General features: G+C 38.3%; 1 protein-coding gene and 2 pseudogenes across 4 annotated transcripts; all 3 read left to right on the top strand.

Moving 5' to 3' along the window:
- Positions 1–2,525: 2,525 nt before the first annotated feature.
- On the top strand, positions 2,526–56,189 carry LOC141573921 (ankyrin repeat domain-containing protein 26-like). 4 transcript variants are annotated; one of them, XM_074346338.1, is made up of 31 exons: positions 2,553–2,811; positions 3,492–3,606; positions 3,769–3,942; positions 7,324–7,430; positions 8,743–8,880; positions 10,331–10,413; positions 12,498–12,647; positions 13,261–13,312; positions 13,692–13,761; positions 16,456–16,516; positions 16,601–16,788; positions 18,053–18,182; positions 18,584–18,645; positions 21,166–21,259; positions 23,685–23,713; positions 23,904–23,976; positions 25,770–26,024; positions 27,627–27,700; positions 28,930–29,580; positions 31,669–31,820; positions 32,314–32,481; positions 34,842–34,875; positions 35,158–35,299; positions 37,454–37,664; positions 38,859–39,042; positions 39,904–40,041; positions 41,494–42,006; positions 43,448–43,600; positions 49,959–50,321; positions 50,899–51,094; positions 52,688–56,189. In XM_074346338.1, the coding sequence occupies exons 1-29, from the start codon at positions 2,597–2,599 to the stop codon at positions 50,064–50,066; spliced, it is 4,524 nt and encodes a 1,507-aa protein (XP_074202439.1). In that variant the 5' UTR covers positions 2,553–2,596; the 3' UTR covers positions 50,067–50,321; positions 50,899–51,094; positions 52,688–56,189. The 4 variants fall into 4 exon arrangements, with proteins under 4 accessions (XP_074202440.1, XP_074202439.1, XP_074202438.1 ...); XM_074346337.1 differs by having other exon boundaries at positions 2,557–2,811; positions 27,630–27,700; positions 32,311–32,481; XM_074346336.1 differs by having other exon boundaries at positions 2,557–2,811; positions 32,311–32,481.
- Positions 56,190–67,790: 11,601 nt separating this feature from the next.
- Positions 67,791–85,444, top strand: LOC141573918 (zinc finger protein 281-like; annotated as a pseudogene).
- Positions 67,793–109,909, top strand: LOC141573919 (zinc finger protein 281-like; annotated as a pseudogene).
- The last annotated feature ends 13,323 nt before the right edge of the window (positions 109,910–123,232 follow it).

Raw genomic sequence — 123,232 nt, 5'->3', positions numbered from 1 at the left:
TTAAGGCCTCGTATTAGTAAATAGTAAAGCAAGTGTACGTATTTTGTGGCCTTCATTTAGGATAGATAAATACCACTTTTCTGGTGTTCAGTCAACACCAAAAATGCCTTACTTTATTGGTCTTTGGAACCAAGTGTATGTAAGAAGTCTGGCTTGCCTGGATCTGGATGTGAGCCAAAGCTTGAAGAAATACAGACAAGGGTTAAGTGAGAATACCAAGGTTGGTAACCTGAAGAAAATCATACACACAATTTGGCTTAAAATGTAGCTGGTGAGCCAGAGTACCAGAGCATGGAAGAAATAGGCAGGCAGAAACCTAGTTCAGTGATCAGATGAATGCAGATTGCCTGGAAAGACTTGGGAGTAGCATAAATGGCCCATGAATAGATATTTTTTCACTAAAGCATGATGCACAGCACAGCATGTACATAAGCTGACTCGTTTCAGTTATCAGAGCTGTAGTGACAACACAAGGACCTACTCCTTTAACAGTAAATAAAGGGGAATCTACCTACAAGACTGGAGTATCAGCACAATGTACAGAAGAATAGGAGGGCAAAATACATATAATTTTCAAAAGACTGGGATGTGCTACAGTGTTATTAAATATCATGGAAAAGCTAAGAAGTGTGAACTATCTTTACAGGGTCACTATCAAGAAAGCGGTCAAAGTACTAGGAAAATAATCCATAATTTAAAGAGAAAGTTTTGAGAATTTTGAGAGTAGTGAGCAAATGTATACCAAGAGTAGGGCAGGAACATGAGAGGGCAGGCCCAGGAGAGGGCAGGTACAGGAGAGGGCCGGCCCAGGAGAGGGCCGGCCCAGGAGAAGTCCTATTAGACTTCCAAGAGATGACGTTGAGGGGCAGTGGGTATTTGAGTCTGGAATACAGGAGGGAGGTCTGGATTGGAAATGGCAGTTTGGAAGTTAGCAACTTGTAGAGAATACATAAAGCCTTAAGGCTGTTGGGGGCGGCAGCAGAAAGTAGTAGAGGCCAGAAGACTGAGCCTCAGGGGTGCTGTGTGCCAGCACTCAGGGGCTGGGACTGAGAAGACCGGCCAGGGCTGTGGGAGGAAACCAGAGCAGCCTGAGACCCGGGAAGCCCCGTGAGGAAAGGGCTTGAGGAAGTTGGGGAGAGCAGCGGTGGGAAGTGTGGCTGCCGGGCCGTGCGAGGAGAGGACAGAGCTCCCCGTGCAGTCAGCCCCTGGTGGGTGGTGGGTGACCCTGTCGTGAGCAGTCACAGTGAGTGGACACGCTTGCTTGGATGGAAAATGAGAGAAATCAGAGGAAGCGAATGGGAACAGCTCCTTTGCAGGGGCAGGAGGCGTGTGTGCCAGAGAGCAGAGAGATGGGGCTGCAGCTGGAGGGTGAATGCATCATTGTTTTTGAAGATGAGGGAAATAACAGTGTATGCTAATAGAAAAGATAGGTTAAAAGGGTAAATAAGTAACACCACATTCACTTAGGTCAGGGGAGTTGCAGGTGAGGGCAGGTGTGGGCACAGAAATGCCCCTGAGAGAGTCAGCTTCAAAACACTTGCCAGGTCCAGTCCACTCAAAACCAGCTCCCAGGAGTGTCAGCCACTTAGGAACGCTACCGCCCCCTGCAGTTTTGATCCTGGCAGGGCCAGAAGCCATAATTAGCCAGCTGAGGGAGGAAGGATGGAGTTAGGCAGGAAGAGGAGGCCTTCCCTGCCTTCCACCCCTCCTGCAAGTGGTCAGCCAGCAGCATGGCCTCGCTGAGTAACTGACGTGGTGTTTCCATAGTTACGTGATTAAAAAGTTCTCAAATGTTATACCATGCTTCCAAATAAACCTTGGATTGATTCAAGATTTAATTGGTGGAAATAAAAGCAAAAAATAAAATAAAGTGAAGAAAGCGTGTAAACATAAGGCTGAGCCACAGAGCAGGGTCAGCAGGCATGCGGAAACACGTTTTCATTTCGTCTGGAGAGGTGTATTGGTTTCTGAAGTTTGTACTTAATGATACATATTGCCACAGTGTCTGAAACCATGAAAACAGCTTTCTGCTGTTTGCATCTGCTAAATTCCCTGGAGACTGGCTGGGGCCCAGAGGGATGGGGAAAGGAATAAACTGAGGGATAAGGAGATTTAGAGATTTTTGGTGGGGAGCTCTCTGGGGGACTAGGCCTTCAGCATCCTGTGGTTCCACCCCACTCTAACCACAGTTGCATACAAACATGCCTTTCTCAGGGGCAAGCCTCACTTCTGGAAATGTCCCAAAACACTCAGCCACCTAGCACCAACATTTGAAGGGAATCCAAAGTGGCCCACAGGCAACTGCAGAGATTTGAAATGCGTTAGGCTCCCACATGCACACTGGGCACACTGGGCCTCCGGGCCTCTGTGCGCACTCACGGGGACACTGGCTCTGGAGGGACAGTTGAGGGACAGTTGAGGGTCAGTGCTGTTGCTAGGCTACGACTGTTCCGGACTAAACATTCCAAGCCGTTGAGCTTTGCAGCCAAGGTGTGGCAGCGAGACCTCTGTGGCTTTTCTGTAGCGCCAGCGCTGAGATCGGGAGGCGGCAAGAGGCCAGGAGGGAAGTGAGCGGTGTTGGAAGGCGATAAGCCAGATGAAGAAGAGACTCGCTAACTTAGTGAGCTGGGTGGGCTTCAGCACCCATCAGAGAGCACGCAGGGATCGTGAGAAGCCCGTGCCTGGGTATCATGTCGATGTGAGAGAGCTGAAGAAGTTCCACAGAGCCGCATATTTAGGTGACAGGTGTACAGTGGAGGAGCTGCTGACATATAAGAGAAATGTCGTAGACAGCAGAGACAGGAAGAACAGGTAACAGCGGCGGGGCGGGGCGGGGTGGGGCGGGCCTGGGAGGAGCTGCCAACTATGGTTGTAAGACATGAATTTTAAATTGCCTTCCCATGTCAGAGATGTTGAAGTGTGAGACAATGAGCATGTTAGAATCATTGAAGTACAGTGTTCTTTCTCATCCTTGCAGCAGTAAAGTAGATATACGATCATTTTACTTAATTGAAATGTTGTCTTTGTAAAATAGTAACGGTAACAGTTATAATATTACCTAACAATTATTGAGCTATTATTTTGTGCAAGGAACTGCCTGATATTTTGCATAGCTTTTCATTTAAGCATCACAGTGGGGTCCTGTAAGATAGCTACTACTTCATGCCCATTTTGTTGATGAGGAAATTGAGGCACTGACAGGCTAAGTGAGAGCTAATAAGTGACAGTGTTAAAGTAGAAGTGAGGCCCAAGTTGAGCTGAATCTCAATGGCATGCCCTTTCTATTCAAACAGGTAGTTCTTCCATTAATGTGGTGAGTAGTAAGAGCTAATAAATATTGTTCTTTCCCCATAGAAAGAACTAAGATAAGACTAAATGTTAGTTTTAAAGGGGTAGGAATAGCAAGCTGTTGAATGTTTACAATTACATGAGTAACTGTATCTTCGAAGTAGTACGCTCTAATTTCCTAAAGAGTCCTCTCATGTTCGCAGGACTGCCCTACACTTAGCCTGCGCCAGCGGCCAGTCACCAGTGGTGGATCTCCTTACACAGTGGTGGTGTGATCTGAATGCTCGTGACAAGGAAGGCAAGACAGCTCTCATCAAGGTGTGTAGCAGCCAACCGTGTCCACGTGAGATGGATTTGATTTAATTACTTAGAATAAAAATGAATTTATCTGTTTTAAATATAACGAATTGCTGGGACTTGAGGAATGTTAACTTGGAATGCCTAGCACTTACAGTCTGTTTCTTGGTGTGATACCAACAGGCTGTACAATGCCGGAAAGAAGTGTGTGTCACTATCCTGCTGAAACGGGGTGCTGACCCAAATCTTGCGGATGACTGTCAGAACACTGCTCTGCATTATGCCGTCTTGGCTGGAAATACATCAATTGCAGCAGAGCTGCTCCGCTATGATGCAAATATTGAGGCGATAAACAAGGTATAGCTCAACTGACTTTATTTACAAGATATTTGAAATACAGGGTCTTTTCTAGCTACAGGTGTTTTATTTATAGTAATATGTATACTGAATACAATACATCAGGCCCTGTTACCATGGAACCAACTCCAAAGCCAAGGCCAGAGGCTAGAGGTAGTGCCCACAGAAAGGGCAGAGCTCTGTCTCCCAGCCACACTTGTACCCCAGAAGGAACAGCTTCCCATTAGGAAGTGCCTGGGAGTGGGTGGTAGGCTCAGAGCCTACAGAAGATGAAGGCTTGCGGGGAGTGAAGTGATGGCAAGGGCAGGCTGCCTGCCTGGGGATGGGTGGGAGGAGGAAGGAACCCAGTACCCAGCAGGGGGAGCTGGGTGACTGCACCTGGGCAGGGGAGGCAGCAAGCCACAGGCCCTGAGCACCCCAGGATCCCAGGTTCTAGAACCTGGGCAAGTGAGGTCAGGTCATGTTTGACAGCCAGCAGGGGCATTCATTTGTGCTGGTGGCCACATGGCCCTCCGTGTACACCTTCACCTTGGGGTCTTCCATGCTCAGCCTGGTGTAGCTCCCCTGCGGGGCTGTGGCTGTAGGTGGGGAGCAAGTGATGGCGAAACTGGTCCTCCTGCTTTTTCTCCTGGCTCTCCCCTGAAGATTTTGATTGAATAAATGTACTCAGGTCTAGACGCAGGTATTTCAAAATACTTCCCCGAGATTCTGATACAACCCTTGGTTAAGAACTATTGAATGGATACGTGTAATGCATGTAAATTCACAGATCTCAAAAATAAGACATCTCTGGAAGAGCGGGGGTTTGATAGATGCTGCTTCTTTCAGTGCTCTCCTTTGCAGCCATGTTAGCCTGACTTTTACCCGTCTCTTCCTTTGTGACTGAGGAGTTTATTGGCAATATTACTGGCAGTATCTATTGCCTTGAAGAATAGCTCCTTTTCCTTTCTAACCACTGATCATTCAGTGGCACTCAGACAGTCTTAGAAACTTGCTTGTGGTGAGTGATTCAATAAGTAGAGTCGGATCCTTTAAAGATTTTGCACCTTTTGTTCCCATCCAGGTCATTAGGTCAGCAGGGTTTTTCTGATTGCAGTAATAGGAAATCATGAGCCTTCTTTTGGTTAAAGCTGTGTGACGGACTCTTGCAACCTATCTGTTAGATTCACTGAGCCCTAGCATAATCAAGATGACAGTTTTTTTTAAATTAAAGTCTAATTGATTTACAGTGTTGTGATAGTTTCTGGTGTACAGCAAAGTGATTCAGTTATACATATATATATATTCTTATTCAGTTATATATACATTCTTAGTTACATATATATTCTCATTCATTGTATATACTTATTCAGTTATATATATTCTTACTCAGTTATATATATTCTTATTCAGTTATATATACATTCTTAGATAGATATATATGTACACACACACACACACACACATTCTTTTCCATTATGGTTTATTACAGGATATTGAGTATAGTTCCCTGTAGTATATACAGTAGGACCTTGTTGTTGATTTATTTTATATGTAGTAATTTGTATCTGCTAGTCCAAAACTGCTAATTTATTCCTCTCCCACCCCCTTTCCCCTTTGGTAACCATCAGTTTGTTTTCTATGTCTGTGAGTCTATTTCTGTTTTGTAAATAAGTTCATTTGTATCGTATTTTAGAATCCACATATTAAGTGATATCCTATGGGATTTCTCTTTCACTTTCTGACTTACCTCACTCAGTATGATAATGTCTAGGTCCTTCCATGTTGCTGCAAATGGCATTCTTTCATTCTTTTTTATGGCTGAGTTGTATTGCATTATATATAAGTATACCGTGAAAGATGGCAGTTTTAAACATCAAGACCCATGACATTAGTAACAAATTGGAATTTTTCTAATAATTTAGTTTCAGCCATCTCATGAATTAATTATCCATTTGATTAACAATTGGGGAGAATTAGATACAGGTAGGTTGTAGTTGTAGTAGGCATTGGAAAAATTCTTGAAGCAGGTATTATGAGCCTTTCTAAAAATGTATTTATCTTACAATATTTTTTTTAATTGAGGTATAGTTGATGTACTATATTATATGTTACAGGTATATAGCTGAGTGTTTCACAAATTTTTAAGGGCTATGCTCCACTTATGGTTATTATAAACTATTGGCTCTTCTCCCCAGGTTGTGCAATACATCCTTGTACCTTATTTTATGCCTGATTGTTTATACCTCTTAATCCTTAATCCTAATTATCCATTTGATTAACAATCAGGGAGAATTCGATACAGATAGATTGTAGTTTTAGTAGGCATTGGAAAAATTCTTGAAGTGGGTATTATGAGTCTTAATCACAATTTTTATTACATGTTAGGGCCCAGTGTTTTTGTGTGTAAGACATATGATTCTAAAGAAAGGCAAGGTTTTATATACAAATACTTGATTTATACCCAAATGTTTGGAAACACAGCAAACATAAAAACACAAGTGGGCTATAGACTAAACATGCCTGGGTATGTTCAGTTTGTCTCCACACATTGAGTCAACATTTAAAATTTAGGAGACTTGTGCAGAAATCTACACTTCAGAACTTCTCCTAAAGAATCAAATCTGGTCCCCCTTGAGCCCAGGCCTATGTGGTCTGCTGTGCAGAGGTGGCCCCTTCTCGGTGGGGCGTGTGTTCTCCAGTTTGCTGTCCTCACTTGTGACCTTCCCTTACTCAGGCCACCTGTGTTGCCTCTGTAAGCATTTGAATTTCCAATTCCTGTTGTATATTTTGATAAATATTTCAAGATTTTAAAGACAGTCTATATTAATTTATAGTCTACTTCATATTTTATAATAATCCCTTAAGAGTGGGATAGAATTTTTCTAATTAGAATTTTTAAGTTGGTTTCAGAAAAACTTTTTCTTTACATGCAAATAATCATATTCCCACTGGAATGTCTGCAAGCTTTATGAGATTAGTCATAGTTGTAATTGGATACGTTATGCATGTTGCAGACAGTATGGTATCTTTCTCCTCAGCGTGGCTCCTTAGAAATGTAGTTGATTCAGTAGCTAAATGGTTCTCTCTGGAGCAGTGTTTAGAGTGTCGGGAGTAGTAGTTGAGCAGTAAGGTAACTAGAGAATGCCTGACACACGCTGCAATAGAAGCGAAGGTTCTTCGAACCAGCAAATGTCTGAAGTGAGTTTCAGAGAATGAAACTTTGGAAGAGGTCCAGGAGGAACCTTTTAAAGAGAAGGAGCACAGAGGGGTGAGGAGGAAGGGGCTACTTTTTATTTACTTTATAGTGTATGTTTAAGTTCAGAGACTTAAGTTTTTAAATTCAGTTTTGAAATTTATATGTAATTTTGTACATTGTCAACTGTTTTTACTATTTTACAGTATAACTTGACACCATTTTTACTCGCCGTCAGGAAGAACAAAGAAGAAATGGTCAAATTTTTGATAGCGAACGGGGCAAATGTACATGCAGTCGACAAGCTGCAAAGGTACAATAGTTTGTTCTCTCTCTCTCTCTCTCTTTCTAATCTTAATGTTGTTCTAGAGTAGTAACAGCCAATCAGAAAGGTTAACCTAATAAGAAGAGGATTAACTTAGAATCAACACATCATCAGTTAGGTAGAAAAGCAATTATTCTGCCTGGTGTGACAAAGAACAGTATGCAGCAGGATTCATCTTCCTTTATGATAGCGACTGATGTCATTTGCATCCTGATTGTTTTGGTCATACGATCTTACAATAGTTCAGGGATTTCATTTTAGTTTTATTAGTATGGACTCTAATTTTAATTTACCTTATGAGACAGTGTTGAGTTTCTTCATTCTTGTATAATTTGTTTTAAACTCTTCTTGGTACATATTTTTTTCTTAAAAGATGCATATTAAACAAAGAGGAGTTTGTTTTGTCTTTTGGATGACTCTGCTTTAAATTACTTTCTTTGAAGGATACTGATGTTATTAGGTTATCACTGAGTGAGTATCACTAAGAGAGTAACTATTACCAGATACTGTGGGCTCATCAGTTTTTATCCTTTTTCATTTCTAGTACATTTTGATGTTTTTATTTTTAATTGATGATGGTAGAAGGAAGAGAAATAGCTTTAATTATTGAATAAACATTCCCTTTAAAGAAGACAAGTCATTGGTGGATGATAAAGAGGAAAGAGCTGGGCTTTAGAGTCAGACGAGGTTGAATTCCCAGCTCTCCTGCTGGTCAGGTGTGTCATGTCCCTGGGGGACATGACTTATTACCAACCAATATGTTTCCTGACACGTAAAGGAGGGTCGTAGTACATCCTTCAAGGGTGGTTGTGCCTAAGAAAGACCATACGTAGACTATTCAGGTTAGTGCTGGGCACATGCTTCTCAGCGTGATTAACTGCAGCCATGACTCTTTTTATTGACATTTTTATTCATATTACTGTTTTCAGCCTGCAAAGAGCTTCTCCTTACCTGACCTCTAGCTGATTTTAAAGTATTGTATTTCAGACGGGGGAAGAAATGGGGAATCCTTTATTTAAATCTTTACCTACTTCAGATAATGACCTCAGCATCCTTTCTTGTCCTTCAGAGGACTTTAAATTAGCAACTTCTACTATGTGCTACCCAAGTAGGACAGGAGGCTTCTTTTTTGTCCCTCCGTTTTGGCCTTGGAGGTAATTTGCAAAGATGAGCACTCGAGTATGTACATGGTCAGTTCTCCAGGGGTGGGCAGGATATTAACTTGGTAAAATAGATCAAACTAACTGTTTAAGTTAAGCTAACTAAGTTCCTAAGAGTGAAGTTGTCTCTTTTATTTTAGATCAGCACTGATGCTTGCTGTACGTCATGACTCACCGGACGTAGTCAAGCTGCTTCTTCAGAGACGTGTTAATGCCGATCTGCTAGATGTACACGGACAGTCTGCTGAACGATATGCGTGTTCTAATGGTTTTAAACAGTAAGTGTTTACATTAAAGTACCAGTTATCTCTAAACTGAGGTTGGAAATGATCTAACTGTGACTTGTTATGTGACAGGTGAGAATTCCTAGTTGGGAGCAGGCACTTTGGGGATGGCAGTGAGACCCTCCACATCATCAGCTGGAAACCAGCAAAAAGCCAGACTAGTGAGATGGAGCAGTGGGCACAGGGTTCTTTATCTCAGAGTTTGTAAGATGTTTATCCTTAGGGTCCTGCTGTTCTCCATTTCATTCCAGTGTAGCCCCAATGCATGGGGTACAAATAATGTCACATATCTGATTTTTCCAACTAGTTGTTTGGGTCTTGAAATGTTTAGTAGAGCAGAAAATCCTGTATTTTCCTTTGGGGACTTTCTTGTATAATCTTCCTCTTGAATTTTCCAAGAACCTAAGGAATTCCCTAAGGCCACAGTGACAATCCTCTCCCACAAGGCATCGGGGCAGGGCGAGGGCATTCTAATCGTTCTCTTGTTTCCCTTGATTCTGTTACTGCAGCGTTGGTACTAAAACTGGTTTTAACAGGATCTCCTCGGCAGCTGGGTCTGGGGTCTGGATGTTGCTCTCTAAAGACCTTTAACAAAATTTTAAAAGAAGAAAAGGAAAAAGAAACTGGTCCTGCAGTCGGGTCATGATTGACCTCTGCTCCCGGGATGCCTGTGCTGATCCAGTTTCCGCGGTCTTCGTGGCGATGGACACGTAAACTTCAGAGTGACAGCTTGTTTAGTTCTCATACATATGCTTGTATGAGGTCATATATTTATAAATAAGTTTAACTACAAGTTAGATAGTAGCTGAGGTGCCCTGAAGTATAAACCACGAAGAACAGCTAATCACCGTAATTTGTAACATTTTCTGAAAACTGTCACATTTAAATGTTACACCTATGAAAAAAACACACATTGGGTTTTATTTGGGATTCTCCAATAGTTCCAGCATTAAAGTTCAAGAACAAATTATTCCATTCTTCCAGTATTTCTCTGAGCATCTGGGGGATACATTATCTCATTAAATCTTCATAATACTCTTATGAGTATTAATAACTAACTGCCTGACAGTAAGATCCCAGTTTTATAAAGGAAGACTTTGAGCTGAAGAGAAGCACCTTGTCCAGGAACAAATAGCTGTTGGTTATAGAGCTGGGACTTCTGAGTTCGAGATACTTTCCGTATGTCAGGCTCGCTCTAGTTAACTTGCTGAGCTGTAGTGCCCTCAGTTCATGACTACTTCACCTTACTTTTTTTTCTTTTTTAATTATACATCTTAAATTTAAAAGTGTAGATTGTACAAATTTGAATATATGGGACAATTGAAGTTTTGATACTGCTTGTGATATTGTCTGAAATAACCTAAGAATTTCATATATTTGGTAATTGTTTTTCATATTACTATTCAAGTAGTAATACTTATTTATCACATTTTTTTATACATAGCCTTTACCAGCTGATTGTCGACTACAGAGACGGAAAGATTCCAGATACTCCCCCTCAAAATAGCGACCCAGGACAGAGTTCTGGTAATAAGTTACTCTTGTTGGGCCCACCATAGATAAAGAAAGTAAGGTTGAGGAAATTTTGATAATGAAAGAGAAGTGAAAAAGGCCAGTGTGTAAATTTTGTGTATGTTTTCATTTTTTTAATTAATATTTTCTTAATGGTCTAGTATTCAGAATTATGTAAGAAGTTAATTGTAGGTAATTTAAAATCTGAGACAATATTGTCTGAAAAGAAATTCATTTATTTAATCATGGCCCCTGAAGTCCCATATTATATCTTTGTGTAAGTAAGAAAAATAAGTTTTTAACTTTGTTGCACATTTCCTGTAACAGTATAACAAGTCGGCCTTGTTACAAAGCTGGCTCTTTAATTCTTACAGCAAATGGATTACATTGGGTAAATGAATGCTAGTTATTGCATAGTGATTAGTCTCACTAAAAAGTGATTGTCTTTGAAACTGGGAGCTCAGCAATACCTTCCTGGTGCTGTAAACAAATGGCCAACAATTAGAACTGCACAGCTGGGCCAGTGTGCAGCATACTAGTAAGAGGTTGTTTTTTAAAGGTACCTAGTGATAGGGCAGAAGTCAGGAAAGCAGTGCCTTGTTGAGAAGCACTGGTTACTTTTCACATCATTACACCAACAAGGGCTCTCTCTCACCAATTTCATTCCTCAGAAGTGCAAACAGAATGAGATATGTTGCCTTCATGAGAGTCCGATGTTTTCTTCTTTTTTGGGGAAACTTGTCATGAAACTATATTTTGTTAGAACAAGATTTTCTATTGCCATTAGTTAAAGGATTGTCATAATAAATACTCAGCACAACTCAGGACTCAACAAATTGTAAAAAAAAAAAAAAGCACAGAAGTGCTTCACATAAAAAAAAAAAAAAAAGACGACTGTGTTGCCTAGATGTGACCCCTAGCGTGCTGTTCAGTCTGAACTGTATGAGGGCACCTTTAACTTAGTACACCTTGATCAAGCAAAGAAATTCTGTTGTAGGAAATACAAAGATGGAAAAGACAGAGTTTTGGTCTTCAAGGTGCTCATAACACAATAGAGTTGTCCCTGGTTAATGTCTGTATATTTTTTAAACAGGATTTTCAAAGAAAACATTCCTATCTGTGAATTCATCCACTTAACAGATGACTATCAAGTGTCTTTTAGCTACTAAGCACCACTCTGACGTTACAGAATGCAAACAGGTCAAAAGCACAGTTCCTGGCCTCCAGGAGCTTGTTGCTGTCATCCTCATTTTTATGATTGGCTTTACTTTATTCTGTGCTTACTGTGTCCCAGAGCCCACTAGGACTTTGTAACTGTCTTTATGTATGTTTTATTGGTACTTAATATGTACCAAATACTTTTAAGTCCATGGTAAGGAAAGAAGTTTTTTAAAAATGGGTAGGATGTTAGGTAAGCCATGCAGAGCGAGTAGAAGTTTGCCAGGGAAGGAGGCAGAAGGGCAGTGTTTGTTGGGCGGAACATCTTTGAAGATTACATTTGGCAGAAAGGACAGCGGTGCAAAGGCTAAGATGTGCCAGTGAACTTTGCAGGATCTGTGAGTTTCATTTTGTTGGTGCAGAAAGGATGCTGTAGGAATGGTTGGGAACGAGGTGACTACCTAGCTCAGGCATGCTTCTGAAAGCTTTTCTAGTACTATAGAAAGGAGTAGGTCTGCTGTAGACCTTGGGAAATTTGTCAGAATGCGTTTAGCTGCAAATAATAATAGGAGCCCTAAGTAACAGTGGCTACAGCAACAGGAGTCAGGATTGTTTAGAAGGTTCGGTGATGTCATCAGGATCCCAGATGCTGTCCCTCCTTCAGCTGTGAGGCTGCTGGTGTTTGATGTCGCCCTTCCTGGTCTGCTGATTAGCAGCAGCTCCAAGCATCATCTTCTCACATGACAATATCCGCAGGCGAGGAGGGCTGCTTCTCTCTGCATGTTTTCTGTTAACTAAGAAGAAAACAGAGGTGCTTCCGGTAGACTTCCCCTAGCATCTTATGGGCTGGGCTACATCACATGCTCATTCCTAAAGCAGCCACTGGGAAAAGAAATGCAGTTACTGTGATGACCTTAAAACAATCATTTCTCTTTTTGCAGCTAAGGAGAGTTTACCTTCTTCGCATGCTGGGGCAGAAAATATCCAAGAAAAGTTGCAATTGCCCATCAAGGACAATGAAGAAGTGGTTGTCGATTTGGGAACCAGCAATGGCAGCTGCATGGATTCAATGAAGAATGTTGAGCAGAAGAGTAAGAAGATTCGATTTGAGTCTTAGGGTTTCCTGTTATGACATAAAGCGGGGATGCACAAGCTTTTTCTATAAAGGGCCAGAGAGTCAATATTTTAGGCCATGTGATGTCTGTCACGTCCACTCATGTCTGCCATTGCAGTGTGAAAGCAGCCCCAGACCGTATGTGAGCGAATAGGGATGACCGTGCCCAGATAACACGAGGTTGACAAAGCCAAATGGCAGGGTGGGTTTGTCCCATGGGTATCATCCAGAAATACCATGCTATGTAAGCTTGACATTGTCAGTTTATGATACTGATTCTACTAATGGTTATCATTCTTTTGTGAGTCTCATAAAGTTTGGTTGGTATTTTGGTCCTTGTAAACAGCAGTTCACTTTAAAATATCAAATTTGGATAAACACCCTTTTCTTTTTTGATAAATATAAAGGAGGGGAAGTGGTTTTTATGCATTAATTACCTACCAGGAGTATACTCAGTATTCACTCAAGTGTGTAGTCTCCAGGTGTGGTCCCAAAGGAATGCTTTTTAACAAAACATTGGTCTTATACTTTTAATATTCTGTATTTTTCTGTTGCTCATATAAACTCTATTTTACTTTCTTCTTTAATAGAGAGTTTAGTGATTAAGGTTGCACCGAGGTTTGAAGACATCTCTGTAAGCCGGTAGGATTTTATGGATTTTTAAAAATTACATGTTGACTAAGGGAACACAGAGGAAAGAAACAAGGCTTGTTGAGTGTCCTACTCTGCGTTAGACACTGTTTTATGTACTTGGCATTTGTTACCTCATATAGTCACCACAATAGCTTTGCAGAGTAGCTGTGCTGTTATAGCTTACTTCTAGTTAATTAGGCAACTGTAATTTAAGGAGGTTGACTAGTTGACCCATGATTCCATGGTTAACAAGTAGTTGACCTGTGACTTAACCATCAGGCAGCCTGGCTCCCAAATCTGCTTTCTTATCCCTCAGCATAGACTTTTGTGACTTGTTTGTTTAAAGAAATGAACTCACTCATTTTTGATGTGTATTTTTGCTCCAAAGTATTTCACCGAAACATGATGTTGATGATTCACGGCCTCCATCAGATGATGACTTAGATCTTGCTCCCAAGGTAAAGTGTTCTCTTGTGAAATTAATTTTTCTGCTCTGAATTTAGTTTTGTGTAGTATTTACTCTTAAAATTTAGCAGTGTTCTGCCTATCATTGTTTTATGTTTGTATGAGAAAGTTGGTCAGAGTAAACCATTTTATAAAAATATGGCAGTTTTTTCTTTTTCTTTCTTTCTTTTTTTTTTTTTTAATTTTGGTAAATACTGAAGATGAGGCTGAAGCAAAATGGACTAGAAAATAGATCACGACAGGAAAATTGTACTGTGAAAAGTCTTCCCACAACAGAGGAAGTGTGAAGCTTGGCCAAGGATAAGGATTCTTTGACTTAAACCACACTGACGGCACTTGTATAATACTCGTGCCTCAGGGATATCTTCAGTGCACACAGCTACTTACTGTGATAATCATGACCTCTTCCTGGGGCCCTTCAGTTCCAAAACTACGTAGCATGTATCTTTCTTTTTCCCCCTTGGACACTTTTTAATTTGATATCAGAGAGTTGTGAGGAAAGAGAGTTTTTTTGTTTTGTTTTGTTTTGTTTTGTTTGTTTTGTTTTGTTTTGTTTTTACTTTATTTCTATCTCTGGTTCTGCATTAAGACTAAAATAATAGTTGACATTCTAGAAATTTAGAAATTAAAATTCAGTTTCTCAAAATCCATATTATAAAGAAATTCCTCTGTGTTTTCTAAATTATCCCATTATGAGTATATTCAAAACTCTGCATCTAACTGAAGAATACACATTTTCCCTAAAATAACAGCCAGCTTTAAATGTAGGCTCTTAATAACAACCATATGATGGAACCGATTTCAGAATTCTTTTGTATTATAGTTTTAAAAAGTATGTCAAGTCCTCGTGTACCATTTTAAAATTTCAAGTTTTAGACATTTTGTAGTATAGTTATTTACATATTTATCTTATAGCCCCTGCATCAGTATACACCGCTAGAGATTAGGGAACATAATTGTGCATTTCCTGGAGCACCTAGAATAAGGTCTTAAATGTAAGAAGCATTTTAGTATTTTTTGAATGTGAATGCATGAAGAGACATGGAATGCTGCATCATGCTGCAGGTAATATAACATGCACACTCTATCATAATGAAATCTATTTGATGATACAGGTAATATAATATGTGTACTATGTCATAGTGAAATCTATTTGAATTCTAAAAATATGACAAATTTCTATTCCCTTTGTTTAGGTTGTAAAAGTTTAGTTGTTATGAGAGGAAATATGTCATAAATGCCGAGGAAATAGATAAGAAGTATATGATAATTAGGAAAAGGTTACAGTCTGTTTTTCAGTATCCATCAACTGTGAGCTTAGAATTTGAGATGAAAACTTTTTAACCTTCTTTTAGCCCCCTCTCATGTTCCATTAAAGATATGTTTTCAAGCCCTATATTATCCTTAGAATCCTGATTACCAGTTCTTTGTCTAGGTGGAAAGCTGATGTGTTAGGAACTTTCTAAAATCTATTTTTCTCTCTCTCTAGTAATAATTGGCAGCTTTCAGGTAGTGAGAGATGACCATGTTCAATTGAGTGACTTACAGTGACAAGATTTAACTCTTACAGTAGTATTTACAAACAAACAGTTGTAGAGTAATACAGGTCAGTGTTATTGGGGATATACTATGAACAAAGGCCTTTGTTTTATATATATGTTTTGTACATCATATATTTTGATATTTTTATAAAGTTTGCTGAAGAATAATATATATACTTGCATACATAACTTATATTTTTATATATATAATAAAAAGGTAAAACAGAGGCTTTCACTCATCGTATATCCCTAACAATACTGATACATCCCTGATCTATTATATATAAATGCTGAAATATATATATTTCTCCACATGCCTTGTTATACTTACATTTTTCTTTTTTTCTTGCCCCAAGTTTGTACTTGACTAGTCATGTCTCATTTTTTCTTTTCTTCCTCCTCCCCACTTTTTTTTTTAATGTTTTGCCCCAAACCTAATATTTTTTTTTTTGCAGAAAACACTTCTTCAGTGTCTGTTCTTTCAGTCCATCTCACTCTGCCTCTGTAAACATATTTAGTGACAGCTTTCTGTTTATTATGTGTGTGGCTTTCACTCATGAGTCATTGCCCCTCAGAATTACTTTTGTTTTTATTCCTCTTTCTTAGAAGTAGCTGAATTTGAACAATCATTTGTCTTCAGCTTTTTGGCAAATGGAATAGAAGTAGCTTATCCTGTTTGCTGTTCTAACTCATCCAAATAAGATACTGCTAAAAAGTAAACTCTCATATTTCCCCCATGAGAGATCATTCACACATACATAAGTCATGCAAGCACATTTCAAAATATAACAGTTACTTTAAATTTCTTAATGTTAGTTTTTTCAATAGGACTCTAAACTATCAGGGATAAGTTTTTGTTCTAGATCATTTTGGTCAAGAATGTCATCTAATGGATACCATAGTGTTGTATAATAATCAATGAGGGGTAAAGAAAGTAACATTTTGGGACCCCGAGGTCATCTCTCATAATCCTCACCCCATGAGAAGATGTAGGTTGGTAAATGACAGACCCAGGACTTGAATCCATATCTGAATGACTCCGAAGCCAGCGCTCTTTGTGTTAGATCATCTAGGAATGGGGAATGTTATAATTACTTTATTCAATTTCATATTTGTTGTTCTTAAAGCTGTTATTTTCTTCTCTAGAAAGTCCGGCATCCAAGATTCGCAAAGCTAATTCAGGCCTGGGGAGAACCCGTGATAAACAGTAAGTTATTTGAAGACTGTCTTTTTGTGTTTTCACTGGTGAGAAATTATAGATAATTTCATCTACCATACCTTGTCGCTACAGCAGAGGCAAAAGATGGTGTTTTGAAACCAGGAACTAGCACCTTCTTTGAGGACAATAATTCTAATAATGAAAATGAAGATGCAGTTAGAACCTTTTCCCAACCATCAAGTGAAGTTTCAGGCTTCTCTCATCCTGCCTCCCCAGCACCAGAACCTCTCACGTCTTCAGCAGTCCTTGGTGTTATAGAGGTAAGTCGTTTTGTTTTTAAGTTTTCCCTCCTGTGCTTTTTCACTTACCGTCCCCCTGATTCTCATGGGGATGAAAAGGATCCTACAGAGGAATGGAAGTCCTCAAGATCACAATAGAAAACAGTGTGATAACAAGAGAGGTACACGTGCAGGACTGAGATTTGTAAAGTTTGGTGGCATAAACAGTTCTCAAATATGCCATTAAGAAAGGAAAGAATAAGAAAGCAACTGGAAAGAACAGCTGGATGAATATGAAGATGGGCAGGGGTACAAAGGGGAAGGATTCATCTAATAAGGACAAGATGAATGAGTGTCAAAATGAGAGAGATTATTATACAAACACAGCAGAAATAGTGGGGTTAAGTGAGAGCAGGAAGTCTATAGTACAAATTATGATAGAAATTACCTCAAATTCAAATTAAGAGAGGGAAAAGTCAGGTCATGGAAAAAAGTGCTCAGACTCTTCTGAAGGACATATAGCTGATTTTATGAACAACAGAAAGAAAATTTGATCCTCACTTTTTTCTTTTTGGTTATAGAATTTTGTTTTTTAACTCAAATGTAGTTGATGTACAGTATTGTATGAGTTACAGGTGTGCAGTAAAATGATTTGGTTATACATATATATGCATATAGCTAATTCTTTTTCTTTCTTTTCCATTGTAGTTGTTTGTGAGATATTGAATATAGTGCCCTATGGAAGTTAGTTTTAACTTGAAGTTATTTCTTTTTTTAGAAGTCCTCACATTTAAATTGATGAAGTGATGTCTTATATTTAATCTAGGAAATTTTGTCTCTCCATTCCAACCCCAGTAACTGTTCTAGTTTTCCATGTGACTTATCATGCTGTTTCACACCTCGACCTTTGGCTCAGGCTGCCCTTTTTAGAACCCCCTTCACATCTGCTCTCTGCACAGGGTCTGTCTTTTAAGACACAGTCTGGTCTTCCCAGCATTCCCTGAACTATTGACATGCAGCAAGTCTCTTCTCTCCTTTGTGCCCTTACTGTATCTGTTCACTGCAGGTGTAGAGCTGCTGAATGATACTTGTCTGTGTTGATTCATTTTCATGTGTCTCTGTCTCCCCTAGAATATAGAGCAGAATCTGTCTTTTATGTATATTGCCAGCTTCTCCCAGGATAATGCCTATGATGTGATGGATACAGTAAATATATGTTCTCTTCCTGACTGATTGAATGACCAGGTGTAGGAATATGATGTTTTCTGAAGTTGGGTTTTTGTTACATTTTGTTTTGTTTTTATAGGAAGAAGCAACAAAGCCGAAAACTGGGGGGAAAGAGAATGGCACTCGGACTATTAACAGCGTTCTAAAGGAGCAAGCAGATCATAGCAAATTGATTCCTGTTGATGGAACACATAAAAGTGACAGAGGTGGTAAGTCAGTGAGCATCTATGGATTTTCTTCTGTGCTTAAAAGTTAATGTGGTTGGAGGGGGGAGGGTATAGCTCAGTGGGAGAGCGCATGCCTAGCATGCACGAGGTCCTGGGTTCAATTCCCAGTACCGCCATTAAAAAAAAAAGCTAGTGTAAAAAATGTAAAGTGTGTAGATCCAAATATGATGTCCATTTCTTCTTAAGTGTTTTTCTTTTGCCATCTTCTTTCATAAATATCCCAACTACGACCAAGTTTTCTTCCAGAAAATGCTTCAACCCTCTGAAATTCTTTTCTGCCACTTTATTTTCTTGACATATTCATGAATCAAGATAGACATATATATATTTAACTTCCTAGCAGTATGTGTTCTCATTAATGTATCTGTGACTGCATTTTGTAGATGCAACTTCAGCATTAGGATTAGAAGAAAAGGAAGATGTCGAATCACCCTTGGATTCTGAGGTGCTGCCTTCTAGTATTATTTTCAAGTATAAGCGTTGCGTGATGTTAAAACATAAATGGAGGGATGTTTTGACTTCACTTTCTCACTTTTGCATTTTCCCAGCCAAATTTTTTCCTCATTTTAACCCACACTTAGTAAAGTCATTCCATGCTACATGTCATACTACTGCAGAGTGCACTTCTGTTAATTTTCCAGACTCACCTAATGAAACTGGTGTATGTAGTGCAAAAGCCAAGGCTTAGAAGTCACAGGGAATTGGTTTGTGTTCTGAAGTTACCTTTTCTAAAAACTAAAGAAAATAATTCTTGGTCAGCCTGTGACCAGATGTTTGTTTCTTTGTGATAAGTGAATGTGTAAAACTCTTAGTGAGATTCAGAGAGAGAGAGGTTGTACAAAAAAAAGAAAACAAAAAGACCCCCACAAAAAAACGGTGTTTTTGTTTGTTTAACCACTTTGTTCTTGAAAAGACAGTGCCTGTGAATTGAAAGTACCATTATATTTGGATTGTCAAGTAGATCTGCAATGAACATTTCAGGATAAGCAAAAGCATGTGGAATAGTAATAAATATGTGGGGTTAAAATACCAGCAGTTTGGTTTAGTGATGTTTTAATGAGGACAGCCCATTTTGGGTAGGGAAAATAGCGTGCACTGAGTACTTTTATGGCGACTGAACTTGAAGGAAGCTAAGTGCAGGGTAGTGATGACCTATTCCAAGGTGATAGCCATGGAAAGAGGCAAGAAGAGCCTGAACCCTTGGATCTCGGCAGCTCCTGCCTAGTGGCACAGCACTGTATCTGAAGTCAGCAGAGATAGCATCCTGGTTCTGACCCACTGTGGGATCTTGGAAAAACTTGTCTGACTTATTTGAATGTCAGTGACCTCGTTCAAAAACATGGTACTGATACGTACGTCTTAGGTTATGTGTCATGAACAAAAATGTGGTAACAAGTGTGAAAACACATTGTCAACTGTAAAGGGTGCTATAGAAATGTAAGACAGAATGATCACAGTGGCCACTAGTGACCTAGTGAAATGCTGAGGACACTTTTTTAAAATCTGAAGGACAATAAAATGGGAAAGTTAGAGCGGGCATGGGGATTTCTCATTTGGGGTATGTTGAGTGTTGGTAGACTATTATCGGACATCTCTGATAGGTATATAGTGCTTTAGTACTTGAAGCCCTCTGGGGGTTTTAGATGTTTTGACCTTAAATAAATTCCTGTTCCTGAACACCAGCTATGCACCAGGCAGTTAGACACTGAATGTCGCAGTTGAGGGGTTAGGCTGTAGTGGCAGGAACAGAAGAACAAGTAAACAGGAACCCTTTATCAGGGACAGTAAGTCCTTCATATAAGGAACGTGGAGAGCGTTAGTTTAGACAACAGTGGGGGAGTTTGTAGTTAGGACGAGGGTGGAGTAAGGGTGGAATTTAGGTAGTCAGAAAAGAGCTGAGTGTGACCAGAGCTGCCAGGTGATGGACAGGAAGGAGCCAGTCACACGAAGGTCCCGGGGAGGGATGTTCCGGACAGAGAGATCAGCGGGTCACATCTGCTCATCACCATACTCCAGCATCTTGGAGTGACCAGGAAGCAGCAAGTGGGTAACCGTCCTTAGAATCACTGTTATTATTGTTGTGTGTAGAAAAGAGAATGTGCATCATAAGGGCCTGGCACATGCGGGTGGTCACTAAGCAGTGTTCTTATTCTTCCCTAAGTAAAGTAAAGCTTATGGTACTTTTTTTGAAGAGCTGCATAGCTACATTAAACATTTTTCTGCTGTTAATTTAAACAAATATTTTTCTTTCTATTTTGGTACTTTATTCAACTATTTTCCCTATCAATAAAAGTTTTATCAAATAATAGTTAGATTCTGCTAAGCCTTTGTTTACTGAAATGTAGCAGTTTCCACAGTGTTCTGTTAATACTCAACATGACAGACTCTAAGGCTTCTTTTCATGCCATGTATGCTATTTCAATACTATTAACAGTATCTGTACTAAGAAATATCTTAAACTTATAGCACACTTATTAAAGAATATATTTAAATATGTATATTTTTAATTTTACTTTTTACTGAAGTGTAGTCAGTTTATAATGTTACTTTCAAGTGTACTGCAAAGCAATTCAGTTATACATATAAAAATACATATTTTTTTAAACGTCCTCTTCTTTTGTCGAGGAATGCAAAATGGAATTAGGTGTTTTGAAGTTAATTCTTTGTTGAAATCTGCATGTAAGTCAGTATTTTGTCTGTGAAAATATTTGCTCTAGCTTTCCATGCTCAGTTTACAGAGTCAAAAGCCAAGTGAAGATAAAAGATAGACTTGATCTAAAGAGTGTATATGAAATTTTTTATTTAAATGTTTGGGTTTCCAGGATATGCTTATTTTGTTTTTAAGTGTAATTGCTTTTAAAGTAGGAAATTAAAAAAATAATAATAAGGTAGGAAATGCAGGTATTTTGTTAGAAAGGAATCAGGAAATCTTTATGCAACTCATTATTAATATTAATTTTAACAGAGTATCTCCGAGATTGAACTACCGAACTGTATCGATCATTTATCTGGAGCTGCAGGTCTAGGAGAAAAAAATACATTAAATGGACAAATAGAAAGTAAGTACTGTATTTTATTAAAAAAAAAGTCATTTTACAGAATGTTGATTTAAAACATGGATTTGGATCTATTCTCTCAGCCAAAGAAAATCACCTGTTGAACATATAGTGAGAAAAAAGAGAAGAGGAAGTATATTGTATATCTTACCAGGTGTCAGCAACAGATTAAACTAGAATGCTGTTTAAGGAGCTCAGTTGTTAGCTTTCTTTCAAGATGCTCTGTGACCTGAGGACAGGCAGGAAACCAGGAGGAGGGAAGGAGGGAGTGAAGAATGAGAGAGGTAGAGAGGAGGGGAGTGAATGAAGGAAAAGGAGGGGGCGGTCCCTGGCAGGAGGTGGTAATGTAGAATAGTTCTTTAGGAGAAGGAAGACAAGAGTGTTTGAAATGAGACGGGTATGAATCGAGCTTCTTCCAGCACCAAAGCTTGTCCGGGAGGCACAGCAGAACGTTCCATTCCCCCGTCCCCCTGACCTTTAGGAAGGCAGTGAGGACTGTGGTACCTGATCACGCAGAGCTGGGTGTGGCTGCCGGTGAGCACAGGCATGTGTGGTCAGCTGTCAATGTCTGGACCTTCGTGTCATGCAGCGTGTTGCTGCCTTATAGGATGGTGTCTCATAGGCCAACAGAAGAGTGGGAAAGAGGAAGAGAGCAGGGTGCATTCCAGGGAGGTCAGGGGAGCTGGAGCCTGGTAAAGAGTCCACTGAAAAGTCTGCAGCTCCTGATGCAGCTTTTGGGGAAGTGTTACAGTGAGACGTGTGCAGCTGGATTTCAGAGAGGTCAGTTAAGTCCGAGTGCTATAGAAGCAGACTCGGTATAGACCGGAGTTTCTCAAATTTTAGTCACCTGGGGACCCAGTGAAAAGTGCACATTCTGAGCAGTGGGTCTGTGTTTCTAACAAGCTCTCAGGTGAAGCCCTTGTTGCTGGTCTTCAGATCACGCTCAGAAGGTAGACTTGTGTTTAGGGGAATCTGGAAGAAGAGCCACTGGGGAGTTAAAGACAACAGCAACAAGGAAAAGCATGATTTTGTTTTTCTTTCTGAGCACGTTCATAGCCAGAGGGAGGCAAAGAGTTGAAGTAGAAACTAGAGATGTAAGCTACTGCTGCTAAGCAGAGAGGAAAAAGAAGTGGTGGGGATCGTCTGTCAGAAGAATAGAAAAGGGGAAGATTTAAGACCACAGATGTAGAGGTACCTTTGAAGAGGAAAGTGAAAGGAAGGAAGGAGGAAAAAAAGGCAGCAGGTAGGTGATTTTGGAATTGAGGAGGAAACTTGAGAGAACTCCTTTTCAATGGTGTCAGTGTATTTGCACTGAAGGTAGGTTAGATCATTGCCACTCCAGAGAATACTGGAATCAGGAGGGGGCCTAGAATTGGGGTAAACCACAGCCTCTCCTCCTATCAGGCTTCAAAGATAAATGTTGTATTGGTATTTGTTATTCCAATGAGATTAACTTGAATATGAAGCATTGACTGTGCTTTTTGTTTGTTTGTTTAAGGATAGCTAATTTTTTGAGAAGACAGTTGTTTCACAAAAATCCTTGTAAACATTAGCCTGATTTACCAAACCAAACTACTTTTGGAAAGAAAAGAAACTAACAGGGTTCATTCCATAAATGCTGAAGTTGTTATTTTCACTGAATACTGCACAGGTTTTGAAATATAAAAGACTTTTAATATCTAATAATTCTGTGGCAATTAAAATTTATTTTGATCACCAGATTTCAATATTGAAAACTCAGTATACATTCTTTCTTGTATGAGTGGATCAAGAAACATTGATGGCTAGAGGATCCAAGAAATGTAGGCATACCAATAGCCCATGTGGGTATGGGAAAAATATTTTTATGAACTATTATCCTACAAGTGTGTATCCAAGGCGATCAATTCATAACACTTTCTCTGATGAGAAGTGAATTGTACATTCAAATGAACTGCCATCACAACTGTGGACTTCCTAAATTACAGGACGAATTGAAGAGCATGATAAGTAGTTGTAGTCTAACGGTGTCAATCGCATTAAAGATGTGCTGTGGCACTTTACGGTCAGCTTTCACATTTGTCTTCTTGGAGCCGTGATTTGTTCCTCTGATTAGAGATCGCTTTTCTCCTTCTCAGGCAGCAAGTTCACACTGGTATATGTACACGTTTCTATTTTATAAATAAGTCACTTGAAACATAATCGTACGTTTGAAATCTTAACTGCATGTTTTGTTAAACCTATATTCCCGTTCTTTATTGAGTATCTATAATGGATTCATGTTTCTGTCTTGTTGCTGTCCTAACTGCCCCTGAAAAACAAAACACCGAAACCTAACGTGTTCATTTCCAAAGCAAGCACGAGGGTTGCGCAGTACTAACTCTGCGTGAATGGGTAGTTGGCTTTCATATTTACATCTAATTGACTATGTGTCCCTTTTGGCTTTTAGATTCTACTGAAAAATATCCTCACTTGAAGGTAAGAACTTTTATACTTTTATCTTGATTTTTTTTTTTTTATTTAGTGAGGGTACTGGGAATTTAGCTTAGGACCTCATGCACTGCTAAGCAGGCACTCTACCACTGAGCTAGACCCTCCCCCCTTGAATGATTACTACAGATTGTATCAAATGTACATTATTAATCGGTGTGTTTCAAAAACCATTCAGCCTGCAGTTGGAGTGAAAGATTCTGTTCCTAAGAAAACAGGAGAAATGAAGAATTTACAAACATTCAAATCAGGTAAATTCTGCAATACAAATTTAGCTCTGAAAAGAAGTACAGTCTTCTTATTGGTAATTCCTTTTATTTCTTCAAATTTAATTGAAAGATGACATAAATAAGGCAGATGTTATTAGTGGTATCCATGTTTGAAAAATATATATAAGCTTAAGAAATAGATTTTTAAAATGTCAGCTTTGACTTGGATGTTGCTGTTGAGGTTGGGAGACACTAAAGTGCTCAGCTTGGAGTCCCTATACTCTTCAGGGATTCTGAGAGATTGATTATTAGGTTCTAAGATTTTTCCAGTTTTAAAATGCTTAATTGAATTTTGACCTTTATGTAGAGTAAAGCTTCCCTTGCTAACATGTCAGTCATATTTCACTTTAATTATTTCATCTAGTGCTATCACATTGATGATATTTATTTATTTCTGTATTTATTTATTAATGAAGGTCCTAGGGATTGAACCCAGAACCTTGTGCATGCTAAGCATGTGGTCTACCACTGAGCTATTTCCCTAGCCCAAAGGTCTTAAGCCAACTGGATGGTTTGATTAGCGCTCTCTCTCTCTCTCTCTCTCTCTCTCTCTGTGTGTGTGTGTGTGTGTGTGTGTGTGGTGTCTTTGATTATTAAAAATGATGGAAGTAATTAGTCCTACCTTAATGTTTGGTAGATATGATATTTTAAAAAAATAATCCTAAAAGCTTTTGGGTTTAGGGTATTTTTTATACTATTAAAAATTATTGAGAATTTTGAAGAACTTTTAAGTGGGTTGTATCTATTGATGTTTAGTATATTAGAAAATAAAGCTGAAAGATTTAAAAAACAAGCACACACAAACATTCCATTCACCATTAGAGCTTTGATGTTATCACATGTCATGTATCTGGAAACCTCCACTGCACCCTTAACAGAGAATGAGAATGAAAATAGCATTCAGTACTATTGTGAAAATAGTTTTGACCTCCTGGACTCCCTAGATGGAGGGAACATGGGGCTTCAGGGCTTCTCAGATGACACTTGAGAAGTGCTGTTTTAAACAGGGTTCATGGATGTGAAATAATAAAGGGGCCCTTGTGATGAAGTGGGCTTTAACGTTCATTTCTACATTTCTCGCCTTTTCTTCTTTAACTTGTCTTAAAAAGTTTGAATCTGACAACTTAATTCTTTTTAAAAAAGGAAAACATTTTTGTTAGATATTTCCTGTCTCATGGCACTCTGTACTCTTTGGATCTGGTTTGTACCTAGATTTACCCTATTTTTATGTGGAAAAAATTAGTCACTCAAGGCTATCCTTTCTTATATAAATTTATGATGTTTATCCAAGGCTTAAGGTAAGAATTCTGAAGATATTGGTACATTGAGGAAAGACTGTCTCATTGTAATTTATGTAGTACCATTCAGTAAAAGTTTTCTTAAAGCCCACGTCTCTAGGCCTCAATACTGTCATGCATATTTAAACATCCAGTATATGGCTCATTAGACATACATTTTGTTAATGAAAAAATTCATATGTTGAAGAATCATAATTCATAAAGCTCTTACAGAATATAGACTGTTTTATAGAGAGTGATGAGTGAATCCAAATTAGCAGTACTAGAAAATTAAAGGTAGTAAAAAGAGAGACAGTGGTTCCCTATATGAATGGCAATGACATGTAAAGTACAACCAGCTGGGAAGGAGCAGTGTGTTTGGGGGAGAGGAGGGCGTGGGGCTGCGGACGTGGGGCTGCTGCTCTGGGAAGAGAATTCATAAAAGTTAGTCATTTGTATTGTTGTTCACATTCTAATAAGTGGAAACTTTGTTTTCAGGTTCTTCAGACTGGGTTTCTACTAGTTTGAGCCTCAATAATGAGGCTGGTCAAAGAGCCGAGCATTTGAAAGCTGATAAATGTCCGTTGGTATCACGATCAGTGACCGCAAACCAGTCAGCACCCACAGAACTGAGGCAGACGGCCCTGGTAGATAAAGACCGGATGAATATTGGAGCTGTGTCTGTGTCAGAACATGCAGCGCTCCGTGGCCTGTGTGAGTCACAGCTGCCAGAGAACAGAAGCCGCAAAGAAGGTAATAAAGCAGCATAGAGAACTAGCCATAGTCTACCTGTGCGTGGCTTCACCATACTCTGACTTTGCAGAAATCATTTTGTGGCAGGATCTCCTTTGTGTTTACTCCTTTTATGCAACCTACAACCAGACAATACCTTTTGGCATGACATTTATGTTCATTCTCTGACCATAGCAACATATTAAATAGCAAAGAGAATTAGGTGAAAATAAGTTCGTTCAGAATAGTATTTAGCATGCTCCTGAGAGCAGGTAGGAGGGTGATGTCTAGAGCTTTGTGACTAGTTGGGAAACCTAGGTGGCCATCCAAAGATTCCCTTCTCAAAGTATGGTTTCTTAGCTTTATTTTTATCTAGCTCTGAATTTATAAATATTTGTTATAGCTATATTCAGTGTAACTGAAAAAGCACCTCTGCAACTAAATATCAAAGTATTTCTAGTATATTCTCTGCCTTTTTGTATTTTAGAAGTGGCTTTCCCAGCGGTAGTGGCAGTCATTGGGAATTTGCTACACAGGACCTCCTTCTTAACTGTGTCCACACAGTATATCATCTTGTTTTATTATTTTTAATGGATTGATGGGTCAAAAAGGATATTGGATTTTAAGGAGTGCTTTGTCGCTTAAAAATAATATATGGAATATCAATTCTGATTCTTCTAGGATACCCAGTCTGTTGATTAACCACATCTAATATGTGTTCTACTTTATATACCAATTAATTTAGTGCCTTAATCAGTGATATAATCAGAGCTGTAGTAATAAGTCATACAATATTTTTTCTGCTCCTATAGTTTTATCTTTTCTTTCCTTACCTGCAGAATTAATGTTGTATTTACAAAAGATTCTCAGTTATCTCCTATAGTAGTGACTACAAGCTCTAAACTCAAAGTTTTTCTAATAAATACTGTTTATACACAGATACTTTTAAGAGTTTGTCCTCTACAGCATGGGAGCAAAGAGGATAGACATGTAAAGAAATAGTTTACAGTTCAGCTGGTGAAGACACACTAGAAAAACCTGTGAAGTACCAAGGTAGCTCCAAGGAAAGAGATCCCTGTGTCTGTGTGGAAAGACAGCTGCAATCCAGGAGGACTTCACAGAGCAGGCTGAGTCTTCAAAGAGGAAAAGGAACCTGTCAGAACAATAGAGGGAAACATTTCAGATTAAGGAAAGATAAAGGCATAAAAAGTAACAGTAATTTTGGAAACCATGAATAACATTGCTCTTGAAGCCTGGTATGTTGTTAAAAAGGTACTGTTAGGAGGTAGAGAATAGAGTCTATCGTGACTTTGTATATTTCTACTGTATTTTTAAATTTTGTTTTATTTCTCTTTGTCTTGTTCATGTCTGGTGAATCAATTTGTGAGTGAAACTTTGAGATGTTTGTATGCCTTTAATCTGGTAACATCTAGTATTTCCCAAATAGTTTGTTGAAGTTTTAGATAATTAGAAGTATTTCTTAAAGAAGTAAATATCCAGCTAAAGATTAAGCTTAATTTCAACTGTCAATTGATGAAATGTTTTTTCTGTTTTTATAAAGATGGTGCCTTTTATCTAGCTGTTCTAAGTAGTGAATTTTAACTAAGCATATTCATTTTTCAGCAGACCTAGACTTACAAAGGGCATCTGAGGAAGAGCAAGAAAGACTTGATGCGAGTGAAAATAACCACTCACAGGTATGTAAAAATGTAAATTTAAATTTCTTGTTTAATACTGTTTTCTGTGGTTTAATAACACAGTTCAAAAGAAATTGCCTTTCAAACTAGACTTTTAGAGTCAATAAATAATTACTTAATATTTAGTTTTTAATAGCATTTTATCTAATTACAAATGTTAAAGTATTGTTAGGATCTATAATAATTTATAGTTACACTTTATCCTTGGAATTGAGGCAAAAAACCTTCCTGAATATGGTTTACTTCTTCCATCTTTATAACTTCCTCACATGATGAAGGTGATATCAAATATTAAATCATGTGATATAAGCAGTTGAAATTGTAAATAATATAGCAGTGATGGCCACCGAGTTAGTTTCATGTAAGGAACAGTCATTCCCAGTGGTCCAAAATTTGCAGTTTCAAATTGCAAGTCATTAATGCCAAGATGAAAGATTCTTCTGTCTTGTGATCTCTATGTAATCGATTTCAGAATCTACAATCAGGGAGAGAACAGGGGTCATAGAGTCAACCCAGCTGCCTAGTAAGAGAATCAAACCTTCCACGATTGGACCTTTGCTGTTAGGGAAGAAACAAAAACTTTCTAATTTATTTCATTTCAGGGTAGGAAATCAGTAAATATTATTAAAAATTCTTTTATTCACTCTCACTAGTGAATGTTAGAGTATAATATAACTCAGTGGATGCAGAGAATACGTATTGAGATAGATCACTATCATAGTATATCATTTGCATTAAAATTCAGGAATTTGTTCCTCTTTCTGATGTTAATTGATTTTGGCACCTAATAATTTACAGTTTGCTTATTGTCCAGTTACTAGTCCTTTAAAAAAAATCTTTACATGCACTGGAGGGGCTCACTATTTAAGGTATGAGAGGTGAAATATTTTTTAGTGAGGAAATCTTTGTAATGTTAAAAATCTAATCTCTGATTCTTGGTAGATTTAACATGTGTGAATTGTTTAGTTCAAACAAACAGTGACAAAGTTAGGTTTCTGAGTTCCTATTTTTCTCCTGTTTCAAGGCTAAGGCAAGTTATGTTTCACTTCTCAGTTTGTGACTAGCCAAACATAGATTAAGAAGTTTGTTAAATTTTAATTATTTTCTAATTTTTCTTTATCCGTACTTGACTACTTAAGGATAAATGTGTTTTACAAGCATGTAGTGTGAAAGAAAAGAAATCTGAAGATCAAATCACGCAGATTAATCTTTCACTTGTGCATCTGCAGAAAATGCCTAGAGAACCAGAAATGAAGAAGGAACATGACAGAAAGGACATACCTGTGTCTTCAAAACGTTCTTGTGTGGAGAAGCATGAGGACATGTGGGTCAAACAAGGCAAATTCGACTGGAAAAGTAATTCAGAATTTATCACAAAGAAGTCAAATCAGAAAATCAGTAAAATCCATGAAAAAGGCAAAATTACTTTTCATCGTAAGGTAGTGTCACTACATGACAACTGTGAACTACATGGTGACTTAAAGGAACTACCTTCCAACGTGACAGATAATACATTTGATTTTGAGGAAGTAGATGCACCTGGAGCCTCTGTCTCTATAGGATTCCAGGCAGTCTCTGAACACAAAGAGCCCAGTCTTGAAAATGTTTTTCCATTTTATTCCAAGTCTGAGTCAAGAAAGTATGGTTGCCAGTCATCTTCGAAACTTTATTCAAATGAAAATAAGTTGGATGAAAATGGTAAGCCAGACACTGAACACGTTTTTAACAAAACTGAGGAGAGTTTTTGTAATGATAGAGACAATGAAGTACGGAACCGAGTTCCATTTAAAGTGAAAGAAGACCAAGAATTTGCTACGAAAAGAAAACCGAAAAGGAACCAAAATACTCACTGGAAATCAGACATTGGACATGCACCTCAGGTAAGTGATCCACAAAGCCTTTTTGGTTTGTGGCTTGCCCGCTCCAGTGAGAAGAAACACATGATTCAAATAAAACATCATGATATGCCTGCTGTTTCAATTACTTGTAAGAAAACCAAACCAATACAAGACCAGCTCCAGAAGCCATCGCTTGCAGATAACTGTGGTGCTGATCAAGTCTAAAAACATGGACCCTGAATTAGGAAATGTGAGTTCTTCTCCATCAAATGGTAACAGAACCTCCAAAGTATATCTAAAAGAGTTACAGCAAGGTATGCAAAGGTTTAAGAATGAAGTAGGCATGTTACAAGTAGAATTCCTGGGTTTGGAAAAAGAAAATTCAGCTTCAGAAAGAGGTAGAGGTTCCTTTGCTGCTACTCTGTTTTTTCTCTTTATCAATAATCTCCTCCATTCTGATCCATATTTGATCTTATTTTCCACTCTATGAAAATAGCCTATGTATAAAACGGGGTCATCTAAATATGTAATCGTGTAGAAACAGGCTATTTCTGCCATCTAAATAACAGGAACTCAGGGAAGTATTTTCCTGGGTTTTGTTCCTTAACCAACCTAAGTCTCTGTGCCAGTCTTTCATATGAAGTGGGAAAGTAATTCAGCTGTGTGCCACGTTACCTGAGCCGGAATAAACGCAAGTGAAATGGCTTAGGAAATATAATAAGCTCAAGGTTTTTTTTTTTTTTTTTGTATGTTTTTTTTGTTTTAATCTTGGCTTAAATGTAAGTTGCACTTCCATAGAATGGGAAGGAAGCAGTGATTGAGAGAAAGGATATAAGCACAAGGTCTCACTAAACTGATCCGTGTATTGTGCGTTAGTGAGTGCGGGCTTATCTGTCTTACTGATCACTGGACACTTAGAATTCCATCATGGCCGCTTTGAGATATTCTTAAGAAATACATGTGCTCCCACATGTTCTTGAATCACCACTTTCGGGTGTTTCTGTTGAGTCACTTACAGTATATTATTTAATAAAATGTAGTAAGTTTTGACATGTATGATTTTATTATATAGGTAGTATGAACCCTCAGCAAAAAAAAATTCAGTATTTCTCTCCAAAAGAGAAAACTTGAGTTTTGAGATGCACTGAATGATTTTTCTTAGTTCTAGTAATAGATTTTTAAAATGTGTGTGTTCTTTTGTGTGAGGTGCAAAGAATGTTAAGGATAGAACTCTGAAGGTGTTCTCCTGTAATAGAAAAAGGAGATGAGCCCTGCCCCCAGCTTTGCCAAAGTCACACTTTTAACTTATCTGATCAATTTGATGAATTTATTTGGTAGCTTATGAGATTCAGTGTTAGAGAATTGTATCTTCTCTCTTGACACTGTAAAATGCTCAGGAATACTGCTTTAGGGAATTTGGACAAATCAGTTAACCTTTCTTGGTTGTGTTCCCATTATCAGTAAACAGTGGGGCTAAAGTAGATCACTCATTACTCCTATGCCGTCTAGCTATAAAATGGTCATGGTTATTAAATGTGAAATTGGGAAGCATTATTCCTTTTGCAGAATTCCACACTAACTGGCAATTCATCAGTTTCACTCTGCTCCTTTCAGTAAACTTGGGTTTATATATTTTATTAAACACCACTTTTTTGATACCCCAGGATCCAAATGAAAGAAGAATTTTAAAAAGTAGTGGGGAAAGGATAGCTTTAGCACAGAAAGAAGAATGTTTCCTTTCTGTTACTGAAGCACCAAGGTGTGACATCTTCTAAATCTGGCTGGTTAATGTAAAATCTAGGTGGTAAAGACAGAAGAGGACAAATTTTATGCCTTTGTCTTTCTATTTCTCTGTCTCTGCCATTCACATGGGGAAGAGTGAATGTAAGAGCACAACATTCAGAAAGTCCTTTTTGAAATTTTAGAAATTGTTTCTTTTCCTCAAACAGAAAGAAGCAGAATTTACAAACACTTCAATGACTTGAAATGATAAAAATTAAAATAAGCACAAAAATACTTTAATCAATTGAAATCAGGGCAAAGTCTGAGTCAAATGATAAAATGAATGAAAACAAAGTGTTTCTAATGAATAAAGTAATAATTACCCTTTGTATCAAACTTTCACTAAAGGTTGAAGTAGAAGAGAACAGGAACAAAAGTGAACTGAATGGGTCAGAAACCATGTGTGGTGGCAGTTACCATGAAGGATTAACTCGGCAGAGGAAGAGGGGAAAAAGTGATGACCGGCAGTTTCCTGCTCTGCAGAAAGGAGATTCTGATAGGTAAGCCTAGATCAGTATTCAGCAGTAGGTAATTATTATTTTCCTAGATATTGTTCAGCATTTCTTCCCAGGCTCATCTCCCCACTTGCTTCCATGTATTTTGTACTCTTCCTTCCAGGTTCCCAGGACACACCTAAATGCCTTGTGCCTAATCTTTGTGCTCACATTCTAATCTCTTAAGTAGAATAATTTCCTCCTGTCTCTTTTGCTCATGACCTCCTGTTTATTTCCCTGTTCTGTAAAGCCTTCCTTATGCTCACTTTACTTTCATATGTCAGCTCTTGCATATCACATTGTATCATAATTGTTTATCTGTCTTTGAAGCAAGAATTTGTGTTTCCTTGCATATGGTTGGCACTTGTTAACCATTTTGTGAATTAATAAATGACTGAAGATGGGTCAGAGTTGGTTTTACAAAAATTGTTTTTTTTAAAAATTTATCAGTAGAACTATTTTTTAAAAATTGGCTTTTTTATGGATTGTTTTAAAGTAGCTGTCCTGGCTTGCATATGAAGGAAGTAAAGAAGAATGAAAGTGGAAAACGGACATTAAAAGCATCTGTGACTTCACATGTATTGGAGAAGACTGCCTCACTGGCTGGTGGTCTCCTACACATGAATGAGAACAGCAGCTTAAGTGAAGGAGGTCAAGGTTGTGGCAGGTAAAATCTACAAATTCTTTATTTGTAGGTGAAGACGTATTAGCAGTGATTACCTTCTCTGGAAATAGAACAGCAGCATATAGTGCAAAGGCCAAGGCAAGAGAATTCTCAACTGTGTGGGAGGAACAGTGCCGAAAGGCTAACATGAGGACAAGTGCCTTTGACCGGAAGTAGTTTCAGTACTACGTTCCCAAGGAAGCCGGGCTGTAGTGAGTCGGTGTGAACAGCCCCTCAGAGGACATTCCCTGGGAAGGCAGGAGAGGACTGGGTGATAAGTGAAGGGGAACGTGGGGCTCGTGGGGGTTCCCTTTCTTTGTTTAATGATGAGACGGTAGATTGTAGAGCATGTCTCTTTGCTGTTGGATGCGATTCCATAGAAGACGTGTTTTTCAATTTAACTTTGTTTGCATTTCTGATATTAGAAAGTGTATTGATTGTACTATGTTATCTTTAAGATATTGTAGTAAACTATTCATGTATGGTTTTGTTGTAAGGGCTTATTCGTTAGTTCTGAAGCGTAATATTCTTACACAATTGAATATGCAGATAATGACTTTAAAGTTACACCATTGTCCATAGATTTTTAAAAATTGTATACTCATAATGACTATACAGACACTTAGGCCATACTGAATAGAGATGAATCATTCCTTGATGATTCTATAGTGTCCTTGACAGTATCATCATGAGTGGCTATGGTTTTGTATGCTATTGTAAAATATCAGGTTATATTAACTTAATATTTGCTTAGGTTCCAGGAAGAAGGGGAAGATTTTTTTATATATACAATAGAATAATAAACTATTAACAATCTATCACAGATGATTACTTTTGGATTACTAAGTTCTAAATTAAAAAAGCCATCATGGTCCATAAGGACCTGTCAAATGCATGAACAAACAGCTGAATGGATAATGAATGCCCGCTGATTAATGTCTTTAGCGAAAGCAAATCTTTATTAAAAGTAGATTTCCAGTATTGCCTAGGTCTAAAGTCTTTGTATTTTTAAAAAATAGGTGTTAAGATTCAGAAGTTATTATTATTATTTTCACTTTTTTTATTGAGTCATAGTCGTTTTGTAGTGTTGTGTCAAATTCCAGTGTAGAGCACAATTTTTCAGTTATACATGAACATACATATATTTATTGTCACATTTTTTTTGCTGTGAGCTTCCATAAGATCTTATATATATTTTGCTGTGCTATACAGTATAATCTTGTTTATCTATTCCACATTTTGAAATCCCAGTCTGTCCCTTCCCACCCTCCACCCCCTTGGCAACCACAAGTTTGCATTCTATGTCTATAAGTCTGTTCCTGTTTTGTATTTATGTTTTGTTTTTGTTTTTAGATTCGACATATGAGTGATCTCATATGGTTTTTTTCTTTCTCTTTCTGGCTTACTTCACTTAGAATGACATTCTCCAGGAGCATCCATGTTGCTGCAAATGGCGTTATGTTGTCGGGTTTTATGGCTGAATAGTATTATTCCATTGTATAAATATACCACCTCTTCTTTATCCAGTCATCTGTTGATGGACATTTAGGCTGTTTCCATGTCTTGGCTATTGTAAATAGTGCTGCTGTGAACATTGGGGTGCAGGTGTCATTTTGAAGTAGGGTTCCTTCTGGACATATGCCCCAGAAGTTATTTATAATTATGCCTAGACATAGAATAATAATAGAGATTCATTTACTACATTAGTTGAAAATACTTAAAAATAAATATTACTTTCTTAGCATATTGTGAAATGCAAGTATTGAAGCCAGATTGCCTGGGTTGGAATTCTGGGCAGACATAGGGGCTTCGACAAATGACTTAGCCTTTCTGTGCCTCATTTTCTTCCTGGGTAAAGTACCTAATGTATTACCTACCTCCCAGGATTGTTGTGAGGATTAAAATGTCTTTAAGACATGTAAAGTGCTAATAATAATGCATAGCGGTTACATAGTAAGTCCTCAAAAAAGCTAATACCATGGTTATTAGAAAAGGGTTTCTTTCATATAAGGACTTCAGTAATACTTTCCAAACAGGTTTTATTGCCATAAAAGCCAGTTTTTATTGAAAAAGACAACAAGAAGAAAATCCTGGTGTATTTTTTCCTACCAAATAATACAAGTAATGTTATGTTTTTCCTTTTCCTCTGCTTGTCCCCTTGATTTAAATTTAATACTTTGTCAATAATATAATTGACATACTTTCTTTGTCCTTTAATGTTACTGTTTCCACTGTTTAATCCCTTTTATTGAAAATTAATTATCAATGCAAAGATTTTATATAAAAAATAATAGATTTACATATTTCTTGTATTTTCAATATTTAGTATTTGGCTTAAATGAATTGCTTTTTTCTTTTTTCAGGTCTTCAAAGAAAATGTCTACTAAAAAGGACAAGGTATAGTAAAATACTACTTATAAAAATATTTCCCTATGGTAAAAATAATTCATAAATGATAAAAGAGTGGAAAAACAAAATCCTCCTTTGTTGTAGAGACATTTACTTAAAAATAATTTAGAAACACTATTGATAAAGTTAGCCTTTTGACAAAAGTCAGTTCTTTCGAGAAGTGTCTGTGTTTTTGCTCTCATAAAAAGATGGATATTTATCACCTCTGTACACTAAGCATATTTTATAACTATGTTGGAGACACTGTGAAATAGCATTATTTATTTGTAGGTCAAAGAGCAGATTAATTCTGTGGACGACCTCGATGACTTAACTCTGTCACCGGAAACAGCTTCTGAGGATCGCAAGTCGCTTTACCCTAATTGTAAGAATACCCTGAGGCTAATCGAAGAACTTGGCCCGGACAGTAAAGGTAGGACCCCCGTATGACTACACAGCCTTTTTAAGTATCTCGTGGTAACGTGTGCACACCTAGTACTGCCCCAGGGAGCACGGCTACGTTACAGTCCGCTGCGTCTCAGAAACCTGCTTTGTGTCAAAGCAGAATCAGACGTGTTGTGCACTGCCAGCCAGGGGCTGTGACCGTTCCCACTCCCTGTGCTTTCTGTTGACTCTGCTGCTCCTACGCCTTCACCCAAGGTCAGGTTATCACTGCTTCCCTCCTAGAATGCTGAAATCACCTCAGGACTTTCTTCTATGCTGTCCGCCTCCTGGAACGTTGGTCTACACCGCAACCATGATTACTAGATAGTTTTTAAAATTCAGATCTTTGTTACCCCCTTGCTTAAAATCCAGCTACTGCTTCTCACAGCTCCATAGTTAAAGGCCACAGTCCTCTGGCTTCATCTTGTTTCATTTTATTACCCTTCTTTCCACATGAGTTTTAGAATCAGCTTGTCAATGTAAAAAAAAAAAAAAAAAGCTGCTAGTGTCCTGGAAATTAGACGTAGATTATGTTGAATCTGTAGATTAATTCGGGGAGAACTGACTTCTTAACCATACGGAATTTTTAACCCCGAACAAAGTTTATTTCTCCGTTTAGGTCTTCCTTGATTTTCTCAGTAATATTTTAGAGTTTTTAGTGTCTGGGTCTTTCCATCTTTTATGAGCTTACCTGTATTTCTTATTTTTCAGTGCGGTTATAAGTAGTGTATTCTTATTTATTTGTTTGTTTTAAAATAATGTATTTTAAATTTTAGTTTCTGATGAGAGGAATACTGTTGATTTCTGTATACTGACTCTGTGCCCTCCAACCTGACTGAACCCATTTATTAGTTCTAGTAGCCTTTTTATGGATTCTCTCAGATTTTCTACGTAACCAAAGGTGGTCAAGCTTTTTCTTCTTTAAACTACTGTCTTACTAAAGACAGTTCACGTTTAAGACTTGCAGCCAATAAATACATTCTCTGTCACAGCTAGTCAGCTCTGTCACTGTTGCAACAAGAGTAGCCATAGACAATACACAAGTTAATGGACGTGGCTGTATTTCAGTAAAACTTTATTTACCAAAGCAAGCAACCCGGCCCACAGGTTGGAGTTAGCTGACTCGCACCATGTAATCATATTCCCCGCTGATTAGCACAGTCTTACCTCTTCATTTCCCATCTAGATGTCTTTTGGTTTTTCATTTTGCCTGATTGCACTGGCTCCAGTATAGTGCTGAATAGAAGGAGTAAGAGAAGCCATTCCTGTCCGGTTCCTCACCTTCTGGGAAAAGCATTCCGTTTCTCACCATTGCATATGGTGTCAGCTGTAGGGTTAGCACAGATCTTTGTCATAGTGAAGACGTTCCCTTGGTTCCTAGTTTGCTGAAAGTTTTTATCAGGAATCGATATGGAGGTTTGGCAGGTGCCTCTTTTTATCCACTGACATGATCATATGGTTTCTTTTTTAGTTTGTTAATATGATGAATAACATTGATTTTTACGTGTTAAAACAGCCCTGCATTCTTGGGATACACCCCACTTGGTCGTGATGAATTTTCCTGTATTGTTGGATTTAATTTGCTAATGTTTTGTTTAGAATTTTTACCTCCATTTTCATGACATTAGTTTTCTTTCTTGTAATATCTTTGTCTGGTTTTGGATTCAGGGTAATGTTAGTTTTATAGAATGAGGACATATTTCTTCCTCTTCATTTTTTGAGGAAAATTTGTGTAGAGTCGGTATTAAATTTTCCTAAAATACTTGGTAGAATTCACCAGTGTAACCATTGGGACTGGGACTTTCTTTGTCATAAGGTCTTTAAATAGGACTTCTGCTTTGGTTTTTAAGATATAGGGCTTTTTAGCTTATTTGTTCTTTCTTAATTGAGCTTTTGTAAATTCTCTCTCTGAAGGAATTTTACCCACTTCATCTGAATTGTCAGATTTACTTGCATAATGTTCATAATGTTACTTTGTCATTCTTTTAATATCTGCAGAGCTTAGAAGAATGTCTTCCATGTTATAGATGCTCAATATCCATTTGTTCAATATATGGATGAATGAATGTGAAAATGCACAGTCCTTTGTACACAAAAATTATTCATATATTTTGTTTCTATTTTTGTTTTCTTCCTAATGCAGATTCTGATAGGTTATTGAAGATTCAGGATCCAGTTCATTCATTCAGATCAATAGAACTGAAAGAATCTGACTCTGCACTACTTAGAGGAAAAATTAAAGAAATGGAAAATAAGGTGAACTGGCTACAAACAGAGCTGTTGAAAACAAGAGAAGAAACATCACAGTTAAAGCTTCAAAATGTGGAGTGGGAACGAGAGCTCTGCAGTATGAGGTACTGAATTTCTTGGTCTTAAAGAAATATTTGAACTCTTTATATTTACTTTAATACTGTAGGTATGTAGGAGAAGTCTTAAAATTGCTAACTTACCTTTTGGGATTTTACAGGGGAGAAAATTTCATTAATATTGTGGAATATGAGACTCTTGGAAATAACACAGCCATACACACACACACACACACACACACACACACACACACATACACACACTACATTCTATATTTCTTTAAAAAAAATCTTTGATCCTTATCTCTCAATTGTCCTCCAGAAAGTTTATATTACTTTACATTCCCACTTGCAGAATTATGAAATGACCATTTTTCTCAAGGCAGAAACTGTAAAAAAAAATTATGCAGTTTGATTCTTAACATATGAATGGTTGGACTAAAAAGTAAAGTGGAGAGTTATTACTGGTTAGTTTTTTCAGCATCTCTCTCATACAGAGATAAGATTAGTTCAAAGGTCTATGCTGAAAGCACGGATTACTCTTAATTTCTTAATTACTTAATAGGGATCCTGCCTTGTACCAAAAGGGATTTAAAAATGATTTACTAAATAAATAATACTCAACAAGGTAAGTTCAAAGTGCTGCAAAAGAAGAAACATGAAGTGTAGGGCATCAGGGAGTAGACTCCCCAGCCTCGCCTTGGATTATGCTAATTACCGGGTCTGTGTTCTGGAAAAGACATCTGCGGATGTTACCTTCCCCTGGAGATCATGTAGGAGTCCCTGTAATATCTCATGAAGTTGAAATTTTATTTCTCATGAACTTATAAACCTGTTTCTAAATAGCAACTTCTCTTTTAATTAATAACTAAATTCTCTGTCCTAATGAAGGAGTAATTTATGACTATGTGGGGAAAAAAGGGTAATTTTCAATTCAAACCTTACTGAATAATTGCAAAATTTCTTCCCTACACTATTGACCAGAGTTACTCTTGACTGAAACTCAGTAGCATTATGTGTTTTCATTGCTACTTTTCAAATATATATATATACACATAAGTCTATCATTATGAAGAGATTGAAGTGAGGAATTTAAAATGTGAGACTTAGAAATGAAAAAAAAAAATTGAGAACATACAAATTCCATTAGGGTAATAAATCAGCATGTGAAGAACCAGATCATAAAATGAACTTTTTATTTTCTAACAAAATAAATTTTAAGGTAAGCATATTTCACTGCAGATTCACATTAGAACAAGAAACAAAGAAGAAGAGAAATGCTTATATATTATATGAAAAAACAAAGGATGACTTGAAAAGAAAAGAGAAACAATACAATGAGCAAGTTTACCTGAAACAACAACTTGAAATCACTGCCCGAGCACTAGAATGCAAAGTGAAGAGCATATGGAATAAAGCAAATCAGGTAAATTTGTCTTTCATGAAAATTTCATATCTCTAACACTGTTTCATCAATATTCTTTATAATATTCTTTTGAATTAATCTGTATTTTCATTTAAAACAAGTAAGAGTTATCTCATCCTAAATATGAACTATGACATTTAGAGCTTAACTTACTAATTTCTTGGTGTTCTTGGCATCTAATAGATGCTCTGTGTCTTTTCTGAATGAAGGAATGGAAGTTAAATTGAGCTTAATTATTAACATAAGGATTGACGGTTTTGGTCCATTCAACAAAGTAACAAGTCTAATTCAAATCCATGAGTTAATTTTGGCTTTTTGAAGTTAAAATCCAGGCTGAATTGCCTTCAGACTGTGATGGAATTGGTTAAATGCCTTATAAAGAAATTTTCTTTCACTGGGATTTCAAAATTTGTAGATACTGACAGACATATGCAGAATAGATAAACAAGATTATACTGTATATAGCACAGGGAAATGTATACAAGATCTTGTGGTAGCTCACAACAAAAAAAAAGTCACAATGAATATATATATGTTCATGTACAACTGAAAAATTGTGCTCTACACTGGAATTTGACACAACATTGTAAAATGACTAAAACTCAATTTAAAAAGTGTTAAAAAAAAAAAAAACCTTTTTCTTTCATGATACTACATCCCTTGTGTTTTTGCTCTGTGATAAATTTAGCTGTCATATATATTAGAATTTGAGTTATTTATGTGCATTAAAGATCCCTGTGTTTAAAAAGGCTACTTCTTTTTAACAGTTTAAAAAAATTTTTTTTAAAGATTCTCCTCCTAAGCTTTTTTTGACTTTTTTTCATGGTATAAAACCCAAAACCTAATGAAATATGTCTCCAGGTTTTAGAAGAGCAAAATGACGCTCAGAGACAACTTTCTCAAGAGCAGAATGCCAGAGTAATACAAGATGAAATCCTGGCCCATCATCTTTCCCAACAAAAGGAGGCAGAAAAGGCTAATAAGAAAATGAATGCTGAGGTATTTCCTTTAGTCATCTTCAAACGTGTGTGTGTATGAATTTGTATACTTAGATAGTTTAAAAACCAATACTATAGGTACAGAAAGTATAGAGGGTTTTAAAAGCCTATATATGTAAATATATTTTCTGGGGGTTTCATTTCTGGTTCATTGGATAAAGCAATATTGTGAATTCAAATCCATTTGCCTGCAACAGTGACATAGTGACATTCACAATGGCCTCATCCAAGGAGAGGCTGTTCATATTTCCCGTAGGAATTGATGAACTTTCCATTATCTCAAAACTGTTGCTACTAACAGTAGGCACTCTAGTTTCTGGCAGTGATCTGACTCCTTTGATAGACAAATGGAGAGGTTACTTTATCATTTCCACTGATGGTAAGGAGGAAAAAGTATAGCCAGTTCAGAAACCGTAGTTTGGCGTAGTTTGGGTGTCATTCTCCTATGTGTGATAAAAAGTAACACTCTGCTCCATGTGGTATCTGATTTCAGTACAAGGAGCTTTTGAATATAGTGACAGACATGCCATAATCTATAGTGATAATTTATTGATCAGTATTTTATTTTTAATAAAACAGCTCACTGTATTTCCCTACTATTTCACATCCATCACTGTTATAAACACCATGAGGAAGAAATAAAAATTATTGCAGAAGCAAATAGTCTCCTGATTTTGTAAGAAGAGCTCTGTAAATTTGACCTTCTTTACCTTTAGTGTATTCACCATTAGGGACATAGAAGGTTCTCTTGTGTTTATATATTTATCCTACAGAAGTGGCTTTGGTTTGGTGTAAGAGTCAGAGAGTCAGAAGCCCTGGGGGAAACCCTGCAGCTTGCTTGTGTTTTTAACCCTTTATTCCAGAATTGTCACAGCTAACTGAGTTAACTGATGTTTGTAGACGTACTTAGTACAGTGCTTAGATTTATCACTTATCTGTAGATGTAATTCTTATAATTCGGTCTAAAAATGTTAGAAAGGGAGAATATTCATGGAATATTTTCAGGAAAAAATTTTTTAGGAAATTTAAGCTGTCCAAATATATACAGAGCTAAGGCTCTTACTTTGGGGGTAGCTGTAAAGGTTAGATGTCAGATATAATTTTTAAGTGTTTTCAGATTTATTCATTTCTTATTTTAAGCCTTTTGGGTTTGTTGTATTTCAGAGAAAGAAAGGCCTTCCCAGTTCTGAGCTTCGTAAACATCCTTTTGTGGTTTCTTTTTTACTTTCATGGATTCAGTATCTTTAATTAAATTTTTGAACTTTTGGGGATTTCTGCTTGTTTAAAGTTTGAGATTTGTATCCACCTTAAGTTCTTCCAGTTGGATACCCAGTTATTGCAAACTTTTTGTTGTATAAACTTAGAGATTAGTCTTTCACTTCAAAGGAAATTATGATATGTCAGTTTATTGAGTACAGTTCAAAGAGTAAGAGATGAGGGGTTTCACTTACAGGACACAATGGATTTTGAGCTGTCTGACCCAGAAGATAACAGCGAGGTGCTTCCTCAGCAACTTCCTGAAGCTGGAAGTCAATTCCGTGGCCAAGAAATTGAGCTCCATCCCAGGAGATATGCTTTTAGACCAACGACGTTGGTATTAGAATGTGTGCATAGAGACCGAGGCCAAGCCCAGTGTTCAAAGAAGGAAACTGAATCGTTGTCTCAGAGAAAACAAGGGAAAGTCAACAAATACATTGTAAAGCAGGCATTCTTGGAGGAGAGAGTATGTGAACTAGAAAGTGAAAACATGTTGCTTCGACAGCAACTGGAAGTTGCTCAAAATAAGGCCAAAAGCAAAAAGACAATACTTAATATCCCAGAGCCGTTTCTGGATCACATGGGAAAACTTGAAGCCATGAGCAAACGAGTTCTGATGCTGGAGGAAGGAAACAGGGAATTAGTCAATGAATACAAATGTTTAAAGGACAGACTGTATCAGCATGTAACTGACAGAGCAGAAATGAAAGTAAGTACCCAGAAAGGGAAGTAATTTTCAGAGTTCCTCAAAGAAAATTCAAAGTGGTATCTGATGGAAGCTGAATGTTGAAACTAGTTGAATATAAGAAATGTGTGCGCTATAAATATATACACTGTAAAGCAGCCTGAAAGCATATCTTGTATCCAGCAAACAAAAATTAGACCTGAGAGGTGCTTTACTTTGAGTAAAGATGCCGTGTCACCTGAACTTCTAAGAGATTAAGCTGTAAGTTGTTGATAGGTACAGACAGGTCTTAGTAATTTACTCTTATAGTGCCCAAGTCATTTTAATCGTTCTGTCACCACATTTTAGTATCGTGATGAAGCAGATAAATGAAATGCTCAGACCTAAAATGAGTATTTTGAAATTAAGATTCAACTGTGTGAACAAATAAAAAAAAGAGAGAGAAAAGATTCAATTGTGTGGATTACCTTGACAGTCAAATCCAGATTTCCCAGATGAACTGATGTGTAAATGCTGTATCTTGCAGTACTTTTCATTCAGTTGCTTTTCATATATTTTTAGTTGATATTTTATTTTTATTCATGTCAATTGGAATTAAATTTAGAGATATTTGCATCTCAAATCATGCATTGTCATGACCTCCACTCCTTAAAGGCATCTACTTTTCATTCAGTCATAATTTGGGACAAATGTAAATTTTAGCCAAACTGTGTTTGACTTAGTCTCCCCTGTTCTATTTATAATTTACTTTGAATATTTTTTCAAATAATGTGCTCACAATTCTCATTTCAAGGCTCAGTTAGTCATTTGGATCTAAGTTTGTCCAGTCCAGAGGGACTGGAGCGCTCTGTGATGTAAGAGTTTGGCATTGGGGTCCCCTTTTCAGACTGAGGAGGAGCAGCCAGAGTCTTGAGTGGCAGGAAGGGAATGAGTGGGAGGGGTGGGGGAGCTGTAGGACCTGCAGTCCAGGAGGCAAGGGATGCCAGGTTGTCTCAGGTCCCCAAAGGCCATTGGAATAACCTCATTTTTATTGTGAGATAGGAGTCTATTGGAAGAATTTAAACACCAGATTGAATATGTGAAGAACTCTGAACTTAAGCCTCTAATGAGAAAGAGGGAGAATGTTCCACAGTGTGGAACTTACCACAACTCATCCCACCCACACACCTGTTTCTGTTTGAGACTTCAGTGGGGGTAAAGCTTGGCCATTTCCTGGGAGGGGCAGGGAATGGCTGGTGGGGCTGCATCCATTGTCTAAGTTAACTTACTGTCAATAAGGCAGGAGGGTCATGCCTTCTGTGTCTTTAATGAAATTGGGTAAACAGGAATGTGTACCTATGAGGAAAAGAAGGTGAATTGATGTCTGTGGGGATAGTTCTCAAAGTCCATATGTTGGAGTTACATATTATTAATGTAACTTAATGATAAGGTGACTTAAAAATCAGTAACAGAGTTATCTCTTTAGGCCTGTATGAGACAGCTTCAACAAGAGCTGACTGACACCCAAAAGAAAGTGTCCATGTTGGAAGCTTCCCTGGAGGTGACAGCACATCATCAGACTAATTCAGAAAATGAGAGACAGGATTCAGAGAGGAAATCACATCAAGCTGCGAGCCCAGTATGTATGAAATTAAGCACGTCAGCCGTGAATGTGCAGCGCAGAGTGTTGCAGGACACTAGCTTTTCAGGGACAGCTTTCTTTTGTATCTTCATTATAATTACACTTTTATTACCTTTATGATGTACTTTTTTCTTAAACTTTGACTTTCATTCTGCCATTTCTTTATATGTTGTTTTCTTATAATATTTACCCTTAGAGAATTTGAGAGTTATACATCTTTCCTCACGGAAGTTAACTTTTTTTTCCTATTAAACAGTATTTTTTAGTGATCTCTCACCACAATAAGGCAAGCTAGATAAAATCAGAGGATAATGTTTCATGGCATGTTCCAGAAAATTGGCATGTCGCACCTTCACTTTTGTGAATGGATATAGAATCTGTGTGTATTTATTTCATGGAATTCAGAGTAACTTGTGCAGAAAGGTCATTATACAAACCAGTTGGAGTAAGGTATCGCCTTCATTTTCCCTTCACTTTACGTATGTTGTCAAAGCATGGAGAAGTTCAGATCATGAATGTACACCCAAAATAGAGAATTAAGAAAATTGTCTAGATCCTGCTTTTGGATTGTTTTTTAACTTTATTGAGATATAATTCACATATTATAGGGGGGATTGCATAACTCAAGTGGTAGAGTGCATGCTTAGCGTACACAAGGTCCTGGGTTCGATCCCCTGTACGTCCTCTAAAAATAAATAAGTAAAACCTAATTGCTTCCCTCCACCAAAAAAAAAATAAAAATAAAAATAAAATTCACGTATCGTATAATTCACCCATTTAGGATGCATAGTTAGTATCTCCTAGTATATTCAGAGATGTGCAGCTGTCACCACAATCAATTTTAGAACATTCCCATCACCCCAAAAAGAAAGCCTGCATCCCTTGGCCATCACCCCCAGCCCCCCGTCCCCATCAGCCCCCGGCAGCCACCAGGCTGACTTGTGTCTCTACAGATGTGCCTGTTCTGGGAGTTTCACATGAGTGGAATCACATGCTGTGTGGTCCTTCATGATTAGCTTTTTTCATTTGACAAAACGTCTTCAAGGTTCATCCACGTTACAGCGTTTGTCAGTATTTCCATTTCTGTTTATTGTCGAACAGTACTCGGTTGTGGGGCTAAACCGTTTATCCATCCATCAGTTGATGGACCTTTGGGTTGCCTCTGCTTTTTGGCTCTTGTTAATGATGCTGCTGTGAACATTTCTGTGCAAGTTTTGGTGTAAACATGTTTTCATTTCTTTGGGGAATAGACTTAAGAATGGAAATGCTGTCATATGGGTCATATGGTAACTGTGTTTTACCTTTTGAGGAACTGCCATACTGTTTTCCAGAGTGGGTGCACCATTTAACATTTTTATCCAAAGTGTGTAATTCTCCCAATTTCTATGCATTTCTGTCAGCACTGGTCATTAGCTCTCCTGGTAGGTGTGAACTGGCATCTCATTGTGGTTTTGGTTTGCATTTTTCTGATGACTGAGAATGTTGGGGATCTTTTCATGTGCTTATCCATTTGTGTATCTTCTTTGAAGACCTGTCTGTTCAGGTTTTTGCCCATTTTAGAATTGGATTGTCTTTTTATGATTGAATTGTAAGAGTTCTTTCTGTATCCTGGGTGCAAGTCTTTGATCAGATGTAGGATTTTCAGGTGTTTCTCCTGCTCAGCAGCTTGCCTTCTTACCTTCTTGATGTTGTCTTTTGAAGAGTAGAAGCTTTTAACATTGATGAAGTTCAGTTAGTCTACTTCTGTCTTTTACTGTCCTACCTAACAAGTGCCAGGTCTAGTCATGAAGACACACACCTGTGTTCTCTTCTAAGAATTTTGTAGTTTCAGCTCTTTCATTTTGAGTTAGTTTTATATATATTGTATGAGGTAGAGGTCGAATTTTGTTCTTTTGCATGTGGATATCCAGTTGTCCCAGTACCATTTGTTGAAAAGACTATTATTGTCTCATTCAGTTATTTGACACTAGTATTGAAAATCAATTGACCGTAAATGTGAGGGTTTGTTTTAGATTCTCAGTGGTGATGCATTGATCTATGTCTGTCCTATGCCAGTACCAATTCATATGTTATGAGAACTGTTTCCGAGTCATCTTGTGTATTACCAGTTGTTTTACATAGTGATAAAAAGTCAGTGTTGTGGGATGTCTGCAACTACTTCTGTGGAGATTTGCTGCTTCCTGAAGGGACCTGTGGCCAGCTTATGCCTTGCTGACTCTGTGACATGACAGAAAGTAGGCTTTCAAAGATGAAGTCCATTCCCCCCCATTCAGACCTTTAGTTTCTCACCCAGTGCCTCCCACTTCACTCCAGTTTCCATCAAATCATGGTCACGGGATCTGCTGACTTAGCCTGCAATATACTTCATTATGTTGCACTCATTATAATTCATAGACTCGTCCATAGATTTCACTATCTAGAGGCAATAGATTAAGCGTGGAGAAGATTAATTCAACCTTCCTCTTTGGAAGCCTCTGTAATCCATCATCTCACGGTTCATGATGAAGTCCTCTTTTGGCTTGGTTCGTGTGTGTAACACTGGTGCCGATCTTGTTCTTGGTGTAGATCCTGCATTCTCAGCTCCCTGTGTCTACCTCCTTTTATTTAAAAAGAGAGATGCCTAGCTGTGTTCTATAGCTTAATGCGTAATTAATGAAATAAATATTTCATCCCATCCAAGGAAAATTTTTAAGAGTACAGCTGTTAAATATTAGATAATATTCAATCAGTTTGTCAGAAACAGATAACAGATCAGTAATTTGAATTTCAAAAGTTCAAAGCCAGTCTGTGTGATATGCAGAAGCATTGTGCTACAACATAAAGCTGAGACAGTCTTACCTTCCCTTACCAACAAGCTTTTAAGTAAGGTAAATGAAAAATTGTATTTAATTTAAATACTGCCAAAGGACACTACATTTATGGTTCCATAATATTTTATTTTCTCTCTGAGGAAAGGAAAGTGAAGAGTAAGTGCTAGATTAATAAGTTCTCAAAGCTGCCTGTCTCTTAGAAGATCAGTTAATTGAAATGAGGTAAAAAGGCTGATTTTGGTAAACTATTTCTGGTTGTTCTTCAGTTATTAGACTTCAAATCCTATGTCTCCTTGCTTACCTGTCTTCCTTATCCTCAAAGTTGAGGGGAAACTGTGAAATACATGCCTATGTGTAAGAAGCTGTAATTGGAGGGAACTCTGAAGTACCTTCCTTCTCACTAGTTCTTAGGTCTTTCTTTCAGCTATCTGCTATTTCTTAGCACTTTGTCATTAATAAGTTAATCTCAACATTTGTTACTTTCCACTTTATAGGAGACCAATTTCTCCTATATTCAAGTTACATTTCTTATTATCTTTTTTCACCCACTTTTCTGTTTATCTGTTTTTGCTTAACAAACTCCCCAAAGTTCAGTGGCTTAAATAGGCATTTATTTTGTTCACAACCTGCGCTTAGGAATAGTGTGGCCAAGACAGCCGGCCCCTGTTCCTCTCAGCTTCAGGTGGGGCAGCTGGAAGGCGGGGGCTGGAATCGCTTGAAGGTTCATCCATTGATGTCTGGTGGTTGATGTTGGTGGTGGGCTGTGGCTTTGGTGGGGCAGGCAGGTGGACCACCTCCCCTGGAACACCTAAGCTGTCTTTGTGGCCTGAGCTTGCCCTCATGAGCCTGGGTTCCAGGGTTAAGAGCGAGGCAGAAGCTGAACTGCCTTTTCAAACCTGCCCTGCAGTTCACTCGGTGCCCCTTTCACCGTTTGCTGTTCTTTAGGAGCAGGGCACTTAAGGTTGGCCCATAGTCTACCTTTTTTATGGAACTAATTTTGAAAATTTATGGAGACATTCAAAAACCAGCATAATTACTCATTAGCCACAATGTTTTCTTACTGCTTCCATATGAGAAATACACTTATCCCCACTCAGTCCCCCAGCAGGTCTCGGTCGCTGTGGTGTTAGGCTCAGGCTCCAGTCCAGGGTCTGACTTTACCATCTTCACCAGATTCAGGTGGGGTGAGGTTCCTGGGCGTGGTTTCTGGAGTACAGCCTCTTGGGTACACTCCTCTCAGTGCTGAGGCTTGAGGATAAGGAGACACGGGTTATTTACCGCCACACACCCGACATTCTGCTGAACTGCTAAGGACTCCCTCACTCACAGATGGAAGATGGGAGGCACACTGGCCCGTAGCAGTTCTGAAACGCAGCCTGATGCTCGGTCTTTGATTAGGACTTAGTCCCAACCCTGGGAGGGGTTCTCCTTCGCTGCCCTCTCTGAGCTCTTTGTTCTGTCCCTTTCATGAGCAGTGGCCTGTGTTTGCAGCTGAGTAGTTCTCTCAAGCCAGCTTCCTCCTCGTAGACCTTCTAAGAAAAACCCAAAGGCCTCTTCCCGTTTTGCACTGTCTGTCTCTTTCAGTCCAAGCTAGCAAGCAGTGTTTTTGCTACCACAGTTCTCCTTAAAACTGAGTTTCCTGTGAATTTTACTGGGGTTCATGCCATTGGAAAAGCTACTCTCACGTCTTTTTGAGATAAAGTCTTCACCTTGGGCTTTCTGTGAAGCTGTTGTGGGACCATGCCTTTAAAACTCTTATGCTTTTAAGATCTTTAAAGGAATTTGAGGCAGCACCTTAAATCTTTCCAAGGTCTTAACAAAGTCTTGGCTTCATCTTTAGACTGTTTTCCTGGCAGCACCCTAGATTGGATCTTAGCCCGGAAGCCATTTCTCTGCTTGCCCATTGTGTGACAGTTGGGCACATGGAGATGCTTTAAATAGGATACAGATACTTGAACCCAGTGAGTCCCAGTTCCTTTATATTTAATAATCTTTTTGTTTGTTTTAGCTTATTTCTCTGGTCAATTTTACTTTCAGCTGTTAGGTAGCAAGAGTCCCATTTCCTCCGGCTTTAGTGTCATTTTCTTCCCTGGCCTAGAAGCCTTCACTCTCAGCCCTTCAAGGGCCCTCAGGCTTCCACTAACAGTCTCGTGGACACTTTGGATTTTCACTCTTACTCTTCTCTACATCTGTTCAGGTTTCACCTACCTCCAGGTTCAAAGGCATCCCCACATTTTGGGTTCTTTTTTAATGGCTGTGCCCCATTTTTAATATCAATATCTGTGCCAGTTATTTATTGCTAATAATTTATATAATAAACTGCCTCAAAGCCTGGTGACTCAAAACAGCATTTGCTTGGTTCACAAACCCGTGTTTAGACAAGGCTCAGTGGAGCCAGCTCATTTCTTCTCCACTTGGCATCAAGCGGGCACTAGAATAATCTAAAGGCTTGTTCCTGCTCACATCTGGAAGTTGGAGCTGGCTTTGGTTAAGGACACTCCCTGGGGTCATCAGCTGGGACAGCTGCATGTACAAAGACTCAGTAGGTGGCCTGGGCTTCACAACGTGGTGGCTGGGTTCTAAGGGTGAGCATCCCTACGGAGTGAAAGTCAGAAGCTATTTAGCCTTAGAAATCACACAGCAGTGCCCCACATTCTGTCCCCTAGAAACCAGTTGACTGAGGCCAGTACATACTTCAGGGGAGGGAATTTCATAGGGGAAGTGTCAAGGAACTTGTAGAGATGTTTTACAACCACCACCTCCGCCTGCCTTGTCTTAGCAAATAATCCTTCTATCTGAAGGAAAGTGGTTCTTCCCAAGTCCGTGTCACTGAAATTCCAGCAAGTTGTTTTGTTTGTTTTTGTTGAGTATGTACTCTTGTTTTGCAGAGAGCCACAAAGGATTACAAGAATTAAGGCTTTTTTGTTTGTTTGTTTGTTTAGAAAAATGTATGGATCACCTTACTAAACCACTACAGTTGGAGATGGATTTCTCCTTAACCCTGCGAATCATTCATTGCTCCTTGGAATGCAATTCAAACTAGCATAAAATATTTGTAGTTCAGAGAAAGGCTTATGGCATTAGAACCCATATTTGTAAGATGTATTAATTGCATTTTTTTCACAGTCTTGTTTTGGGAGACATTTACTAATTCAGCCCTAAGTAACTCAATATGATCTCCCTAAAATTAAAAATCATGGAGAGTTAAGACTTGGGTTAGGAAGGGGTAAGAGACTTTCCACTAAGAGGTGCCTTATAGTCACCTTTTTATGTAGGAAAGAGATGAAACAATTACAGAAAAATAAGAGTGTAAAATCAAGCACAAATGTATAACAAAGATGACGACAGTGAACAGTATATTTTCGTGACTCTTGGTGGTTTGAACTTCTTTCTTGATTTTCTGGGTAATTTGAGTTTCTCCATTCCACAAGGCAGATACCATTTTATTGTAACTGAATTTATTTCAACCTTTGATGCTGGGTTAGAGTTAGGCTGTTCTTGGTCTGCTAACCTCATTACCAAACAGTGTTATCTTCTTCATGCAGAATGCTGATCCTCCAACAAAAGTGGAATCTACATCTTCAGTACTTCTCCATCTGAGTGCAGAAACTCAACTTTTTCTAAAGGAGTTATTATCTATGAAAGAATTGTAAAAGAAATGTGACACACTAGAGGAGAAGAAGAAGTTGGAAGAAGAAGTAGTAAACCTCAGACGTCACCTAGAAATGAACACAGTGGAACGCAGTCCAGTAGAGCAGTACAAACCGGAGACTGAAGAGCGAGCAAGACGGGATGTAGCAGAAAAATGGAAAGAACTCAGTCAAGTCATGCAGTACAACCGGGAGACTGAAGCGAGAGCAAGACAGGATGTAGCAGAAAAATTGAAAGAAATCAGCCAGTTTGTACAGGTGAAGCATTGATCTGTAATGTGCTCTAACTCACTTTGCTGAGAATTAGATTTCGGATGTGTACATTTTATGTGTTTCCTCTGCTTCCCATATAGCAGTTTGTTTTGTAGATTTCTGGAAGGATGGCCGCATTTGTTACTCCCTTTAAATCAGTTTCCATCATTACTATCATTAGATTCTAGATCTTCCAGAACAATTGTCACTAGAGAATCATTTTAAGGCCGATTGGTGTAAATCAAGACTACTAGGAGGAAAAGAATATATTGTGATGGAAATACTGTGCCACACTCTTGGATTACTCTTAGGTTGTATTGTTCAATTTTTAAAATTTTAAATTGATCCTATTATTCTTTAAACTATCACATTACACGAGTACTAATATAAGAGTGATTCAACTTTAATTTCGTAATTCAGATTTAATTCACTTGACATTGATGATAAGTATTTTAAAGTTCAGCTTTTCTTCACACTTAAAATTGCTCTCTGAATCACTGACTCAAAACTAAAAGGAACAAATATAGTGTAATTACTCAGGTTATAAGTATTTTTAAAATTGTATCCTTTTATTTTGCTCTAGGCACAAGCAGCATCTCAAGAAAACTCATTAAGAGAGTATAAACGTGCTTCAGTAAGTCAAATGGAATACAAAGTTAAAGATCTGGAAACTGAACTGAAAAGTTTTACTTTTCTAATGAAAAAGAATTGGAAAAATACAGACAACTGTACCTGGAAGAGCTAGAAAATAGAATGTCATTGGCAAGTCAACTAAACTCGTAAGTGAAAACGTAGCATTATAGAAAATAATTTAGGTCATTAATTTGCCTCTTAGGCATAATTTTTATTGAGCCAAGTGCATGAGGTGAGTAGCAAGTGAGAGCTAACTAGATAGTGTAATTTTGGGAAATGGTGTTAGTAAATGAACTCTCCTTAAAATGTCAGTCCAGGGCAGTTTGCATCTCACTGCCTTTTGTTGCTTTTACATGACTTTATTTTTTGTATTTGCATATATTTAACCTGATCTAGTCTTTAAGCTAGGGGTTTTGCAAACTTTGTAATTTAGACAGCCATATTATCACAAAATTTCTAGCTGGAATTCCCAGAAATAGAAATGTTAATGAGTTTAAAATTAACTGTGTTTTGGAAGAGTACAACTTAAAGCCAAGGGGCCCCATTCTGGTGTTTGGTGAATTTACTTTCTTGATTGTGATATTTGGTGTTACCACTAGTGGGCACCGTGAGACGAAGTACTGTATCCTTCTAAGTTTGTCTCCGCTACGTAAAGGCATGCTTGGGAAAGGGGGAAATTAACATGGGGTGAAGGGCAGTATAGTGGTTCACAAAGTGGCTAAAAAGAATATGGTGGCCTGCCCGAGGGGGTGTGTGGAAGACAGAAAGGGCAGAGCCCACCTCCGGTGCCTGAATAACAGTGTTATAAGCTACAGGTCTCCCCGCTATCCAAAAGTAGAGTGTTTCTATGAAAGTTGTCGGTGTAAAGCAAAGAGGCAGTTACCTTAGGACACATCTTGCTGGTGGGTGCATAAAAGAAATATGCATAAAGCACAGGTGCTTACAGACACAGTCCAAAGCTGTGGTGGCGTGATGCCGGGATACTGAGTGTGGTTCTGGGGAAGGAGCTCGGTGGGGCCCCTCTCGCTGCTTGGGGTGCTCGTTGCCCCTCTGATGGCTTGGGCTAAAACAAGCACCCAGTGCTATTCTGGCTTTTTGCTTTTTTTTTCATAAAAGTGAAAATGCGCTTGAGATTTTTTTAGTTATGGAAAACAGGTGTTGATGTAGGCCTCTGGTAAAAGCAAAGTAACAAAGTGAGCTTTGGGAAATTGGGGGACACTTGAAATTGCCCCTGGCGCTGTCGTAGTTCTTTCCCACCGTGGACTGTGCCACCTGGTGCCCCCCCTAGAGGTGGTGGCTCTAAACTGTTCCTCAGTGCTACATGCTTAATTTCTCCCAGGTAATGAGTGAAATGTGTATATAAGGGGGGTGAAAGCAAATGCTTGAAAGTGGCTTTGAGGGATGGTTTATTTTTTATTTCTAAACTGGTTTACTGAGGGTGAGTATGTCTAGATGCAGCCAGTGCAGAAGGCAGCGGGAATCCTCTGTGGGGGCGTCTCCATCTCTGACTCTCCCCACTTTGAAGTACTTGTTAGTTAACGGCCCCCCCAGGCCCATACATCCTTCTTTAGGACAGTTTTAAACTGTAATTGTTTACAGTAGGTCTGCGCTGATGTATTTTTTGGTGTCAAAACACAGTTTAATGGGGCAATCTGTTTACTATTACAGCAACTTTAAAAATACACATCACTTAGGGAGAAAATGAAATGAATGAAATGTGTGTTTTGCAATCCCCGCAGGGCTAATGAGAGGCTGGCAGAGATGAACACTAAACTGCAGCTGGAGAAACAGCACAAGAGTTCTTTCCTCGGCTTTGTTCCTGCAAGGCCTGTTGATGGACCGCCTTCTGCTGAAAGTTCTACTACTAGCGTAGAGCCCAAAAGGAATGTTACTCGAAGAAGGAACTTCAGGAATTTTTCAGACCCTTCAACTAGCACGGGCGGTCACTTGTTCACGATTAGTTATATTATCTTTTTTCCCTTGGGTTTCAGATTTCTGATATAATTCTTGTTTTTAATTTGATGAAATTCTGAGTTGTTTATTTGACTTCTGCACACTAAGTAAAAGCCATAATTAATTGTGCTAATAAAGAAAGGAGACAGAAATTTTATAATTTTTTAAAGTCCCTGGACTTGTAATTTTCAAGAGATACCTGTCATTAACTTTATTCAATCAATGCAACTAAACTGACAAATTTCAAATTTCTTCAAAAGCTCCATTTTAAATTCTATTTTAGAAATTAAGTATTATTGCCTAATAACTAGAGATACACTTTCCAATGTTTGGCTTAGTTTCTGATTGATTTCGGCTTGGCATTGGTTCACAGTAATTTTCAAGTTTGCCTGCACCCCAGTTTTTCTGCCCCTAAGCATAAGTAAATGATTGGCATCGAGATACTTAACCACATACAGATGTTTTTTATTTAAAGGAATCCAAGATAAATTCTTTTTATGAATTCAATAAACTTGTAACACTAAAAACATTAAGTTCTGTTTTTAAGTTTAAAATTTTTATCATTTTCTTCTGTAAGAGTACATCCTTAATTGCTATTTTACTTATAGCATTGTTATTTTAATTGTTATAAAATGTCTTACTGAGCAGTTGTAGAACATTTCTAAATATGTAGTCAAGTATAGCAAGTATTTAAATTTTTAAAATGAAGTTCGCTTCTGTCTCTGTCTTGCCCTCACCTGTAGGAATACCGAGGTGGCAACGATAGGGAGTCTTTAAATTACAACCAGTTTTCATTGTGTATCGTTGTTAAAATAGCCATTTAAAGCGGTGCGCGTTGGCTTATGGTTTGATGGTGTTTTCATGATCTTCTTGATGTAGAGAAAGGTAGCACAGGCCCTTGTTAAGTGAGGCCCCAACCTGTTTCTTCTCACTTGGCTTCATGTCATAATAAATCGAAGAAGAAAAAAGCTCAGGTTTCGTAGACAGTGTTGTGGGTAAATCGAGTCTAAGTGCTTCAGAGTCATGAAACCAGACTGCGTGGTGTTAAAAAAAAATGCATGGCTAACACTTCTGTCAGCGGCTAAGCATGATGCAAACTCGAAATGTTTTCATTAGTTGTCACCAAAAAATCGCCAGTGTGTCATTTACAGGATGATGGTGAGTGTGAGTGCAAAAGCAATGCGAGAGAAAGCTCCTGAGGACAGTTCCTTCCTTTAATGTTTTTGGAGGAAAGAGGTGTCTATTTTTTAGTACTTGTAGGTACACTGGAAAATAACTTATTTTAAACTCAGTGTTGTACTTCCAAGGCACACGTAGTTCTTCTGTGGGGCCGTGGGGCCAAATCACGCTAGATTTAGCAGGGAGATTAACAAGCCCCGCTCTGTCCGGGTGCAGAGACACGGCTTCCTCAGCACTACAGGGTGCTTCACAGGAGCTATTGTACAGTTACTGTTTACAGATTTCTTAGTCAGACTTAGAGAAAGAAGGTGCCTTCTGGAATTGCTAGGGATGTAATTATTTCTGCTGGGAAAACATAAAGTAATGCTATGAGAGGTGTGAACATACTGTCATTTTAATGACAGGAAGGGATGGGTTTTTGCATGGGGCTTAACAAAACAACAGACTTGCACAGCTTTTCAGCTATGGTTCTAGAAAGCAAAATGTTCAAAACGACATTGGGATTGACTTTAACATTCTCCTTTATTTGCAAGGTTTTAACATTTTGGACTGTTCCTACTGTGAAGTTCCAGCTTGCTCCGCATTTTTTTCTAGCTTGACAGAAGTGTTGTTCTAAGTCTGTGATTTCAGTCGCGCTGGTTGTCGAAGGAAGCTTTTTCCAGTTCGTAACACTTGGGTTTATTGCCTCTCTTACTGCTGCATGAAGTATAGCCTTTTCCCTTGTCATCGTTGTAGTGGTAACAGATGGACCCCTTATCTGTTTTGCTAATTTTTACCCTCAGATTTCACATTCTAGTTTATTTCTGGGATGTTTTGTCCTACATGTCAGAAGCAATTTTACAGTTTTACTCAATTGTGTTACTTAACTTTATTACTATAAAATACAAAAAGTTAAAATTAGCCTGAGCAGATACATCGCTGTTAGATTTTCTTGCACATAGAATTTTTTCTGAGAACTGAAAACTTAAAAATTGATTCCAGACAATATTATAACAGGCAAAATCTCTCTGTTTTAAAGACTTTTTTATGTTCAAGAGTTTTTAAGTATTGGTGTGCCTAACATGAAGCATGGCCACAATAGTTAATAAATGTCCTTCAAATCTATTTTAAATAGGAAGACTAAATTTTACACTGATTGATTTTGGACTTTTGGTGTATTACTGACACTTTGAAACGTTTTCTAATGATTTATTTCAATAACTTTTAAATTTCTCAAATGTCCATTCAGTTTAGCAGCCCTTTTTCTAAATGGGATTATACCAATGCACCAGAGCTAAAACGATTAATATTCCTAAGACTTTAACTTTTTACATGACACAGCACTGCGTCTCAGCAGTATCTTGGTCACGTTTCTTTTAAAAGTAGGCTTCCAAGGCAGGGCACATCCACTCAGAATTTTAATTCTAATCAAACTATCACAGTAGTTAAGCTCACTTCTCATAAGGTGGAGGCAGAGTTTAGTAACCTTGTTTCTGGTATCAGTTCTCTACTCTGAGGACTCCCTCCTGCCCTCATTTCATTTTGTCTGAATGGACAAATGAGGAAGCACGTTATCTTTTGAAAGACAATCACTCAACTTCTTCCAGTTCTTTTTCTTTCATTCACTTTTTTCTCTGGACTTAATTTTTTAGCTCCTTGATCAACAAATTCTTTCTCATTTCTTTTCTCTGCAGCAAAATACATGTATTTAATAGTTACAAACTGACAAGTGTCATTTCCTTCATACGTTAACCTATTTACAACAGGATACTGAATGAGAGTGGTTAAATGCCTTGGTTTTATTACATTTCTGGAATTGTACTTATTTTTATAACATTTAAAATAAGAATGATACCAAGTTTGAACTTAAAAGTATCAATAATCTGAAAATATATTCACTTCGGAAATGAACGTGTGTGTATACGTGTTGGCAAGTGTGTTTTTATCAAATTGATCTCAGAAAGAGAGGGCAGCATTATCTTCCAGCCTGTGACCTCAGTTTTGACCTCAATCCTGCAGTGTCCCCAGTGGGACCTTCCATTTCTATGGGACATAGTCTGCGAACTGCCAGTTATGAGAGAATCCTCCTAATTAAAAATCATTAGAATTAAATCTTGCTGATACATTGTCTTCCTGTGTATGATTTTCTCACCTTTCTGTGTTTTTGTTAAATGGAAAAGTTTAAGTAAAACTGCAGGTGCCTTCTCCTTATTAATGTTGGACTTCAGACCACTTCCACCATCTGGACATAGGGGTCCTCACCTAGAAATAAACATAAAGGTCCCAGAAGTACCTATTTAGGAAAATAGCTTTGCAGAGGAAAAGATAGTAATCTCACATTCAACTCATGTAAAAGTGTGATCTACATTTTGCATAGTGTTTATTAATGGTTATATGAATTTATTTCAGTAAAGGCTTTTCCCTTCATCTGCTAGGCGTTTTTCACTTCACTGGCACTGTTGTCACGTTGTTGATGGCATAAGGCCTCTCTAGAATGCTCTCGTCAGACAATGTTATGGAAAACAGGCTCTGAAAATATTGGCAAACGGTAGCCAAAAATCTTGTCTTTGCACCTAACATTTACAAAGGCCTGGGCTCTCGTGTCGCTGTTATCACCACAGTGTTTATTATGTTCATGTACTATTTTAGACCCTGTTTAGTGAGCGGGTGACTTTTATAAGAAAGATTTTTAAAAGAACACTCTAGATGGGGACACTTGAAGTCTGAAGTGTCCCCACACATTTCATAATTAAATACGTAGCTAATTAAGTCAAGTTTCAAAAAGTTGGCCCTAGTTTCTAGAATGGAAACAAAGTTACAGTTAAAGAATTAGGTATTGTTTTCCTTGTTTCTAACTCTAGGAAGTTGTGAATCAGAAACCAACTTTGAAAACTGGCACTAGCCTCTCCTTTTCTTTTCTTCAAGCAGATTTTCTGACATAAATATTTTAGTCATCTACAGAGAGCAAAATACATTTAACTTGTTTGCAGTAGAATTTTCGCTTGACATTATAACAGAACCCCTTTCTTCATTTTGTGTATCTACAATTCTGTACTAAAAACATTAGCATAGAACAGACCTTAAAATCTTAGTTTTCTAAAAGTGCAGGAATGGAAAGCTCATTTTAAGGAAAAATCCATTAACGTTAAAAAAAACTAAACTTTTATAAAGGGTAATTTTTCTAAGAATGACAACGTAATGCATTCAGTGTGAAACATGAATTGTTGAAACTCTTTGTGCTCATAAGATCGGGCATCACCCTGTAAAATTATGTGTACGTGACAGGGCAGTATTTATTGTGCTTTTCATCAAGTGAATCTAAATAGCCTTACATATGTATGTTCTCTATTATCTAAAATCAAAGTAAGTAGCAATTTATTTCATTCATGTGATTATTTTTCGTTTAAGCAATCCCCAAGTTAGGTCAAGTCTCTAAAAGTAGTATTTAAAGGCCACATTTCATAAGCTAGCTGTCATTCCTATAATAGTGTTTCTCGTTTAACTTAAACATTAAAAATAATATTTGACTCATTTCAGATGCAGAAGAAGTCGATGATTTATATAGCTACAGAATTGAAAGAAGGTATGTTGCCAACATTTCTGAATTAAAGTTAGACGTTGATTTCCGAACTACACTGTAAACAGTAAATGGCACCTCTTTCTATTGTTTGAATAACAGATACTATGTTAAATGTTTTTCTTACACATATCTAGTGAAAAATGTGAAAGCTTAATTTCATTCATAATGATAAATATACTTATTCCTCGTGTATTCCTCATGATCCATAGCTTTAAAAAAAACTCAAGAAGTCTGTGTTCTCTATTTCTGGCTGTGCCCTTCCTCTCCTGCTGTCCCCGTGGGCCTGTCACCTGCGCACGGACCTGTTCTCAGAAAGCATGGAGGTCATCAGCTCGAGTTTCTGGTAGTGACTGAGGCCAAAAACCCAGACTCAAGCAAACACAGTTCATGTAGCTGTCACCTGGTGGATAACAATTAAATTTCCTATCATTCTCTTTGTCACTGGTTAACCTTTTGCCCTCAGGAAAACTTCCAACTTCCTTAGCTTGGAAGAAAAACACCCACATCGATCTGGCTCTTGCCAAATCTTCAGCCGTATCTCTTTACTCCCCTGCTCTGCCCCTGTGCTCCAGAGGCTGGTCCGACTGCGTCCAGCTCCTCGGGTGCCCTTCCTGCCTCCGCTCTTTGTGTTTGCTTCTTGCCTCTCCCTCCCACACTTTCTTCTCCTCCTTCAGGTATCTGCTTACATATCACAGCCATCAAAGAGCAGACAGTATTGACACAAAGCTGGACGTCCCTTTTGAGTGTGCCAACTGTGCCCTCCTTTATACCTGACATGGCATTTATGTCTCTGTACCGAAATTGCCTGTTCATCTAGTTTTCCAGTTTATGGTACAAGATCTTTCAGGGTGGACTCTGTCATCTTCATCTTGTGAGTCCAGTGCTTGTCACAGTCCCTTAGCTCATGGTTGCTGAGTAAATGAATGAAGAATGAGAAAACCAGGCGCTCTGATCCTTAGCCACAAGAGCAGTTAATTCAACATGCAACCATGGGCAAAGTCTAGAGTAGTAATCTTGTATTTTGTGTTGTAATCGTATATAGGTATTTTTCTTTCGTCTTAAAACTTAGAAAAGTCTCAGCTTTTCTTAAAAAGTAAACTGACATTTAGTTACCTATGAAGTATTTTAAGTAAAGAATCTAATTCTTTCATTTTCTTTCCAGCTACTACTGAACTTCAACCAGCCCTACAGACTCTTCGTAGGCTCGATGGACGAGTGAAGTCTAAGTCAAGGTCTGGTTTCAAAAGCATGTCAAGAATATGTGGAGATTTTGAAGAAAGAGTGTATGATCTACAAGATAAATAGTAAACATTTACCTGCTGGGCTGTTTGCCTAACATTTTAGTTATTTCCCGTTAAGATATTGACAGTGTTTATTAAAGGGAAATACTTCTGTATTATATGTGCATGATTAAAATTTATGCAGTATTTTAAATCACGTTTCTCTGCATCTCATTAACTTTTCAGCAAATTTTGGGAATAAAACCCAGCACTTTGGAGTATTACATACTCAAACCGAGCCCGGATGCCAGCTGTTTAAACAACAGCCAACCACGCAGCAAACTTGTCGTTGATATTGAGCAGTGTTGATTGATAGCTTTTTTGAATTTTCCAGTGTTAATCACTGTCTATAGACCTAAAGATTTAGACAGACAGCGTTTGGATCTGCTGTGGCTGTTTCAATGTTCTGATGGATCACAACACTCGTTACAGTGCCATCAGACTTTCTGTATGTTACCTTAAACACTGATTCACAGATATTTACTCATGGAGAAACGAAATCTGCCTCAGGCTTTTCATTTTCTCTACTTACTTTTTGGAAACAGTCTTAAAATTAGAGACATGTTCCAAGCACCAGACGCAAATGGACGTTGTCACAAACCTGCCATCTCCCCCATACATTCTCCTAAGGCGTTATCTATCTTTCCTAAATGTCACTTGTTCTTCCATAAGTGCCCTTTCTCTCCCCTCTCACCAAGAAGTCATTTGTTTTTCAGAAAATGCCTTTCTCCTTTTCCTGTCACTTATTAAATTGTATATAAGCCCCCAATTCTAGCCACCCCTCAAATCACACTTCTTTGTGAACTCTTGCATGTATTCATGCGTAATTTTCTTCTCACAGTAATCTGCTTTAGTCAATTTAATTTGCAGGTTCCCAATCACTGAACATAAGCCAGTGAAGGAAATATTCTCCTTCTCAACAATTTCCAGGAGCTAAAATTTTAATAACTCCTACTTACATCGTTTATTCCCTTTTCCATCCTTTCAGTGTGCTTACTTGGCAAAACTCCCAACTACACAACAGACTGATTCTCATTCTTCCCCCGTACGTCCCCCCAGGCATCTAAGTGCTGCTGAAGAAAGTCACGCACTGCCCGGCGGTCCTGCTACTTTTATTTAGTTAATTTGCATCTTCTTCCTTCTCAGTGATGATTTCCAATTCCCCTCTGTAAACATCTCCCTGTTTCTTCCCTCTCACGTGAGCCAGACAGTCTTACTTCTGACGACAAACTTCCTGAAGGATCTGCCTGCTTCCCCACCAGCAGTCTGTCCCCACCCACTCTGGTGTGTCTTCCCCTTCCTCCATCCCCACGCAGCGAGTCAGTGATAACCCCCACGTCTAAAAGTGACACATTTCTGGCCCTTGTCTAACTGAACTCGTTTCTCCTGGCATTCCATGTAACCGACTTCTAACTGACCACTGCCTACAGCATCCTCTTTAGTCTTTAGCTGAAGGTGATGTTGAAGGTGAGGGCTTCAGCCTTCTTGGTGAGTTCACTCCGTTTACCCTGGCTGTCTCCCATGGGTATACACAGGAAGTATACGTGTTTTTCAATTTTTGTTTATTTTCCTCCTGTTAGTCTGCCTCACGTCAGATTAATTCTTAGACCAGCCAGATGAGCCTAGAAAGGTGGAGGAACGCTCCCCGCCCCCACCCCAGCTCAAGCCTGAGCACAGGTAGCTGCGCTCATTTACAGCTGGCGTGGGCACTGCCTCGCCTGCAGGGAATAGATCGATGGCAAACTGCGCTATTCCTACAGCACTAGCCAGTGAGCTGAAGCTCACCTGAATGTCCTCCAGGCTGAGGTGGGGTCACTGCTCCCGGCAGCAGAAGACTGCCTTTGTGAAAGGAAAATAAAAATGGAGTCTGCATTGCTCGAGAGGGCTCACTAAGGAGGTGTGACTTATGCACATCTCAGCCCACACAGAATCTGGCCCTGTGAGCATTTGTTGCCCTAATGAAGTCATCCGGAACACCTGCCAGAAACTTGAGATACTTACTAAGCCCCTACCCTAAAATAACCTGTGATTCCTTAAGGACACGTGTCTCCTGACTGGCTCACGTCAGTGTCAGTCACAGTCTTCATCAGGCAACTTTTGACAACCTCTTGGCTTTTTGCCTTTATAAGCCCCTGACTCCCGTCCTTGAAACACTCAGTTTTACCCAAATCTGTGTCTCCCAAGTTGCAATTTATTTCTTCCAGTTTTATTGAGGTATAATTGACCTACAGCACTGTATTATAAGTTTAAGGCGTACAGCATAATGATTTAATTTATATATATCATGAGATGATGACTGCAATGTACTTTGCTGTAAATATTAACATAACTATACCCCTGTCGCTGGGATACAGCAAGATGATTACTTAGGGTTCTCCAAGGGAGAAATGAAAATAATAGAGTACCTATATCTCTGTCTGTCTGTCTGTCTTTCTAGCTTTCTATCATGGCTGAAATCCATAGGGTGAGCCTGCAGCCTGGAAATTCAGGTAAGAGTTAACATTGCAGTCTTGAGTCTGAATCCCAAGGGACGATAGTCTGGCGACTCAGATTGGGTTTCCATGCTTCAGCCACGAAAAGAATTCCCTTCAGTTTGGGGAACCTCAGTCTTTGCTCTGAAGGCCTTCAGCTGTTTGGATGAGGCCCGTCAACATTATGGAGGGTAATCAGCTTTATTCAAAGTCAGTGATTTAAATGCTAATCACACCTGAAATATACATTCACAGAAACATCTAAACTGGTGTTTGACCAAGCAACTGGGCATCATAATCTAGCCAAGAGATATTTATCAGGAGTTGGAGAGGTTTGTTCTAAAGGGATATAAAGCTTCATTCCAGAAGGAAGTAATTTGCTCAGCACAGTTCTAGGTCACCTCTGGGCTCCTGATAATCATGAAGTCAGATCTGATTTCCCAGCCTGTGACTCTTTGTGTCCAGCAGGTGGCACCAAATGACCAGTCATAGCTCAGATGCACAGGCTCCTCTTTGGGAACAGGTGCAATGTATTTATGTATGGCCAGCATCTTAAACAAAGCACTCATGTTGTCTGCGACTCTTCTTCACCATTTTACTGAGACGTGTGGATCAAAATGAGAAGTTCACAGGCAAATGGTTGTCTCTCCTGGAATGTGGTGATATTGTGGAATAATGAAAATGTTAAGTCAAACACAGAGACAGGCCAGTAAAATGGCACCTAAACACAGGTGTGGGGAACTCGTGTGTGTGTGTGTGTGTGTGTGAACTTGTGCTTCTGAGAAAGATTAAACAGGAGTGGAAATGATGAAAAATACTTCAAAAAATGGTAAAGAAAATAGTGTAGAAAAACCTGTAAAGGGAATAAAGTTGGAGAAGACGAAACAGAGAGAGAAAAGCCAACTCGAGTGTGCATGAGACTGGGCTATGTGGATAAAGTGTTAACACGGGAACCCCTGGAGAAAGGATCCATGCGTCCTGATAACAGAAGACCTGAGTTCCAAATGAACATCATGTAAGTGGAGGATTAGGAAAAAAGACACCAAACCATCTGCAACCAATTCAATGGAATCCTTTATTTTAAGGGACTTTTAACTTCATGCTCACAAAGACCAGGAACTTTACACATTACACACAGCATGTGTTCCAGGAGGCAGGGTTGAAGCTGCAGGCACTGAAAAAGGAACCTCCCTACTATGGAGAAGGAGACAGAAAACCGCAAGGCTGGGGTGGAATAGTAGACCTATTGGGTTCACTTCTTTGTTAAGCTGTTAAAATCTCCCTAATTAGAGGGAGGGCACAGCTCAAGTGGTAGAGTGCATGCTTAGCATGCGTGAGGCCCTGGGTTCAATCCCCAGTACCTGCTCTAAAAGAAATAAATAAATAAACCTAATTACCACCCGCACCACCCAAAATAAAAAAAAAAAATTCCCTAATTAAAAGCAAAAGTCTTTTTTTCTTTTAATCTGCTAATCTTCTTTTTTTCCATCCGCTAAGGTGGAGGCTGTGAGGAGGGGGTTTATTGCTTGCTGCTGCATTGAGGGACCTGTCACTCTGTATAGAAGCTGCTTCCAGAGCAGGACAATCCCCATCGTAATTGAAGGAATGGAAGGTAGCTTGAGCTTAATTATTAACATAATGATTGATGGTTTTGGTCCATTCAACAAAGTAATAGTCTTAATTCAAATCCATGTGTTAATTTTGGCTTTTGTAGCTTAAAGTACAGGCTAAATTGCCTTGAGACTGTGATGGAACTGGTTAAATGCTTTATAATGAAGTTTTCTTTCACGAAAATACGTCCCCCTCTGTTTTTGCTCTGTGATAACTTTAGCTGTCATTTAAATTAGAATTTGAGTTATTTATGTGCAATAAAGATCCTTGTGCTTAAAAAGGCTGTGTCTTTTTTTTAAACAGTTTTTTGATTTTTTAATAAAAGATTCCCCTTCTAAGCTTTTTTTTTTTTTGACTTTTTTTCATCATATAAAACCCAAAACCTAATGAAATATGTCTCCAGGTTTTTGAAGAGCAAAAAGATGCTCAGAGACAGCTTTCTCAAGAGCAGAATGCCAGAGTAATACAAGATGAAATCCTGGCCCATCATCTTTCCCAACAAAAGGAGGCAGAAAATGCTAATAAGAAAATGAACGCTGAGGTATTTTCTTTAGTCATTTTCAATCGTGTGTGTATGAATTTGTATACTTACATAGTTTGAAAATCAATACTATAGGTACAGAAAGTATAGAGTTTTAAAAGCCTATATATGTAACTATATTTTCTGGGGGTTTCATTTCTGGTCCATTGGATAAAGCAATATTGTGAATTCAAATCCATTTGCCTACAACAGTGACATAGTGACATTCACAATGTCCTCATCCAAGGAGAGGCTGTTCATATTTTCCATAGGAATTGATGAACTTTCCATTATCTCAAAACTGTTCCTAATAATGGCGAGCATTCTAGTTTCTGGCAGTGATCTGACTCCATTTATACACGAATGGACACGTTACTTTATCATTTCCACTGATGGTAAGGAGGAAAAAGTATAGCCAGTTCAGAAACCATGGTTTGGGTGTCATTCTCCTACGTGAGATAAAAAGTAACGTTCTGCTCTATGTGGTATCCGATTTCAGTACAAGGAGCTTTAGAATATAGTGACAGGCATGGCATAATCTATAATTAGTGATAATTTATTGATCTGTATTTTATTTTTAATAAAACAGTTCACAGTATTTCCCTGCTATTTCACATCCCACATCATGTCTCCAAACCCACATATCCCGAAGCCCGTGTCATCTCCCGAAGCCAACATGATCTCCCCAAGCTCACATCATCTCCCCGAGCCCACATAGTCTCCCCGAGGCCGCATTATCTCCCCAAGCCCTCATCGACTCCAGAGCCAGCATCATATTTCCAGGCCCACATGTCCCCAAGCCGACCTCATCAACCTAAGCCCACATCATGTCCCCAAGCACAAATCATCTCCCCAAGCCTGCATGATGTCCCAAGCCCACATAATCTACCACAGCCTACAGCATCTCCCTGAGCCCACAGCATATCTGCAAGACTGCTTCATCACCCCAAGCCCGAGTCATCTCCCACAGTCCAATCATCTCCCCAAGCCCACATCATGTCTCCAACACATTTCTCCCCAAGCCCGCATCATCTCCCTAAGCCCAATCATCTCCCCAAGTCCACATCATCTCCCCAAGCCCGCATCATTTCCCCGAGACCAATAATCTCCCCAAGCCCGCATCATCTCCCTAAGACCAATCATATCCCCAAGCCCACATCATCTCCTGAAGCGCAATCATCTCCCCAAGCCCGCATAATATTCCAAGCCTGCATCATCTCCCCAAGCCCAATCATCTCCCCAAACCCGCATCATTTCCCAAGCCTGCATCATCCAGCCAAGCCTTTGTCATGTCGCCAAGCCGGCTTAATATCTGCAAGTCCGCATCATTTACACAGACCCACATCATCTCCCCAAGCCAACATGATATACCCGAGCTCACATCGTCTCACCGACCCCACATAGTCTCCCCAAGCCTGCATCATCTCCCTAAGCCCAATCATCTCCCCAAGCCAAAATCTCCCAAAAGGCACATTGTCACCCCAAGCCCGCATAATTTCCCAAGCCCCCATCATCTATGGATATTCTATAATGTAGTTCTCTGTGATAATTTTAAAAATTGAACTTTGTGTCTAAAAAATTGGAGTCTTATAACTATTTGGGGCTTGAATTCCACTACATTTCTTGCCTAAAACTTTGAAGCGACATGTTCTAGAAGTTATTAATGAACCCATCCCATTTATAAAATAAGGGAAATCATGTATTTCTTCATTGAAAGTGAGACTATGGCAAGTGCATATGTGGTTATTTCAGGTTAGATCTATGTTTTCATCATTTTGCCAGGACATGGACGTCTAAGCATTCTCCTAGTCACACTATAGAAAATGAAATCTTCTTTTTTCTTTTATGACATGGCTTTTAAATGTTATCTGGTTCAACTTCACCATCAGATTTAATCAAAAAGTTAGAAAAAATAAATATTTCTAGTGTGTGTAAGTTAAAGTTTAAGGGTCAAAAATTAAAACTACGTACATGAAGAGAAGCATGGAAGTTCACCAAATTTCTGGGTCTATAGGCTCTCTTTCATTCTGGTGTCAAAATCGAAGCTATTAGCAATGACGGTGTACCAGGCCATCCATTAAAGTATATGCTTCTCACCTAGCAGCATGTTGTGCAAATACCATTGCAGCAAATCACAGGAATGACATGTTCTTCTGTGGGCCAGTCACACGGGGAATCTATTATTTCATACTTTATCGAGCAGAACAGAGAATGATTATAAAAAGTAGTGCTTCTATTTTGGAAACTTCTTTAACTTGAAATTTGAAATTTTCTTTGGGTATTGTTTCAGCTTCTTTTTAAAGTTTAAAATGTGTAACACTTAAAAATTGAAATCAAAAAGCACTAAGAATTGGGTGATTGTAGGCAAGCATTAAACTTACAAAAGAAACTATTTACCCCAAGTTTACTTCTAGGTAGCTATTTCTGTTTAACTCTAATATTGAAATAACATATGTTCCAGAGTCTATGTTTCCGAAAAAGAGGAATTTTTGAACCACATACAAGAAAAGAGCAACAAATGTAGTAAGAAAAAGTCATTTAAGTCCAAGTTGGCCACTTGTTAATTATGAAAAAGGTAAAACATTTTAGGATATTACTGTGTGAGTTCAAAAATGAAAGAAGTTCCACAACAACCACAATTTGAAGATCACATCTCAACTAAATATTTCATGGAACATTTGCAGACACTGTAATGATTAAATATAAACATTGCAGTCCTAAAACAGTAATAAGTGTCACCAGTTTAAAGAATTGTATGTCATTAAACCACATTTTGAGATTCGTTATTCCTTCACCTGTAAGGAAATCGTGCTCACGTTTCAGACACCGTTCACTTTGTTCCTACGCCTTACACTTAGTTTTTCTCTCTTTATACACAGAAAGTATAAGGGGAAAAAGACTTTTCCTCTACCCTCTTGGGTTCTACAGGGGAAGACAAATAATTTTCTTTCTACCCTTCTGAGTTTTGGGCTGAGACCACTGTAATAAAGACAGGTTTCCAAGAGAAAAACAAGCAGAAGATTATTGACATGTACACCTCATGTATATATGGGAGATACCCAAGGGAAAATGAGTAATTCAAAAGACAATTTAGAATTCCAGCTTATATAGCTCTTCAACAAAGAATAAATTTGTGGAGAAGTGACAGGACAGCAGAAAGAAGGTTCAGGCCTCCAGGGGTTGAAATAAAGGCTGTTTAGTGAAGTTTGTTATGCAGATTGCTCTGGTCCCAAAACTCAGAAAGAAAATTATTTGTCCTTCCCTGTAGAGCCCAGAGGGATAGAGGAAGTCTTTTTCCCCTTATGGGAAAATGGGGTGTCTAATGGTGTGATTAACTTCTGTCCTTTTTGGTAGAAATGGGAGAAGGAAAGGTTGTGAAAATGTATGTCCTGCTTTTAAGCAAATAGGGGAAGGTGGGAGCTTTTCTTGTATCCTCAGCTCAAAAGAATTCTTATGCCCAAATCATACATCTGGGGGTGGCACACTCTCTGCTACACTTCAGTTCAAAAGCTGACTCTATGAAATAAGCAACAAAGCAAATTAACAGGAGACTAGATTCACAAATTTATTGTTTTAAATACTCATACATACACATACACATACACAAGGAGTTTCACAGGAAAAAAGAAAAGTACTCCCCCAAAAGGGGCGAGATTTGAGAGCTTATATACCACCTTAATAGGGGAAGGGAATAGGGGGATGTGGGAAATCTAGGGGAGAATAAAAAGGGTTCTTTGAAAGATAAACGGACCCTTTCTAAAGCCTTTTTATTTGTTTATTTTGCTTTATTTAACTTTCCTGCAGAAGCTTTATTGTTTCCATTTGGGCTGTGACTTGGGCGGGGCTCCAGGATGGTTACAAGCTGCCTGGTGGCTGCAGGCAGAAAGGCTCAAGCAAGAAGTCCTGACACCAGGGGAAGGCAGAGGCGCCCCTCAAAGGCTCCGGAGCTCCCGAGGCTCCAGTACTGCTCGAGGATGAGCCTTTGAAGAGATACTCGCCCTGCCCACCCTGGGCTCAGCGGACTGAGAGATTACTCAGAGGGTTGCCCACCATGAGGATGCCCTCCACCGACTCGCCTAGGCGGCCGCTCCGGGAAGCCGCTGGAGGGGGCGGGGCCAGGCACCCGCCCCGGGAAGCCGCGGGAGGGGACGCGGCTAGGCACCCGCCCGGGGAAAGTGTGGGGCCGGGCGGCTCCCGCAGGGCGGTGAGGAGGGGGCGGGGCCGGATGGCTCCGGAAGGGCCCAGGGGGCTTTCGCGGCTTCCAGGGTTGTCGTCCGCTTGTCTTGGGGCTGCTTCCGTACCGTACTTTCTGGAACAAGGCAGGCCGCCTCGCTGCGCTGGCGTTTTCACCCTGAGACTCAGCCAGCTCCCCGGGGTGGGGTCGCGGTGGAGACAGAGCTGGGCGAGGTGAGTGCGAGGGACCTACGGGCGCCCGTGACCCGCCGGGTGGGCGGCCTCCGCGCGCGGGGTCGTCCCGCCGAGGCCGGGAGCTCAGGGCCGCTTGGCACGAAAGAGCGGACTTTCTGGTGCCGGAGACAGAGAAGGGCCCAGAAGGTTGTCCTCGAGGTGGTGACTGGAAAGGAGGTAGGAGGCTGGAAAGAGGGGCGTCCCCGGTGAGACACGCCCCAACACAGCGGGACCCTCAGGCGCTCTCAGGTGCTCATTCCCTGAGATAAATTTATCAAATTGAGGGTGAAGACATAGCACAACGTTACAATATATTTACCATTATTTCCTCACTGAAACGTAGCACGTTCTTTATAAGCGCTACTGATGATGGAACACGTCTCTTTTCATTAAATATATGTATATATAATTTCAACAAATAATTACAAAACCCGAAAATGTTGCTAGCTGCCACACAAGACAGCAAAAGGATGGCACAGTCCATAAAAACTAACTACGAAAAAAATTTAAAATACAACTGGAAATTTTAAATTTATATTCAGCATCTCAGTATTTGAGGACATTTATGAGAGTAGAAGACAGTGATTGGTTATTGGAACTATAATTTGTAGCCTTGATAGAACTGACAGAGTATTTAAAAATATCAACTCTTTGGGGAATCTTTTAGTTTGTATTATTTTTGAAGCTCTTTCTCCAGGCACTGATACCGAAGGATAAAGAAACAGTTCAAATGACAGCCACTTCGCAAGGCTTTGTAAAACTCGTGAAAAATATATTTGAAAAGAAAGAAAAACTCAAGTTATCCCGGAAGTAAATGCTAGTGGGTTCTGTTAATTATTTTTTTTTCCTCATCTGAGAAGTTTGGGAAGGGAGCGTGAATTGAAATGGGTTGCTAGTTTTGGTTATAATTCAAGGGGCTTTATAATAAAAATTAAATGGGGTTAGAATTTTTAAGTATAACCGGAAAGGCTCTAAAGCAAATGTTTGTGTTACTAAAATAGAAACTTAAAAATGATTACTAGTAACTACTTTTGATATTCAGAATTCAAATGATTTTTTCCTTTGTATCCTCCCATCTTTCTAACATGAAATGAATAAAGTATTTTGAGATTTTATGCATGTATGATAAATATATTCATATACAACTTTGGTATTTGATAACTAAAATTTTTAGAATGTCACCATATGTATCACATAGAAACATACAAATTTTTGATTAAATGTATTTTCTTCTACAAGTTAATGAAAGCTTTAAGATTCTCATTCCCAGGGCTGTAATAAAGCAGGAAATTTAGCCCCACAGTATTAAAAAAGGACATCAACTTGATTAATTAATTTTATAAAATGAAAGTATATGAGATTACATATCTTTTGAGTTGAATTTTTATTTCAGCTCCTATTCTGTATTTTTATTTATTAAATAGCCTTAACTCTCAGGCTCTTTGGTTTGTAATCTTGTTTAATGATCTTACAACTGTGTCTTTATTAGTTACTGTTTGAAAGTCTAAAAGGAGTGAAAAAGGAACCAATTATTCTATTTTCAATTCTAACCTATTGTGTGTGTGTGTGTGTGTGTGTGTGTGTGTATAGCAAATGCCTAGTAGATTAGAATTTAAACTCATCCTAACTATTGATGAAAATTGTGTTCCATTCCTTGTAATGTTGGCTTTGTTTGGTGTGAAAAGTACTAAGACAGCAGATTCTCAAGCTGTAACATACCAGCAAGAGAGAACAACCTTTGAAATAGTTTTCAGAAGCCAGAAAGAACACCTACATAACCTTGCACCGTGTACCTGGCTTGCATATCAAGCACTGAGTGAAGATTTGATTCCTGCTGTTTCAGTTGTCCTACAGTAACAGCCCCTGCCTGCAGTAATAGCCCTTGCCACTGTTAATATAAAAAAGACTTCCAAAATGCATCTCTCTGAGCTATATAGTCTCGCAGCAGAAATAACAGAGTAGATGTCCTTTCTCATGGTGGTTTTCTAAGACCAGATTATATACCTTTGTGGTTTAAATTAATGAGTTTCAGAGTACTTTGTATTTTGGGAAGTGACAATATTTTACAAGTGCCCACCATGTGGAACAAGGTGATCAAAATGAATTAAGGTGGTTGGGTGTGAGAAAAATCATGGTAGTATTTTCTCACTTTTTTCTAGTTTTATCCAGATATAATTGGTATATAACACTGTATAAATTTAAGGTGCATAGCAGAATGATTTGATATATGTATATATTGCTGGATGATTACCACAGTTCGTTTTGTACCATCCATCACCTCACATAGTTACAGATTTTTTTCTTGTGATGAGAACTTTTAAGATATGCTCTCCTAGCAAATTTCAAATATACAACACAGTATTAACAGCATCCTCCAAACATTTCAACTTGTTTTAATGTGAAATATAACTCATATGTAACCATGAGATATGTAGATAAATATGGATACAGATGTAGTTCTAGATACAAATACAGATATAGAATCAAGGTTTCTTTTAGAATTCAGAAGCCTCTCCATATATTCTAAGAATACCAAAAGTCAGAGTAGCCAGCAGAACGAAGACAGATGTTCTTGACAAATCTGTAGAAAGTTGCTGCAATTTATAAGAATATGTAGGCAGTCCTCACAAACTTCCTTGTTTGGGCCACAAAAGTGAGCAGTTTTCTAGGTAGCCAGCTCTGCAATTCGTATCTGTAACTGCCTCAGTAACCCCTTCTTCCCTCCTGAGAGACACGTTTTGTGATGCCACTTCTCACTGACAAAATTTAGAAGAGAATAAAGTGATGGTGAACTGCCCAGAGACTATCCAGGACAGACACACATACACAGAGTACTGCAAAATAGAAACTGCTGAGCAGTAAATTAAAAAGCAGTCAGCAGTGTATCACTCAGATAAAAAATAAGTAGCAGTTGCATTTCCAGCATCCATGAAGATCCTCTCATGATCCCTCGTATCTATTCTCTTTCCACCCAAGAGGTAATCATAAGGAGGAGTTATATAGTAATCATGTGCTTTTCTCAAGTCTGAAGTATGTTTATTAAATGAGTTAAGCAACTAGATTTAAATTTAGAGGGGATAATCTCAGTGTAATTTTTACCAAATGATTTTAACCTCCAAGGAAACCAGTTTCTTCATCTATACGACAAAGAACTTGGTACTGATTTCTTAGAGGAGATCTGAGAATTTAAATGAGAGAATAAGTATCAAAACAAACAAACAAACAAAAACCCCGCTATCATTTTTCCTGCTAAATAATATGTGCCTAACAAGTATATATTTTCAGGAAATACATATTTTTTTTGTCTGTGAGTCATTGTAGAGATTATCAACTCCCTGTATCAGCAGTGCACAGGAAGACATTTCTAGTTCTGGTAGGCTATGTCAAAATGTACCCATCTGATTCAGTTTTACCTTTTGTCATATTTTATAAAACATTCTGTTTCTACAGGCTTACATAAAACCAGATTATATTTTACTTAAGGAATATAAATTCATATATTACCCAATACTCGATTAATAGAAGAGAAAATGTTTCTACAGCCAATAAAACAATTTGTATTTAAATGATTTAAAAATTCAATTTACAGTATAATTCTAAGCTCCCAATATTAAAATATTTACCTATTAGCATTATCGTTAAATGACCTCTGGTTGGTTTCTTTGGATGATGTGTTTAGAGCTTATATTATAGGTTCTGATTAAGCAAACAATCGTTAAGAATACTTACTTATTTTGTTTAATAACCTACCTTGGGTAGTAGCTTGAATAGAGATTAAGAACATAACTTCTAGATCCAGACTTCCTGGTTTGAATATTGGCCTGGGCAATGACTAGTTTGATGTCCCTGAGTAGTTACTTAAAATTCACGTTTCTTGATTTTATGTCATAAATTTTTTTGAAGATTAAATGAGTTAAAATATCCAAAAGTGGAACATAAGACTTTTTGTGAAAACTCTAGCTCCTGTCACGTAATTTTTTTCCGATCATTCCTACTCCTCATTTAAGAAAAATTTTATATCTTAGAATGAGCTATTACTTACAAAATATATAAACCACATGGCAAAGCTCTTTGTCAAAAGCTACCCAAGGGCATATTATGGAGTTTTCCTTGAAACATTGATAAAGGAATTTTTTTTTAGTATATTCATATCAATTTTCTTTCTTCTTATTGAAGTATAGTCAGTTTATGATGTATCAGTTTCTGGTGTACTGCATAGCAATTCAGTCATACATGAACATACACATATTCATTTTTATATTCTTTTTCATTATAGGCTACTAGTAAGCAATTTTTGATTCAATGAAGACAAGGTAAAAGCTTTGGAATTTTGTTAATTAAAACTCCTCTCTGGCCACCAGTTGTATCTTTTAATGGATTCAGATCAAATGGTGCAAGGCTGTCGACTTCTATCTTGGATAGAAAAGCTGGAAAAAAAGTGTCACGTGAATTTTAACAATAAGAACAAGTCACATAATATGCTACATCATGATTACAGGGAGCAAAAGTCATAGAACAACCAATTAGATTAGAACTGAAGGAAAGAAAACAGTTTCAAAGGAGGTACGGGATGTGAGCATTAGCCAGTCTGTGGCAATAAGAAAAAGACGAGGTCTCCAGACAAGTAGATGGAAAGAATTCAGCCATTGTTTTGAATGAATTACTAAAGGCCGCGTGTGAAATAGCATGAGGATACAGAATCCCAAAATGTTGAGGGCAGAACGGGAGTTTGCCCACACTCAGGCTCATTTCTGTAGAACATGCTAGATCTTCACAAAGACCGGGACAAGGCGGCATGTGAGACAATGCTTTCCTTGGTGATGCGAGGCTGAATGAGTGGCAGGACCACTGTTACTCTATCTGGTACCTCCTCCACTAAAGAACAAAATGCTAAAGTATTAGTAAAGGGGAAGGCAGCAGATGTTTTTTCCCAAGAGCATACGTAAAGACCAATTGCATCTTGAAGAGAGAAAAGAAAAAAAAAGGAAAAGAAAAGGAAAGAAAAATACCCTCTCCTCTTGGAGAAAGAGCAGGAAACCCTCCTATGCCCAGACCACTGGGGGTCTCCTGCTGTTCTAATGTGTTTATGTGGGACCAATCCAAAAATACCCATCACCTTGTGTGCACTGTTTGTGCGCAAAAGGGATCCAGAAATACTCAGCCTCTGACAAATTTCCTTTTCCAGCGTTAGGCCATTGAGGAATTGTAGAGAGAGGTTATGCCTTTTTTTTCCTTCTACTGATCTCTTTATCCCATGAGGTATCCAGCAGTTGAAGAGCCTAGATGTCAGTCAGCAATATGCATTATGATCATTCCCACTGAGGTTAAAGAGACAACTAGAAATAAGATCAAATGTAAATAAGGCAAAACATTAGAATGATACCTGAGTGCTATCTGCAAGTATTCAGACATTTCCGTGCTTCTCCTATACATTCACCATGCTACTTTCCTTAAAAAGTATCATGGTCTTAAAACTAAAAAAAAAAAAATCTGAGGAGTTCGATTTTAGGAACATTATTACCATTATGGCCACTAGCCATATAAATGTATTAACTTTATAGCAAACTCACTAGGATATAGTGTTCAAAAATGTCAAATAACTTGAAAGACTTTGAATATAATTCTGAAGAGATTTCATGGAAAATAATCGAATAATTATTTAAAATTAAGTTTTGTGAAGTTTTAGGGGAATAAAAAGATGCCAAAATTGATTCACAGTAAACTAATAATACTAAACTTCTTTCTTTCACTATTCACCACTCCCTTGATATGTTCTCTTCTTTGCCTACAAATATTAGATCCCATGTGGGTGCACTCCCTTACTAACATCATTAATACTTCTGACTTAATACTTTAATTAATTAATTAATTAATAGTTGCTCACTAATCATATCAACTTGACAAAGTCCTAACTTTAGTTAAGCTCAGCAATCTGCTTTCAAGAAGCTATATTACCCAAAAACATCTCAAAACTACGTTACGTGGTCTCTTTAAACTCGTGACCGTCAGCCTTATATTGGCACTCAGCACTAATAAATTACCACTAGATTTCTATAGTGAATTCGTTTTCACATTTGCCATACCCAGAATCACTTCTCAATATGATCTCACTTCTGTTTTCTGATGGTAATGTCATCTTTGTTGATAGACAGATCCGGATCATGTGGAAGATTAGTTCCTTCCCCTCTTGGGAGTTCATTGTAGAACTCTGTGCTGGGCAGCAGAGGGCCTTGGCTGATGTCACCCCACCCCCCCCACCCCCCGCGAGGACCCGGCTCTCACCGCGGCCCTCACTGCGCAGAACTCGGGCCCGAGTGTGCACACTGTCTGGTGTTCTTTAGGCTACCCCGAGATATTTTTTGTTTGTTTGTTACTTAGGGAAAATAGAAGTTCTGTGGCCCAGCTTAGGCTGACCTGTAAGTGTGTAACACAGTGCAGGGCAGAGCGCCCTGTGGCCGGGCCCACCTGCAGCCCACCCGTGATCCTCGCTGCTGGGCCCTTGGCCTGTCTGGGTGTGGGGCCGCTCTGCGCCACCTGGGCTGTGGGATGACCAAAGGTGTGGGGTTGGGTGCACGCTAACATGTTTCTGCTATAAGGTTTCCTTCCAAAAACCTTAGGTAGCATCTGCTCTTTAAGGCAGTGTGTTCGAGATGCCCTTGGTTGACAACTTATTTTTTTTCTTTTTTTTAATTGAGAAAATAGAAACAGTCTGTTGGGAACTCACTTACCTTTCTTCAGTTAAACCTGCCAAGAGAAGCAGTTTAGCCGAGGGCTTAGCGGCATGCTTTCTGGAGCCCACCTGATGGGCTTTGAATCCCGCCGCCCAGCCATCAGCTGTGCAGCCTTAAGCAAAATGCTTTTCTTTTGTGTGTCTCAGTTTCCTTATCCATGTACAGTACAGAGATAACACTTTGCAGGGTTGTAATGAGGATTCAGTTAACAGACGTATACTGCTTAAAACAGTCTTACATATAATAAACCAGTATTAGTTTTTGTTAAATAAATAATGCCTATCTACAACTAAAGTGGAAGCCTGTGTGTTTCTAACCATTACAGTGAGGAATGGATGGGCTCGTCCTCTCAAAGGCCGCCTCCACGGTTGGTTCTGGATCAGAGCCTACTGAGAACTTCATTCTTGCATGCCATGAATTTTTCTAACTCTGGGTCTTTCTGACTGGCATAAAATTGTTCTTATTGTCTCCCAAATTAATTACCTCTTATCCTCTCCGCCTACCTTAATTGTCCTCTTTGACAATAAGTTCATAAAAATAGATTACTTGTGGCAAATTGCATTTTGCAAAATTGTCCTTAGCAATATTTCTGGATTCTCTCCAGAATGTTACTGGTCTCATCAAGGGGTAGATTCCTCCCCACCTTTCCTTGGACTCAGTGGGGTTTCGTTTCTGCATCTATACATAGAATGTTGGAGGGGATATTGCGTGACTTCTGAGCATAGAGGATAAAAGATGATATGCTTTCACCTGATGCTCTCTCTTGGGATATTTACCCTGTGGTCCAGCCATCCTGTAGTGAAGAAGCCCAGGCAATACGGCATTGCCAAGTTTAGGAGATCTTGTTCAACAGCCCCAACTAGCGTTAGCCTCCAGAGAGCTTCATCCTCCAAACATGTGAACAGGGAAAGCTTCAGATAATTCCTTCCCTCAGCCTTTGAATCTTCTAGTTTGAGGTCCCACGTATTACGGAGCAGAGACAAACTATCTCTGTCATGACCTGTTCAAAATCCTGACCCACAAAATCCATGTGCATAATAAATCATTGCTTTATGGCGCTGACTTGTGAGGCAATCTGTTACACAGCCACAATAACTGGAGCATTTGATCATAATAATTAGAGTGACTCTACATCAGGGCGTGGAAATTTCCATTAGGAAATGTCAAGTTGATGGAGATACGGAAATTGTAAAAGACAAGTTAAAATAAATGAAGAAATCACCCAGAGGTTCTGAAATCCCTCTGATAGAATTTCTAGGAAAAGATTATGAAAAAAGCAATTAGAAATAAATAAAAGAAGGATTCCCTAAAGGTGAAGAAAGACTCTTCGTTTTATGCGGGATGTACAGGTTTGGCCATTATTATATCTTAAATTATTCAACCTACATGATTAGAAAATCTATTAATGGTAATTTTATTCTTTCTACTTTTAGGTTTTAAAAAGTTATTTTAAACTTTCTCATACTCAGGCTGTGTTTAGCGTGTAATATAAATTAAAATAAAAATTCAAAACAAGTGTAGTAAAGTTTCAAAGAGTCTGTAGTAGAGCACTGTATCAAGTTTATTTTACTTGAAACACTGTCATTTTAGAATGTCTATCTGATTGCTGTGATTCTAAAAAAATGTAAGCATCCTTCTTTGTATGATTCTTGACATTTGATATATTGATTATCGACTTTGACAAGAAAATTAGTTTTAGCTTTCAAAAAGGACATTGTTTATTCATAATTCATAAACACTAATTTAAGTTTTTAAAAATTCTCTGTCTTAAAGCCAATGATGATGGATTTATATAATTTTCTATTTTCTTTGAATAATCTCTTTATAGCAATTTTTCCCTTAATATTTTGGATGGAATACTAGAAACTACATACTTGTTTTGCTAGTGACAGATATGTAATTAGTCATTACTTTTACCTACATAATTTGGTGTATCTCCAAAATTCTCAATTAAATAATTTTATAATTAAGTGTAAATGGAAACATCCTCGTATCATGATATATGGACCATTTCAAGATTTTGGTATCACTCTAATACTTACCATTATTAATAACAGCACTACCTGTACATTGGTGATTTTTAGTAGCCCTGCTTGTAGAAAACTACTTCTGTTTTCCAGTTTGCCTTTTGTTTGTAACTGCGTAACAACAACTCTTTGATCTGCTCAGGACCTTGGGTGTGCTGACCTTAGTCACATTTCCTCTCCCCCTCCCCGCCCTTCATGCCCTCTCTTCTCTCTCACACAATTGTTTTTCATGTCCCAAGGCTAGGGTCACTTTCATGCATACTTTCCTCTCTCTGGCTTCTTTGTTCTTCTGTTACAGATGCAAGGTCAATACCTCATGCTGGTTAAACTTGAAATGGATGCCAAGTTCATGTCTACACATGAAGGGTGAGCAGGTCAATACGACTGGGAAAAAACAAACACCCAAACATGGTGACTCATCTCATTTTAGATTTTAACCACATCCTTCTCGTGGTCCTCAGAAACCTCAAGTGGCCATGTTCCATTTCTCGAGACAGCTCATCATCAAATATTATCAGATAACGTCACATGTTTTCATCTTTTCTCAAATTCCAGTGTCCTCTCTCTCATTTTTATTTCAGCTATGATCTTGCTCCTTATTGCAATAAAAAACAAAAGCAGAGAAGGCTGTCATCGTCACACTACCAGAAATAACAACTGCTTGTATCTCTTTTCATAGTCTCTGTCTTCCCTCATATTAGAATAAATAAATTGTTCCTTTTCCTTTCAGAATCAAGCCTTCAGTTGGGTTTGTAATCTCTTCTCCTTCCCTGTGCCTGAGATACTGTTCTATAATTATTTCTTCTCTCTTTTGTTGGCCTTCTCTACTTGATCGTACTCATATAAACAAACAAAAAAAATACAAAATATTCCTTCTTTAATAAAACACCTTTTTTCACCTTTTAACAAACCCCAGCTATTGGAATGGTCCTCAGCTCCTTTTTAGATCATAACCATCAAATACTTGGCTACGTTTATAGCCTCCACCTCTTTACCTCTGATTCTACCTTGAACACACCACCACGTCCACAAAATGACCCTTGTGAAGATTACCACTAATGACTACGCTTCCTAAATGGTGAGTTCTCAGAACTCAAAACAAGATGAGCAGAAGCTCTTCAAGAATTATTATACCTTCCTTCTAGACACACTTCTTTCAATTAATTGCCAGGATGCTACCCTCTCCAAATGTTCTTTTTAATTTGTATGATATCTACGTGTGTAAATAAAAGATATCTTCTTAAAACTTAAAAGAACTACTTACTAGATTATAAATTTAACTAAACTTCTGCACAACACTATGCAAGAATACAAAATTTAACTCTGCTCATGTATGAATATTTACAGTTTGGTAATTGATAAATTTTCCAAGATTTATTTTAACTTTTGCAGTAAATGATAATAACACATCAAATAGTTCATTTTGTTATCAACGTCATTCTTTCTTACTTATTTTTGAAAGAAAATTGCATGTTTAATAGAGAAAGTGTCATAAGAGAATTGTTTAAATCTCCAAATAAGATCTCTAGTCAAAAGTCCCTACTGAATTCAAAAGACTTAAAATTTATTTTGCTCTAATCTTTAACATGAATGAGATTTTTTTCCCTCTATAATGCAAACAAATTTGGGGAAGCAGGGATAAGAATCACATCTTTAGACTGCTCTCTACCTTTCCTTTTATTTTCTGCAAGGATTCAGGTAGCAATAATGTAATTTAAGGATATCAAAAATCAATTGTTTTAAGTGGTCTATTCAGTTGATTCTGCCAAATATTCTGGCAGATTCACTCTACTTCCTTTGTGCACAACTTTTCTTTCTCTTTTATGTGGTACTCAAAAGGCAGATGTAATTCTGTATCTATGTTTATTTTTTTCCTAGAATTGATACCACTTTGTGGATATACATCCTTCTCTCGTGTTGGATCAGGTGCATTAAAAGAATAAGAAGAACTATGAATGGGTGCTAAAAATGTGACTATGAGATTAAACAAATAAAGAGGCATTCCCCATTAAGCATACTTTCTCCTCACTTAAAAAAACAAAAACTTTTAAAAAATAACATTTTTTATTTTAAAATTTCATTTTTCTGTTTTTTTTTCACATTGAACTGTATATATATTCCATCCAGAAACCTCTAGAAAATAATAGATGCATACAAGTGGTTGACAGCAAAAGATCAATAAAACATTGAACAAAACTGTTTTTCATAAGATTTTATTTTGTTCTTTGACCAACAGAGGAATTGAGAGTGGAGGAAAGAAGCAGATGAGCTATTTGAATTAGAGAGTACTTAAATTAAAAACTAGAAGTTGAGTCCGTTAAAAAAAAAAGTTGACTCTGTAGATCATATGGCTATTTGGAAAAGTAGGATCCACACAGGGAAGAGCAAGTGCAAAGGACCTGAGGTAGAATCATGCCTCCTGTGTTAGAGAAGGGGCAAGGAAGCCAAGAGGGACGCAGCCTGCTGACCTGGAGCTGTGCAGGGTGTGATCCGTGAGGCAGAGAGGGGAGGGCAGATCATTGTCCGGGCTGTGACTTTTCTCATGCTGAACGTTACTCATTGTGTCTCCTCATGGTCATAGGACATTAGAAAACGTGAATTCCCCTTGAACACAAAATACAATGAAGCTTTTCTAGACCATAATTCCTGATCACAATCCTAAAAGTTCAGAGTTAGAAACTATATTAAAAACACTTAATCGTCCATAAATAAAGAACTATTTCCTAACTACGGATCAAAGAGGAAATTAACTATTGAATTTAAATATCTAGATAATAATAAAAAAGAATAGTAAAAATAACATGCATGGGTCACAACTAAACTATATTAAGAAAACAAATGTGTAAATAATTCACTATTTACAACCAGTATGCTTTATGTTTTACTGACTTACTATTTTAAAATAAAAATCTGAAAATGAGTGGGTTAATGATCCAATTTACGAAAAATATGAAATAAAAAATAGAAGTTAATTTTAAAAATCTAAAATAGTGAACTAAAAAATAATAATCAGCAAAAAGAGCAAAGGTTTTTAAAAATTTTGTTTCTTTATAACACTGAAACATACAAAAACCTGGAAAATTTAAATAAAAAGAAAATAAAAACATGATATTCACTATTGTAAAGATTTCCCCACATTTAAAATTATGCAAGTACAATTTAGAAACGTTTGTAGAACCAAAAATCGTGTAAGTTTTAAACTATAGATTTTTACGAACCGGAGGCGGTGGCGGCGGGACCCCCAGGCCTGCTCCGGGGACATGAAAGTCGGCAGCGCGTTCCTGGGCGGCGGCGGCGGCGGCAGCGGCCGGAGATGGAGCCCAGCTTCCCGCCGGGGATGCTCAAGTTCAACCACCGGCTGGCCCCGGTGGCCAGCTTCGCCCCGCCCGCGGGCACGGCCGCCGAGACTCCCCCCACCCTGGCGCCCACCTCAGACGGGACTTTCAAGAAGGAGCCGGCGGCGCCCCGCGCGGCCTTCCCGGCGCAGAGGACCCCCGGGGGCTTCCTGCAGTCGCCGGTCAGCATCAAGCAGGACAAGCCGGCCGAGCCCGAGGACCCGCCGGGCGCCCCCCTGCACCAGGGCTCCGGGGGCCTGTTCGCCGGGGCGGACGAGCGGGCGGCGGGGACCGGGGAGGCCACGGCGTCATCCAGGACCTGAGCGTCCTGCACCCGCCGGACCCGCACTCCCGCAACGTGCTGCTGGGCGGCGGCCGGACCGAGGACCCCCGTGGCCCCGAGGAGCCAAAGCCAGACGCGAGCGTCAAGAATGTGAAGAGGCCAAAGCCAGAATCTCAGGGAATCAAAGCCAAGAGGAAGCTGAGCGCATCTTCCAAACCGCCGCTGGTGGGAGACGGGGAAGGCGCCCTGCTCTCCCCCCGTCAGAAACCGCACATCTGCCATCACTGTAGCGCCGCTTTCCGGAGCTGCTACCACCTGCGGAGGCACGTCCTCATCCACACCGGGGAGCGGCCCTTCCAGCGCAGGCAGTGCAGCACGCAGCACGGGCTTCATCCACAAGTACCTGCTGCAGAGACACGAGAAGATCCAGTCCCGAGAAGACGTTCGGGCGCGCCGAGTGCAGCATGAAGTTCATCCAGAAGTACCACATGGAGAGACCCAAGAGGACGCACTGTGGAGAAAAGCCACACACGTGTGACACTTGCCAGCATTATCTCTCAAGTACCGATCGCGTCTTGAAGACAGGCGCACCATAGAGAAGCCATAGAGGAAGGGCCCGCGGCGCAGAACCCGGGGCATCCGGCCACAACAGCGTGGGGAATCTGGCTGTGTTGTCGCAGGGAAATCCCAGCTCTTCGAGGAGAAAGGCGAAGTCAAAAAGCATCGCAGTTGAAAACGAGGAACACAAGACTGGTAAAACGAGCGACTGGCAGGCTTCGAGCAGTATGACCCTGCAAAGTTACTTGGTAGAGATGCCAGCCGTGTCTTCCAGTGGAGGCATGATCGGCCCTCGTATAGATGAGCTACAGAAAAGGGTGCCCAAATTGATCTTTAAGAAAGGAAGTAGAAAGAGAACGGAGAAGAACTACCTGAACTTCGTGTCACCAGTACCAGACATGGTGGGACAGAAGTCCTTGTCTGGGAAACCAGGTGGCTCGCTTGGCCTAGAGTCAGACAACAGCGTGGAGACCGTTAGTCTCCAGAGCGCAAGTGGCAAACACGGTCAAATGAGCAGTAATTGGGAAGATGTCATGCAGTTCTCGAAGAAAAGAAGATCCTTACCAACTGCCAGCAGCAACAGTGCCTTTTCCGTGAGCGTGAGACACACGGTCTCCCAGCAGTCTGTCATTCAGTCTGCGGGCGTTGGAGTTTTAGACAGCGAGGCCCCCTTGCCCCTTACTGACTCCTCGGGCCTGCATGCGGAAATTGTCTTGTCACGACAAGTCTGGAATTCCTGATGAGGTTTTACAGAGTATTTTGGATCAGTACTCCAAGTCCGAGAGCCAGAAGGGGGATCCCTTCAGCATAACGGATTTCCACACCTCGGGAGGACATTCAGAGTTGGTGCAAGAAGACGACTTGAGCCCAGGCACCCAGATCAGTGATAAGGCCAGCATGGTGCAAGAATACTCCAAACACCTCCAGCAGACTTTTGAAAAATTCACGAATGCAGGTTTTGCTCTTGGACACGGTTTCCAGTTTGTCAGCCTGTCGTCACCTCTCCACAAGCACACTTTATTTCCAGAAAAAGATATACACAACATCTCCTTTGGAGTGTGGTTTCGGCCAGTCTGTTACCTCAGTGTTGCCATCTTCGTCGCCAAAGCCTCCTTTTGGGATGTTCTTTGGATCGCAGCCAGGTCTTTATTTATCTGCTTTGGATGCCACACATCCGCAGGTGACCCCTTCCCAGGAGCTGGATGATCTGATAGATTTCTCAGAAGAATTTAGAGACTTCTTCAGCCGTCCAGTCCTCATCTCAGAAACTGACTAGCCAGAAGGAACAGCAGAAAAAGCTTTCAGATCCCATCTCAGGAGTTAGCCGGCCAGGTAGCTCCTCAGAAAGATGTAGAGACTAGAACATCGTACCAGATTAAGAACTTGGACAAGCATTTGGTTCTCAGTTCAAGTCGGGCGTCAGGGCGCCAATGACCCCATTCACTAAGTCTAATGGAGAAGTGGACCACAGAGCAAGGACTTCAGTGTCAGATTTCTCAGGGTATGCAAATATGATGTCAGATGCTAGTGAGGCATGTAGTCGGAGGGTAAAGACGCCCCCTAGCCAGAGTTACAAGTAAGGCCCAGGAGTCACCAGGCTGGGGGGCTTCTAATGTTATTTCATTTTATTTTGAGAACGCTGCCATTGGAATGTTTCTACGTGAGCCTATTAAGAATAATGTAATGCCCTTTCAGTGCAACTTTTCATCTTTAGTTTATTTTGTTGGCGTGATTTTAGCTCTGTTTGTATTATGAGTTTTAATCAAAATCAATAGATTAAAATAATTGAAAATGACAATGTTTAGCAATCAAATTTACATGTATACGCTGTCAGGGAATAGCCCAAAAGTTTTAAATGCAAAAAAAAAAAAAAAAAGGTACAAAATAACAAACCCAAAGCAAACAAACAAAACTTTGTTGTTAGGATTAAGGGTATTGTAATTGCTTTACTCTCAGGCAAGTGTCATAATGCATGGGAATTCTGTACATTATCACTGTAATGGAATATCCAATTTACGGGGAGTATGATACACATTTCATTATTTAAGTCAGGGGTTGAAAACATTTCAAATTACTGTCTCCATCTGGGCCGATCCAAAATTCTGAATTGTTGGCTGCCTATAGTTTGTTGCAGCTTTTCAATGTACTCTGAGCTTCCAAACCACATTCATTCCAGCCTGGAAGAACAAATATTCCTGCGTCTTTGATCAAAGCCTGAAATGATAGCTTTAATAAAAGAAGGAGGGAAAAAAAGCACCCTCTCTTCACCCCAACTGTGACAAGGCCTGTCAGGAGTTGACGGGCACAGTGTTGACACCCAGGTGGTTGGTTGGTTCCAGTATTAGAACCCAAGTTGGAATTACATCATTCTTTGAAAATTTGGGTATGTGTTATTTATTATACATGGCCTAAAAACACTGTTCCCTGTCTCTGTTATTACATGTCACCCACACTTCTGGGGTTTTTATCGTGGTTATTTTTGTTCTTAACATGTCCTTTCACTCAGAGTTCTGGGCCTGCTTATTCTTTCTTCTCCCTGTCTTGACAGTTTCAACTTCAGAAGGAGTCCCATTCCAATAGGTAACTGGCTATGCATTTCAATATGCCTTCTGGCATCCAAATACTAAAACAGTAGGGTTAGCATCCTCCCTCCCCCTTTTTAAGAACAGAATCCTTACAGATGTCCATGTATAATAAAGCCGCCCTACTCAGAGCTATAGATAGTGAGTAAGAAGGTTGTAATTCCAGCTGGTGACAAAGCCAATGAGAGGGGTGAGAGCGTCTCATTTGGTGGTAACATCGGAATCTTTCTGTGAAGTTGCAGCTTGTTTAACGTACATTTTGAAAGGGTGTGTCAGTCAGTATTGCACGGGGTCGTGTAAAGTCATCAAACCTTGCTATGAACACTAATTGCCATTTGAAGCTACTGGTGGACAGTGGCTCTGCTCTAAACCACTTTTTAGCAATTGTATTTTTTTCCTGATTATATTTCTTAATGTACTTTATGCTGGTGAGTTTTTTATGTAGTTTTGGTGATGTTTCAGTCTTAGGTACTCTTCTGATGTCAGAGAAGTACCACTGGTTGTTTGCAGTCTTATTGTGTAATCGGCTTCCATGTATAACAAAATAATTAATACTATGCAAGTGTGAAACACTTGTTATGAAGGTAGTGTTTTAACAAAATACTAGTTAATTTCCTCCCCCACTTTCCTCCCTTAAGTCTGCTTTACCAGCTAAAGGGTCACTTACTTGTCATTGCAAGGTTCTTAGAAAATGTGTTTAATCTTCTTAAATACACGCAATACTAAAAAGTCTGTATTTCAGTAAGTGCAGTAAGTTCTGTTAGGGACAGAGCATGAGGTGTAATCAGATGGAGAGGCCCTTTACCGCTGTTACCTCTGAGCTGTGTGGTCTTCCTCTGGTGTTTTGCTTTATGCAGGTTTGGAATTTCTTTAACTTTTATTGTGTGTACTGAATACTGCATATGTACTATTCTGATTGTTTGCTCTAGTTTACTACCAATAAAAGACCTCTTACACACACACACACACACACACACACAGAAGTGGTAGTAAACTATAAATCTAATTAAATAGCTCCATAAAATGATAATATCTTCAATGAAGGAATATAAAGGAAAACCTAGACATTGGTTAAAAAATCAATTAACTTATTAAAATATAAATCGATTACAGAGACATGATTTCAATGCAATTTTTTGATAAAAGCATTTCAAATTTCACTTAGAAAAATGATTGTCTATGGTAACTAAGAATTCATGGTTGGATTCTGAGAATTATACAGAGTGAACTGCACCAAATCATTCCTATGTGCAGGGACAGCCATTCAGAGCCAGACTAGTCTTAGTTTTCTTGACAAATCACATAGCCATATCCTGCTGCAACACAGCATAGGGGTAGTGGCTTCCAAACACAAATGTGGGTGCTAATTGCAAGAGGAAGAAAAGAAAATTGGTGGTTGATAAACGTTCTCCAATGCCCAGTTCACCATGTAAAATAAAACATTTCTATGGATTAAAAATTCTCATGCAATATGTAAAACAATAAGCAATGAATGTAGGAGAGTGTTTGAATAAACTTGTAGTGCTAGAGACTTCCTAGTGTTTCTTTGCAACCATGTCTTTTTTCTAGTTATATGTAAACGATTTTTCTACCTGCTTATTATAAATTTCACATTTAAATGTTTCAGTTATTTCATTATGCTTTTCACAAAAATAATGTAAATGACAATGAGTCTGCTACAGACTAACTTTGTTAATATTATTCATTGTGGGTATTTGATATCTGGTGAGATGTTTTGGTTACTGACAAACAATATTTAATTTCTTCTGAATTTAAAAGAATTAAAAAAAAAAAAACCCAAAAAGATGGTCCCTAAAAATGGTCATAAGTATGTTATATTTTATGAATTGTAAGACACTTTTGTTTCCAAAATTTTTAACATTTTTGAAATCAGGATGAATTTTTAATCAATCATGTATCATATTTGAATTAGGAGAATTGTTTTCTTTCACTATAGCACCTGAAATGATGTGTTTTACAAATGATGAATATATATCTTTAATTTCTAGGTAAGAAGATACCACAGTGATATCTGAAATTTGGATATTTTATAAAACATCAAGACCATCAGAAGGTATGTAGAATGATACTGATTTGTAGAAATTAATATTTATAAAAAAGACATTAATTTAAGGTAGATATAGAATAAGCTACTATGGTTATAAATTGCTCTTTAAGCACTACTTTCACTGTATCCTCCCAGTTTTATATGTGGTGTTTTCAATGTCATGCAATTGTGTTTTCTTTATTTCCATTAATTCTTTTTTAACCATTAATTATGTAATACAATTTCTAAATAAATGGAAGTTTTAATATACCTTTTTTCCTATTAACTTCTAATTTGTTTTTGTTATAAAGAGACTGGGTTATCTGTGATAATTCTCTAAGATTATTTAGATTTACTATAAGGTCAATCACATAATTAGTTTTTGTGCATGTTATTGCATGTACTGTTTAGAAAACAATATTTTCAACTATTAGATGTAGAATTGTATACTTGTACATTAGCTAAAGTTTATTGATTTTGTTATTAATTTTTCAATGTATTTTTAATTGTTATCTGCTTGACCTATAAATAGCTGAAGAAGTATATTGAAATCTCACACAAGTATGTTAGTCCTTTGAGTATTGTAATGTCCTCTATTTTTGTTTGAACTATTTTGGTTTAATTTTTAGATTCTATACTTTAAAATTATTGGAGCACTTAGACAAATACAACTTTTTCTCAAAATATTTGTACCATGGTCTCAATGATGCTTTTTTAATCTGAAGTTATTATTTTGAAAGTAAAACAGCTTTATCTGTATTTCTTCAGCATATATTACAATACTGAGCTAATCGTAAAAACTCAAGATATTTTTGTTGAAAGAATGAAGTTTATTCATTGCTTGTATTTAAAAGACTGATTTTTAAGTGATTGTAATCTCTTAATATAAGAGAATCATCTTTCAAGACAACATAAGAATATTGCATAGCATCAAAACACTTGCCCACTGATGAAGAGTCAGGATACCTTATTTCAATCTGATTTTGGACAATGTCAGGCACTGTTACTGTCAGACATGGATTTTGACTCCTTGCTTTATTATCAGCTTCTCCCCTAGCCTCTGTAACTAATCTCTTGAATGCTAACTTAGTACCTTTTAAGATACTCTGTTTATGGACCCTGGATTGACATTTTTAAGATTGCCCTCCATGAACTAATTTTGTCCTCTCAGTCCAACTCTACACCCTTGCACTATTTCTTGTCTATTCTACATATACCTGTTTTGCTGGAACTTTAAGCAACATTGACATAGCTCACTATGCCACTTTCATAATCTAGGAACACACCTACTTAGCCCCGGGGACTTATTTAATACACGCTTGAGGTTTTGACATACATTTGAGCTAAATTCAGATTTTTCAAAATAAGCCCTAGTTTTTTAGAAAGAATTACTTCTTCAAGACTGCAGTGTCAGCTCCTGGCCAAGAGTCTCAAGTCTGCTCTACAGATTTTGGACTTGCCAATGACTAACCCTCAACCCCCACAATCATATAAATATATGTATTTAATCTATCTATCTATCTATCTATCTATCTATCTATCTATCTATCTGTCTATCTATCTATCTATCTATCTATCTACCTATCTATCTATATTCCCCTCTGGCTCTGTTTCTCTGGAGAACCCTAACTAATACCCACTTGGAGGGATAAAAAAGAATAAAAAGACTAATAATGTGTTAGCTGGGTCTTATGGCAAAAATAGAGGAAAAAGTGGTATGTTTCCAATTCCTCTTTCTTCCTACTCCTGTCTCTGGCAGGATATAATCATGTTTCAGATATGTATGTATTTCCCTATGTTGGACCACGGCATGGCTATACCCATGTTTAGTTTATTGATAGGTTATTTCAAAGAAAGCCCCTGGGTACAGTTTGGTTTCAAAAGGTGTCATCTAAATAAGTGAAGTATTGTCTGCAGCTACCCCTCCTCAGATTAGGTCTGAGATCTGTGTGTATGTGTATGTGTGTGTGTGTGCGCATGTGTGTGTGTGTTTGTGTGTCTCCTCCTCCCCTGTGCATTAGAATCAGACTATTTCTGACTGAGGCATCTCCAATAAGGCTGTAAATGGCAGACATGTATCTTACTTTTCTGGGGCTCACTTACTTTCAGGTTGGAGACCAAAACAATTAATTATGTCCCTTAGAAGAATCGTATCTTCCTTTTGAGAAATACTCAACAATAGAATGGTAGGTCAATGACAATACTGTTTCATACTGTAACTGACTAACCAGCCTCTTTTTTTCTTAGGGAGATAATCATACCAATAATCTCAAGAAACTTTTTAAATCACAGGCTAATACTTAGCTTCTTGTACTCGTGCACCTTCCAGTAAACCAAAAATTGTCAACTTCAAGTTATAATTCTGTTTTCTTACTTTAAAGGTTGTAATAATAATACTTCTCAAATTTACTGCTATCCATAGTCATAATATTGTTTTTATAGTGCTTTAAAAGTGTCTTCTTTACATGAGACATTATGGATTAATCTATATCAATAAAGTGAAATTATATAAACAAGCATAATAATATAGTTGATTACACAAAATAATATTTAACTGAATAATGTTGATGATGCATGATACAGTTGCACTGTATTCAGCAAAGGTTAAAAGCAAATAGTCATAATAACAATAAAAAGACAAATTTTAAGACACTCCAAAAATATTTTATAAATAGGGCTTCTACATTAGTAGTAAGTTAATTATTTAAAGCTATGCAAGTGCATTAATTAGGAAAGAGAGTGTCAGGACATAAGTTGGTGTCAGAGAGAGTGACTGAAGACGTGTGCGTTGAGTCGCCAAAAGAACTGGGTAAGACTCAAAGGACTAATTAAAATTTCAGCCCCATATAAAACTGGTACCACAGCAGAACATTAGTCAACCAGAGCAAGACCCTCCACAGACAAACATAAAAATAAACAAAAACAATAGAGTGCCCTTGGTCTCGTTGTTCTCATTTAACAAAGAACAAAATGTCCCTTAGAGAAATGTACTGACTAAACATGCCCCAACCCTTGCATAACTCAATCCTCTTAGTGTGTTAATCTACCAGAACAAGATAAAATAAATACATATATGTGTTTGTGAATGAATATTAATGCTAATGAATATAGTGAAAATTGTAATTCCGTGTGCTTTGCCTAAGCTTTCCTCTCAAAGGTATTGTGCTTGTGGAAATAATTATTCACCAATCTGATTTGAAACAAACATGGCAGATGGTCAACACATGCTTAACATGATAGTGACAGGTTATTTAAGTGAGGAAAATGCTGTATTTCCAAATGCTGTGAGACAAATATTTTTGAGAAGAGAATTTGAGAACAAAATGTGTATGTTTAATACACAGAATCATATAAAAACAGGCACAAATGATATCCGCGTCTTTGCATTTTACATAGCTTTCATAGTGCACATCATTCAAATGATGAGTACAATTCTTAAAAATAAGCAATCACAAACTTTTTAAGGAAGATTTTGCAAAAGGGCTGAACTATGATATAATTTGGTACTAACAATCCACAAAGGAATTGAACATACTGACACTTAATCAAGTTTAGTAATATTAAAATTAAAAAGGTGACTGGGGCTTTGGAACTAAAAGAAAAAAGATATGTTTAATGCATTTAGAGGTTTTGATTATAAAATCATATGCTTGGTTGATTGAAGGTTATTTTCAATCAAAATATTATGGAGTGCACAAACTTGCGTGCAGATTTCTAATTTCATGTTCTCTGCTGAACAAATATGACTTCTCTAAGAGTACTACATGTTGTTAAAATAAACTGGGCAAAGACAGAATACAGGTTTGACCTGGTTAAATAGGAGTTATACGTAACGATGATTCAGGTTTAACTTATACTGCAAAAGGAAACACGTTGTCGTATATCATAGGATCTACAATGTTATCTAGTTTAAGACATATTATTTTAATCATCATTAATAAAAAAAGCTTGCAATTAGAATTATAAATTATCACTGATTTTTACTATCCATTATGATTTAATAAACTTTAAAATGTAAGAAAGTATATATTAGAATTGACAAAATACAGTGTTTGTACCAGAAATAAATTAGTTATAAAGAAACATGAGTGTCACTGGGGCACATGAGCCCCAATTATCTAACTGGGATGTTTGTGTTTCTTTCCTTTTTTACTTTCTCCAAGTTAACACAACTGTACTTGTGTTAATGATGCCAAAGTTCCTAAGTGTTATGGGTTGAATTATGTTGCCCCCAAAGATGGTGAAGTTCTAACTTCGCAGTACCTGTAAGTGTAAAGTTTTCTTGAAATAGCATCTTTGTAGATGATCAAGTTAAGACGAGGTGATTAAAGTAGGCGCTAATCCAATATGACCGTGTCCTTATAAAAAGGGGAAATTTGGACATTTGAAATAGATGCACACAGGGAGAACTCCACGTAAAGATGAAGGCAAAGATTGTAGTGATGCATCTACATGTCAAAGAATGAAAAAGACTGTCAGCAAACCACGAACGCTAGAAAGACATGGATAAATTCTCTTACATAGTTCTCAGTAGTAACCAGCACTGCTGACAATTTGATTTCAGACTTCTATCCTCCAGAACTGTTAGACAATAAATTGTTTAGCCACCCAGTTTGTGGTGCTTTGCTATGACTGTATTAGAAAATCAATACATTAGGATAACTTTAGCAAAATGTTTGTGGTGCTATTGTTTGAATAACAAAAAATAATTACAATTTATTTCTTATTATTCTTCAGTCAGGCAAGTAACTTAATCAGAACCCCAATATCTCCAGCATTTTTATATATTGCCTACTATTACTCTCCTCCGGCAAAATGATTATATATTTTAAAAGTTATGAATAAAGGATCTGAGAAATTAAAATATTTACTACTACTACTACTAAGCAGGCAAATAAAAAATAAAAATCTAAAATCCTATGTTTCCTAATTGGCTAATATTTATCAGAGTGAAAGTTTCCAGAAATGCCTTATGCTACATACTGAAACAATTTTACTTATTTTAACATGTATATGTCTCTGTGTATGCACACGTGCCTGCGTGTGTGTTTGTGTCTGTAGGTGTTTGTGTGTTGAGGAAGGTGGAAAGATCTACATCTTCAGATTTCCTTTTTCCACTGTATCATTTTCTTTTGTGTTGGTTTGGTTTGGGTTTTGTTTTCCTTCATGTGGCCTATTCTCCAGATCTTCATTAATTAGCTTTTCCTTAAATCACATGTTGATTACATTAGAGTTAGATGATTTGTGCATCTTAAAAGAACAGCTGTGCCTTACACTTAGTTTTTCTCTCTTTATACACAGAAAGTATAAGGGGAAAAAGACTTTTCCTCTACCCTCTTGGGTTCTACAGGGGAGGACAAATAATTTTCTTTCTACCCTTCTGAGTTTGGGCTGAGACCACTGTAATAAACACAGGTTTCCAAGAGAAAAACAAGCAGAAGTTTATTGACATGTACACCTCATGTATATATGGGAGATACCCAAGGGAAAATGAGTAATTCAAAGAGACAATTTAGAATTCCAGCTTATATAGCATCTTCAACAAAGAATAAACTTGTGGAGAAATGACAGGACAGCAGAAAGAAGGTTCAGGCCTCCAGGGGTTGAAATAAAGGCTGTTTAGTAAAGTTTGTTATGCAGATTGCTCTGGTCCCAAAACTCAGAAGGGTAGAAAGAAAATTATTTGTCCTTCCCTGTAGAGCCCAGAGGGATAGAGGAAGTCTTTTTCCCCTTATGGGAAAATGGGGTGTCTACTGGTGTGATTAACTTCTGTCCTTTTTGGTAGAAATGGGAGAAGGAATGGCTGTGAAAATGTATGCCCTGCTTTTTAAGCAAATAGGGGAAGGTGGGAGTTTTCTTGTATCCTCAACTCAAAAGAATTCTTATGCCCAAATCATACATCTGGGGGTGGCACACTCTGCTACACTTCACTTCAAAAGCTGACTCTATGAAATAAGCAACAAAGCAAATTAACAGGAGTCTAGATTCACAAATTTATTATTTTAAATACTGCATATACAAGGAGTTTCACAGGAAAAAAGAAAAGTACCCCCCCCCGCAAAAGGAGTGAGATTTGAGAGCTTATATACCACCTTAATAGGGGAAGGGAATAGGGGGGGATGTGGGAAATCTAGGGGAGAATAAAAAGGTTTTTTTGAAAGACAAACAGACCCTTTCTAAAGCCTTTTTATTTGTTTATTTTGCTTTATTTAACTTTCCTGCAGAAGCTTTATTGTTTCCATTTGGGCCATGGCTTGGGCGGGGCTCCACGATGGTTACAAGCTGCCTGGTGGCTGCAGGGAGAAAGGCTCAAGCAAGAAGCCCTGACACCAGGGGAACGCAGAGGCGCCCCTCAAAGGCTCCGGAGCTCCCGAGGCTCCAGTACTGCTCGAGGATGAGGCTTTGGAAGAGATACTCGCCCTGCCCACCCTGGGCTCAGCAGACTGAGAGATTACTCAGAGGGTTGCCCACCATGAGGATGCCCTCCACCGACTCGCCTAGGCGGCCGCTCCGGGAAGCCGCGGGAGGGGGCGGGGCCAGGCAGCCGCCCCGGGAAGCCGCGGGAGGGGGCGGGGCCAGGCACCCGCCCCGGGAAGCCGCGGGAGGGGACGCGGCTAGGCACCCGCCCGGGGAAAGTGTGGGGTCGGGCGGCTCCCGCAGGGCGGCGAGGAGGGGGCGGGGCCGGGTGGCTCCAGAAGGGCCGAGGGGGCTTTCGCGGCTTCCAGGGTTGTCGTCCGCTTGTCTTGGGGCTGCTTCCGTACCGTACTTTCTGGAACAAGGCAGGCCGCCTCGCTGCGCTGGCGTTTTCACCCTGAGACTCAGCCAGCTCCCCGGGGTGGGGTCGCGGTGGAGACAGAGCTGGGCGAGGTGAGTGCGAGGGACCTACGGGCGCCCGTGACCCGCCGGGTGGGCGGCCTCCGCGCGCGGGGTCGTCCCGCCGAGGCCGGGAGCTCAGGGCCGCTTGGCACGAAAGAGCGGACTTTCTGGTGCCGGAGACAGAGAAGGGCCCAGAAGGTTGTCCTCGAGGTGGTGACTGGAAAGGAGGTAGGAGGCTGGAAAGAGGGGCTTCCCCGGTGAGACACGCCCCAACACAGCGGGACCCTCAGGCGCTCTCAGGTGCTCATTCCCTGAGATAAATTTATCAAATTGAGGGTGAAGACATAGCACAACGTTACAATATATTTACCATTATTTCCTCACTGAAACGTAGCACGTTCTTTATAAGCGCTACTGATGATGGAACACGTCTCTTTTCATTAAATATATGTATATATAATTTCAACAAATAATTACAAAACCCGAAAATGTTGCTAGCTGCCACACAAGACAGCAAAAGGATGGCACAGTCCATAAAAACTAACTACGAAAAAAATTTAAAATACAACTGGAAATTTTAAATTTATATTCAGCATCTCAGTATTTGAGGACATTTATGAGAGTAGAAGACAGTGATTGGTTATTGGAACTATAATTTGTAGCCTTGATAGAACTGACAGAGTATTTAAAAATATCAACTCTTTGGGGAATCTTTTAGTTTGTATTATTTTTGAAGCTCTTTCTCCAGGCACTGATACCGAAGGATAAAGAAACAGTTCAAATGACAGCCACTTCGCAAGGCTTTGTAAAACTCGTGAAAAATATATTTGAAAAGAAAGAAAAACTCAAGTTATCCCGGAAGTAAATGCTAGTGGGTTCTGTTAATTATTTTTTTTTCCTCATCTGAGAAGTTTGGGAAGGGAGCATGAATTGAAATGGGTTGCTAGTTTTGGTTATAATTCAAGGGGCTTTATAATAAAAATTAAATGGGGTTAGAATTTTTAAGTATAACCGGAAAGGCTCTAAAGCAAATGTTTGTGTTACTAAAATAGAAACTTAAAAATGATTACTAGTAACTACTTTTGATATTCAGAATTCAAATAATTTTTTCCCTTGTATCCTCCCATCTTTCTAACATGAAATGAATAAAGTATTTTGAGATTTTATGCATGTATGATAAATATATTCATATACAACTTTGGTATTTAATAACTAAAATTTTTAGAATGTCACCATATGTATCACATAGAAACATACAAATTTTTGATTAAATGTATTTTCTTCTACAAGTTAATGAAAGCTTTAAGATTCTCATTCCCAGGGCTGTAATAAAGCAGGAAATTTAGCCCCACAGTATTAAAAAAGGACATCAACTTGATTAATTAATTTTATAAAATGAAAGTATATGAGATTACATATCTTTTGAGTTGAATTTTTATTTCAGCTCCTATTCTGTATTTTTATTTATTAAATAGCCTTAACTCTCAGGCTCTTTGGTTTGTAATCTTGTTTAATGATCTTACAACTGTGTCTTTATTAGTTAGTGTTTGAAAGTCTAAAAGGAGTGAAAAAGGAACCAATTATTCTATTTTCAATTGTAACCTATTGTGTGTGTGTGTGTGTGTTTGTGTGTGTGTGTGTGTGTGTGTGTGTGTGTGTATAGCAAATGCCTAGTAGATTAGAATTTAAACTCATCCTAACTATTGATGAAAGTTGTGTTCCATTCCTTGTAATGTTGGCTTTGTTTGGTGTGAAAAGTACTAAGACAGCAGATTCTCAAGCTGTAACATACCAGCAAGAGAGAACAACCTTTGAAATAGTTTTCAGAAGCCAGAAAGAACACCTACATAACCTTGCACCGTGTACCTGGCTTGCATATCAAGCACTGAGTGAAGATTTGATTCCTGCTGTTTCAGTTGTCCTACAGTAACAGCCCCTGCCTGCAGTAATAGCCCTTGCCACTGTTAATATAAAAAAGACTTCCAAAATGCATCTCTCTGAGCTATATAGTCTCGCAGCAGAAATAACTTTTTAAAAGTTAGAGTAGATGTCCTTTCTCATGGTGGTTTTCTAAGACCAGATTATATACCTTTGTGGTTTAAATTAATGAGTTTCAGAGTACTTTGTATTTTGGGAAGTGACAATATTTTACAAGTGCCCACCATGTGGAACAAGGTGATCAAAATGAATTAAGGTGGTTGGGTGTGAGAAAAATCATGGTAGTATTTTCTCACTTTTTTCTAGTTTTATCCAGATATAATTGGTATATAACACTGTATAAATTTAAGGTGCATAGCAGAATGATTTGATATATGTATATATTGCTGGATGATTACCACAGTTCGTTTTGTACCATCCATCACCTCACATAGTTACAGATTTTTTTCTTGTGATGAGAACTTTAAGATATGCTCTCCTAGCAAATTTCAAATATACAACACAGTATTAACAGCATCCTCCAAACATTTCAACTTGTTTTAATGTGAAATATAACTCATATGTAACCATGAGATATGTAGATAAATATGGATACAGATGTAGTTCTAGATACAAATACAGATATAGAATCAAGGTTTCTTTTAGAATTCAGAAGCCTCTCCATATATTCTAAGAATACCAAAAGTCAGAGTAGCCAGCAGAACGAAGACAGATGTTCTTGACAAATCTGTAGAAAGTTGCTGCAATTTATAAGAATATGTAGGCAGTCCTCACAAACTTCCTTGTTTGGGCCACAAAAGTGAGCAGTTTTCTAGGTAGCCAGCTCTGCAATTCGTATCTGTAACTGCCTCAGTAACCCCTTCTTCCCTCCTGAGAGACACGTTTTGTGATGCCACTTCTCACTGACAAAATTTAGAAGAGAATAAAGTGATGGTGAACTGCCCAGAGACTATCCAGGACAGACACACATACACAGAGTACTGCAAAATAGAAACTGCTGAGCAGTAAATTAAAAAGCAGTCAGCAGTGTATCACTCAGATAAAAAATAAGTAGCAGTTGCATTTCCAGCATCCATGAAGATCCTCTCATGATCCCTCGTAACTATTCTCTTTCCACCCAAGAGGTAATCATAAGGAGGAGTTATATAGTAATCATGTGCTTTTCTCAAGTCTGAAGTATGTTTATTAAATGAGTTAAGCAACTAGATTTAAATTTAGAGGGGATAATCTCAGTGTAATTTTTACCAAATGATTTTAACCTCCAAGGAAACCAGTTTCTTCATCTATACGACAAAGAACTTGGTACTGATTTCTTAGAGGAGATCTGAGAATTTAAATGAGAGAATAAGTATCAAAACAAACAAACAAACAAAAACCCCGCTATCATTTTTCCTGCTAAATAATATGTGCCTAACAAGTATATATTTTCAGGAAATACATATTTTTTTTGTCTGTGAGTCATTGTAGAGATTATCAACTCCCTGTATCAGCAGTGCACAGGAAGACATTTCTAGTTCTGGTAGGCTATGTCAAAATGTACCCATCTGATTCAGTTTTACCTTTTGTCATATTTTATAAAACATTCTGTTTCTACAGGCTTACATAAAACCAGATTATATTTTACTTAAGGAATATAAATTCATATATTACCCAATACTCGATTAATAGAAGAGAAAATGTTTCTACAGCCAATAAAACAATTTGTATTTAAATGATTTAAAAATTCAATTTACAGTATAATTCTAAGCTCCCAATATTAAAATATTTACCTATTAGCATTATCGTTAAATGACCTCTGGTTGGTTTCTTTGGATGATGTGTTTAGAGCTTATATTATAGGTTCTGATTAAGGAAACAATCGTTAAGAATACTTACTTATTTTGTTTAATAACCTACCTTGGGTAGTAGCTTGAATAGAGATTAAGAACATAACTTCTAGATCCAGACTTCCTGGTTTGAATATTGGCCTGGGCAATGACTAGTTTGATGTCCCTGAGTAGTTACTTAAAATTCACGTTTCTTGATTTTATGTCATAAATTTTTTTGAAGATTAAATGAGTTAAAATATCCAAAAGTGGAACATAAGACTTTTTGTGAAAACTCTAGCTCCTGTCACGTAATTTTTTTCCGATCATTCCTACTCCTCATTTAAGAAAAATTTTATATCTTAGAATGAGCTATTACTTACAAAATATATAAACCACATGGCAAAGCTCTTTGTCAAAAGCTACCCAAGGGCATATTATGGAGTTTTCCTTGAAACATTGATAAAGGAATTTTTTTTTAGTATATTCATATCAATTTTCTTTCTTCTTATTGAAGTATAGTCAGTTTATGATGTATCAGTTTCTGGTGTACTGCATAGCAATTCAGTCATACATGAACATACACATATTCATTTTTATATTCTTTTTCATTATAGGCTACTAGTAAGCAATTTTTGATTCAATGAAGACAAGGTAAAAGCTTTGGAATTTTGTTAATTAAAACTCCTCTCTGGCCACCAGTTGTATCTTTTAATGGATTCAGATCAAATGGTGCAAGGCTGTCGACTTCTATCTTGGATAGAAAAGCTGGAAAAAAAGTGTCACGTGAATTTTAACAATAAGAACAAGTCACATAATATGCTACATCATGATTACAGGGAGCAAAAGTCATAGAACAACCAATTAGATTAGAACTGAAGGAAAGAAAACAGTTTCAAAGGAGGTACGGGATGTGAGCATTAGCCAGTCTGTGGCAATAAGAAAAAGACGAGGTCTCCAGACAAGTAGATGGAAAGAATTCAGCCATTGTTTTGAATGAATTACTAAAGGCCGCGTGTGAAATAGCATGAGGATACAGAATCCCAAAATGTTGAGGGCAGAACGGGAGTTTGCCCACACTCAGGCTCATTTCTGTAGAACATGCTAGATCTTCACAAAGACCGGGACAAGGCGGCATGTGAGACAATGCTTTCCTTGGTGATGCGAGGCTGAATGAGTGGCAGGACCACTGTTACTCTATCTGGTACCTCCTCCACTAAAGAACAAAATGCTAAAGTATTAGTAAAGGGGAAGGCAGCAGATGTTTTTTCCCAAGAGCATACGTAAAGACCAATTGCATCTTGAAGAGAGAAAAGAAAAAAAAAGGAAAAGAAAAGGAAAGAAAAATACCCTCTCCTCTTGGAGAAAGAGCAGGAAACCCTCCTATGCCCAGACCACTGGGGGTCTCCTGCTGTTCTAATGTGTTTATGTGGGACCAATCCAAAAATACCCATCACCTTGTGTGCACTGTTTGTGCGCAAAAGGGATCCAGAAATACTCAGCCTCTGACAAATTTCCTTTTCCAGCGTTAGGCCATTGAGGAATTGTAGAGAGAGGTTATGCCTTTTTTTTCCTTCTACTGATCTCTTTATCCCATGAGGTATCCAGCAGTTGAAGAGCCTAGATGTCAGTCAGCAATATGCATTATGATCATTCCCACTGAGGTTAAAGAGACAACTAGAAATAAGATCAAATGTAAATAAGGCAAAACATTAGAATGATACCTGAGTGCTATCTGCAAGTATTCAGACATTTCCGTGCTTCTCCTATACATTCACCATGCTACTTTCCTTAAAAAGTATCATGGTCTTAAAACTAAAAAAAAAAAAATCTGAGGAGTTCGATTTTAGGAACATTATTACCATTATGGCCACTAGCCATATAAATGTATTAACTTTATAGCAAACTCACTAGGATATAGTGTTCAAAAATGTCAAATAACTTGAAAGACTTTGAATATAATTCTGAAGAGATTTCATGGAAAATAATCGAATAATTATTTAAAATTAAGTTTTGTGAAGTTTTAGGGGAATAAAAAGATGCCAAAATTGATTCACAGTAAACTAATAATACTAAACTTCTTTCTTTCACTATTCACCACTCCCTTGATATGTTCTCTTCTTTGCCTACAAATATTAGATCCCATGTGGGTGCACTCCCTTACTAACATCATTAATACTTCTGACTTAATACTTTAATTAATTAATTAATTAATAGTTGCTCACTAATCATATCAACTTGACAAAGTCCTAACTTTAGTTAAGCTCAGCAATCTGCTTTCAAGAAGCTATATTACCCAAAAACATCTCAAAACTACGTTACGTGGTCTCTTTAAACTCGTGACCGTCAGCCTTATATTGGCACTCAGCACTAATAAATTACCACTAGATTTCTATAGTGAATTCGTTTTCACATTTGCCATACCCAGAATCACTTCTCAATATGATCTCACTTCTGTTTTCTGATGGTAATGTCATCTTTGTTGATAGACAGATCCGGATCATGTGGAAGATTAGTTCCTTCCCCTCTTGGGAGTTCATTGTAGAACTCTGTGCTGGGCAGCAGAGGGCCTTGGCTGATGTCACCCCACCACCCCCCCACCCCCCGCGAGGACCCGGCTCTCACCGCGGCCCTCACTGCGCAGAACTCGGGCCCGAGTGTGCACACTGTCTGGTGTTCTTTAGGCTACCCCGAGATATTTTTTGTTTGTTTGTTACTTAGGGAAAATAGAAGTTCTGTGGCCCAGCTTAGGCTGACCTGTAAGTGTGTAACACAGTGCAGGGCAGAGCGCCCTGTGGCCGGGCCCACCTGCAGCCCACCCGTGATCCTCGCTGCTGGGCCCTTGGCCTGTCTGGGTGTGGGGCCGCTCTGCGCCACCTGGGCTGTGGGATGACCAAAGGTGTGGGGTTGGGTGCACGCTAACATGTTTCTGCTATAAGGTTTCCTTCCAAAAACCTTAGGTAGCATCTGCTCTTTAAGGCAGTGTGTTCGAGATGCCCTTGGTTGACAACTTATTTTTTTTCTTTTTTTTAATTGAGAAAATAGAAACAGTCTGTTGGGAACTCACTTACCTTTCTTCAGTTAAACCTGCCAAGAGAAGCAGTTTAGCCGAGGGCTTAGCGGCATGCTTTCTGGAGCCCACCTGATGGGCTTTGAATCCCGCCGCCCAGCCATCAGCTGTGCAGCCTTAAGCAAAATGCTTTTCTTTTGTGTGTCTCAGTTTCCTTATCCATGTACAGTACAGAGATAACACTTTGCAGGGTTGTAATGAGGATTCAGTTAACAGACGTATACTGCTTAAAACAGTCTTACATATAATAAACCAGTATTAGTTTTTGTTAAATAAATAATGCCTATCTACAACTAAAGTGGAAGCCTGTGTGTTTCTAACCATTACAGTGAGGAATGGATGGGCTCGTCCTCTCAAAGGCCGCCTCCACGGTTGGTTCTGGATCAGAGCCTACTGAGAACTTCATTCTTGCATGCCATGAATTTTTCTAACTCTGGGTCTTTCTGACTGGCATAAAATTGTTCTTATTGTCTCCCAAATTAATTACCTCTTATCCTCTCCGCCTACCTTAATTGTCCTCTTTGACAATAAGTTCATAAAAATAGATTACTTGTGGCAAATTGCATTTTGCAAAATTGTCCTTAGCAATATTTCTGGATTCTCTCCAGAATGTTACTGGTCTCATCAAGGGGTAGATTCCTCCCCACCTTTCCTTGGACTCAGTGGGGTTTCGTTTCTGCATCTATACATAGAATGTTGGAGGGGATATTGCGTGACTTCTGAGCATAGAGGATAAAAGATGATATGCTTTCACCTGATGCTCTCTCTTGGGATATTTACCCTGTGGTCCAGCCATCCTGTAGTGAAGAAGCCCAGGCAATACGGCATTGCCAAGTTTAGGAGATCTTGTTCAACAGCCCCAACTAGCGTTAGCCTCCAGAGAGCTTCATCCTCCAAACATGTGAACAGGGAAAGCTTCAGATAATTCCTTCCCTCAGCCTTTGAATCTTCTAGTTTGAGGTCCCACGTATTACGGAGCAGAGACAAACTATCTCTGTCATGACCTGTTCAAAATCCTGACCCACAAAATCCATGTGCATAATAAATCATTGCTTTATGGCGCTGACTTGTGAGGCAATCTGTTACACAGCCACAATAACTGGAGCATTTGATCATAATAATTAGAGTGACTCTACATCAGGGCGTGGAAATTTCCATTAGGAAATGTCAAGTTGATGGAGATACGGAAATTGTAAAAGACAAGTTAAAATAAATGAAGAAATCACCCAGAGGTTCTGAAATCCCTCTGATAGAATTTCTAGGAAAAGATTATGAAAAAAGCAATTAGAAATAAATAAAAGAAGGATTCCCTAAAGGTGAAGAAAGACTCTTCGTTTTATGCGGGATGTACAGGTTTGGCCATTATTATATCTTAAATTATTCAACCTACATGATTAGAAAATCTATTAATGGTAATTTTATTCTTTCTACTTTTAGGTTTTAAAAAGTTATTTTAAACTTTCTCATACTCAGGCTGTGTTTAGCGTGTAATATAAATTAAAATAAAAATTCAAAACAAGTGTAGTAAAGTTTCAAAGAGTCTGTAGTAGAGCACTGTATCAAGTTTATTTTACTTGAAACACTGTCATTTTAGAATGTCTATCTGATTGCTGTGATTCTAAAAAAATGTAAGCATCCTTCTTTGTATGATTCTTGACATTTGATATATTGATTATCGACTTTGACAAGAAAATTAGTTTTAGCTTTCAAAAAGGACATTGTTTATTCATAATTCATAAACACTAATTTAAGTTTTTAAAAATTCTCTGTCTTAAAGCCAATGATGATGGATTTATATAATTTTCTATTTTCTTTGAATAATCTCTTTATAGCAATTTTTCCCTTAATATTTTGGATGGAATACTAGAAACTACATACTTGTTTTGCTAGTGACAGATATGTAATTAGTCATTACTTTTACCTACATAATTTGGTGTATCTCCAAAATTCTCAATTAAATAATTTTATAATTAAGTGTAAATGGAAACATCCTCGTATCATGATATATGGACCATTTCAAGATTTTGGTATCACTCTAATACTTACCATTATTAATAACAGCACTACCTGTACATTGGTGATTTTTAGTAGCCCTGCTTGTAGAAAACTACTTCTGTTTTCCAGTTTGCCTTTTGTTTGTAACTGCGTAACAACAACTCTTTGATCTGCTCAGGACCTTGGGTGTGCTGACCTTAGTCACATTTCCTCTCCCCCTCCCCGCCCTTCATGCCCTCTCTTCTCTCTCACACAATTGTTTTTCATGTCCCAAGGCTAGGGTCACTTTCATGCATACTTTCCTCTCTCTGGCTTCTTTGTTCTTCTGTTACAGATGCAAGGTCAATACCTCATGCTGGTTAAACTTGAAATGGATGCCAAGTTCATGTCTACACATGAAGGGTGAGCAGGTCAATACGACTGGGAAAAAACAAACACCCAAACATGGTGACTCATCTCATTTTAGATTTTAACCACATCCTTCTCGTGGTCCTCAGAAACCTCAAGTGGCCATGTTCCATTTCTCGAGACAGCTCATCATCAAATATTATCAGATAACGTCACATGTTTTCATCTTTTCTCAAATTCCAGTGTCCTCTCTCTCATTTTTATTTCAGCTATGATCTTGCTCCTTATTGCAATAAAAAACAAAAGCAGAGAAGGCTGTCATCGTCACACTACCAGAAATAACAACTGCTTGTATCTCTTTTCATAGTCTCTGTCTTCCCTCATATTAGAATAAATAAATTGTTCCTTTTCCTTTCAGAATCAAGCCTTCAGTTGGGTTTGTAATCTCTTCTCCTTCCCTGTGCCTGAGATACTGTTCTATAATTATTTCTTCTCTCTTTTGTTGGCCTTCTCTACTTGATCGTACTCATATAAACAAACAAAAAAAATACAAAATATTCCTTCTTTAATAAAACACCTTTTTTCACCTTTTAACAAACCCCAGCTATTGGAATGGTCCTCAGCTCCTTTTTAGATCATAACCATCAAATACTTGGCTACGTTTATAGCCTCCACCTCTTTACCTCTGATTCTACCTTGAACACACCACCACGTCCACAAAATGACCCTTGTGAAGATTACCACTAATGACTACGCTTCCTAAATGGTGAGTTCTCAGAACTCAAAACAAGATGAGCAGAAGCTCTTCAAGAATTATTATACCTTCCTTCTAGACACACTTCTTTCAATTAATTGCCAGGATGCTACCCTCTCCAAATGTTCTTTTTAATTTGTATGATATCTACGTGTGTAAATAAAAGATATCTTCTTAAAACTTAAAAGAACTACTTACTAGATTATAAATTTAACTAAACTTCTGCACAACACTATGCAAGAATACAAAATTTAACTCTGCTCATGTATGAATATTTACAGTTTGGTAATTGATAAATTTTCCAAGATTTATTTTAACTTTTGCAGTAAATGATAATAACACATCAAATAGTTCATTTTGTTATCAACGTCATTCTTTCTTACTTATTTTTGAAAGAAAATTGCATGTTTAATAGAGAAAGTGTCATAAGAGAATTGTTTAAATCTCCAAATAAGATCTCTAGTCAAAAGTCCCTACTGAATTCAAAAGACTTAAAATTTATTTTGCTCTAATCTTTAACATGAATGAGATTTTTTTCCCTCTATAATGCAAACAAATTTGGGGAAGCAGGGATAAGAATCACATCTTTAGACTGCTCTCTACCTTTCCTTTTATTTTCTGCAAGGATTCAGGTAGCAATAATGTAATTTAAGGATATCAAAAATCAATTGTTTTAAGTGGTCTATTCAGTTGATTCTGCCAAATATTCTGGCAGATTCACTCTACTTCCTTTGTGCACAACTTTTCTTTCTCTTTTATGTGGTACTCAAAAGGCAGATGTAATTCTGTATCTATGTTTATTTTTTTCCTAGAATTGATACCACTTTGTGGATATACATCCTTCTCTCGTGTTGGATCAGGTGCATTAAAAGAATAAGAAGAACTATGAATGGGTGCTAAAAATGTGACTATGAGATTAAACAAATAAAGAGGCATTCCCCATTAAGCATACTTTCTCCTCACTTAAAAAAACAAAAACTTTTAAAAAATAACATTTTTTATTTTAAAATTTCATTTTTCTGTTTTTTTTTCACATTGAACTGTATATATATTCCATCCAGAAACCTCTAGAAAATAATAGATGCATACAAGTGGTTGACAGCAAAAGATCAATAAAACATTGAACAAAACTGTTTTTCATAAGATTTTATTTTGTTCTTTGACCAACAGAGGAATTGAGAGTGGAGGAAAGAAGCAGATGAGCTATTTGAATTAGAGAGTACTTAAATTAAAAACTAGAAGTTGAGTCCGTTAAAAAAAAAAGTTGACTCTGTAGATCATATGGCTATTTGGAAAAGTAGGATCCACACAGGGAAGAGCAAGTGCAAAGGACCTGAGGTAGAATCATGCCTCCTGTGTTAGAGAAGGGGCAAGGAAGCCAAGAGGGACGCAGCCTGCTGACCTGGAGCTGTGCAGGGTGTGATCCGTGAGGCAGAGAGGGGAGGGCAGATCATTGTCCGGGCTGTGACTTTTCTCATGCTGAACGTTACTCATTGTGTCTCCTCATGGTCATAGGACATTAGAAAACGTGAATTCCCCTTGAACACAAAATACAATGAAGCTTTTCTAGACCATAATTCCTGATCACAATCCTAAAAGTTCAGAGTTAGAAACTATATTAAAAACACTTAATCGTCCATAAATAAAGAACTATTTCCTAACTACGGATCAAAGAGGAAATTAACTATTGAATTTAAATATCTAGATAATAATAAAAAAGAATAGTAAAAATAACATGCATGGGTCACAACTAAACTATATTAAGAAAACAAATGTGTAAATAATTCACTATTTACAACCAGTATGCTTTATGTTTTACTGACTTACTATTTTAAAATAAAAATCTGAAAATGAGTGGGTTAATGATCCAATTTACGAAAAATATGAAATAAAAAATAGAAGTTAATTTTAAAAATCTAAAATAGTGAACTAAAAAATAATAATCAGCAAAAAGAGCAAAGGTTTTTAAAAATTTTGTTTCTTTATAACACTGAAACATACAAAAACCTGGAAAATTTAAATAAAAAGAAAATAAAAACATGATATTCACTATTGTAAAGATTTCCCCACATTTAAAATTATGCAAGTACAATTTAGAAACGTTTGTAGAACCAAAAATCGTGTAAGTTTTAAACTATAGATTTTTACGAACCGGAGGCGGTGGCGGCGGGACCCCCAGGCCTGCTCCGGGGACATGAAAGTCGGCAGCGCGTTCCTGGGCGGCGGCGGCGGCGGCAGCGGCCGGAGATGGAGCCCAGCTTCCCGCCGGGGATGCTCAAGTTCAACCACCGGCTGGCCCCGGTGGCCAGCTTCGCCCCGCCCGCGGGCACGGCCGCCGAGACTCCCCCCACCCTGGCGCCCACCTCAGACGGGACTTTCAAGAAGGAGCCGGCGGCGCCCCGCGCGGCCTTCCCGGCGCAGAGGACCCCCGGGGGCTTCCTGCAGTCGCCGGTCAGCATCAAGCAGGACAAGCCGGCCGAGCCCGAGGACCCGCCGGGCGCCCCCCTGCACCAGGGCTCCGGGGGCCTGTTCGCCGGGGCGGACGAGCGGGCGGCGGGGACCGGGGAGGCCACGGCGTCATCCAGGACCTGAGCGTCCTGCACCCGCCGGACCCGCACTCCCGCAACGTGCTGCTGGGCGGCGGCCGGACCGAGGACCCCCGTGGCCCCGAGGAGCCAAAGCCAGACGCGAGCGTCAAGAATGTGAAGAGGCCAAAGCCAGAATCTCAGGGAATCAAAGCCAAGAGGAAGCTGAGCGCATCTTCCAAACCGCCGCTGGTGGGAGACGGGGAAGGCGCCCTGCTCTCCCCCCGTCAGAAACCGCACATCTGCCATCACTGTAGCGCCGCTTTCCGGAGCTGCTACCACCTGCGGAGGCACGTCCTCATCCACACCGGGGAGCGGCCCTTCCAGCGCAGGCAGTGCAGCACGCAGCACGGGCTTCATCCACAAGTACCTGCTGCAGAGACACGAGAAGATCCAGTCCCGAGAAGACGTTCGGGCGCGCCGAGTGCAGCATGAAGTTCATCCAGAAGTACCACATGGAGAGACCCAAGAGGACGCACTGTGGAGAAAAGCCACACACGTGTGACACTTGCCAGCATTATCTCTCAAGTACCGATCGCGTCTTGAAGACAGGCGCACCATAGAGAAGCCATAGAGGAAGGGCCCGCGGCGCAGAACCCGGGGCATCCGGCCACAACAGCGTGGGGAATCTGGCTGTGTTGTCGCAGGGAAATCCCAGCTCTTCGAGGAGAAAGGCGAAGTCAAAAAGCATCGCAGTTGAAAACGAGGAACACAAGACTGGTAAAACGAGCGACTGGCAGGCTTCGAGCAGTATGACCCTGCAAAGTTACTTGGTAGAGATGCCAGCCGTGTCTTCCAGTGGAGGCATGATCGGCCCTCGTATAGATGAGCTACAGAAAAGGGTGCCCAAATTGATCTTTAAGAAAGGAAGTAGAAAGAGAACGGAGAAGAACTACCTGAACTTCGTGTCACCAGTACCAGACATGGTGGGACAGAAGTCCTTGTCTGGGAAACCAGGTGGCTCGCTTGGCCTAGAGTCAGACAACAGCGTGGAGACCGTTAGTCTCCAGAGCGCAAGTGGCAAACACGGTCAAATGAGCAGTAATTGGGAAGATGTCATGCAGTTCTCGAAGAAAAGAAGATCCTTACCAACTGCCAGCAGCAACAGTGCCTTTTCCGTGAGCGTGAGACACACGGTCTCCCAGCAGTCTGTCATTCAGTCTGCGGGCGTTGGAGTTTTAGACAGCGAGGCCCCCTTGCCCCTTACTGACTCCTCGGGCCTGCATGCGGAAATTGTCTTGTCACGACAAGTCTGGAATTCCTGATGAGGTTTTACAGAGTATTTTGGATCAGTACTCCAAGTCCGAGAGCCAGAAGGGGGATCCCTTCAGCATAACGGATTTCCACACCTCGGGAGGACATTCAGAGTTGGTGCAAGAAGACGACTTGAGCCCAGGCACCCAGATCAGTGATAAGGCCAGCATGGTGCAAGAATACTCCAAACACCTCCAGCAGACTTTTGAAAAATTCACGAATGCAGGTTTTGCTCTTGGACACGGTTTCCAGTTTGTCAGCCTGTCGTCACCTCTCCACAAGCACACTTTATTTCCAGAAAAAGATATACACAACATCTCCTTTGGAGTGTGGTTTCGGCCAGTCTGTTACCTCAGTGTTGCCATCTTCGTCGCCAAAGCCTCCTTTTGGGATGTTCTTTGGATCGCAGCCAGGTCTTTATTTATCTGCTTTGGATGCCACACATCCGCAGGTGACCCCTTCCCAGGAGCTGGATGATCTGATAGATTTCTCAGAAGAATTTAGAGACTTCTTCAGCCGTCCAGTCCTCATCTCAGAAACTGACTAGCCAGAAGGAACAGCAGAAAAAGCTTTCAGATCCCATCTCAGGAGTTAGCCGGCCAGGTAGCTCCTCAGAAAGATGTAGAGACTAGAACATCGTACCAGATTAAGAACTTGGACAAGCATTTGGTTCTCAGTTCAAGTCGGGCGTCAGGGCGCCAATGACCCCATTCACTAAGTCTAATGGAGAAGTGGACCACAGAGCAAGGACTTCAGTGTCAGATTTCTCAGGGTATGCAAATATGATGTCAGATGCTAGTGAGGCATGTAGTCGGAGGGTAAAGACGCCCCCTAGCCAGAGTTACAAGTAAGGCCCAGGAGTCACCAGGCTGGGGGGCTTCTAATGTTATTTCATTTTATTTTGAGAACGCTGCCATTGGAATGTTTCTACGTGAGCCTATTAAGAATAATGTAATGCCCTTTCAGTGCAACTTTTCATCTTTAGTTTATTTTGTTGGCGTGATTTTAGCTCTGTTTGTATTATGAGTTTTAATCAAAATCAATAGATTAAAATAATTGAAAATGACAATGTTTAGCAATCAAATTTACATGTATACGCTGTCAGGGAATAGCCCAAAAGTTTTAAATGCAAAAAAAAAAAAAAAAAGGTACAAAATAACAAACCCAAAGCAAACAAACAAAACTTTGTTGTTAGGATTAAGGGTATTGTAATTGCTTTACTCTCAGGCAAGTGTCATAATGCATGGGAATTCTGTACATTATCACTGTAATGGAATATCCAATTTACGGGGAGTATGATACACATTTCATTATTTAAGTCAGGGGTTGAAAACATTTCAAATTACTGTCTCCATCTGGGCCGATCCAAAATTCTGAATTGTTGGCTGCCTATAGTTTGTTGCAGCTTTTCAATGTACTCTGAGCTTCCAAACCACATTCATTCCAGCCTGGAAGAACAAATATTCCTGCGTCTTTGATCAAAGCCTGAAATGATAGCTTTAATAAAAGAAGGAGGGAAAAAAAGCACCCTCTCTTCACCCCAACTGTGACAAGGCCTGTCAGGAGTTGACGGGCACAGTGTTGACACCCAGGTGGTTGGTTGGTTCCAGTATTAGAACCCAAGTTGGAATTACATCATTCTTTGAAAATTTGGGTATGTGTTATTTATTATACATGGCCTAAAAACACTGTTCCCTGTCTCTGTTATTACATGTCACCCACACTTCTGGGGTTTTTATCGTGGTTATTTTTGTTCTTAACATGTCCTTTCACTCAGAGTTCTGGGCCTGCTTATTCTTTCTTCTCCCTGTCTTGACAGTTTCAACTTCAGAAGGAGTCCCATTCCAATAGGTAACTGGCTATGCATTTCAATATGCCTTCTGGCATCCAAATACTAAAACAGTAGGGTTAGCATCCTCCCTCCCCCTTTTTAAGAACAGAATCCTTACAGATGTCCATGTATAATAAAGCCGCCCTACTCAGAGCTATAGATAGTGAGTAAGAAGGTTGTAATTCCAGCTGGTGACAAAGCCAATGAGAGGGGTGAGAGCGTCTCATTTGGTGGTAACATCGGAATCTTTCTGTGAAGTTGCAGCTTGTTTAACGTACATTTTGAAAGGGTGTGTCAGTCAGTATTGCACGGGGTCGTGTAAAGTCATCAAACCTTGCTATGAACACTAATTGCCATTTGAAGCTACTGGTGGACAGTGGCTCTGCTCTAAACCACTTTTTAGCAATTGTATTTTTTTCCTGATTATATTTCTTAATGTACTTTATGCTGGTGAGTTTTTTATGTAGTTTTGGTGATGTTTCAGTCTTAGGTACTCTTCTGATGTCAGAGAAGTACCACTGGTTGTTTGCAGTCTTATTGTGTAATCGGCTTCCATGTATAACAAAATAATTAATACTATGCAAGTGTGAAACACTTGTTATGAAGGTAGTGTTTTAACAAAATACTAGTTAATTTCCTCCCCCACTTTCCTCCCTTAAGTCTGCTTTACCAGCTAAAGGGTCACTTACTTGTCATTGCAAGGTTCTTAGAAAATGTGTTTAATCTTCTTAAATACACGCAATACTAAAAAGTCTGTATTTCAGTAAGTGCAGTAAGTTCTGTTAGGGACAGAGCATGAGGTGTAATCAGATGGAGAGGCCCTTTACCGCTGTTACCTCTGAGCTGTGTGGTCTTCCTCTGGTGTTTTGCTTTATGCAGGTTTGGAATTTCTTTAACTTTTATTGTGTGTACTGAATACTGCATATGTACTATTCTGATTGTTTGCTCTAGTTTACTACCAATAAAAGACCTCTTACACACACACACACACACACACACACAGAAGTGGTAGTAAACTATAAATCTAATTAAATAGCTCCATAAAATGATAATATCTTCAATGAAGGAATATAAAGGAAAACCTAGACATTGGTTAAAAAATCAATTAACTTATTAAAATATAAATCGATTACAGAGACATGATTTCAATGCAATTTTTTGATAAAAGCATTTCAAATTTCACTTAGAAAAATGATTGTCTATGGTAACTAAGAATTCATGGTTGGATTCTGAGAATTATACAGAGTGAACTGCACCAAATCATTCCTATGTGCAGGGACAGCCATTCAGAGCCAGACTAGTCTTAGTTTTCTTGACAAATCACATAGCCATATCCTGCTGCAACACAGCATAGGGGTAGTGGCTTCCAAACACAAATGTGGGTGCTAATTGCAAGAGGAAGAAAAGAAAATTGGTGGTTGATAAACGTTCTCCAATGCCCAGTTCACCATGTAAAATAAAACATTTCTATGGATTAAAAATTCTCATGCAATATGTAAAACAATAAGCAATGAATGTAGGAGAGTGTTTGAATAAACTTGTAGTGCTAGAGACTTCCTAGTGTTTCTTTGCAACCATGTCTTTTTTCTAGTTATATGTAAACGATTTTTCTACCTGCTTATTATAAATTTCACATTTAAATGTTTCAGTTATTTCATTATGCTTTTCACAAAAATAATGTAAATGACAATGAGTCTGCTACAGACTAACTTTGTTAATATTATTCATTGTGGGTATTTGATATCTGGTGAGATGTTTTGGTTACTGACAAACAATATTTAATTTCTTCTGAATTTAAAAGAATTAAAAAAAAAAAAACCCAAAAAGATGGTCCCTAAAAATGGTCATAAGTATGTTATATTTTATGAATTGTAAGACACTTTTGTTTCCAAAATTTTTAACATTTTTGAAATCAGGATGAATTTTTAATCAATCATGTATCATATTTGAATTAGGAGAATTGTTTTCTTTCACTATAGCACCTGAAATGATGTGTTTTACAAATGATGAATATATATCTTTAATTTCTAGGTAAGAAGATACCACAGTGATATCTGAAATTTGGATATTTTATAAAACATCAAGACCATCAGAAGGTATGTAGAATGATACTGATTTGTAGAAATTAATATTTATAAAAAAGACATTAATTTAAGGTAGATATAGAATAAGCTACTATGGTTATAAATTGCTCTTTAAGCACTACTTTCACTGTATCCTCCCAGTTTTATATGTGGTGTTTTCAATGTCATGCAATTGTGTTTTCTTTATTTCCATTAATTCTTTTTTAACCATTAATTATGTAATACAATTTCTAAATAAATGGAAGTTTTAATATACCTTTTTTCCTATTAACTTCTAATTTGTTTTTGTTATAAAGAGACTGGGTTATCTGTGATAATTCTCTAAGATTATTTAGATTTACTATAAGGTCAATCACATAATTAGTTTTTGTGCATGTTATTGCATGTACTGTTTAGAAAACAATATTTTCAACTATTAGATGTAGAATTGTATACTTGTACATTAGCTAAAGTTTATTGATTTTGTTATTAATTTTTCAATGTATTTTTAATTGTTATCTGCTTGACCTATAAATAGCTGAAGAAGTATATTGAAATCTCACACAAGTATGTTAGTCCTTTGAGTATTGTAATGTCCTCTATTTTTGTTTGAACTATTTTGGTTTAATTTTTAGATTCTATACTTTAAAATTATTGGAGCACTTAGACAAATACAACTTTTTCTCAAAATATTTGTACCATGGTCTCAATGATGCTTTTTTAATCTGAAGTTATTATTTTGAAAGTAAAACAGCTTTATCTGTATTTCTTCAGCATATATTACAATACTGAGCTAATCGTAAAAACTCAAGATATTTTTGTTGAAAGAATGAAGTTTATTCATTGCTTGTATTTAAAAGACTGATTTTTAAGTGATTGTAATCTCTTAATATAAGAGAATCATCTTTCAAGACAACATAAGAATATTGCATAGCATCAAAACACTTGCCCACTGATGAAGAGTCAGGATACCTTATTTCAATCTGATTTTGGACAATGTCAGGCACTGTTACTGTCAGACATGGATTTTGACTCCTTGCTTTATTATCAGCTTCTCCCCTAGCCTCTGTAACTAATCTCTTGAATGCTAACTTAGTACCTTTTAAGATACTCTGTTTATGGACCCTGGATTGACATTTTTAAGATTGCCCTCCATGAACTAATTTTGTCCTCTCAGTCCAACTCTACACCCTTGCACTATTTCTTGTCTATTCTACATATACCTGTTTTGCTGGAACTTTAAGCAACATTGACATAGCTCACTATGCCACTTTCATAATCTAGGAACACACCTACTTAGCCCCGGGGACTTATTTAATACACGCTTGAGGTTTTGACATACATTTGAGCTAAATTCAGATTTTTCAAAATAAGCCCTAGTTTTTTAGAAAGAATTACTTCTTCAAGACTGCAGTGTCAGCTCCTGGCCAAGAGTCTCAAGTCTGCTCTACAGATTTTGGACTTGCCAATGACTAACCCTCAACCCCCACAATCATATAAATATATGTATTTAATCTATCTATCTATCTATCTATCTATCTATCTATCTATCTATCTGTCTATCTATCTATCTATCTATCTATCTACCTATCTATCTATATTCCCCTCTGGCTCTGTTTCTCTGGAGAACCCTAACTAATACCCACTTGGAGGGATAAAAAAGAATAAAAAGACTAATAATGTGTTAGCTGGGTCTTATGGCAAAAATAGAGGAAAAAGTGGTATGTTTCCAATTCCTCTTTCTTCCTACTCCTGTCTCTGGCAGGATATAATCATGTTTCAGATATGTATGTATTTCCCTATGTTGGACCACGGCATGGCTATACCCATGTTTAGTTTATTGATAGGTTATTTCAAAGAAAGCCCCTGGGTACAGTTTGGTTTCAAAAGGTGTCATCTAAATAAGTGAAGTATTGTCTGCAGCTACCCCTCCTCAGATTAGGTCTGAGATCTGTGTGTATGTGTATGTGTGTGTGTGTGCGCATGTGTGTGTGTGTTTGTGTGTCTCCTCCTCCCCTGTGCATTAGAATCAGACTATTTCTGACTGAGGCATCTCCAATAAGGCTGTAAATGGCAGACATGTATCTTACTTTTCTGGGGCTCACTTACTTTCAGGTTGGAGACCAAAACAATTAATTATGTCCCTTAGAAGAATCGTATCTTCCTTTTGAGAAATACTCAACAATAGAATGGTAGGTCAATGACAATACTGTTTCATACTGTAACTGACTAACCAGCCTCTTTTTTTCTTAGGGAGATAATCATACCAATAATCTCAAGAAACTTTTTAAATCACAGGCTAATACTTAGCTTCTTGTACTCGTGCACCTTCCAGTAAACCAAAAATTGTCAACTTCAAGTTATAATTCTGTTTTCTTACTTTAAAGGTTGTAATAATAATACTTCTCAAATTTACTGCTATCCATAGTCATAATATTGTTTTTATAGTGCTTTAAAAGTGTCTTCTTTACATGAGACATTATGGATTAATCTATATCAATAAAGTGAAATTATATAAACAAGCATAATAATATAGTTGATTACACAAAATAATATTTAACTGAATAATGTTGATGATGCATGATACAGTTGCACTGTATTCAGCAAAGGTTAAAAGCAAATAGTCATAATAACAATAAAAAGACAAATTTTAAGACACTCCAAAAATATTTTATAAATAGGGCTTCTACATTAGTAGTAAGTTAATTATTTAAAGCTATGCAAGTGCATTAATTAGGAAAGAGAGTGTCAGGACATAAGTTGGTGTCAGAGAGAGTGACTGAAGACGTGTGCGTTGAGTCGCCAAAAGAACTGGGTAAGACTCAAAGGACTAATTAAAATTTCAGCCCCATATAAAACTGGTACCACAGCAGAACATTAGTCAACCAGAGCAAGACCCTCCACAGACAAACATAAAAATAAACAAAAACAATAGAGTGCCCTTGGTCTCGTTGTTCTCATTTAACAAAGAACAAAATGTCCCTTAGAGAAATGTACTGACTAAACATGCCCCAACCCTTGCATAACTCAATCCTCTTAGTGTGTTAATCTACCAGAACAAGATAAAATAAATACATATATGTGTTTGTGAATGAATATTAATGCTAATGAATATAGTGAAAATTGTAATTCCGTGTGCTTTGCCTAAGCTTTCCTCTCAAAGGTATTGTGCTTGTGGAAATAATTATTCACCAATCTGATTTGAAACAAACATGGCAGATGGTCAACACATGCTTAACATGATAGTGACAGGTTATTTAAGTGAGGAAAATGCTGTATTTCCAAATGCTGTGAGACAAATATTTTTGAGAAGAGAATTTGAGAACAAAATGTGTATGTTTAATACACAGAATCATATAAAAACAGGCACAAATGATATCCGCGTCTTTGCATTTTACATAGCTTTCATAGTGCACATCATTCAAATGATGAGTACAATTCTTAAAAATAAGCAATCACAAACTTTTTAAGGAAGATTTTGCAAAAGGGCTGAACTATGATATAATTTGGTACTAACAATCCACAAAGGAATTGAACATACTGACACTTAATCAAGTTTAGTAATATTAAAATTAAAAAGGTGACTGGGGCTTTGGAACTAAAAGAAAAAAGATATGTTTAATGCATTTAGAGGTTTTGATTATAAAATCATATGCTTGGTTGATTGAAGGTTATTTTCAATCAAAATATTATGGAGTGCACAAACTTGCGTGCAGATTTCTAATTTCATGTTCTCTGCTGAACAAATATGACTTCTCTAAGAGTACTACATGTTGTTAAAATAAACTGGGCAAAGACAGAATACAGGTTTGACCTGGTTAAATAGGAGTTATACGTAACGATGATTCAGGTTTAACTTATACTGCAAAAGGAAACACGTTGTCGTATATCATAGGATCTACAATGTTATCTAGTTTAAGACATATTATTTTAATCATCATTAATAAAAAAAGCTTGCAATTAGAATTATAAATTATCACTGATTTTTACTATCCATTATGATTTAATAAACTTTAAAATGTAAGAAAGTATATATTAGAATTGACAAAATACAGTGTTTGTACCAGAAATAAATTAGTTATAAAGAAACATGAGTGTCACTGGGGCACATGAGCCCCAATTATCTAACTGGGATGTTTGTGTTTCTTTCCTTTTTTACTTTCTCCAAGTTAACACAACTGTACTTGTGTTAATGATGCCAAAGTTCCTAAGTGTTATGGGTTGAATTATGTTGCCCCCAAAGATGGTGAAGTTCTAACTTCGCAGTACCTGTAAGTGTAAAGTTTTCTTGAAATAGCATCTTTGTAGATGATCAAGTTAAGACGAGGTGATTAAAGTAGGCGCTAATCCAATATGACCGTGTCCTTATAAAAAGGGGAAATTTGGACATTTGAAATAGATGCACACAGGGAGAACTCCACGTAAAGATGAAGGCAAAGATTGTAGTGATGCATCTACATGTCAAAGAATGAAAAAGACTGTCAGCAAACCACGAACGCTAGAAAGACATGGATAAATTCTCTTACATAGTTCTCAGTAGTAACCAGCACTGCTGACAATTTGATTTCAGACTTCTATCCTCCAGAACTGTTAGACAATAAATTGTTTAGCCACCCAGTTTGTGGTGCTTTGCTATGACTGTATTAGAAAATCAATACATTAGGATAACTTTAGCAAAATGTTTGTGGTGCTATTGTTTGAATAACAAAAAATAATTACAATTTATTTCTTATTATTCTTCAGTCAGGCAAGTAACTTAATCAGAACCCCAATATCTCCAGCATTTTTATATATTGCCTACTATTACTCTCCTCCGGCAAAATGATTATATATTTTAAAAGTTATGAATAAAGGATCTGAGAAATTAAAATATTTACTACTACTACTACTAAGCAGGCAAATAAAAAATAAAAATCTAAAATCCTATGTTTCCTAATTGGCTAATATTTATCAGAGTGAAAGTTTCCAGAAATGCCTTATGCTACATACTGAAACAATTTTACTTATTTTAACATGTATATGTCTCTGTGTATGCACACGTGCCTGCGTGTGTGTTTGTGTCTGTAGGTGTTTGTGTGTTGAGGAAGGTGGAAAGATCTACATCTTCAGATTTCCTTTTTCCACTGTATCATTTTCTTTTGTGTTGGTTTGGTTTGGGTTTTGTTTTCCTTCATGTGGCCTATTCTCCAGATCTTCATTAATTAGCTTTTCCTTAAATCACATGTTGATTACATTAGAGTTAGATGATTTGTGCATCTTAAAAGAACAGCTGTGCCTTACACTTAGTTTTTCTCTCTTTATACACAGAAAGTATAAGGGGAAAAAGACTTTTCCTCTACCCTCTTGGGTTCTACAGGGGAGGACAAATAATTTTCTTTCTACCCTTCTGAGTTTGGGCTGAGACCACTGTAATAAACACAGGTTTCCAAGAGAAAAACAAGCAGAAGTTTATTGACATGTACACCTCATGTATATATGGGAGATACCCAAGGGAAAATGAGTAATTCAAAGAGACAATTTAGAATTCCAGCTTATATAGCATCTTCAACAAAGAATAAACTTGTGGAGAAATGACAGGACAGCAGAAAGAAGGTTCAGGCCTCCAGGGGTTGAAATAAAGGCTGTTTAGTAAAGTTTGTTATGCAGATTGCTCTGGTCCCAAAACTCAGAAGGGTAGAAAGAAAATTATTTGTCCTTCCCTGTAGAGCCCAGAGGGATAGAGGAAGTCTTTTTCCCCTTATGGGAAAATGGGGTGTCTACTGGTGTGATTAACTTCTGTCCTTTTTGGTAGAAATGGGAGAAGGAATGGCTGTGAAAATGTATGCCCTGCTTTTTAAGCAAATAGGGGAAGGTGGGAGTTTTCTTGTATCCTCAACTCAAAAGAATTCTTATGCCCAAATCATACATCTGGGGGTGGCACACTCTGCTACACTTCACTTCAAAAGCTGACTCTATGAAATAAGCAACAAAGCAAATTAACAGGAGTCTAGATTCACAAATTTATTATTTTAAATACTGCATATACAAGGAGTTTCACAGGAAAAAAGAAAAGTACCCCCCCCGCAAAAGGAGTGAGATTTGAGAGCTTATATACCACCTTAATAGGGGAAGGGAATAGGGGGGGATGTGGGAAATCTAGGGGAGAATAAAAAGGTTTTTTTGAAAGACAAACAGACCCTTTCTAAAGCCTTTTTATTTGTTTATTTTGCTTTATTTAACTTTCCTGCAGAAGCTTTATTGTTTCCATTTGGGCCATGGCTTGGGCGGGGCTCCACGATGGTTACAAGCTGCCTGGTGGCTGCAGGGAGAAAGGCTCAAGCAAGAAGCCCTGACACCAGGGGAACGCAGAGGCGCCCCTCAAAGGCTCCGGAGCTCCCGAGGCTCCAGTACTGCTCGAGGATGAGGCTTTGGAAGAGATACTCGCCCTGCCCACCCTGGGCTCAGCAGACTGAGAGATTACTCAGAGGGTTGCCCACCATGAGGATGCCCTCCACCGACTCGCCTAGGCGGCCGCTCCGGGAAGCCGCGGGAGGGGGCGGGGCCAGGCAGCCGCCCCGGGAAGCCGCGGGAGGGGGCGGGGCCAGGCACCCGCCCCGGGAAGCCGCGGGAGGGGACGCGGCTAGGCACCCGCCCGGGGAAAGTGTGGGGTCGGGCGGCTCCCGCAGGGCGGCGAGGAGGGGGCGGGGCCGGGTGGCTCCAGAAGGGCCGAGGGGGCTTTCGCGGCTTCCAGGGTTGTCGTCCGCTTGTCTTGGGGCTGCTTCCGTACCGTACTTTCTGGAACAAGGCAGGCCGCCTCGCTGCGCTGGCGTTTTCACCCTGAGACTCAGCCAGCTCCCCGGGGTGGGGTCGCGGTGGAGACAGAGCTGGGCGAGGTGAGTGCGAGGGACCTACGGGCGCCCGTGACCCGCCGGGTGGGCGGCCTCCGCGCGCGGGGTCGTCCCGCCGAGGCCGGGAGCTCAGGGCCGCTTGGCACGAAAGAGCGGACTTTCTGGTGCCGGAGACAGAGAAGGGCCCAGAAGGTTGTCCTCGAGGTGGTGACTGGAAAGGAGGTAGGAGGCTGGAAAGAGGGGCTTCCCCGGTGAGACACGCCCCAACACAGCGGGACCCTCAGGCGCTCTCAGGTGCTCATTCCCTGAGATAAATTTATCAAATTGAGGGTGAAGACATAGCACAACATTACAATATATTTACCATTATTTCCTCACTGAAACGTAGCACGTTCTTTATAAGCGCTACTGATGATGGAACACGTCTCTTTTCATTAAATATATGTATATATAATTTCAACAAATAATTACAAAACCCGAAAATGTTGCTAGCTGCCACACAAGACAGCAAAAGGATGGCACAGTCCATAAAAACTAACTACGAAAAAAATTTAAAATACAACTGGAAATTTTAAATTTATATTCAGCATCTCAGTATTTGAGGACATTTATGAGAGTAGAAGACAGTGATTGGTTATTGGAACTATAATTTGTAGCCTTGATAGAACTGACAGAGTATTTAAAAATATCAACTCTTTGGGGAATCTTTTAGTTTGTATTATTTTTGAAGCTCTTTCTCCAGGCACTGATACCGAAGGATAAAGAAACAGTTCAAATGACAGCCACTTCGCAAGGCTTTGTAAAACTCGTGAAAAATATATTTGAAAAGAAAGAAAAACTCAAGTTATCCCGGAAGTAAATGCTAGTGGGTTCTGTTAATTATTTTTTTTTCCTCATCTGAGAAGTTTGGGAAGGGAGCATGAATTGAAATGGGTTGCTAGTTTTGGTTATAATTCAAGGGGCTTTATAATAAAAATTAAATGGGGTTAGAATTTTTAAGTATAACCGGAAAGGCTCTAAAGCAAATGTTTGTGTTACTAAAATAGAAACTTAAAAATGATTACTAGTAACTACTTTTGATATTCAGAATTCAAATAATTTTTTCCCTTGTATCCTCCCATCTTTCTAACATGAAATGAATAAAGTATTTTGAGATTTTATGCATGTATGATAAATATATTCATATACAACTTTGGTATTTAATAACTAAAATTTTTAGAATGTCACCATATGTATCACATAGAAACATACAAATTTTTGATTAAATGTATTTTCTTCTACAAGTTAATGAAAGCTTTAAGATTCTCATTCCCAGGGCTGTAATAAAGCAGGAAATTTAGCCCCACAGTATTAAAAAAGGACATCAACTTGATTAATTAATTTTATAAAATGAAAGTATATGAGATTACATATCTTTTGAGTTGAATTTTTATTTCAGCTCCTATTCTGTATTTTTATTTATTAAATAGCCTTAACTCTCAGGCTCTTTGGTTTGTAATCTTGTTTAATGATCTTACAACTGTGTCTTTATTAGTTAGTGTTTGAAAGTCTAAAAGGAGTGAAAAAGGAACCAATTATTCTATTTTCAATTGTAACCTATTGTGTGTGTGTGTGTGTGTTTGTGTGTGTGTGTGTGTGTGTGTGTGTGTGTGTGTGTATAGCAAATGCCTAGTAGATTAGAATTTAAACTCATCCTAACTATTGATGAAAGTTGTGTTCCATTCCTTGTAATGTTGGCTTTGTTTGGTGTGAAAAGTACTAAGACAGCAGATTCTCAAGCTGTAACATACCAGCAAGAGAGAACAACCTTTGAAATAGTTTTCAGAAGCCAGAAAGAACACCTACATAACCTTGCACCGTGTACCTGGCTTGCATATCAAGCACTGAGTGAAGATTTGATTCCTGCTGTTTCAGTTGTCCTACAGTAACAGCCCCTGCCTGCAGTAATAGCCCTTGCCACTGTTAATATAAAAAAGACTTCCAAAATGCATCTCTCTGAGCTATATAGTCTCGCAGCAGAAATAACTTTTTAAAAGTTAGAGTAGATGTCCTTTCTCATGGTGGTTTTCTAAGACCAGATTATATACCTTTGTGGTTTAAATTAATGAGTTTCAGAGTACTTTGTATTTTGGGAAGTGACAATATTTTACAAGTGCCCACCATGTGGAACAAGGTGATCAAAATGAATTAAGGTGGTTGGGTGTGAGAAAAATCATGGTAGTATTTTCTCACTTTTTTCTAGTTTTATCCAGATATAATTGGTATATAACACTGTATAAATTTAAGGTGCATAGCAGAATGATTTGATATATGTATATATTGCTGGATGATTACCACAGTTCGTTTTGTACCATCCATCACCTCACATAGTTACAGATTTTTTTCTTGTGATGAGAACTTTAAGATATGCTCTCCTAGCAAATTTCAAATATACAACACAGTATTAACAGCATCCTCCAAACATTTCAACTTGTTTTAATGTGAAATATAACTCATATGTAACCATGAGATATGTAGATAAATATGGATACAGATGTAGTTCTAGATACAAATACAGATATAGAATCAAGGTTTCTTTTAGAATTCAGAAGCCTCTCCATATATTCTAAGAATACCAAAAGTCAGAGTAGCCAGCAGAACGAAGACAGATGTTCTTGACAAATCTGTAGAAAGTTGCTGCAATTTATAAGAATATGTAGGCAGTCCTCACAAACTTCCTTGTTTGGGCCACAAAAGTGAGCAGTTTTCTAGGTAGCCAGCTCTGCAATTCGTATCTGTAACTGCCTCAGTAACCCCTTCTTCCCTCCTGAGAGACACGTTTTGTGATGCCACTTCTCACTGACAAAATTTAGAAGAGAATAAAGTGATGGTGAACTGCCCAGAGACTATCCAGGACAGACACACATACACAGAGTACTGCAAAATAGAAACTGCTGAGCAGTAAATTAAAAAGCAGTCAGCAGTGTATCACTCAGATAAAAAATAAGTAGCAGTTGCATTTCCAGCATCCATGAAGATCCTCTCATGATCCCTCGTAACTATTCTCTTTCCACCCAAGAGGTAATCATAAGGAGGAGTTATATAGTAATCATGTGCTTTTCTCAAGTCTGAAGTATGTTTATTAAATGAGTTAAGCAACTAGATTTAAATTTAGAGGGGATAATCTCAGTGTAATTTTTACCAAATGATTTTAACCTCCAAGGAAACCAGTTTCTTCATCTATACGACAAAGAACTTGGTACTGATTTCTTAGAGGAGATCTGAGAATTTAAATGAGAGAATAAGTATCAAAACAAACAAACAAACAAAAACCCCGCTATCATTTTTCCTGCTAAATAATATGTGCCTAACAAGTATATATTTTCAGGAAATACATATTTTTTTTGTCTGTGAGTCATTGTAGAGATTATCAACTCCCTGTATCAGCAGTGCACAGGAAGACATTTCTAGTTCTGGTAGGCTATGTCAAAATGTACCCATCTGATTCAGTTTTACCTTTTGTCATATTTTATAAAACATTCTGTTTCTACAGGCTTACATAAAACCAGATTATATTTTACTTAAGGAATATAAATTCATATATTACCCAATACTCGATTAATAGAAGAGAAAATGTTTCTACAGCCAATAAAACAATTTGTATTTAAATGATTTAAAAATTCAATTTACAGTATAATTCTAAGCTCCCAATATTAAAATATTTACCTATTAGCATTATCGTTAAATGACCTCTGGTTGGTTTCTTTGGATGATGTGTTTAGAGCTTATATTATAGGTTCTGATTAAGGAAACAATCGTTAAGAATACTTACTTATTTTGTTTAATAACCTACCTTGGGTAGTAGCTTGAATAGAGATTAAGAACATAACTTCTAGATCCAGACTTCCTGGTTTGAATATTGGCCTGGGCAATGACTAGTTTGATGTCCCTGAGTAGTTACTTAAAATTCACGTTTCTTGATTTTATGTCATAAATTTTTTTGAAGATTAAATGAGTTAAAATATCCAAAAGTGGAACATAAGACTTTTTGTGAAAACTCTAGCTCCTGTCACGTAATTTTTTTCCGATCATTCCTACTCCTCATTTAAGAAAAATTTTATATCTTAGAATGAGCTATTACTTACAAAATATATAAACCACATGGCAAAGCTCTTTGTCAAAAGCTACCCAAGGGCATATTATGGAGTTTTCCTTGAAACATTGATAAAGGAATTTTTTTTTAGTATATTCATATCAATTTTCTTTCTTCTTATTGAAGTATAGTCAGTTTATGATGTATCAGTTTCTGGTGTACTGCATAGCAATTCAGTCATACATGAACATACACATATTCATTTTTATATTCTTTTTCATTATAGGCTACTAGTAAGCAATTTTTGATTCAATGAAGACAAGGTAAAAGCTTTGGAATTTTGTTAATTAAAACTCCTCTCTGGCCACCAGTTGTATCTTTTAATGGATTCAGATCAAATGGTGCAAGGCTGTCGACTTCTATCTTGGATAGAAAAGCTGGAAAAAAAGTGTCACGTGAATTTTAACAATAAGAACAAGTCACATAATATGCTACATCATGATTACAGGGAGCAAAAGTCATAGAACAACCAATTAGATTAGAACTGAAGGAAAGAAAACAGTTTCAAAGGAGGTACGGGATGTGAGCATTAGCCAGTCTGTGGCAATAAGAAAAAGACGAGGTCTCCAGACAAGTAGATGGAAAGAATTCAGCCATTGTTTTGAATGAATTACTAAAGGCCGCGTGTGAAATAGCATGAGGATACAGAATCCCAAAATGTTGAGGGCAGAACGGGAGTTTGCCCACACTCAGGCTCATTTCTGTAGAACATGCTAGATCTTCACAAAGACCGGGACAAGGCGGCATGTGAGACAATGCTTTCCTTGGTGATGCGAGGCTGAATGAGTGGCAGGACCACTGTTACTCTATCTGGTACCTCCTCCACTAAAGAACAAAATGCTAAAGTATTAGTAAAGGGGAAGGCAGCAGATGTTTTTTCCCAAGAGCATACGTAAAGACCAATTGCATCTTGAAGAGAGAAAAGAAAAAAAAAGGAAAAGAAAAGGAAAGAAAAATACCCTCTCCTCTTGGAGAAAGAGCAGGAAACCCTCCTATGCCCAGACCACTGGGGGTCTCCTGCTGTTCTAATGTGTTTATGTGGGACCAATCCAAAAATACCCATCACCTTGTGTGCACTGTTTGTGCGCAAAAGGGATCCAGAAATACTCAGCCTCTGACAAATTTCCTTTTCCAGCGTTAGGCCATTGAGGAATTGTAGAGAGAGGTTATGCCTTTTTTTTCCTTCTACTGATCTCTTTATCCCATGAGGTATCCAGCAGTTGAAGAGCCTAGATGTCAGTCAGCAATATGCATTATGATCATTCCCACTGAGGTTAAAGAGACAACTAGAAATAAGATCAAATGTAAATAAGGCAAAACATTAGAATGATACCTGAGTGCTATCTGCAAGTATTCAGACATTTCCGTGCTTCTCCTATACATTCACCATGCTACTTTCCTTAAAAAGTATCATGGTCTTAAAACTAAAAAAAAAAAAATCTGAGGAGTTCGATTTTAGGAACATTATTACCATTATGGCCACTAGCCATATAAATGTATTAACTTTATAGCAAACTCACTAGGATATAGTGTTCAAAAATGTCAAATAACTTGAAAGACTTTGAATATAATTCTGAAGAGATTTCATGGAAAATAATCGAATAATTATTTAAAATTAAGTTTTGTGAAGTTTTAGGGGAATAAAAAGATGCCAAAATTGATTCACAGTAAACTAATAATACTAAACTTCTTTCTTTCACTATTCACCACTCCCTTGATATGTTCTCTTCTTTGCCTACAAATATTAGATCCCATGTGGGTGCACTCCCTTACTAACATCATTAATACTTCTGACTTAATACTTTAATTAATTAATTAATTAATAGTTGCTCACTAATCATATCAACTTGACAAAGTCCTAACTTTAGTTAAGCTCAGCAATCTGCTTTCAAGAAGCTATATTACCCCAAAACATCTCAAAACTACGTTACGTGGTCTCTTTAAACTCGTGACCGTCAGCCTTATATTGGCACTCAGCACTAATAAATTACCACTAGATTTCTATAGTGAATTCGTTTTCACATTTGCCATACCCAGAATCACTTCTCAATATGATCTCACTTCTGTTTTCTGATGGTAATGTCATCTTTGTTGATAGACAGATCCGGATCATGTGGAAGATTAGTTCCTTCCCCTCTTGGGAGTTCATTGTAGAACTCTGTGCTGGGCAGCAGAGGGCCTTGGCTGATGTCACCCCACCACCCCCCCACCCCCCGCGAGGACCCGGCTCTCACCGCGGCCCTCACTGCGCAGAACTCGGGCCCGAGTGTGCACACTGTCTGGTGTTCTTTAGGCTACCCCGAGATATTTTTTGTTTGTTTGT

This window comes from Camelus bactrianus, chromosome 18, assembly GCF_048773025.1.
Source record: "Camelus bactrianus isolate YW-2024 breed Bactrian camel chromosome 18, ASM4877302v1, whole genome shotgun sequence".
NCBI classification, from domain to species: Eukaryota; Metazoa; Chordata; class Mammalia; order Artiodactyla; family Camelidae; genus Camelus; species Camelus bactrianus.
The sequence above is the reverse complement of the archived record's forward strand: the minus strand, read 5'-3'. Positions and strand labels throughout refer to the sequence as shown.

Excerpts from the sequence above, each read along its gene's own strand:
- LOC141573921 (XM_074346336.1), top strand. The coding sequence starts at position 2,597 with ATGAAGAAGAGACTCGCTAACTTAGTGAGCTGGGTGGGCTTCAGCACC. Across the intron at positions 10,414-12,497 it reads CGACCCAGGACAGAGTTCTG|CTAAGGAGAGTTTACCTTCT; the intron begins GTAATAAGTTAC and ends CTCTTTTTGCAG. Across the intron at positions 23,977-25,769 it reads TTTACAAACATTCAAATCAG|GTTCTTCAGACTGGGTTTCT; the intron begins GTAAATTCTGCA and ends CTTTGTTTTCAG.